The sequence below is a fragment of the Sander lucioperca genome, chromosome 21 (genome assembly GCF_008315115.2).
Source record: "Sander lucioperca isolate FBNREF2018 chromosome 21, SLUC_FBN_1.2, whole genome shotgun sequence".
NCBI lineage: Eukaryota > Metazoa > Chordata > Actinopteri > Perciformes > Percidae > Sander > Sander lucioperca.
In genome coordinates, this window is record NC_050193.1 from 4,056,362 (window position 1) to 4,200,540 (window position 144,179).

At 40.6% G+C, this 144,179-nt stretch overlaps 5 protein-coding genes across 10 annotated transcripts; 1 reads left to right on the plus strand and 4 right to left on the minus strand.

Annotated features, from left to right (window-relative positions):
• Window positions 1-2,744: 2,744 nt before the first annotated feature.
• Window positions 2,745-59,850, minus strand: stat5a (signal transducer and activator of transcription 5a). 3 transcript variants are annotated; one of them, XM_031312858.2, is made up of 20 exons: window positions 59,684-59,838; window positions 24,508-24,571; window positions 20,137-20,274; window positions 19,746-19,902; window positions 18,435-18,524; window positions 17,305-17,479; window positions 14,953-15,083; window positions 14,697-14,848; window positions 14,103-14,258; window positions 11,477-11,656; window positions 10,602-10,689; window positions 9,996-10,118; window positions 9,640-9,732; window positions 8,543-8,749; window positions 7,581-7,675; window positions 7,155-7,297; window positions 5,877-6,032; window positions 5,693-5,744; window positions 5,107-5,217; window positions 2,745-4,952 (listed from the first exon to the last, which is right to left on the minus strand). In XM_031312858.2, the coding sequence occupies exons 3-20, from the start codon at window positions 20,262-20,264 to the stop codon at window positions 4,829-4,831; spliced, it is 2,361 nt and encodes a 786-aa protein (XP_031168718.1). In that variant the 5' UTR covers window positions 20,265-20,274; window positions 24,508-24,571; window positions 59,684-59,838; the 3' UTR covers window positions 2,745-4,828. The 3 variants fall into 3 exon arrangements, with proteins under 3 accessions (XP_031168718.1, XP_031168719.1, XP_031168717.1); XM_031312859.2 differs by lacking the exon at window positions 24,508-24,571 and having other exon boundaries at window positions 2,745-4,995; window positions 59,684-59,850; XM_031312857.2 differs by lacking the exon at window positions 24,508-24,571 and having other exon boundaries at window positions 59,684-59,849.
• A 2,758-nt stretch (window positions 59,851-62,608) lies between these two features.
• On the minus strand, window positions 62,609-77,626 carry stat3 (signal transducer and activator of transcription 3 (acute-phase response factor)). 3 transcript variants are annotated; one of them, XM_035997123.1, is made up of 24 exons: window positions 77,360-77,626; window positions 73,893-74,032; window positions 73,106-73,349; window positions 72,900-72,992; window positions 72,699-72,780; window positions 72,432-72,532; window positions 71,194-71,345; window positions 70,492-70,650; window positions 69,854-69,946; window positions 69,643-69,702; window positions 69,494-69,523; window positions 69,318-69,411; window positions 69,190-69,237; window positions 68,975-69,058; window positions 67,200-67,298; window positions 66,939-67,074; window positions 66,791-66,843; window positions 66,606-66,700; window positions 66,321-66,460; window positions 66,024-66,245; window positions 65,866-65,908; window positions 65,203-65,262; window positions 64,001-64,098; window positions 62,609-63,874 (listed from the first exon to the last, which is right to left on the minus strand). In XM_035997123.1, exons 2-24 carry the CDS (start codon window positions 74,018-74,020, stop codon window positions 63,834-63,836), a joined length of 2,355 nt encoding a protein of 784 aa, XP_035853016.1. In that variant the 5' UTR covers window positions 74,021-74,032; window positions 77,360-77,626; the 3' UTR covers window positions 62,609-63,833. The 3 variants fall into 3 exon arrangements, with proteins under 3 accessions (XP_035853016.1, XP_031168720.1, XP_035853017.1); XM_031312860.1 differs by having other exon boundaries at window positions 73,893-74,042; XM_035997124.1 differs by lacking the exons at window positions 65,203-65,262; window positions 77,360-77,626 and having other exon boundaries at window positions 73,893-74,020.
• A 542-nt stretch (window positions 77,627-78,168) lies between these two features.
• Window positions 78,169-97,691, minus strand: cavin1a (caveolae associated protein 1a). The gene is made up of 2 exons (XM_031312344.2): window positions 96,815-97,691; window positions 78,169-81,330 (listed from the first exon to the last, which is right to left on the minus strand). The coding sequence occupies exons 1-2, from the start codon at window positions 97,313-97,315 to the stop codon at window positions 80,566-80,568; spliced, it is 1,266 nt and encodes a 421-aa protein (XP_031168204.1). The 5' UTR covers window positions 97,316-97,691; the 3' UTR covers window positions 78,169-80,565.
• Window positions 97,692-99,250: 1,559 nt separating this feature from the next.
• atp6v0a1a (ATPase H+ transporting V0 subunit a1a) lies at window positions 99,251-115,105 on the plus strand. 2 transcript variants are annotated; one of them, XM_031312343.2, is made up of 22 exons: window positions 99,251-99,379; window positions 100,742-100,907; window positions 101,603-101,681; window positions 101,885-101,982; window positions 102,075-102,203; window positions 103,048-103,130; window positions 103,850-103,976; window positions 104,079-104,161; window positions 104,251-104,344; window positions 106,327-106,539; window positions 107,738-107,888; window positions 108,147-108,286; window positions 108,459-108,625; window positions 108,724-108,814; window positions 108,963-109,081; window positions 109,195-109,411; window positions 109,518-109,625; window positions 109,725-109,832; window positions 110,512-110,556; window positions 111,141-111,258; window positions 111,448-111,619; window positions 114,040-115,105. In XM_031312343.2, exons 2-22 carry the CDS (start codon window positions 100,791-100,793, stop codon window positions 114,131-114,133), a joined length of 2,553 nt encoding a protein of 850 aa, XP_031168203.1. In that variant the 5' UTR covers window positions 99,251-99,379; window positions 100,742-100,790; the 3' UTR covers window positions 114,134-115,105. The 2 variants fall into 2 exon arrangements, with proteins under 2 accessions (XP_031168203.1, XP_035852666.1); XM_035996773.1 differs by lacking the exon at window positions 110,512-110,556.
• Window positions 115,106-125,280: 10,175 nt separating this feature from the next.
• stk17al (serine/threonine kinase 17a like) lies at window positions 125,281-138,306 on the minus strand. Its single transcript, XM_031312645.2, has 7 exons — window positions 137,966-138,306; window positions 134,259-134,471; window positions 129,528-129,672; window positions 128,412-128,538; window positions 128,261-128,309; window positions 127,771-127,950; window positions 125,281-127,003 (listed from the first exon to the last, which is right to left on the minus strand). The coding sequence occupies exons 1-7, from the start codon at window positions 138,079-138,081 to the stop codon at window positions 126,712-126,714; spliced, it is 1,122 nt and encodes a 373-aa protein (XP_031168505.1). The 5' UTR covers window positions 138,082-138,306; the 3' UTR covers window positions 125,281-126,711.
• Window positions 138,307-144,179: the final 5,873 nt, after the last annotated feature.

Here is a 144,179-nt window from a genome sequence, read left to right on the forward strand (position 1 = left end):
GACGCAATTTTCGGCACAATCTCTTCAAATTCCTAATACTTATCATCATACTGTGTTTATGTGCTAAAAGAGAAGAGTTCATGCATTTTGTAGAATACTATAGGGTCCGTGATAGGTAATATAGCTAGTAGTTTGGTTTATTCTCAAAAGTCCGACTTGATTCTTGAAATATCAAGTTTTTTCTCGACATGTCGACTTTATTCTCGACATTTCGACCTTATTCTCGAAAAAGTATTTCAACTTTATTCTCGTTATGTTGACTTTATTCTCGACATTTCGACTTTATTCTCGACATTTCGACTTTATTCTCGAAAAAGTATTTCAACTTTATTCTCGTCATGTTGACTTTATTCTCAAAATGCAAAATAAATAACACATCTTCCTCCTTCATTTTTTTCCCTTGATGTGGCCCTAATGCTCCGTCGTACTCTCACAATTACATATACTTGTGATATATATATAATTTCTTATGAAGTATTTATGATTGTCATGCATTATGGTATTCTATTTATGTGCAAACCATTTGTCATCCTTTTTAAATTTGAAATGCTTTACTTACATGGCTCGTACAGTTTATTATGGTAATGCCAATAAGGCAAATTTGAATTTGAATTTCTATTGTCATAATTAAACAGACACTGATAAATCCACTCTATAAAGCAAATAATTTTAAGACCCACTGCTGCAGGAAACATTTCCTATGAATCTAATATCACTTTAGGTGCAAACCACACTGCTCATGCTAAACCTCTGTTTAAAAGCCCTAGTAATGGATGCAGGTTTGGTATCCAAGCAACAACCCCTCTCGCAGCCCTTTGCACTGGATTACAATCACTGATTTGTGCACAATTTAAGCCTGTGACATGTATAGTAACCTATGGATATTGTATATATAATTAAGAAACGACAGGCATGCAGGACATAATCAACCGTGATAATTAGTTTTTTTCTCTACAGAAAGCAGCCAATGAATTTATAAAGGCATAACCTAATAATGAAAATCACTTAAGCAATAACTGGTCAAACTTTATTGAATTCCATGCAAATTAGATTTTCTTATCCCCTTTCCCAGATATGACACCAGGTAGGGAATTAACATTTTAGCTTCATCTCAAATACACACACACATACAAAAATCTGTTATTTTTCTTATATCCACCAGATGGCAGAAGTGATCTTATTCAGAACATTTGTGATCAAGACTGTGTGCTGCTATTGTGGCTCGTGGGGATAGTGTATTTAAATAATGTGGTATGCACAAAATCTAACAGTATTATCTCTACAGCTGGCTTCCTGTACTTACCCTCTCTTATGTCCGGAGTTTTGAGTGGCCACATTTGAATGAACATTACATTTTAAAAGGCTAACACATACCAAGTTTAACATTGCCTCCATTTAGGCCTACTTATATCAAATATACCAAACTATATATAGGCCTATATATTTATTTTTTTACAAAGTTTTAGCACCATCCTGGCTAAACCATTAGTTTACAATCGGTTTAGTGCAGTATGAAAATCAACTTGAATCCTCAATGCTCCAGTTTGAGAACGTTTCATAGGCTTGGTGTGTTCATGCATCGGCTTCACAGAGAAACAAACCTCCCTACTCGTCAAACAAGTGTGAAAATTAAATGTAAGAGGTTTCAACCTGCACATTAACATATAATACCTTTTTACAACTGTAATACCCTAAATCAGAATTACTTGGATACAGGGAACTTACTTTGCCCGGGGGCCACTTTTGCAAAAGGACAGGAGGCCAGCAGCCAGTCAATAAACAAACATGAATAATATTTATCAGATAACATGAATAAACAAATAATAACCAACAAAAAGCCAGTCGCGGCAGCCCCACACAGGTCAGGTGTATGTAGAGGGCATTTCTAGGATTAAGACATTCAGGGCTTAGCAAGGACCTCTGGATCCTCCCATACTTTAAAACAAGCTCTATTTTCATGATTTTTTTAAACCCTTATATACATTCAAAGTATAAATAAATAATTCTAAGTGTGAATCAATGTATTTTCATTGTGAATGAGAAAATGGTCAGTGGGACAACCGCCACCCTTTTTCACCAAATCTGGTCGTGGGCCGTAAATATCACTGCCCTAAATGAACAACTTTGCATGATGTTCATTTTTGAACATTGTTTACCTATTTCTCATCATAAACTTTCTGAAGTTGATATTCATATTGTACAAAAATTGTAGGAAACAAGTAACTGACAGCACTTGGGAAAAATCTAAACAATGGCTTTAGAAAATAGTCTGCAGTGAGGAAAAGTCTGGTGGTATGTTCCTTTAAGGTAAACATATTATTTCATGTTAACTATAATTGTGGTGTCTTCAAGGGATAGGATGAAGGGTTTCTCTGAAAAATGAAGGACTTTCTCATGTGAAACACCTGTAAAATACATTCCTTTGACCCAAAGCCACGTTTTCTCAGACAAAAAGGCTCATACTGTAGGGTGTATTGGTTAGTGAAATAGTTTGTTATACATTTAAACATAAAATCCCCTTGTCCCTGACTGAAGAGAAACTCATTTCACATGTTGCACTGTATTAATAATGCAGCACTGCACAGTAACTCTTTTGACAGTTGCACCAAAAAAGGGTTTCCTCATATAGTGTATATGATGCAGTTACACACAATACTTTGTCCCTGCACATTCCTGTTGAATCCAGGTGAGCTTCTGGAGTGGCACTCTGCTGCTTGGGGATTAAATGGTGTTGACTGCACACATTAAAAAAATAGCATTTATTTTGTAGTGACATTAAAATCTTCTGTACTTCTACAGGTTGAGATAAAATTATTTATAAAACTTTATTTTCCTATTTTGTAACTCAACAGCTGTTTCTCTTGTGATAAACCCAAACCACAAACATGGTACATATATATCGAACAGCACACAGCGTCATCTACATCATCAAATAATACACACGCTACAGTGGAACAAAGCTTTAAAAATGATGAGAAAATAGTAATGAAGGATATATCACAAGACTGCCCATGTAGCTTGATATTATAAAAACAGGAAAGAAAAGCAACATACAAAAAAATGTTTGAGGAAGAAATGAAAGAAAGACAAGGGAATATCTTTAATACTGTAATGTCTGTCAGACAAACACAAAAGTACATCATTAATTCTTCCCTGATTTCCAGTTGATCTGTGTCCTTTTTTAACTAAAACGTCTGGTGATACGAGACTTGAAACTTGCTCAGACTGAGGAAGCATTGGTACTTCTATCCTCAACATGGTCATGCAAAGGGGGTTACATTCAATAGGGGGAGTGCCAGAGAAACAATAATAAAATAGAGTTATGATAGAGAAAATAAATTCATATATTCTGTATACATTGATCATTTTCTACTTGGCTTATACATCAGCTAAGCAAAGTGATTCATTCCTGAGGTGAAAGGCTGTTGACATATTTTCTAATCAGCATTGTGTGTGTATGTGTGTCAGAGGAGGGAGTGGCTAATAGTCTCAACCTTTTCTATTGGTTATCTTTTATGTGTAGCAAAAAGGGGACACACACTGAAACTTAATCTTGAAACAAAATCCATACAAAGAAACTGACATGACACTACATCCTTGAGTTCTATATGTGACCCAGCGGCTGGTGAGTCTGTGCAAGCATTCAAAGCCTACATCTATCTATTTACTGTATGCCTTGCAACTTTAGTTGCTGGTGCGGTCATGTTGTCACACAGAGATTTGCGCACGCCCGTTTTGCCACAGTGTCGTGATACAGGTATGGGGACAAGTGGACGGATGGGCAGAAAAGTCCGAAGGGAGCCAAATATTCAGGAATACCCGATCAGACGAGTGGCACTTCATGCCTCTAGACTTCATCAGGTGAGTGGCTTCAAGCATAAAACAATCGGACAACAAGGAGATCTCCTTCACACATATAAACACAAATCACAAGAAGAAAACCTAATGAACGTACCTACTGGTGTAAATGTGGTGCAGAAACAACAACGACTGTCAGTAGAATAAGGCGAGGTAGCATTGATGAGGGGAACAGAGGGACCTGAGAGGACAAGCAGGCAGCGCTGGGTAAATGCTTAGATTTGCATTTCAAGATACAAACATAAGACAAATAGCCTTGTGAGAGCAAGGGAGGTGCATGGAACTCCCCCTGCTGGGTTTCAGCTGATGAACAAATCAGAACAAATACATTGTACACTTGCGTGCGTGTACTGTGTGCTGATGTGTGTGCTGTCAGTTGCAGCGAGCAAAGAGAGTCACTCTGCCTTAGGTTAGTGTATATGGATTCAAAAAGATTGACTGTAACTCTGCAGAGCAATGACTCCGATTATGTTGTTAAGAGCAAAAGCAAAACTCTTCATTAAAGTTTCTTTTTTTGTCAAAGGGCAAGTTCAATTTCACTATCAAAATACGTATAACCCATTTACAAAAGAAGAAAATAAAATAAAACATTTAACTGTTAAAATGACTTCATACAGTAGCATTTTTTTTTTAATCTGTTCAAAATCAATTGGAAATGCATGCACAATGTGAATGAATATTACCTTTTCTTTTTCACAATATTGTAACATTGTAGGTTTTGCTTTATACCTAGTCTGTTTTACAAACACTTATGGACACAAATAAAACTAAGAGAAGTTACTGACATGCATGCTCTCATGCTGAACAGAAAAATAAAATCACAACCATTATTAACATTTCACATTATAGCTATCTGAAAAAAGAAATGAGATGAATTGAATGGAATTAAACCATGAGAAATGTCAATGCAAGTGGGGCAAGTTGGGAGGCAGGGTTTGTTTGGTGTTGTCACGGGTTAAAAGGTCAAGGGTCAGGACTGTTGGCCACCCCACTGGCTCTCTACGGGCCGCCGAAGGAGCTCCTCTACATGCCTCGCCACGTCCATGGTGTCGTCTAGGTCGAACTCTCCGTCTGCGTCCAACATAGAGTCACTCCTGCCACAGGACACAGAGTGGAGCCAAACCACACTCAGACAAGCTGGCAGCACATCACCAAAAAAACCAGCAGGAGCAACAAGACACTCTTTACTCTCAGAAAATCCACACTCACACAGAGCAATCATAATGTTCAAAGGACTTGTTGACTCACATAGGTGGGTATATGCCATAGGTGTGAGGGTGATTGACGGGTGCTGGGGAAGCGCCGTGATCCATATAGGTAGGATTTCCACTGGCTGGGTCTGGATTGGCTGTAGTAAACCTACACGCACACGCACACACACACACACACACACACACACACACACACACACACACACACACACACACACACACACACAGATAAAAGCCTATAAGTCTATGTTCAGCAGTTGCCTAAGCAACTACCATCAGCGTGTTTTCCAGGCCTCGCTGCATCATTATGGCCATTCTCTGTACCGTGGGAGAACCAACCGTGGAGACAGGCAGAGAGCGGGGCTTGCTAACTAACAAGCCTAACTCTAATGATGAGTGGAAGACAAGCTCGCTCAGGAACTCTGGCCATCCCTAATTGGCCTCCTCCAACTGTAACAGCCAACTAATAGCTGATCTGAATTCAGGGTCCAATATTTAGTGATTAACTCTAAATGTTGCCACAGAGGAAAAACTGGTGGTTGGACGGCAGGGAAGAAGGAAAGGAGAGATGGGGCAGGAATGGAAGAACAGGAGGAAAGGCAAACAGGAAGCGTGATACTTACTCGGGCACCACTTGTTTGATTTGCGGTTTCACGTAGCCATCCACTGCTTTGGCTTTAAAACAAACAAGCACAGGGAGAGAGCTCAGTACAGTTGCTATACAGCAATCAATACATCCGTTCACTATGAAGGCATTGAAGCTGTGATATATAATTTTGAAGCCTGTGCAAACATAAGGTTGCTTACAGAGTGGTGGGGTATAATATTTGGAGAAAACTTCATCCTTGGGTCTGTCGGGGTAGAGGAACAGGAGGTGATTGAGATCGCTGATGCGATCAGCCAGAGAGCGAATGGAGAAGTCTTTGGTTGTGTAGGGCATGAGGTTCCAAACCATTCTCTCACCTGGAGAAACACAGCACCCACACCACAGTATCAGCAACAACAGCAATATAATCAGCCTTTCTTCAGAACATTTTCATTTCAGTATTTTTACAGACATCTAAAAACTACATCACTGGCAGAAGTTTCAACTACTGTTATCAAAGTGCCATCTAACTCAAAGCTCCAATTGGCCACTTTAAACTTGCAATAACAGATTTTTTGAGTTGTGAACACAACATTGAATTGTGACAGATGCCAGGAGCCTTAAAATGTATCTGGCTTTTCCTGAACCTGGTTCATGCGGATTTTTGAAAGTTGGAAAATGATGCCATCTCAAACTTGGGGTTGTTAACTGTCACGGTCACACAGGTTATCATTTGTCATTTTTGATTGGTTGCCAAGCTTCAAGAAGGCAGGTCTTAACCGAAAATGAGCCTGCCTGAGGGTTTGTTTAGTTTTAGTCTATTTATCAACCTCAATGAACTGAAACGGTGAGATCAATGCACGATAACTGACACGACGACGCCAGGCCTGGCGTCAACCTCCCAGATGGTTAAGCGATGTTGCAGGTGAACGAATAGATTGACCATGAAAAGTGAAGGTGCATCCTTCCTTAAAGCTATAGTGTGTAGTTTCAGCCGCCCTCATGTAATAAGTAATGACAACAAAACTGTAGGCGCACCCCCCCCCCCCCCCCCCCCCCGGCCCCATCCCTGTCCCTCCTCCACGCAGTTGCTAGTAGCCAAGGAGTACACGGAGGATTAAAAAAACATGATGGACTCTTCAGAAGAGGTAATTATCTTCACTCAAGTTACTGCACGGGAAAGTCACCGGACGCCACAATCTTCTGAACATAGACATACTGAGAAATACAGAGATTGTTGTGTGGAGCTGATAGTCTTAATTTGCTTTGTAGCAAGTCATTTGGCAATGGCTTGAATGTAACAGACGTTCATTAATATCAAAAAGTTACGCACTAAAGCTTTAATATTGGCAATCAAGTCATTCAGCGCATGTTGCAGCTGTTCAGTAGCTGGTACATCAACAAGGCTTAGCAGCAGTGATTAAATCTCCTAGACCTAATATCAAAACATGTTAACAGTACTACCTGTATCGTGACAGTAACATATTTACATGTCTTACCTGCTTTGTTGGGATTTTCTGCCACCCAGGCAATTGTAATTCCTCCGATCTCAGAGTCACTAAAACGCAGAAGGAAAGTACCGTTGGGTTTGGACATGAGCATGTCCTGAGCCTGCTGCTTGTTCACAAAGCCCAATATGGCTCTAAAAAAGAGAGAGATATAGAGAAAAACAAAGACATTAAAACGGTTAATCCTAGTTTATTGGGGTGAGCAAGTCCAGCTCCCCAGGTTGCCATGGAAAATCATGAAAGTACTGTAAACCATTGCCTGAGTTGTAAAGACAAAATAGTGACAGGAAAACATTTACTTTCACAGAATGTGCAGTCCAAATTGAAAATAAATAGAGGTAGTGCTTTTATTTTTCTGTTCTGCCACATTTTACAGCCAAAGTTTGAACCTGACTAAAAACTCTGCAGTTCCCTTACCCGTCATTCCAGTGTGGTTTGAGATGCTTTTTTGTGAGTTCCATTACTCCATCAAACCACTGCCAAAATGTAAAGTTCCTCCCTGGCAAGCTTTCCTGCAAGCAAAAGGTTTGGGAAAAAAATTATTTTATAATTTATTTTAATATTTAAAAAAAAAAAAAAAAAAAGAAGATTATTTTTGGGCTTTTCCGCCTTTAATTGATAGGACAGCTAGGTGAGAAAAGGGAGAGAGAGGGGGAAGACATGCAGGAAATCATCACAGGTCAGACTTGAACCCTGGACCTCTGCGTCGAGGCATAAGCCTCAAAGTATATGTGCGCCTGCTCTACCCACTGAGCCAACCCGCACACACATAGTACATCTTTTAAAAGGTTTTCACATTCACCCATGTACAACCAGTCTATAAATCTAGAAAACAACATGTCCTCATGTGTGCAGCTGTATGTGTATATATTGTGTGTGAGGAAAAGAGCGAGAGAAACTGTGTGTATGTGTGTAGCTTATACACCAGTCTGTGAAGCGGCAGAAACTTGATGTTCCTGTAATCTAATGAGACTGATGGTGTGTGGTTAATGTGAGTGCGTTTTCTGCCATCGCCAGCTGCTTTGAGCCAGAAAATGAAGCCTCCAGCTATTCACTGTGTGGACAAACAGGCCCATTAAGATGAAGACCTGGCCACCAATAAGGCGCTCTCACCCAAGGCGACTACAGAAAAGGGCTATAGGAGCGCTGCAAATGGACCACGAAATATTTCTATGTATGAATAACCAATAGTAAATGATTCCATGGAGAACAAGCATGCGGATGAAAACGCTTACTGAAACTGGCTTGGGGGCATTTTAAAACTGCAAAGAGGAGAAAACCCTATGTGACTATGTTAGAAGTCCATACATTAAAACTGATAACAAATAATTTGTATGCTCTTTATACAAGCTGCTAGAGAGGCAGAGACTGGCGCTGACCCGGTTAAACTGTGACCAAGTCATAGTCATGTTGCGGTAATCGTCAGGGTTGTTGCTGGAGCTGCTGAAGGCCTTTTGAGCCAGGAAGACCAGGTTCTCCTCAGACAGGCCTCGGTTACTCTGTACCTCAGCCTTGTACTTCATGTTTATGGCATCGCACAGCTGAGGCCAAAGCACTTTATCTGGCACGAGGAAAGGCACCCGTCCCTGTAGATGCAGAGGATTCACATGAGCTTTATCGACGCAAGCAAGGCGGCAGCAGAATGCAAAAACATACAGTAGGTGTAGATAAAATGTGCAAACGTGAGCACTAAATAAAAGCACATGCAGCTATTTCTATTTGCATCGTTTCTGCAAGGATTAAGCACATTCTTCATGAATTGATCCAGATAGAAAAAATAAATACATTACCAAGTAGACAGACCAAACATACAGCATACAGAAATGAATCTACTTGTTTCTTTTTAACTATGATTATTTTACATTATTTGCATGTTTATGTTTATTTATTTATCTTTCTTGCACAGTTTAAGTTGTATACCCTCTGAATGTTATTGTGGGTGGGGGATATTTACCAGTCCAAACATGTTTATGCAGTGAATTATCAAAGCTGTATTAACAGAAATTCAGAAATAAACTTTGTTCAAAAAGAAATGAATCTACTCGGTAACTTGATCAACGTGATCCTAAATGAAAAAAGGTAATTCATATGCATTCATATTCATGTGAAGGGCAGCAGTTATTGAGTATTTTGTATTATTGTTTAATCTACTTAGTTTTTAAATGTCAGAAAACAAGGACATATGTCAGTCGCAGGGTCCCTGCACCTGCAGCATCTCCTTTCAATTGCTTAAATGGTCAAAACTGATTCATTAGAAAAAGCCACAAATCTAAACACTGGAAAAATTTGAATCTAAAAGTTTTTGGCATTTTTGTTTGATAAATTAACTTAAGTGCTAAATGTGAAAGGTATTTAAAACATAAAACGGATATGTTTAAGTGTTTCTGAAACATAAAAATAAAAGATAGGCTAATTTGAAAGTTTAATCATCTCTAAATAAACTTTTAAACACACTCACACACAAACATTCACTCACCGGCTCTGCAAAAGCATTGTCCCACAACACAGTTGCTGTAGCGTTATTGTCTTGGCTACCGTGAACTATCACTACTACAGGAAGTGATAATGTCTGTTGAGAGAAAGAAGGGAGTCCATCAGCATAAGAATGCTGAAGCAAATATATGCAGCACATACTGCAAAACAACAAGGCCTTCATAGAATCTTTATGGTTTTAATGGTAAATAAGAGTGTTTCTACTGATGAACTGTACATCAATGTGTAGGAGTGGAATAGACAGAGTGCCACTCCTGCAGGAGTAAGAATGGATAGTGCCTTTGTGCATCCACCAGGCTAATATAGTCTTTTCTTCCTTGTCTATCGGCACCCTCTTACCTTCACTTGAAAGACAAGTTCATTGCCTCCGACACTAAACTGGGACTCGAACAGAATGGTGAACTTCTCTTCTGTGACAGATTCTGCTCCTCGCCTGTCCGATCGCTTGATCCTCTTCAAAGACTACATGATAGATGACATGTGTAAGAATAAACAATACTGGATACACGGTACAATTTGGCTGGCAACGCACACGCATTTTCCATACAGTACATACAGTACATGCATGCATAATTCACTTTGAGTCAGACTACAGGACTGACATGTAAATAATGCATGGAGGTCTCTGATGATTTTTGTGTGATGTAGAGAGAGGCTCTACTAGAGCTGCCGACGGATTCTGCAAAGCCATTGCTGAGTTGCCATGAGTTTGTGCAATGTACTGCAATACCCACACTGCACAGTCGCCAGACAATCACACTGGATGTTGCAGTGCAGCTCAACATGGTTGCTTCTAAATTTGTTTAAATATTATTTCAGTATACTGCCAATTTATTCTAGAAATCTCAAAGCTTATTGGAACTACATTAATAAGAAGTGAAGCTATTTCACCCAAAGTAAATATATTTACAGCTATTATAGGAAAATATGATTTCAAGCGCTTACCATGTTCCTGAAGTGGGCACTGAGAGTGCCTGTAGTCTGGTGGTACTCCATCACACAGTTATTGTTGAGAATTTCTCCACTGCTGTCACTGAAGGAGAAAGACAATCAAGGATTGAGTCAATTAGCTGTAAAGTCGGCTGTGACGCACTTGAGTGCTGAGAATTATATTCTTCCAAGAACAAATTAAAACAAAATGATGCTCGCTTGGACGGCAGGAGCCGAGTTAAACACATGCAAGGAGTAGGAATGATCTTCGCACTCATATAATTGGAAGCTTTAACTACCTCTATTTTTTCTACATAAGAGAACGCCAAGCAGATCTTCAGATTTCTGGGCTGCGGCTCAGGTGCCATACTAAGTGGTTTAGATGAGCTGTTGAATTGCTCACCATATAACCACTGGCTTCCTGGCTGACCTACAGTCTTAGAAGGTTTCTATTTGTCAGGAGGAATGTGGAACGAGGCTGTGAAACAGGCTAAATGCGGATTCTGCATCCACGCCATAGATTCCTCTGAGGCATTGTTCAAGTTCCAGCCATGTCTCTGTGGTAAGGTCTGGAAACACACTAGGCCAGAGTTCATCCTGGGATCCAGTAATCCCAATAGAAAACTAAGAATCCTTATCTTTTTGGTGCCACAAGAGCTCGTTGTGGTGTCCTCACTAAATGGGGGTACTAAGTGGGGATACCAAAAATGTGTAAAGAGGAAACAGCAGGATGTGAGTTATCGCTGCAGCGTGAAAGCATTCGTGTGTGTAACGTTATTGTAAACATTTGATTTAAAAAAATGACTAACCATGTCTGAACATCCAGAAAAAAACTCAAATGTCCTTTAGTTTTTAAATCTACAGTGACATGAATGGGGGACTGGACTTACTTCCTTGTGTTCTCGTTCTTCAGCAAGGCCTTGGCTTGCTGTTCACTAATGATGGTGGCTTTGACCTGCGGAGGGTTCATGTGCACGTTCAATTTCCCGCCCACTAGGAGGCGCACTGTAGCGGCAAACTTGGTTTGGGTTTTTAGCACCTGTGGAGGCTGTTTCTCAATGATGAAGGTGCTGTGGAGAGAAAAAGGGAGTGAATAGACTGAATTACAAGACAAAGCCCTGTTGATTATGTGGCTTAGTTAGTTAAAGTAACAGTAACAGGTTGTTTCATTGGAACTACAGCTCGTGCTACCCGCCGCTTCGGCCCCCCTACAGGTTGTTTCATTGGAACTACAGCTCGGAGACGTTGGGGGCTTAAAACACCATTGAGCGGTTTACGTGCTTTCAGCGTGTTCATTAGACTTTAAGTACACATACAATGTGTTTGATGTGAAATGCTGAATGCAATCTGTTTGTTTACTATGAAAACTCCACATGGCTCCTTTCAGCTCGACTGACCTGCAGATTTGAGAACATTATCCTTTGAAAATAAGTGTTGCACACTAATGGAAGGTATTGAAGGTAATCAAAGTAATCACGGTCTATAAAACCAACAGGGTCAACAATTAATTTCTTCTGACATAGTTGGTGTGAATTTCTGTCTTCTGATTTCCACATTAACACAAACAGAAAGTGAGAAGTGAGACAACAGCAGACACAGCCTAATGATTAAGCCTGCAGGCTCAGGGGCAGTTTGGAAGAAAATACATACTGTTGTTATGTGCCTTCAAGCCCTCTGGTCTTTGGCTTAACTAAGTGGTGATGAGAAGACAACATTCTGCTATTCTCAGCCTAAAACCTCCTGGGGCTTCAGGGGAGTATAGAGAGGATGTTCTTGAGGAAACATAACCTGTGTTTGTACTATGCGTGATAGCAGTGCATTACTGTGTGGGTGCAGGCTTTTCTATGGCCAATCAGAAATTGCTGTGACAGTGACATGGCTTCTTAATGTGTTACGGGTCCCTGCAGGGACAACCTTCTAGAAAAGTGGGAGAGGATAAATGTCCTGTTCAGAGATGCTAAAGGGCTGAAAGATCCTGGCAGATATGTCTTTGGGGCCAAAACGTATGTGCTGCAAAAAGTTGAAACTAAAGTTGCTTTCCTTTAATCTTTTGCACACAACATTCTCTTTGTCTCTGCATATCTCTTTAGGTGCATTTGACTTCTATCCTTTGCCTCTGGACGCATTTGCATTCAGCATAACCGCTAGAGTCTTAATTCTCACCTGGACCGAGATAAATTCCAACCCTAAATGTAATCTAACCTAAAGGTATAATCTTTAAGATTTTAATACAATCAGTTGAATAATTGATACTATTTATGGTCAGCTTTTTTTCTGCAATTGCCACTTAATGTCTTTACAGTTAGTAATTTACCCGATAATAGTAGTTTTCATTGATAGTGGCAGAGTCCGCCATTCCCGTGCTGGATGAAAAATTGCCTTCACGTGGACAAGTGCAATTTTATCTCAATAATAACAGCCTCACTGTTCACTTTCTTTACACTGTATCAGAGCTGCATTACCTTACTGCTAATGCAAACTGAACATGTCCTACTACTGCTTAAAAGCATTTAACTAGCGAAAAACGAGACTACTTTAATTATGAAACAGGAAATGCATCTACAAAACAAGAGATTTTCAGAATTTTTTTGACAATGGATCAATTATAAATATTCCGGGGAGTAATGGAACAAGAAGGAGCAACCACAGTGTGCTGTTAGATGAAGAGCTGCAGGCGACAGGCTCCATACCAGCAAAGTAACCAACTTTAATGTGCACCGGTGTTGAAAACTACTTGCGGTTGAAATTATCATTGACTGACTTCTTTATTAAAACAACATGAGTTTGTTTGGCTGCAATGTAAACAGATACACCAGTTTCCCTTCTGTTCTATTTCTGACAAAGTTGACTATTTCTGACTTACAGTACATTTTACAAAACTTAATCAAAAGTAAAATGTCTTCACTTACTGAAAGAAGAGAATACAAACAAATATGCCCACAAACACACACATTCTCTACAGCACTGGTTCTTGAACTTTGGTACCTGACATGATGCAGAGGCTACGTGGGGGGAAAAAATTATATAAGAGTGCGGGTGTGGGGGGTACATAGCTGAAGGTTTGAGTCTGAGGTTGAAGTCTGAAGGGGTACTAGACTGTAAAAAGTTTGGGAAACACAACCCTACAGTATACAGCAGCATCACTCGGATTGAATCATTAGGTGGATACACTGAATGCCTGCATAATTTAATTTTAGTAAAACATGTCTCTCACTCACTCTGTTGTCTACACAAAGCAACTAAGGTTGTGTAAATTAAGACTTGCTTGCATAAGGGGCCCCCACTGAGTGCAGGAAATAGTGATGCATCCATGTACATAACAACCCTCCCCCACCTGCTGGGGCTGATATACTTGTATTGACACTATGCTGACCTACATTCATTCACTTACATATATCAGCGTTTTTAGTCAAGATTCACCTCTAAAAGTACACACACACACACACACACACACACACACACACACACACACACACACACACACACACACACACACACACACACACACACACACACCTGGTGACCAATGCTGAGATGATATCTGTGATAGTACTGTTGAGTTCGTTGAGGAGCTCTTCAATGGGGCCGGGGATTGGCAGCTGCTGTCTGAGGTGTTCTGCCCTCCGAATCTGCTGCCTGTTTTGCCAGATAGTTTCTGCCAGCTTCTCACACCTGACAAACACACACGCACGCACGCACGCACGCACACACACACACACACACACACACACACAAAAGTAAGAATTTAGGCCTAAGCATAGACATGGCCAGAGGAAATATGTTTACATATTTTACAGAAATGTGTACTGCAGAAGGTTTTACTTCAGCATACCATTAGCAATTTAAATTGAAACAGGATAGTTACAACAAAACTATAACTGGATAGCTTTTTTTATCCAAAAAATACAAAGAGAACACAGCCATTCTGAAAATAAGAGTTTCTGAAAAAAAGAGACATGTCAGACAGTCTGTGTGTATGTTTATTAGGAGCCAATAAACTTTGGAAATAAACCCAGCAGTAGTCAATTGAAAGCTTGTAAACCTGTAACCCTTTGCCTTGTGAGGGAGTCTAGTGGCTGGGATCTTGGTGGGAGGTGGAGGAAAACTCACCAGGACTGCAGGATGTCCAGGCCTCCCTCCGGCGGGCCCCCGTTGCCTGCCAGCTGTTGCCGTCTCTTCCACTGGATCAGCTCGTCATCAAGAATGATGGTCTGCTGCTTCCTCAACAGCTGCAGTGTTTTCTGGTGCTTCTCTGCCAGGTCCTGCACATTAACAGAAAAGAGGAGCTTTGACTTGCAATCACACAGTAGCACTCTTGCACGTACATACAGTATGTTTTTCTCAAATGTGCATGTTCATGTCTTACCAGTCTGTATTTCTGTAGTGTGTTGGCCTCTCTGGTCAGCCATGCCTCCACAGTGGCTCTCTTGCTGAGAAGGGCAGGCTCCCGTAGCTGTCGGTCAGCAGGGGGCAGCGTGGCCAGGCTGGTCAGCTGTGCTGTGGAGGGTTGGGGTTGTTGCCATCCAAATGGGGGAGGGGTGGGGAGGAGTTAGGAAGGAAGGGAGGAAAACAGAGATGACATAAAAATATTTAACATGTGCACATAAAGTGTACATACATGTACACCTGAGAAGAAGAATCATTTACTTGAGATAACCTTCTCTAGCATAACGCAGACCTCAAAACAACTTGGTGTTGTTTTCTGAATTATGCAACATAAATGCAAAGGTTGCTGGTTATGGAGGCTCCAGGTGTTTGTTTTTCATTGCTGATCTACAGCATCCAGCATATTTCAGACAGCTGTGAAATATATGTGGAGTATGGAATGATCTTTTTTTTTTTTTTTTTTTTTAAATACAATTTCCACCTTGACTATTTTAAAGCTATGACATTTACTACATTGAAACCATTCTTTAAAACCTTTATTTAGCACTGTAACTCCACAGTTTAATTGAGCCGCACATCAAACCACTCAGGGCGTCAACAAGTGATTCATTTCTTTATTGTTTAAAAAAAAACAAATGTCAGAAAAATACTGAAACAGTAAGTAGGTTTTATCCAAGGGGGTAAGCTTCTCCTCGGACCGCGAACCTCCTATGGCGCCATTTTAATGCTACAAAGCGATCACCCCCCGTTAGCATTCCATTGACTGCCATTCATTTTGGCGCCACTTTGACAGCGAATAACTTTACATCTGAAACGTTTAAAGACTCTATTTGTCCATTGTTTATTTCTAAAGAAACACGACAATGTATAAAAGGCTCCATTACCTTGTACCTCACGTTGTGGCTCCGTAGCAGACGTTTTTGTAAAAATAGGCTAACGATTGTGTCATAACCACGCGACTTAGTGTCGCATAGTAGAGGAATTACCGTATAGTACAGGAGAAGCGTGCAGGCAGTTTCGTCTCACATTAGCTGTTTAAGTGTAATTACTAATGTTAACTAGCATTTTAGTTAGCAATAATTAGCCTGTGCCTATGTTATCTCCTCACATATACCTACGCTCTCCGTCTCTGCAAGATTGGGAATGATTGAGATTTCTCTTGGCACAGCTACCAGAAGACTTACAACTTTCAGACACGTTGCTCACGGCACATTTACCCAAGTATATCCATAGACTGTGTCGGTACACGATCCGTTCTGCACATGCGCAAGATAATACTGTTTTACCGAGGATACGACCTGCACGATCTGTTCCACGCTAGCCTATGGCTAGCCTCCACCGGGAAGCTAACGTTAGTTTAGCTAACAGCTAATTCGGCTAACCGCTAGCTGACAGCTAGATTCAGTCTAAAATAACGTTAACTCAAACGTAATGGGAAAAGCAGGCTACAGCTAAATTAAGACTTCACAGTAATAACAATAAAGACAAGTATTGAGTGATTGTATTTTAAATGAGCACAAGTAAAGTTGAACTGACGTAACAGCTGTTATATATGTTAGGTGTTTGTTATATATGTCAACGTTTATTTTCAAGTTTTATTTTGAGGGTCTTTTAAAGTTATTACATGCTGTCTCAGCTAGCAGTTAGCCGAATTAGCTGTTAGCTAAACTAACATTACCTTGCCTGTGGAGGCTAACGGCAGACCGCTACAATCAGCTAGCGGTTAGCCGAATGAGCCGTTAGCTAAACTAACGTTAGCTTGCCTGTGGAGGCTAACGGCAGACTGCTACAATCACGGATCGTGTACCGACAATATCCATAGACTGTGTCGGTACACGATCCGTTCTGCCTGCACGATCCGTTCTGCACATGCGCAAAATGTTCGCGCATGCGCGGTTGTACGAGGATTTACGACACTGCACGATCTGTTCCACGCTTCCGGTCGACAGCCGACGCCTTCCCGCAGACTGCAGCGAGATGCTCCTCCATTTACGTCGTCTCTCTCAGTTGGAGGCTGCGCAGTAACGCTCAGCGCTCACCGGAAAAGTGCTTCTAACGGCCTTCACTGGTCTCCGTCCAGAGCAACGGGATCTGTTGGTCCATTCTTATATACAGTCTATGGTTTTATCCAACTTACAGTCCACATTTTAAATGTATAATATTTAGAAAGAAAACACAATTTGAAAAACTTGAACCAGCAAGTAGTTGGCTAGATTGACATTGTCGAATTACTGATTATCAAACAGTTGACAATAATTATCTGTCTCCTCACAGTCTAATTAAAAATATTTGCATTACTTTAGAGCAGCAATAAAAAGTCCTCTGGTCTTACCCTGGATGCGGAGGCTCTCCTGGTACTGGATGATGAAGTACTCCTGGTTGTGCTGGAGCTTGCGCAGATCATTCTCAGTGTCCTGGGTCAGCAGTCGAAGCTCCTCAAAAGCTTGGTTGATCTGTTGGTATTTCTGAGACATGCTGTCCATCATCCCGCCCACCGGAGAGCTCGACTGTCAGTTACAAAGTGTGATTGAGAGATAGGCATAGAGAGAGAGAGAGCCGGAGGAAATGGCCGGTTTGGGAACAATAATTGGTATGGTTGCATGGCCTGTATATTGTCTATCATTGGGTTGTTTATGATAGTTGTTAGGGGAAATGGCTGGCCACTGGTGAGCTGAGAGCTGAGCGACTGGGCATATCTGTGGGGGATGGAGCAGCGAAACGAAACAAAGCTGAACTTGATGCATTGACCCCTGCGTGTGGCAGCTGGGCTATTTGACTATAAAATCCCTAGCAACCACAAGCCTGATGTGAACACTGTAAATACAGAGGGAAGAAATGCATTTGCTTATCATACTCACGCAGACTGCATGGTCAGTTAAAGGTCTGAACGAGAACACTATGGTGCCTAAAGGTTCAGACTAAACACAGTGAAATTCAATCAGTCCAAATATGCATTCCACTAACAGAAAAGGCATGTTGTGACTGGAAATCAATTCACCACAGGAGTTGCTGAGAGTCACATGTTTTACGCACTGCTGGCTTTATGGTCTTATCGCTCGGTGCTTTTCATTAACTGTGAAATATTTGACTTCCCTCCATATCGCAGTGTTGCAATGGAGGTACACAAAAGGTTTACTTTTACAAATCCATATTACAGCATGATTGAGCAGGTATGAGTGTCCGCATTTATAATAATGCAAAATAATCTGCAGACCTTGGGGGGATAAATGGAGGAAACGGAGAGTAGTTACACAATTACCCAGCCTCTGAATCAGTAACCGATATGTAGTTGAGTTTCTGTTTGTGCTCTCAAGCTTTGTACAGGATAAGCAATGTATAATGCAGGTGTTTGTCTAAGCAAGTTTACATTTCAGTGGGGATGTCTGTGTGTAGACAAATGACCAGAAGAATGCATGAAGGTGTCAGCTTGCATATGTATTTTACAGCATGCATCCTACTCACATTGGTGGCCTCCCTGACGAGCCTCTGCTCTGTGTAGAGGATGTGTTTGATGCATCGGACCAACTCCAGAGGACAGCGGTCATACGTGCTCTGAAAGACAAGGAGCACATATGCCGTGTTAAGGCCTGTTAGCCCCTGACGAGCAGAGCGGCCACCGCACGCAGGACTCACCAATTTAGTCGTATCAAGGAAGCTCGCTAAGTTCTGGAGCCGAAGCCAATGCGGCAGAAAACACTAAACCCATTAGACGATCTAATGAGACCAATCTCTGAAGTCCGCTGCACTTCATATATGATTCATTAGCATACACACACATTGTCACACACACTCCAGAGTTGAGTGGTTTATGTGTTACTGTAATATGTTTTCCTCTGATGAGTAGTATAACAAATTGCGGTTTCACTTTGAATTTAAAAGATACTGTTGTGAGTCAGTTGGTGATATTCTTGTTGTTTCTGGCTTTAAGTCAGAGAGTGACACTGCGTTAAAAGCTATGATGAGGAAAGAGCACAGGGCATCAACAGTATTGGTTATTTCCTAACAGGACACATTTCACATATTACACTCAACCACATCAGTATGCTCACAATAAATGAAGGGAGTGGAAGGGATTGGGATTGCAGTGTGATATTGCACAGCCAGCCCCCTTCACCCTGTTTCTCTGCCTGGTTTCAGGGAGGGGAGAAGACAAACAGAGGGACGGATCTGTGAGCAGGGAGCTCGATCATAAATTGCAGCACTGGCTGGCTACCAAGGCTCTCACTTGGGTTGTCCTTGTTTTCCTCATGGTGGATACAACCTGTTCTTAAAACATATTGTCCAATGTGTGCTCTTCCTAGGAACTACAGCAAACAGATGTATCTTCCAACCACTTGCTTATCATTTTCTCACATTGTTCAAACGAGTGTTTTGCTGAAAAGATTATCTCATTGCAATATTATTCCGGAATTGGTTTTGGCTTATTTGATTGCGTGAACAGTAGACACATCATGCTCCATGATTTTTTTGTACTTCAGACTTTTTAGCTATAGATAAAGTATCAAAGTAAATTCTAAGACCAAAAAAACCTCCTGATAAATCTGACAAATAACTGAAAACCACAGTTGATATACTGGCTTTGGTCTTTGTGTGTTCTCAAACATTGGCCCTAGTGACCCTCATGCAATTGCTCTTTCTCTGCAAACCAAAGCCAAAATATCTCTCAATCAAACTGGCTGTATGAACCGGAAAGTAAACTAGTAAGGTACTGTATATTCCTGGGTATTCAGTGCTGTTCTCGTGATTGATGAGGTATATTTCCAAAAGACTTACCTTGAGCTGGCTGGCGTAGTGTCCCAGTTTGATTTTGAGTAAGAAGCCGTCCTCTCCCACCTGGTGCTCGGCCTTGTTCTGCAGCTCCTGGATCAGACTGTCCAGCAGGCGTTTGGCCTTGAACTCCTCCTGTGGGTTCTCTAGGTCTATGGCATCCCTAACAACATACACAAACACACACATGCATGCACGCAAGACACACACATACAAAAAAGTAGACATGCAGAAATAAACGCACATGGTTAATAAATGAACATCAAAATGTTAAAAATAGCAAACAAAAAGCAACTGTCCAAAAAATGCTCTCATGGACAAACATTTGTGCATGCATAAATGTATGCCTAATTGTACACACACACACACATTCTGTTTGCACTACAGAGCAACTCACCAGAGCTGGCCCTCTATCCACTGGGACAGGTAATGTCGCACCTCAATGGGGAAGTGCTGACCATACAGAGACTGCATCTGGTGCAGAGCATCTCCCTGGAGCTGCTGGGCCTGGATCCACACTGCCATCTTCGACACCCTGAAGTTGAAAAAGTGGTTGTTATGAGAGAGCGGAGAACACAGCTTAAAGAAAAGAGTACGGTGATAAGAAAAAGAGATCATTTAAGGTCACATTACGATGTAATGTCACACAATAACATAATTTGTTAAGGAAATTGACTAAATCCACAATGAACCAAACTAACATTACATTACATGTCATTTAGCTGACGCTTTTATCCAAAGCGACTTAAAATTGCTATATATGTCAGAGGTCGCACACCTCTGGAGCAACTAGGGGTTAAGTGTCTTGCTCAGGGACACACCCAGGTCTCCCACACCAAAGGCATGTGTCATAACCACTGCGCCATCACCACCCCATCTAACATATAACTACGAGTTCACAGAGTATAGATTTGGTTAAATGAAATGAGTATTCAGATGTTTCTGGATTCCCTCTTAGCCTCAGGTGTTGTGTCTTTTCTCTGAACAGGTTGAGGGCTTAAACAGGCTGCTCTGTGGAGACAACAGCTCCACTTTGAGTGTTACTTTGTCTTAGTTTGAGGACTTTGTGTTGGGTCACTGATACTTGTTTCCAGTCAACACACCCACTCACCCTTCTCAAAAGAGGCACAGTCACTGTCAGTAAAAGACTGAGTGATATGAGTACGCGGGAAGTTTGTGGTGCACATATGTGTGTGTGTGTGTGTGTGTGTGTGTGTGTGTGTGTTTGTGTGTGCATTTTTAGGTACTTGTGGTGTCAGTGGTTCTGCTTGACAGTGTGTGCATCTTTAGTCTATCAGTGTATGTAATTCAAACAAACAGACCTCCACATGGCATCTAAATATCTATTTCCTTTCATACCCCTAGTTTACAATATCCACAGTACCCACAAGGCATTCTCCATGCTGTTGCTGTTAAACTTGGAGAGAGGTTTGCCTTTACTCTTCCCATTCTAAACCTGTATCTCCTGTTGAAAAACAGAAGCTAGTCAGTAATTTGATGTCAGAAGGATTCCCTCTACTATATACAGAGGGCCCCCTTTCACCCTTATTGTTAATTCTTTCTTTAGAACCACTAGCCTGTCGGATTTGTTCGAATTAAGGTTTAAAAGAAGAATGGGAAATATAAGTAATTTCCTCGCTGATGCACCTCTGTACAGAAGGTGAACACAGATCCTGATACATCAATCTGCCAGAAATTACAAAGAATATCAAACTCGGCACAAAAACCCCCCCAATAAATTCTAAGTTTTTTCACATGATATGGAAATGCCCAAAACTGCAAACAAAAGTATTTTGAAAGAAAGTTGTATTCTATCTACAATTATTAAAGAGAACATTGGGGAGAGGGAGGTGTCAGATGTAGGTGTCTTGTATATTTATGTGCTTTATGTATTATAACTTATTATAACTGGAGAGCTTCTTGGAACTAGTGTTTGTGAAAATATGACGGTGCTCTTGGGTAGGGGGTATGAAAAAATCCAAGGCACTTGTCTTTAATACATCTGGCACATTCTCAATAGAATCAGATTAAAAACATTAATATCAATCAGCTTTACAGTAATTTTGCACAAAAAACTTCCCTGTACAAAAAATAAACTGCAAAATTTAGGATCCCATGACTTGCACAAATGATGATCCATGACTGGATAATAAATAAATGTAATGAAACATTTAAAAACCTTCTGTCATCTGATCATCAGACAAAGCGTGTGTGTGCATGTCATGGCACAAATGACCCATCATAGCTGCGCCCATATGCGTAAATGTTCACCTACTACTGTGTAGTCTATATCCTCGACGTTCCACTTCCGGGATTGCTTTGGTGCCGCAGAAAATTCCGCTGGATGCATGTATTTTCGCCGATGTCCGTTACAGCTAGCTAAACTATCTGCCCAATCGGAGTTTTCTCTCGCACGACCAAAAACAACAACTTTTGAACGTACACACTTCACCAAAACAAGTTCCTACCCGAGTTAATTTTGCAGCGGCTCCGTGCGGAGCTTAGTGCCCATGACAATTGTGATTGGTTTAAAGAAATGCCAATAAACCAGAGCACGTTTTCCTCCCATCCCGGAATGCTGTGTGGACTAGCCAGACCCTCCTCCGCAGCGCTGTGGAGGAGGGTCCGGCAAAGCGAGACTACTACATGTGTGTCTGAGGTGAGATGAGCTCAGAAAGATAATTCCACGGGTGGGAGAGGGTTTTTGTTCTTGTTCAATTGTATTTGTTTGTTCTGTATGTTCAAAAATATAAAAATAATTAAAAAATGTATCTTAAAAAAAGGAAAGATAATTCCACTCCTTATGGTATTTGTGCCTGTAGACACTAATGCTGTCAGCCTACGATAATGCTCCTGCACTCATATTGCACTGAATGTGTCATGAACTTTAACCTTTGACCTTCCAGCTTGTTTATATCCACTGGAGACTTCAGACTTTAGAGAGAAGGCACATTCATGCTGCTATGATAGTAGTGTTGTACTGTAGTTCTACGAACGGCTCACCTCTCTGTGGAGCAAAAGCTTTCCTTCAGTAAACTTTTAGCCAAAATCACAACAACCAAACTTGATTTTAAGGGACTTGATAGTGTCACAATTAAAGTAATTTTTCTGTACTGATCAAATAAAACGCACAAAGAACTCAAAATATTAGACAAAAGTCTTGTATAACTTCAAACAATCATAGCTTTAAAATGCCCATATTATGAAAAAAAAACACACTTTTTCTGGGATTTGGTGTGTTATTTTGTGTCTCTGGTGCTTCCACACGCATACAAACTTTGAAAAAAAAACATCCATGCTGTTTTGAGTGAGATACGGTTTCTGAATGTGTCCTGCCTTCAGTCTCCAGGTGAGCTGTTCAAAATCTGCAGGGTTTTCTACGTCACTAGCCGAAACGCCGGGCTAACCGATAGCATGCTAGCGCTAGCTAGCTCCCTCGTTCTCAATGGCAAAACACTGCTACAACACACATGAGTTCACCATAATCTACAAAAGAACTACTTACATGTCCCTGTTCTGCAGGTATTCCACGCAAGGTTGGAAGTGTGCCCTCGTTTAGAAGAAGTCTCCTAGCTAATCCTGCCTTGTACTGACTGAAGCTGGAGAAACAGCTAGCTAGCTGATGTGATCCTTACCTAGCTACTGTGCATGTGCGACTCCTAACAAAGATGGTACAGAAGTAGAGATGTCTCACTTTGTAGCTAAAACAGAGAGCTCAACACACAGGGTGAAAAGAGGAGCTGCAGCAATGTGCAGTACAACAAAAAGATGGTGTGTTTTTGATAATTAAACCATGTAAACCTATTCTGGTACAACCTCAAAATACAATTATGAACCTGAAAATGAGCATAATATGGGCGCTTTAAAAGGCCCTGAAATGTGTGATGTTTTTATTTTTATTTAAATAATATATGATTATCATATTCATCTGTATGACAGTGGTTGGAGTTGCACTTTATTCTCTGCTACTTACTAAATGCTGACTGTATTGTGTTGCACTGGTCCAGATTGACCATGCCAGTAATGTGTAATTGAATCAGTTAATATGTTACCTAGCTGCCTGAAACAATGAGCTGAAAATTCACAAACACAACACCATACACTCTGATCTTTGCTGTAGTTTGAACATGCAGATTGTTTTTCAGATTGTGTATATGATGAAAAATCAAAGACATTTTCACACGTCTTTCAAAAGATAAAGTGCTTCTCAAATGAGTGCTCGTTTTTATCTGTGAGGGCATCATTAGCGAGCATCAGCACTCAGCTGATTGGAGGAGGAACCGAACAGGAAGAGCATGAAACCTTTTCTACCACCTCTTTGTGTGACACCTATCGTGGGTGCAGGACTGTTTTTCTGTACCATCCTGTATTACACAAACAATTAAGCACAACAAAGCATGCTGGGAGCTAAAGCTTTAAACAGTGTTTGTTGTGCTGCCAAAAGACAGTGACAAACGAGTGGTGTTTACTAGTGTGTTTGTCTCTTTAACAGCTCTCTAAGGCGGAACCTCCAGGAGCTGCTGCCCCACATTAGCGCCTCCGTTCTCACCTCCAGCAAGAAAAGTAGATGCTTCCCAGCAGCTGTTTCACTCTGACTAACCGCATCATCCAAATGCCCTGACATGAACCCAAGATATGCTGTGAAAACTGAAAAGTCTCTTTCTCTGCCACTGTCCTCTCTTTACATGAAATGCTGTAACATGTTAGCCATTTTTACCACTAACTCCACTGCAGATAAAAAAGAAAAGAAAAAGAAAAAACACCTTACCTCTTGCTTTCAGCTCTGTGTTACCATGTAACAGCAGGAAACTCTAAAGAGGAGCACCACAAACCTGAGACAAACAGAGATAGAGAGACAGAGAGTCAGAAAGAGAGAGAGAAAGCAAAAGGAGGAAGTGAGTCAACCTCGGGTGCTTCTGAGGAAGCTGTCTTTTTTTCAAAGACTGGAGCATTAACAAAAAGCATGAGAGGTTGAAAGAGAGCTGAAAGCATGAAAGGGAAAGTCCACTGAACAGATTTATCTTTGTCCATCGGGGCAAAGAACCATCAGACGATCAGACAGGTTGACCTGTTGACCATCACAGCCAATAGTATGGCCAGATTAGCTACTGCTTTATTCGGAGGTAAAACCAAGATATCACCAATGAACTTGGTGAGTAGTGTTGTCACAAACATATACAAAAATAAAACCCAGGTTGTAATATGTATTTTTCCTTTAAAGGTCCCATTGTATGCTCATTTTCAGGTTCATACTTCTGTTTCTACTAGAACATGTTTACTTGCTTTAATGAAAAACAAAACAAAAAAACATTTTTTTTCTCATACTGTCTGAATATACCTGTATTCAACCTCTGTTTGAAAAGCTCAGTTTTTCTCAAATAAGCCCAGTCTGCTCTGATTGGTCATTGGGCGTTCGGAGTCCCTGCACCATCATCTGCAGCCGGGGAATGACTGTAACCGCACTGTATCGGCACTTTCTACCTATATATAGTATAGTTGTGACCAGAGCATGTGAGTGGGGTGGGGCGGGGATTTTTGCTCTTAGCTCACAGAGCTGTTCATTCCTTTTGCTTCCCTGCTCAAAGCCGCTCCACTCAATATTGCTCCACGCTCAACTCAGATTTCACCCTGCTCTACTCAAATCGCTCACCTCTCGCTCCAAATTTAAAAAAAAATAAAGCTGTGTTGTATTTATCAGATGAACCGCACCTACCCTCCCTTCATACCCAGAGCTCCACCAGCAAAAAGTTCGCCAGATGATGCGGCATGAAAAGAGAGGGCTGGCGCCGTTAATCTGCACGTACTGTGCTGCAGTAACACAGAGACGGCTCGGCCATGCTTCAAACTCATGGCGTGAGCGATATTGGAGTAGGGGAGATAAGGCGACGGCTCATTTTAGGTTTCTGAATATGGGCTGTGTGCATTTCTCTGTGGATGAAGCATTTTGATTCTTTCAGAGTATTCATATAGCACCTCAACCTGCTTTACAATCAAAAAAGACATGGAAATCTCACTTTCTACAATTAGGGACCTTTAATTCTTGCCTGCTGAAGACAAGTTAAAGCTTTGTTTTTGTCTCTTTCTCATTCATTCATCTAAGAATAGTGCATCTGTGTAGTAATAGGAAAGTCCAGAGGGTGTTTGGCTCGATCAAGAGGCTAGAAAGTGGCATGGCAGCTGCATAAAGCTTTGAGCTACAGCCTGACAGACGGTAAGACTGTCATTATAAAGCACACAGCGCCAGAGAATCTGAAGTCTAGCTTATCGTGATCAAGACAGCTCTCATTCCTGGCTGGACCCTGAAGAAGAAGAACAGCAGGAATCCAGATGCTGGCTCAAATCTCCAGACAAATATGTGAGTATTCTTATTATACTGTCTGGACCTGTCTTCCTTGGCTCAATCCTTCTTAGCTTCTCTGCTGTCCCGCATATTTGTTCGATTTAACCCTCTCATTACCTAATAAATTTGCTTCCAGACTGATGAGTGCAGCTCCATACCCACTGTAGAGGTTTACCGAAGCAGTTATCACAGATGTTTATTCTACTTAAATAGGGGCCTTATATTAATGCTTACTAATGTGTTCTCTTCCCATAACAGAAACTATGAAGTGCTGCTGGCTCAGTTTTCTGGAAAAAGAGTGATGCTACTTGAAAGGAGAAGCCTTCTGACTCTACACAGGAGGTTATTATGTCAGCTGGACAACTTACACATCTTCACATTGTCTCAGGAGAAAAGGATGGGCAGATAAACAGTACAGTGCAATCAAATATAATAGCCCTGCAGCCCTGCCATCAACACTGCATTTGTGTGGTTTATAGAAAGCTGGCAATTAAACCAGTAGTTATTTTTAGACCTTAATTTGTGGTGTTATATTTGGACTGCAACACATTGTAAGGTGTTTCTTGTATTTTGGCCACTCCCTATATTTATGAAGACGAGTACAGTGCCTGTTCAAAACAATGCCTTTTCGGAATGGTCCGACTGGCCTCTGTTATTGCTGCTTGCAGCTTTCTCGAGAATCACTCATCCAAACAGCATAACACTCAACAATGCACTTCCTTGGTTCCAGAGCAAAACACCTGCCGTGACATAATTGCTAAGCTAGGAATGCTAGAGTATACAGCTAGCTTTTTGGGACCAGGCTATTTCCGGGAACAAAAGTGTTCATTCCAAAAGTTACATCGCAGATGCTTGAAATGTATGAAGTTGCTACAATGTAACAACTCCAGTCTCTCTGTCTTCATCTGTTCTTGAATGTACTGTAGTGAGCGACGGAGAGTGAGCTGTACCAGTAACAGTTAATAGGGGTACCCTACACAGTGCACATAATGCACTACTCATAAATATGTCCCATAGATCTCAAAAGCACTCGACACTGCACTTCCTTGGGTCCTCAGCAATACACGCACCAAGTGTGAAGTCAGTCGGATGAACGGTTGTCGAGAAAGAAGAAGAAGCCCCTTTCACACATGCACTACAAACATGAAATTACCTAGACATTACGCGGCAGGGCTGTATGTGAGAAAGCTAATGTCTAAATCGGTCGGATCGGACATCAAACAGGGTTTACCCTACCAGCTCCCAAGCACAAAGACTGTGTAATCTCCGACTGAGCTCATGTGAGAAGAGTGCAGAGTATTCACAGCGAACAAGTGGCCGTGTTGATAATGTTTCTATCGCAAAACCGTAAAAAAACAAACATCCGAGGGTGAAAAAGAAGCATGATTTACACGAAGACGGCAACGAAAATGTCTAACTGGAGAGACAACGAGATTCGGGAACTTCTGTCGGTAAGGGCCACAATGCCGAAATTGTCAGACAAATTTAAGGAACCACAAGAGATACAATTGTTTATGACCAAATTACGAACCGGCTTTCCCTGAATTTGTCTAAATTAAACAAGTACTTCCAGTAAGTGAGACCGCATTTGGCACGGACAGTCTCCTGTTGTGTGCTACATGTGTGAAAAAGGGACTATGTTGGGATCTGATTCCTCGGACATTGTCCAGGTTCATATGTGAAAACGGCTATAAAGACAGACACAGACTTACTGCCATTTGAGTTAGATACACACGCACAAATACTTCACTTTCACATTGGCTCATCCTTCAAAGTTCATCGTTGTCGTTAATTTTTATTGCCATTCTTTTCCAACAGTGGGAGAAAGGCCTTGGCTCCATCTCCAAAGCCGTTCTCACACTCGTACATACATTTTTCTTGTCAAATCTGAATTTACTGCCAACAGATTTTCCTCTCACACAGACACACACACACACACACACACACACACACACACACACACACACACAGCAGATAAACCAATTGAACACCATGGTAACACCAGACACTTATTTGGCTTAACTGATGAATTGCCAGTTAAACGACTGAATCCATGTTGGCTTCCAGTGTTTGATTCCACTCTCTCAGATACCACACGACAACAACACACACAGTTTAACATCGAGTTAAAGCAATATCAGTCTTCTCCCTCAGTCCCTTTACACAACGTTGGCAAGGATGCAAGGAACAACTACAATGGATTTCTTTTTCACCCACTGTGCAGAATTGTGGCACATTAATGAGTTAAGAATGACTGGATAAAAAATCAGGAGAATGGGTTCCAGATAGCATTACGCAACTGCTAAAAACAAACTAAAATCGGTCCTAACCTAGGTGTAGAGGGTTCTGTTGTCCATAAAGTAAGAGAGGACTGCTTCATTTTTACTCTTTCTGATTCTCTCTAATACTGAACAAAACTATGCCATGAGCTAAAATGAAGGTGCTTGCCATTTCACTCAACTCTTATTTATTGCCATTCAAAGTTCACACCAAATCCAGTTCACACCTAGCTATGAACTCAATACTTACAATAATTTAGTGCATGTGTTATCTGTCAAGAAACCAGCATACAGCCTGAAAACACATTTTATAACATTTTACATTTTCTGTGCATGTAGGGGGTGATGTGATGAGCCTCTTTCTCTCTTAGGGTGTGGAACCACAATAAGCAACTCAACTTTCACCCCAAAGTGGTTAACTTGTTAATGCTGTTGTACCTGAAACCTCAAAAATGTACATTTCACAATGATTGAGAATCATTTTTAAATGTCATGTTATCAATGCCGATCACAGCATCTGGTCAAACGCATTAGCGAATGGAGTACAAAACAGAAGATAACTTTAATGTTTTTGTATGAGTCAATCAGTGGCAAGTAAAGAAAAATCCCTCTAACTCTACATGAGGAGAAGTCAACAAAAAAGAAATGTGTCATTCCAGCCAAGCCCTCACTAGTGTGTTCTGCCAAAGAGTATTGAGTACACCATTGGCAGAGTGTTTTAAAGCCCAGCTAAGATGTGTTCTTTTTTTCAAATTGTTCAAATAAGGTAAAGTCCACACAACAGTTAAATGCTCCGGAAAAAATATTTAATAGTGTGTATCAGGCAAACGTTTCGGTCCAAAATGTGGCCTTCATTGTGGCCTGATTCTGCACTATTAAATATTTTTTCGGAGCATTTAACTGTGAACTTTACCTTATTTGAACATTTACTTTTTTGTCCTGCACCAGCAACTACATGAATGTGCACAACATTGTCTTTTTTTTTTTTTTTTTTATTGCCCAGGGTCTCAGGATACAGTATGCCTGCATGTTCGTTTTGCTGGCTCCAATGTGAACAAAGCGAAATTAAACACAAACTCGTGTCACCCACTCTTTCCTCTGAGGAAAAACTGCCATTCATCAACGTAAGCACTTCCTGTTAGGAAACTGAAATGCCACCCACCATTCAAAGCAATCTTACCGCTCTCCTTTACACCAAAGCCCTGTGAACACCAGAATCGAAAGGGTACACGCACAAACAACATGCCATATGATGCTACAGCTAGTTTTGTGGGTTTTAAAAAGGACCAGACTGGTGTTTTTGCATGTTTTATTAAAAATAATCCTGCATACTTAACATTATGTTTTAATAAAATTAATTGTATCAACAAACAATTTGATTTGCAAGGTTTTAATCCTGTGTTTTACATTCTACTAATGAAGGGACCCTTTAGTGCCTTTAAAACTCACTTGAAATAAACACTCACAGTGAGCATTGTGCTGCCTTAGTACAGACTGTCATCTGAATGGATGCATTGAAGAGCTGGTAAGAAGCTCCAATCAAGAGTCAGCTGCCTCACAGGAATCTACCAAATTCACATGATCCTTTCCACAGTGTCCATGTTTACTTGTTTTGTCTGGGTTTGATTTTACATAAACACATTTCTTAGAGTAGCTTGTGAATGTGATGCTGTGCAGAAGCTGGCTCTCAGATGTTACGTGTTGGAACTTCCCACCAGCATATGGGTGAAACATGTGGAACAATCAGTGCTTTCAACTTCATTTCATAAGACAAACATATCTCATTTCTGTGCAAGTTGATTTTCTGACATTAAGTGAACCAATGGGTGCTTGGAAGACACAGTATTTAAAACATCCACATTTCTTTACCTAGAGGGTGTGGGGGGATTATTTTGCCAAGCATAAATTATTTTGTAGTTAAATCAGTTATTAATAGTTTTTATTGAGACACTACAACTAATTGAACCTAGTTGACAGAGTCTATTCTAGTCTGGGCCAGCTGCTGTTGACAGTCAAAAGATAACATTACACAGTGCTTGGTTTCACAATTTATCCACTTATTTAGTTGCCTCCTGTCATTCTCCCTAAAATTGTATGACTATCAAAAAAATGGCGATCAGATGAAAAAATAGTACAGTGTGCTATGATTTAAAGAGTATTACGTGTTAATCCAGTTCACTCAGGTTTCATCAGCAAAAGTTCACTAACCTACAGCTCTTTGCAGAGTTTACTGCCCTTGTCCACATCTCTCCATTTCACCCAAATCTATCTATCCTCCCCTTTTCCATGAATTGCAGGATACATGAGGAAGGCAAATAGTTTTTTGAAGGATGACTTTTTCTGTTTTAATACAGGGCACACACACATAGTGTGGGAGGTTGGCTGGTGACATGATCCTAATCATAGTCTACCTGTTTTCCCTCAAAATCTTTATTTCAGTTGTAAAAATAATTCCAAACCTATTTATCCTTTTTACATATTACATATTATTTAGAACATTTAACACTCCACACAAAATAAAACCCATCCCTCTCCCCTCCCAAACCCATCCCTACAACCAATCAACCAATTCAATCTACAATCAAATCAGATAATTATTCATTTCTTACACTGAAACTAAAGTAAGCAATGTGTTACCTTACGTGTATGCTGCCTTAGAAATGAACCAGGATGGGAGTTTGTAGTCTGAACTCAGGTTATCTTATTCTATTTTAGCCTGTTTTATTTTATATCTCTTTTTAACTGCTCTTTAATGTTTTATGTAAACTACTTTGAATTGCATGACATGTTGCTTAAATGTGCTATAGAAATAAAGTTGCCTTGCCCTACAGCCTCCAGCCTGTCAGTCAGTCACCAGGGCATTAAGAATCCTGTTATGCATTGGCATTTCTTTAAACCAATCACAATCGTCTTGGGCGGTACTAAGCCCCGGAAGTAGCCCCGGTGCCGCTGCAAAATAGCCTCGGGAAGGAAATTGTTTTGGTGGAACGTGTACGTTCAAAGGTTGTTTTAGTCGTGCAACAGAAAACTCAGATTGGACAGATAGTCTAGCTAGCTGTCTCAATTTACCCTGCAGAGATCTGAGGAGCAGTTAACCATAGTCCTCAGAAATCCACCAGAGTTTAGAATTCCAACACAAAGAAAGCAGAAGGTAACGGACATCTGGCCGAAAAGAGGGACATCAGGCGGAATTTCCGGCGGCACCGGAGCAATCCCAGAAGTGGAACGTCGTGGATATAGACTAGCCTGTCTGTACCCGCACCATGGCTGCTTTCGGCTCGCCATTATATCATATTGCAGCAAACGCTGTTCGCGTGGAGTTTTGAAAAGTGTAACCACACTTGCAGCCGCTTTACCGGCATTGTCGTGACTCAAACAAACTGCCTAGGCGATGTAGCTTTGCTCCTTCCGCACCTCTGCATGCGTGTGTGTGTGTGTGTTGGAGCACCAATCTCTGTCAACATGCAGAGAGGACAGATATGCTTGCGCGTACTGCACATGTGTGGGTGCTGTACTGAGCATGTGTGGGGACACACAGAGTTCCCCATTTCTAGATAGATGTTTGACAATGTTGATATAAGCAGGTCGTAGTGTTCTGAGCTACGGAGCCTTTGATTTGTCTCGTCATGGCTGCAAACTTTTTTTTCCATAAACAAGGCGAAGAGCAGTTACAGCTGCATCATCTGGTTGGTCAAAAAATGAATATAAAGACGCCTGTTTGTTAATGTAGAAGCCTGAAGCTTGAAAGTATTCTGATCTCAACCTAAACAGATTTGTTCTTCTACTAATTTATTTTGAAAAGAAGTTTGCAAATAAACGACAAGATTTAGTAACAAAAGCAACACATACTTGACTTGTGACAGGGAAAAACAATAACACATTTTGCTAATTATTACAGAACTTTATTTGTCTAGGTAGATAAATGAGTCCTAAAATAAACACCTGGCTCTGCTGTCTGTGGTCTGCACTGCTTTCCTGCTACCCTTCCATGCTCCTCTATTCTCCTCCCTCCATCTCTCCCACAGTCCAGCTGCTTCATGACAGAGAATGGCTTCATTATCACACCCACCCTGAGCTAACATTTATAAATAACATCTCAGAGTAAAACTGCAGAGTGTAAATAAAGCCCATAACTTACTTCAGGCATTATATCCAGTGCATGTGGTTGTATCTATTTCCACAGCAATGGTGACCCATTCATATTCATATTAAAAAGAGAAACGTAACAACCTTTAAAGGCTGGTCAAACATGTCATCCACAGCCACAAAATACACAAACCTCCAGAGCAGCAAGAACGTGAAAAAGGACAATGATTGTGAATAGTTTAAACAGAAGGACAGTTGGATGGAGGAGGGGTCAAGGGGCAGGGTAGAAACAACCAAACCCTGAAATGCACTGGAGCAGTAGTCAGGACGCCCAGGCCAAACATCCTCGTAACAACACCAGCACAGATCTGGCCCACTGCTCTCCTGCATGCAAACATTACAGGTTGGCCAATTCCCATCTTGTCAACTCATCAACTTTTTCAGCAGACAGACAGCACAAGCACAATCACTCTCGCCGTCATGAATCATCTCCAGACTGAACTATGTGACAGTTTGAATTCCACATTTATGTTTACTTTGCCAAAGTTTTAAGATTTAAGGAGCATGTTCACAGCAGATTTTGCTTTGATTCAAATTTGGCAGCTGGAACACTTCAATGATATATGTCTCCACTTCAGTCCTACAGTGTCTGTCTGACCGGACATGAAGGTGGATCCCTTTATCGACCGGTACCTCCACCTAATCTGTGGACATGGAAAACAAGCTGGTGCAAACAGGGGGATGAGGCAAAAAAACATCTGTAAAACTGGCAACAATCATTGGTCGAGGGTCAAACTACTGTGACAGTCAATTCACGTTAAACACACAGAATCTAAGAATGGTAGAAGGAGACATGTGAGACTTGTGTCACACGGGAGCGCATGACAAGCAAATGAGCCAGGATCTCAAAGGGAAGGACAGACGACTACAAGAGGGTCATTGTGCTGTCCAACATGCCCTGAGGTGCTGTTGCTATGCTCTAACCCACATCCCATCACGCTGTCAACATGAAGAAGATCACTCATTATATCTGAGTAATGTGCTTGTGTTTATGCGCATGCACAATCACGCATTGGAGTGCGCAGGTGGTGACACATGGCTCGTGTATTGTTTCACATTTGCATGTGGAAAAACTTTAATTAAATATGGCACACAAGACTAAATTAACACTAAAAAAGGAACACATCTGGGGTAAATCAAAATTGTGAGTCGAACATCTCTGCCCTGCAGGCCTTTCCTATCAGCCACAGTGTCAGTTACTGTTGTTATTTCTCCATGTAACAGGCTAAACAGAGACCAGAGTGGAATATGGCTGTCACTGTGCTCAATGGTGTTTTAAGCCCCCAACGCCTCCTTCAAGGCAGTGCTACGACCGTTGACTTCAAGGCACCTAACCCTAACCTTAACCCTAATCCTAACCATAACCATTGCCTAATCCTAGTGCCTTCCAGGCAGCGCTGCCTGGAAGGAGACGTTGTGGGCTTAAAACACAGATAAACTGTCACTGTCACATCCTCACATTAGCAAGATGAGCTAATTTCTGATCTGTCACTAACATGATGGACCAAAACAAACTGCTCTGACAACCACCTATAATCAGTCAAAATGTGCACCAGTCAGAAGCAGGTAAACTGCATGTTGCTGTGGGTCTTTTTGTGATTATCTGGCCATATTAGTTACAGTTTGTAAACTAATGGAGTTCGGGTGCTCTTGATTTTCTCCGCTCTTAAAAGAAGCTACATGACAAACATGTGATGCAGTTTAAGAGTGAGAGTGAGTGACTATTTAAAGGACAAATCTACCTGAAATTTCAGAGAAGAACTCAATTCAACAGGTTAAAAGGTGCTATGGTACCTTTAGAGTCTGGGCCAAGATTAGCCTGCTCAGCACTTCTGTCACTCTGGATTTGACATTGTCATTGTATGTAGCGTTGTGAGTGACACAAAATAAACTTTGAAATCCAATTTGAATTAATTTCATGCAGTTTTCTGCTGCCCAGACTTTCTAAAACTAATCTGGATACAATCAGGATATGCCAAACAACTGATTTAGGCTGGCAGTCAACACACAACACACACAAAGGGGGTGTGACTTCATTCTCTGCTCAGGGCACCATTACTCCACTATATATTTACATAGCAAATAGTTGTTTACTGCTATATAATTGTTCTGAATGTCATATATACAGTAGCACCTTTAAGGACTCTGGGTACAGCTAAAAGTAAGTCTGAGAAATTAAAGCGCAACTCTCGCCAAAATGCAACCTAGGGTCTTTTTGTGAATGTACCTGAGTCAAACTTTCTTTTAAAAGCATATTTAGGACGGAAGCATCACTTTTAAGATTTATCGTATTTTCGTTTTTCAGTCAAATGGCCTTTTGAATGGGAGTGCTAGGGGCACTTTTATGCTAGCCTCAAAATAGCTATTTTTAAAACACTAAGAAGGCTCAACACAACATGAAACTTTGCTCTAAGTATCACCGGGGGCTCTACACCTTCACGAAAGCATTGACAACCTTGTTTGTGTACCCAGAGTTTACTAAAAAGAAAGGTTTTGAGTTTTGAGTTTTTTGTTCTTCCGGTCGCCGTCTACCGAGCCAGTCAAAAATAGTCGAGGGAGGAGAGTAAAGATGGAAAGCTCCAAAAGCTTAGTTCCATATAAATGCACGGATAATTCGTTGTTTTGTCGTTAGTGAAACACAATATTGACCTTGTAGTTGAAAAAGGAGCCTCATATAAGAATGACATTTCCTCCTATGGAGTCTGTTCATTTGCATTCGGAGATCGCCTTTTTTGGACTGGGAAAATGGCGTAAACAACAACTGCTAACGTGAGTTGCTCAAAACCTTTCTTTTTAGTTAACTCTGGGTACACAAACAAGGTTGTCAATGCTTTCGTTCATGTGTAGAGCCCCTGGTGATACTTGGAGCAAAGTTTCATGTTGAGCCTTCTTAGTGTTTTAAAAATAGCTATTTTGAGGCTAGCATAAAAGTGCCCCTAGGACTCCCATTCAGAAGGCCATTTGACCGAAAAATGAGAATACTGTAAATCTTAAAAGTGACGCTTCCGTCCTAAATATGCTTTTATACGAAGGTTTGACCCGGGTACATTCACAAAAAGACTAGGGATGTCCCGATCAGGTTTTTTTGCCCTCGAGTCCGAGTCATTTGATTTTGAGTATCTACCGATACCGAGTCCCGATCCGATACTTCTATAATATATAAAAAAAGAATAAAGAAGAGCGAAAAAACAGATCCAGGATGTTCCTTATTTTTTATTTAATTCACCTTATTTTAACATTCAACAACTATGTTAACAAACAGAGCACTTTTGTTACATATCTCACAGTTTGCTATGGCAATGTTGTTGTCATCAACTTTATAATACCTCCAGACCGCAGACATACTCGCGCTTTCCGCTTCAAGCTGCTTCCGTGTTCTACTTTGCCGGCATTTAACCAATAGCGTCTCTGCAACAAAGTGATGTCATGCCGCACGCGTTGCTGTTTCTGTGTGGAGTCAAAAGGGTCTACCTCTGTGCCACCGCATAACTATAGATGTGTTAAAAAATAATGAGAATATATATATCCGAGTCCTGATCGGGAGGTAACGTCCGATTCCGATCGAGTCTGAAACCACGTGATCGGGCCCGATTTCCGATCACGTGATTGGATCTGGACATCCCTAAAAAAGACCCTAGGTTGCAGTTTGGCCAGAGTTACGCTTTAAGGAAATTCTACAGACACCAGCTAGAAAAATTGTGTGCTTATGCACACATAACCATGGGAAATGAAGGGCACTGCCCCTGGTGTGGATAGATGAAAATTAACCACATAATAAGCAAGTTTAATTAAGCAACAGAACATCTGCGTGCAGCCACAGTTTAATTCTTTAGGGCATATTGTCTTATTGTTAATGAAGTCTGAATACTAAATAGAGAGATGTGTTAAAAACTTGTACAGGGCCAGAAGGGTGAGTGGGTAAAAGGACTAATAATGTTGTGTGCCAGTATGATGCAGCACAGAATAGTGCTCCTAGTGCAGTATTGTCCTGCTGCAGTATTTAGAGCAAAGGCCATTGTCAGCCTTAAATGTGTCACTCCCCTTACATTTAAATAATATAATTATAGTCTTTCATTTCCGCAAAAGCATATTTCTACCTACATAAAAAAAAACAAAAAAAAACATTGGTATATAGCAGTCCAAATTGTAAGCAACTGGAATAAACAAAAATTCTAAATTACCTTGATAGTGTCAAACGCATCAACACGTCAACATCCACAATTGACAGAATCTTAAAAAAAAAGAAAAAAGAACTCAACGATGGACGGGAAAATAATCACTGATCGCTTCATGGTTCAGATTGAATGGCATACGTCAGTTTGACGAAACAGATGGCAGAGTGGTCTGCTGTTATCATGTTCAAACACAAGCACTTCTGTATAAGAGAGCTGTAATTCTGCCTTTTGTATTGTGCTCTTAGACACAAAGACACATTTCCGACTGATGACTGACCAACTGTCATTGTGTAAAGAGGAAAGAGAAGCCTGTACATGCCTCCAGGTAGCCAGTTACCCACAGTGCTGCAGCGGAGGCCTGAGGATACTCTTTGTCTGCTGGCTGCGATGATGAGCTACTACGAACAAAAGGAGAAGATAGACTGACTGGCATTATACAGCCGCTTTCACACAGGTGGTCAATGGCCTGTGGGGGTTTATTGTGTATATACTGTCATCACTGTGACAGACATCACACTCAGTCTCACATCACACTCACCAACAACTGAGTATTTCATTTTCCCCAAATGACACTCGCTGAACATAAACATGCTGAGGTCAACAGGGTAGTTTGGATTGTTTTTACTGAACAGAGGTATAAGTTATTTGCTAGTAGTGATACTGATGCATGGATGCATGCTCCCACCCCAACCACCAAAATCCCCGTCTACCATCTTTAAGGGATGTAAACAGGGAGTACAATGTTGCCATGTATTCAGCAAGTTAGCTGTGGGCTACAACTTGGCTACAACATTTTTAAGCCTATATTTGTTTACATTTTGGCAAAATTAGCACCACTTAAAGTATGCCAAATTAGCTATTAGCAGTTCCTGTTTGCAATGTACATGTGGATGTACATACAACTATCACTGGATGGCTTTGATAAATAGGAAAACTTAAAAATGTGATGATTCTCAAGTTCTGGAGTTATAAGAGGCGTCTTTTGTCTATGATTGCTAAGATGATTTATTGAGGATTATTTGTGATGTACATCGCAGATAATGATATCATTGAGAAGTGGAAGTTACAACGAATATGTGCGTAAAATGAAAAATGTGCGTTTCATGTCTGTGTGGTTTTGTACGCCTCACAGTTTGAAACCCTCTGCTCTAAAGTAACCAGACACTGACAGATAGAACAGGGGGAATGGGTATATGACCACAGACAACAATAATTACACTTTAACAGTAAACACTTGTGCACACACATACAAGGAGATTCTCACTGAATAATCTTTGCAAAGCAAGGAGCCTATTCCTGAGGGAAAATAAAGTTATTACTCACAAAGCATACAATAGCCTTCCCTGGGGTTGTAGGACTTATACATTATTAGATGTGATTGCTAAAACTCTCCGTGGGGGCAAAGAGAGAAACACTGAACTGAGAGAGAAGATGAAATCCTTTATTTTCTTGTACACGACAATAAAGGAAAACAATTAAAAACGGGGAATAAAGCATCTGCATGTCACAGTAAGCTACAATGCCATATTTCTGATATTCATACTTTTCAAATGTGCATTCATGCTTAACCAAAAGTGACTGAGGAGCCAAGACCAAATCCATTACGAGGAATATGATGGTACTGTATTATGTTAGCATTATTCCTGGATTATCTTTTGAAGTGTGTAGGCCAATACTGGTTTGACACCACCTTCCACTTTAAGAGGAATGTTCTTCCTACTGACAGAAGACCACAGACCAACAGTCTGAGGAACTCTCATTTCCTGGCTCATTAACTTTCTAAACTCTGGCTGTTAGAGGATAGTCAAGAGGCCGTTGCTATTGGCGTGTATTTGACTGATGTATGATTTATGATGCTCTTGTTCAATTATTATTGTGTGTTGTGCAACAATTTATGTTCTTTGCACTTCAGTACATTTGTATTTGTCATTACCTGTATACCGCTATATATATATATATATACAAATATATACAGTATATATATATACAAATATATACAGTATATATATACACAAATATATACAGTGTATATATATACACAAATATATACAGTGTATATATATATATATATATATATATATATAAGGGCTGTCAAAATAACACGTTCATTTCGATTAATTAATCTGAGAAAAAGCGTCAAAAAAAATAACGCAGATTAATCCATTCCATATTGACGTTTGACCCGGAGCCATTCTAGCCACCATTGGACTGTAAAATGAAGGACGGAGACGAGAATGTGCTGCCTGGATCATTAACTGGAACATTTACTTATACAAATCTTCTTCCTGAACAGGGTTGGCTACCGAAATCTGGTGCCACTGATATGTCTGCTCTTCTCTCTGATGCTCTGAAACAGACGATACAGGCAACACAAACACCGCTGCACGTAACGCTAGTTAACACTATACTCAACAGCAGCTAACGTTAGCCTACCGCTAGCTAGTAGCTGGATTAAACACGGTTACAATGCTGACAGCTAACGCTAAACGGTGTAAAGTTTGTCTGTATTTCACTATAGAGGATTCAACACTGGGGTGTAACAATCTGCAGCTGCCGACGTCGGAAAAACACAGACGGTGCGTTCAATGAAACTGGTAATTTACAGCCTCGTGGTGCATTCGAAGTTATTGTTAAATGTCCTTTTCCCATCTGGTGGTTGTTTTGGTCGTTGAACAGCAATTTACTAGTGAAATAAGTTATTGCTATAGTTATTACATTATTATTAAATCATTTAATTTTGACCACATGGCCTTAGCAATAAACAAGTTCTTTAATGTCGCCAACTGTTGTTTCGTACCTTTCTTTTTTTTTTTTACTTTATTAAAAAGTATCGGTTCAGGCACCGTATGCGATTAATTTAGATTAATTAATTACAGAGTATGTAATTAATTCGATAACATTTTTTAATCGATTGACAGCCCTAATATATATATATAAACTGTTTAACTATCTATATTTTATCCATATTGTATTTGTCTTAGTGTGCATTGGTATCTCAATCTACTTTGTTATCTCTGTTTTTTGGCTGCTGTTTTTCAATCACAGTACAGCACTGAAAGGTGCTATATAAATAAAGCTTGTTAGCACTGTGACATTTATGTATGTAACAATTTAGCGCCAGACAAGCGTGGGGAGAAGATTTTGACTCTACACAAAAAGGGTGAAGATACTCGGATCAAATTGGGAAAAAAGTCACCAGCTGTCTCAGTCACAGTGGACCCGCTGCAGTGCCGTGCTTTGCTCCTACTTGCACCTCCCCTGCTCCCCTGATGAAACACCAGACCTTAGCAATCCGTTATTTCTGTGTGACTGGCTAGAGCTGTGACTGGGCAGAGCAGCCTGCAGGCTGAGTGATGGAGCAGCAGTCAGTATAAAGTGGGATCAATCTGGGAGTCATAATATACTGCAGGTGACAGCCCCCTGCCGGACTCCAGCCTGGAAAATAACCATGTGTGTCATTGCTTTACAACGACAAGCAAACTGCTACATGGCTGCCTGGGATATGACTCTACTACATGTAGCAAGTCAAGCATTTCGCATGCGGTTGTCCCTTTGTGCAACTTTATGCAGAAGTACATTTGCCTTTGTTTGGTAACAGAGAAGCCTTACTTTACTAGTGATGACATGTTGCAATGGTGGCCTTTTGCAACCTTGTGAGAGCGACAGACTATTTTAAGATGTTGGCCTGATAGGGAGAGGCTGCAATATATTTTCATTCTATTGTGATCATCAGTTTAAGATCCCCAAGTGACTTTTTCAAGTCCACAGTGAGTACAGTGAAATTCAATATGTCCCTATTTGTTTGTGAAAACTTACATAATTGCAAACGTTCAGGAAATATTTTCGAATTCATCGCTTTTTACCAGTGTCTTCTAAAGTAGTTTTAGATAAAACAGTAGCCTGGGAAAACCCTGACGAACTTCCGGCAAATTTGAGATTTGCTCTGCAAGTCAGTCTGGCCAAGAGCCCATTCAAGCCCATTTCCATTTTTCCAAATTGAGGCACCAATCACAACCGTTGACCATAGCGCAGCGACGGCAAGCAGCTTTTTGTTGATGTCGCTGTCGTCACCCAGGTCGTTGGTCTGATTGGTTGAAGGACAGAGGCATTTGAGCAGCGTCCATTGGTGACGCCCCTTTGGAAATGGGCTGTGGATGAAGCTTGCCCAGACCCACTCTCAGTTACAATTGAGAAGGGTCTGGTGTCAACCAGGCTAATAAAACAGTATATAAATAGCGAAATGTCATAGTAAGTATAGCAAGAATTCCTAAATGAGTTCTCAAATGTCAGATGTCTGGTTTTAGAATTAAACTCACAAACGCACGTTATAGCTAGATGCACACACCATGTGCTGTCACTCAGTACTTCATAGGGAGGGAATGAGTGCCTCTTGCAGATCTCTGTTTCTGTACTCTCTGTACTCGCTGAATCCCTGGCAGTGTGACCTAATTGTGCTCAGCTGGCCTACTAGCCTCTGAAAACTCCGCCCTAAACCCCTTCCAGCCAGAGCTCGACCAGCTCGACCTGCTTTATTCCCCCGCCTCACGCTCTCAAACCATCTGGACAGACGCCTAAGAGCAAGTCAGGGAATTACAGGTGAGAAAGGCTGCAGAACCTGCACAACCTTCATATTGTACAGTAGGTGCAAAGTAGAACAGTTGTACTTTACAAAGCATAAACATATTTAATATTTGAATATCAGAATGAAAGCTGGCCACATTAAATGCAGTTCAAGTCACCTCCATGTCTAGAATGTAAAGTGTAAACATTGCTACGGTGTATGATTTTGCATATTGTGTATACCACAGATATATATCTGTTAAGGTAGTGTAAAGTACTATAAAGCAACAGAGACAGATTTGCAAACAGGTGACACAAGCTAACAGCTAAGCTGCTTATGTTGTCACCTTTCTCCACTGCAGTCAAGACAATCTACTGCTATTTATCAGGACCTCCATGCATGTATCCACTAATTGTTTTTATTTCATGTTTTACCCAAGTAACTACAAATAGCATGTACTTAAAATGACTGCTGACATTTTATAAAGCTTATCATAAGTGTTTGGATGATTTCAGACACCCATTGCAGTCCACTGATATTATATGAAAATCAACACGCAGAGTCGTAAAGCTTACTTGAGATAAGTATTTGGTCACAGCCGCATCGACCCGTGTCTCGCCAGTAACCCCGACACGCAAGATGGTGCGAGGGCCCGTCCATTGCTGCTTGCAGCCATAATTTTATAATTAGAACTACAGAAATTAAAGGTGCATATACTGTATCTGTGGAAATGATCTGTGTCATTATTTTCCAATATCATTCTGCCCTAGTATTTGTCTTTATATGTATATATTTATGTATTTAATAAGGCCACTTTGTTATCTCAGTTGTCAATCACTTTTCAGACAGACAACTGTACAGAAACTGTAAGGCCAGAATAACACATACTAAAGAAAAGTGATGTATACTTTTTTACATTATTTAAAGCATTTCCTTCTCTATTTGTCTTGTCTGTCTCTGCCTTGTCTGCAACAGTGACAAACCACTCAGCTTCACTTTTGTCTTCTGGATGCTGAATGTTACATTTCTACATTTCTGCATGCATGGAAGCCTTCAAGTATAAGTTTCTGTGTGTATTTGTCTACACATATAAATGCATCCCTGCAAGTTGGTGTCCACTACAGAGAACCAGTGGGTGACGTTATATAATCTGAGCTCCAGAGGGAGTGGTAAATGTAGACATGGCCTGAAGCTCAAGTCCGTGGCAGCAGGAATGCCAGTTTGCTGGAGTGGAGCCACTTGTGGAGCACCATGCAACCAGAAAACCACTGAGCAGAGACGGACAGCAGGGACAGCTAGCTAGCCAGTTGTCACTGTCCAGCAGTCTGCTATAATGAGACATCAGTGCAGAATAGTGTGAGTCCACTTGTAAAAACAGTCATTAGTCTAAGCCCGACCTGCAAATCTTTAAGCTGCCACAACTATTTTAGTCACTTTTCATGTGAACAAACGGGTGCACCACCACAAATGTGGGTTAAGGTTATGGCCATATTTATTATCATGCAGTGGTGGAAGAAGCATTCAGATCCTTGACTTAAGTAAAGGTACTAATACACCACTGTAAACACACTCTGTTACAAGTAAAAGCCCTGCATTGAAAATGTTACTTAAGTAAAAGTATGTAAATATCATCAGGATCACAACAGTTCTGTCAATCAACTAAGTGTTAAATCATCTAATCATTTCAGCTGGACTTGTAGGCCTGTTCATCGTTGGGTAGTTTAATTTCTAATAAAACTTTATATTTTAGAAACTACATGTGTTTTGTTTGCAAAAATCTTAATTTGTAAAGTAGGGTAAACGTACCCATTAAGCCCAGGCACCATTTAAGCCCACTTGCAACTTTGAAGTCAATTTTAAGAAAAAAGAGGGGGCTGTCTTCTGCTACTCATTATTTTATCCAATCTAATAAGTTCTTAGTTACACGTCAGTTTTTGTTGAGAACCAATCACATTTGTCAATGTTGAGTTATGTGAGCCTACATCAGTGCAGTCTCAAAGAGGATCACATAAAGTCGCCTCAAAACTTTGGTGTTTTGGGACCCCTCAGAAGGAATCTATTTTCAACAATTTAAAACCACTAACTTGATAAGTACATTCATATTATGTAAAATGAGAGATTAATGATTTGATTGTTGTGTATTATCAAATCGTTTTTTGTCAATTTGTACTATTTGATTTCATTTGGAAAGATGAGTTTTGCTAGTTAGCGTAGCGAGCTAATCACAAGGTCAAAATATAGCCATACTGATAGATACACTGCCGAAGGATTAAAGATGTTAAATATGTACACTAAATGTTTTCTGATTCATTTTACATCAATCTACAATTTCAGACACAATAAATGGTTTGGGTGGGCTAAATATCTTTTAAAAATGCCTTTTTTTCAAGGTGGGCTTAAATGGTACAGTGAGCTAAAAAGCAGCTAGCACAAGGCAACTTTGAATGAAAATACATTGATAATTCTGAAAGTTTGGCAACAGAGGGACAACTATGATGGCAAGTTTACAGCATATTTAGGCTCCAGGCATAGCTTTATAAATATATTTAATTTTGGTGTGAACATATCATCTCTATTTCCCCGGTAGTCACTGTAGAACCATTTAAGCCCAGCATGTTCCATTTAAGCCCATCTCATGTGTTTCAATAGGAAATTCCTGAAATTATGAGTTTGATAGGAATTTTTGATTTTCACTGTAATCCTGTGACTTTGATGTTCTTTTACCTTACTGACTTCATTAACAAGAGTACATCACAGATCACACACTGGCCACATGTATTGTTATGTAACCTAATTTGCATAATAATTTGTATACAGTGAGAAAAATGACAACAAAATGGAAGAATTACAACAGTTGTCCTAAAATCATCGAGGCATGTTGCCTTTTGAGGTTGAAAATATTGAACGGAGGTTCATCCTTTGCCGGGCTAACCTGCAGAGTGCTGACCCTTTTCACCTGGCAAACCACCAAGAAATCGAAATACTGTACAAAAAGAAACTAAAAGCAATGCAAGTAGACTAGCCTCTTTGAGCTGTTTTGCAAGTCATATTTGATATCTGATGTTAAAACGTTATTAGTGCAGGTGAAGAGTTGGCAAAAGCATGCCAACAAACTATGTAATGTAACGTAAATTTTAATGTAAGACAGGTTAATGACTGTTTCAGTGTCAGTGTTTTTACTACTTTAAAAATTGTTATATTATCAATATTAAAACAAACTAAAACCTATGAATGTAGCTTATCAGAATAATAATTGTAGTCTCTTGCTCCTCTCTGCTCCTCAAGTCATGTTTGTGGTTTGTTATTATTGGTTCAGGTGACAAATTGGCTAAAGCAAGCCAAACATAAAATGAAATGTTTTTTGTAGATACTTGTTAATGTAAGACATATTATTGAATACATATTTGGTGTTTTCACTAACTTTAAAATAATATTTTTTTTTATATTTTGTCAATCATTTTTATTGTGGGCTTATTTGGAACACATGTGGGCTTAAATGGTGCCACGGTACCAATTAAGCCCATGCCAGACTTTTGACTTTATTCATAAAATATCTTTATTTTATATGATAAAATATACACAAATAAATTAATTATTATTATTATTATTTTCAAATGAGAGATTAATCTTACATTTCAACACATGATTATGTTAATAAACTATGTCAGTATTTATGAAAAATAACTGAACTCAGATTTTGGTGGGCTTAATGGGTACGTTTACCCTAACTAGTAACTAAAGCTGCCAGATGAATGTAGTGGAGTAAAAAGTATCAAGGAAAGTACAAGTACCTTAAATTTGTACTTTAGTACAGTACTTGAGTAAATGTACACTCCACTTACAGATATCATGTCACCCTGTTCTCTACGATGCGGTTTTCACTCTGCCTTCAAGTGTGGCCATTCGGGAAAAACCATAAACACTTTTTTCAACACGATGTTGGACAAAACGCTGTACAAACCACTTCTTCTTTAATACAACCCAGCCCTTTTAGCCACTGTCTAGTTTATGATACATTTTCAAATTTGTAGTGTTTATCCTCTAAATAAAAATACTGTGAAGGCATCATTGGATGTGACTCCATTACATGAGCGATCAGACTGATTTTATCCAAATGCCACATTTTTATCCATATTATTTAACTATTTATTAGTGATAAAAAGTCAAGGAAGTTTTATTATAAAGTCAAATAATAATTATAATCATTATTATTGTTCTCCATATTACAAACTAAACTGCCCATCGTAAACATTGATTGTATTGCAGAGCTACTTTCTTTACCTAAGTTGCATCCATACTCAGTTTTAAAATGCAACTAACTATTAATAACGATAAATAAAAATTATTTTCTTCTTTCAATAAATTGTTTTAAAAGTCTTTCTTTGTCAACCAATAGTCTGAATTAAAACCTAAATATATTCAGTTTACTATAAACTACCACCACAAAAATCACCATGGCATTTTTGTTTATAAAATGACTTAAGCGATTAATCGATTATCAAAACAGTTGCCAATTCTCTGTCAACTGACTAATCCAATAATCGTTGCAGCTCTACTCACTACAAATCTCTTTTGCATCTTCTTTTGATTACAAAAACAGAGACAAAAAAATTTATTATTCTTAAACTATGAATATTCACATCTTGGCTGCAGATTTTCACAAACTGCCATGATCCTCTTGGACAATACTCATCAACACACATACATCTGTGTGACTAAGCCAGCCCACAAATTCTGGTCTTGCTTACTGTGATCTGGCACAGTCTAAGAGGTATTTGGTAATGTGGGCGGCCCTACAGATGAACTGTCATGGAAACATCATCATGAAATCGTCTGACACCGGAATCAATGGTGACGCCACTCGTTTGGCTGTCATTGGTCTTTGTTACCAATTTTTAAACTGGACAAACAAGAAACAAGCTGTTCTGCCAAACGTCTTACGGTAAATTCAGTTTAAAATGTAGTTTTTGAAGAAACCGAGAGGCAACAAATCACATCATCATGTCCAAACATTTCTTACACATCATGGATTTATATGGCTTCCTATTGTTGGGGTCATGTTTGCTTCAAATTCATGTCTTGCAATCGTCAGCTCAAAGTCTTCAATTACAAAAATTGGATGTCAACAAACATCTTTTGTTAAATAATAAATAACCCACAGAGAAGCCATCTGAATAACCCACTCTGATGACAGCATGCACAGAGCAGAAGGCTTTAGAAGAAAGAAAAAAAAAACACTTTCCAAAATAATCATCCAACAAGAAGCTTAACCTACATATAGCATGGATTGGAAACAAAGAACATGCAACAGATCTAGAATAATAATATCACTGCTGGTCCATGTGTTAACTGAAGGCATTTGGGGGTCCCCTTCTCTTCTTACACACCAAACACATGCGCTGCCTGCTCTAATCTGCCAACACAGACCTTTGGCAACATTGTTGTTTTAAACCCCAAATGCTGTGTCATTTCCCCATGCATGCAGCATGACTGGATGTTTCTGCCTGCTTTCTGTTTCAAAGGCATATAAAAACAATGGTTAGGGTATCTATTCATTTGCTGATATAATGCCCAAGATTACGCTTTTATTCATCACATCAGCAAATGGATGATAACTACCGGCTGCTAGATGAAAACAGTCTGCAAATGAATTTATACTTATCTGCTTGGGAAACTTAATTTTTTTGGCTTGATATTAGTTGAATCTATACAAAAGAACAAAACTTTTGTAATTATTTTCCTGAGCTGGTGGAGCAGAGCGGAGAAATAGTACTGAAGCTATTGTTCAGATTCAGGACCTGCCACAGGGGCCCCCTGCCACCGTCGTTTTTCCAGGCCTGGGGCCCCTGAAGAGAAAACTAGGCCAAATTAGTACCTGGCACAAACACAGAGAGAGACAGTTCAGTTGTCCCCACAGGAGCAAAGTTAATAATGAAAAAGAACGCTTTTGCTCCTTTGCCATAACAGATCAGATATTCTCTGATTGATAGGGACAGATTGTACTGGCTTTGTATTAATCATTTAGAGGAAAGACTTGGAGGCCATCAATATAACAGGTTCCATGTCTCATAATTCGTACAATAATACGGCTCTGAGAAGTTATATTAAAGCTGCATGTCTACAATGCACAATGTGTATACTATACAGATCAACTCTTTAAAGGCCAGAGCACAAGATGTAAACTGTACCTAATGAACTCATTTATACAATCACATAAATTGTAAACATATCCATTACAGCAGATTTAGTACTGAATCAAAAATATTGCCTCAAACACAGATTTCAAAAACTAAAAGCTAGAAAAGTATTTAGAGAAAAGTTTTAGAACATTACAGCCATCAATTGTCTTTTAGACTTTATTTTAAAATGGAGTATTTTTCTTTTAAAGATACCTTCGCAATGATTATTAATTTAAAAATCGGATATTATAAATCTACAGTGAAATAAAAGAAAAATCTTGGTTTGAACTAACATGGAGACTTGACACGTGACATGGACAGAATTGTTTTACGCATAAATATTACATTTATAACAGTTAATCTTTATCGACACTGGCTGGACCTTGCCCTACAGAAGTGTCCATTTCTGGTAAATCACTTAATGACCAGAAAAACATGTTTGTCATGAGAAGCACCCGGCCTTCCTGTGCAGCACCTCTGCCACACTCAACATAAATAACCAACTCACGCTAACGCTCTCTCGGTCTGCTGTTCATCTATCTGCCAGTTTACACATTGTTAAGTCGTGTCCAACAATGGAAGCAAGAGGATACATTTAATCAGATAAAAAACATTTATATTCCATAACGCGGTTTAAAAAATAGTATTCTGGTATGCTTAATAAAAACACATAAAGCACTGCAGAATTATACTTGATTGGTAGTTAATGCTGTGTAAAATGTGATACTGATAAAATCATAAATTATGGTCTGAAGAGTAGATGAGACAATTTGTGTTTGCTTACCTACAACTTGTGTACATACTAACAGCCAAGTCACTTGTACTTTCTCATGGATAAAACGACACACAAGGTTTCATTTTATGTTGAAAACAGTCTTCCTCTACCATCAGACCTCCCTGCACACCCGTCAGTTGACCCCCTTCCTCTTGTTGTCTTCCCAAACAGCGTGTTAAATACCATCTGACAAGTGAATAAACATCATAGGGGCCCTCCACGTCTAACTGGGGACATGGAGCTGGGGATTTCTGGTCATTGAGTTGTGATGAGGCTCCAGATGAGGGTGTTGTTTACATATGTCTGTGGTAGGGCAACTAAGGGGGGCCTTACCGTAAACCCCCCAGGCTTTTAGAATTCTGAGACTGGATTTTCAGAAGCTACAGTCTGATTGTAAAACAACAAAAAAAAACAAAGGAGGAAATTAAACTTTGATGTAAATCTCAGAACATGGAACATTTTATTTTATCATGCCTAGACCAGGATGGGACTGGGGATTTCCATACAGCATGCATGTTCATTACATGTACATATTTGATTGTGTAAATTGGGAGTATCATGACAAACTCTGTGATTACTTGGGGAAGGTTTCAAAAAACAGGCCAAAGCAAAAACCACTGGAGTCAGAAATCGTCCTCCAAAACAAGATGCTCTTGTGGGAAGTTCTTGCTATCACAGCTGCTGAATCATGGCTGAATGAACACTGACTCAGTAACAATGACTCACAGATGGAGCAAATGTAATTCTCTCTTAGTGTATTTCTACTGACACATTACTTACCAAGAGGTCAGACTGCCTGTTTATTATCTCCAATACTTTATCTTGAAGGCCTTTCTCTCCTCCTCCCTGCTCTGTTTAACAACATTTCCATATAACTGTCAGAGAGCCCAACAGGACTAACTGTGAGATGTTTAGTAAGAGGATGTCCCTGCCTACCCTTGGCTGCTGTGGACTTAGCCGCCCTGCTGCGTGAGGAGTTGGGAGGAGATGACCATGCACTGCGTGAGCTCACGTCCATACGGTGGATTCAGGCAGTCAAATCAATGCTTTTCATCAGCTGGAATAAAGTGTGTGCTGCTAAATTAGTTTATCATAGCAAATCACTTGACATGTGCATGTGATTGGATAAGTTAGCCTTACTTTGACTTAGTTAACCAGAGAAATTATTTTCAGTTACTAGGACTGGGTATCGTTCAAAAATGTTGATATTGATGCCGTGAATTTGATACCGGTTCCTGAACGATACTATTTTCGATACCAAATTTATAAAAATCAATTTCAACAAAAGAAAATTACACATTACGGTAAAAATCCTTTATTTTCAGTTTCATTTCCACCTACAGTATGTAACGCACACTGTAGTCAAGCCTCTCAAAATACAACAACACACACATGTGAGCCCCATGTCTGTGCGTAACGTAGTGTTTTTCCTGCATGCCTCTACAACTAATGTTAGACAGCCAATCACAAGCATAACTAGATCTTGGTACAAGCATGCTGCGTGGTTATTGGCTCACTGATGCTGATTATATTTACTTCTTAGGTATTAAGATTTGGTATTGAATGACAAGGCATTTTTAGATACTTGATACTATGGAGGCAATTCAGTGCCTAAAAGTATCAAAGGTCGGTACCCAGACCTATGTGTTACAACTTAATGTTCATTGCGGTGTTAATTTGTGTTTGAATGGCCTAACTCTATTAACCCTTATCTCCAGGGCTAATGTTCTTGTCCTTTTCCTCTTTCAGTCACGCAGACTCAATCTTTGTGACCTCTATGCTAGCACTGAGATGCATGTCATGCTGGAAGAATCAAGGAATCAAGAAGACATGGTGTGTGTGTGTGTGTGTGTGTGTAAGGGGGAGGGAGGATGGTTTAGGCAAATATGGGTTATGTATTGTTTCAACATCTTCAAACTGCTCCAACGGCAACAGTGACAAGCAGAGTTGTACTGTTATAAAATGGGAAGAATTGAACTGTCAAAACGTTTTTTTTATTGAAAGGCTTATTTTAGTTTTGCTCTCCGCTGTTGCTTCTTATTTAATATTATCCTCTCTAAGTTTTAAGTCTCCCCTTTTGCTGTGGTTTTCTTCTTCTCTCCTTTCCTCTTCCCTCTTTCAGTGCTCCTGTAAACACCACTGCAGGCAGCTTTTTGAGAGCTCTGCCCTTTGATCTTCCCAGCTTGTCATGTGTCAGAGGTCAGATAGCTGCATTTTCTCACACACAGTATCTAACCCGGTCACCAGAGCTATGGACCCAACCCCCCCTGCGCTGTTGCTCCCCTTACCATGTATCCCCTCCCTTCATGGCAAGCTCATTGCTTTCAGTAAAGGTCAACTCCACCTTTACCCCACACAAGTTCAGACAGGACAGGAGTTCAGGACAGGAGTTCAAGCCCTAAACAGGGCCCAGAGCTGTGTACTGAAACCCTGAGCACAACCAATAGTTAAAAGCAAACTAGCAAAGTAAAAGCTCTCGATCCTCAGGGCTCACAAAGCCTGCATTTTTTAAATGTTTATCTTTACTTAAAGCTCGACAGTAAACTGATGTCAAGTCTCTGGAAACAGAGGCCCGAGCTAGCCAGTGATTGACCTGGGACAGAGCTCTCTTGACCAATAAAAAGGGAAGAAGAAGGGCGCACTACCATTTTCAAACCAATGCAGGCACTGCTTGCAGTTTGACATGGTTATGTATGATGATGATTGAGCTTTAAGCTGCAACACTTGTTTGACAAGAGTAGTATACACAATGTGGACTCTGAAGGTATATGTAACATTAACATACCGGAGATGTATGCTGTATCCAGACCCCTCAGCATTTCAAACTGTTACTAAATATCCTCCCTGTCACAGACCACATCCATAGGATTAAAAAAAAGCTGTGCCAACATCATGACCAGGGACGTGGCATCCACAACCCAATGTCGCAACCAGGTCTGAGTTTGGTATGGGTTTATGGGACAGCAAAATGCTCACAGCCCCCTGTGGTTGTCCCTGAAATGCCAGAGCAATCATTTCTTGATGTAGACATGTTTTAACACCCCTGATGCCTTGGTGATGGTCAGAAGCAGTTATCAGTCATCCTTGAGGGTCATGATAGTGGTCAGACGTGAACCCGCTATCGCCTCAGTCAGTCCTCCAGTTTTAAGGGACCCGTCCCTGGTGAAAGTGCACAATCCCAGATGCTAATCCAAAGGCAGTCATGCAGGAGAGAGCAGTGGTAGGTCGACTCAACAGCTATGTGGACCTATCAGTCCATCACTTATCATCACATATCTTAACATAGCCATGGCTTGTGTGTCCTTTCAATAGCCACACTCCAGATATCATATTACTTTTGTGAGACAAAGCATGCCCTATCTATAAGGCTGCAACTAACGATTATTTTCATAGTTGATTAATCTGTTGATTATTTTCTCGATCATTCGATTAGTTGTTTGGTCTATAAAATGTCAGAAAATGGTGAAAAATGTGGATCAGTATTTCCCAAAAGCCCAAGATGACGTCCTCAAATGTCTTGTTTTGTCCACAACTCAAAGATATTCAGTTTACTCTCACAGAGGAGAGAAGAAACTAGAGCATATTCACATTTAAGAAGCTGGAATCAAAATGTTTTTACTTTTGTCTTAGAAAATTACTCAAACCGACTAATCAATTATCAAAATAGTTGGCAATTAATTTAAGAGTTGACAACTAATCGATTAATCGATTAATCTTTGCAGCTCTACCTATCTATGTTTTTTTTTTCTGCACAGTGGCCAACACACAGTGTCCTCATCAACCAATAATCCAAATGTCATACTGTTGCTATGTTGCATTGCTAGTGCTGGGTGTGGCGGAGTTGCTTATGACAGGAGAACAAACAGAAAAACAAGACAGAGCTCTCATCTCTGCCACATTAAACAAGAAAAACAAAGGCATCAACCTTATGGTGCTGTATGCCTGGTGGCGTCTGGGTGATTATGGTAGAGGCACAGGGATAATCTGGATAAGATGAGCATGGACACTGAGGTAACACAGAGTGCAACAGCCACCCCCCTCTCACCCTCAATCCCCTGCTTTCCTGCACGAGATGATTTCCTAATTCACTGCATATTTGCGTAAATTGCATGCATTGCTACAGCAGTTCGAGGTGGGGTTCCTGGATGCATGTATGGTCACAAATAATCAGCCTAAAAGAGTTGTGCACACTCAATTGAAAATCGAAAAAAAGTTAAAGCAAATAATATAATATAACCTCCAAGAAGAACAGAATAGACAGGAGGGAATTCAATTATCTATAGCCAGGAGATATAATTGGGAAAACAACTTGTATTTATAGACATGACTTGAATTGACATGAATACAGACAGGACTTTTTTGTAGCCATTTCAGTTTGCATATCCACACGTAAGAATAAAAAGAGAATTTCCACAGTTCAGTGTTTTCTGTAAGTAAAACTAAAAAGAGAACAATAACAACCCAGTGCGAGGCTATCTATTTATAATTAATAACATTTAATAGACATGCTGCCTCATAGCTCCATTGTGCGCGAAACAAAGAGCAGGGATAGCAGATCATGCGACAATGGAAATGTGTGAGGTTTGATGGCAATGCCATTGAGCCATTGCGATGCTTAACATGCTTGTCTCTCTCTCTCTCATCGTATATTTAACAGCGCATGTGCTTGACTCACATGGCCAAATGCCTCAAAGGGGTAGCAGGGGACAGTTAAGACAGTAACAGATTGGATTTATTGGTCAAAGATGAGCGATTGGAATGTTTCTTTACAGTGGTGCAGGCAGATGTAATCCTGTACGCACCGTGCATACATTTATTTTCAAATTGAATTTGTACAGTTGGAAGTTCTGGATTAGCTGAGCCAGTCTATCATCTCCCATCTACTCTGCTAGTCAGTGTGCGTGCTGGTGGCTGGTGGAGCAGAGTTGGCTGGTATTTGAAACTGGTGCAATAGGCTAATCAGAGTTTTTTTGGTGGTGTTGTATCGGTAACATCTCTCTCTCTCTCTCTCTCTCTCTCTCTCTCTCTCTCTCTCTCTCTCTCTCTCTCTCTCAGAGTAAAGTAGAGTTAGGTACTTATTTCATTTAACAGACAGCAAACAAAAAGAGTTCTGTTGTTTTGTTGTAGGAGTGGCAGGGTGGCTGGAGATGTCGTGCACAGCTCATCTGAGAGCCTTGTTAGTCTGACGTTGCCGTGGGCACAGATGAGCTCACAGGATCAATACGGGATAACAGCTCCACAAATTCAAACACTGACTTTACTAGGGATATTGTTTGTTTTTTAAAAAGGGCAGAAAATGCAGCAAAATCCACACACACTTCTAAAATAAAAATACAGAGGAATAAGGCGTGCAAAGACCATTCAGCTCTAATTCTACTCTAATCCAGTACACTTTAATCCAAAGTCAATCACATATAAATGAGGCATAAGCATCAATAATTGAGAACATTTAGGGCACCCCGGTAGCACACCTGGTTGAACGCGCACCCCATATACTAAGGCTCAGTCCTTACTGCAGAGGCCCGTGTTTGTGTCCAACCCACAGCCCTTGCATGTCGCCCGCCCTCTCCCTCCCCCCTTTCCTGTCTTCAGCTATTCTATCAAATAAAGGCCAAAAAATAATCCTTAAAAAATATCTTTTTTTCCCTTGTATGTCATAATAATCATTTTTTAATCAAATGCTCCTTACATTAATCTTTCGCAGATGTTAGCCCTTTCCCCAGACACAAGGGAGCATCCATGACCTAAATCTAGTCCAACACATGCATACATGTCACACACACATTTATTCTAACAAGTGTCATGAATAATTGCAGCACAAACAACTGAGCTAAATTGTTTATGTTGTCCCTCCCATGTGCATACATGTTTGTTGCCAGTGGAAGAAGAAGAAGAAGAAGAAGAAGAAGAAGAAGAAGAAGAAGAAGAAGAAGAAATAATTTATAAATCCTGCAAGGGGAAATTAAATTTGTTCACTCTGTTGTTATATTTTCTCATGCACGCACGCACGCGCACACGCACGCACGCACACACACACACACACACACACACACACACACACACACACACACACACACACACACACACACAATAAAACTGATTTAGCTGCATTTTGCAAGAACAAAAAACAGCAGAACTGGTGTTTCTAAAACGAAATTACTATACTCAGTACATTAAAGCTTCAAAACATCTTTCTCATGTTAAAATAACAATAAATACAGTAAGGCCTATTAATCATGATTCATTTTTGACCATGCATGACTCTGGCCATTTGTGGGTTCTTTCTTTCCTGTCTGCTTTCTTCACACCTGTGGCGGCGGATGCAGTTACCTCAGCCTCAGGTTTCATCAGGATTGGTCGCCTCATTAAGGGACAAGTCTTGGGGTGTGAACATGACCCAATTGAAGCTGAGGAGGGCAGGATGAGGCTCACTTTACTGACTCAAAGTGAGGTAATTTGAACTTCAACCAAGTTCTAATGACCTGAAATAGTCTGCACGAGATCTGAAAGATGGACAATCATGGCAGAGTTTGGGAGCAACAGCAAATCATAGCAGTATATAACAAATACATAGTTTGCACTATACATATTATGAACAAGTAACTTCATAATAGACATGTCTTAGCTTAAAATAGCAGCACTCCAAACTTCTGGTAATGTAAAGGAGTTTGCAGTGGTGTATGCCAAGTAATGTTGGCATTAAAGAAGTATTTTACCACTGGAAACAGGGTCTTTTCTATGTAGTAGAATGGCGCCAACATTTCTTAAATTGCTGCTACACGACCAGAGAAAACAGAGAAAAGAAGCTGTGATATTCCCTTTCTCTCAAAACGTAAAAAACCTACAACTACCAGAATGCACTGCTTACACATACATTATTATGATACAAAGTTGGTTGAATATCTGCAAAGTATTCCTTTGACAGTATCACATTCCATTTCAAGAGCAGTTCAACAGTTCAGAGGGAGCATTTAAGGACAAGTGAGTTGTGACTTTTCCTGTCACTAAGCCTGAGACTTTGCTGTACTGAGAAACTTTCTTAATAGCTGTGAAATGTACAGTGTGATCCTTCAAACTTGGTTAATTTCATATTGTCAGTGTTACTGTAAACACAGCCCCTCTCTAACTTGACACATACTGTCAGATGGCAGCGTACTCAATACAGCTTGGTCACTTAATGGCTGATAAACTACAAACTTCAGAAGTAAGCCAGGGGGACAGGCTATATAAGGTTGCAACCCACTGCGTGAATAGTGTGGGTGTGAAAAGAGAAAATAAACTGCTACACTCTGCAAACAGAGATTCAGTAAAAACATAATAAGGATTATGTTTATGGACAGGATTATGCACATAATTTCAGATTCAAGACTTCACATGATACAAAATCCTTTAGGGCACAGATGAAGCCATTGGTTCACATAATTCATGCATGAAACCATGACTCAGGGCCCAAAGGCATTAATAAAACATAAAAGTGGTTAGGCAGTGTAACTTTCCAAAACCACTATGAAAAAAAGAGATCAATAACTCACCAAATGACAAATCCAACATTCTACAGTAAACCATCCTTTTTTATGTAACTCTCATTTAATGAAACAATTTAACTTGGGCACATGTGCAGCAAATGCCTTAGAAGATTGTGCATTTTAATGACATTAATATTTCTTCAAGCTTCAAGGCACAGCCACAGCTGTGAGCTATTGGTCACTGAGCTACTCTTGGACTACTTCTGGGGGTTAAGATTCTTACTGAGAGCACACTGATGCTAGTTTTGAAAGGAAAATAACTTCTCTTTTCTCACTCAGATTCCAAAACTGCTCTGGGGAATCCAAAGAAAAAGGGTAATGCTCGTTCCAGTTGCACACAAGCTGGCTTTCGCTAACCTTCGAGCTATCGACCCTTAGCTGGGTGTGTGTCCCTGCTGACGCGTAACAACATGGATCAAGCCAAAGGGTGAGAGATATTGTGTAAAACAAAAAATGCAGTTTTTGAATCCACAAGATAGTGACATGCAGATTATTCATGTCACTGAACTTTGTCAGCATTGTAGTCATGTATGCTTCCGATTAATGCAAAGTAGCCTAGACATGAAAGACAGTGTGGTACTGAGAGCCTTATGGGCCAGGCCAGCAAGTTGCAACAGCATTTTTCTCGTGTGTGTTTTGCAGATGGGTATTGTGTAAAGATGAGGAAATGTTTAATCCAGACCACAGATATATATTCTAAGTGGATGCTGGGCTGACCTCTGTCAGACATCTCCTTACATAATTTGTGGAAATTATACTTTTTTGTCCTGATTTGTGACTTCCTTTATATAGTGCAAATGTGCCTTTTAGAGTTGTGGCTATTCTTGTTGTGTCACTGAGATAATAACCCAAGCCCTTATCAAGCTTCTCAGTGTCTGGAAGGGTTGACCGTCATCCTCCTCCCACTTACTGCACTGTGCAGAAGAGAAGCAGAATTCAATGAAAGTTAGACAGAAGAAAGAGAAAGATGGAGAATAAAGGAGAATGGGAAAGACAGTATCAGAGAAAGAAACTGCTGATAAAACCCTGCAGAAGTAGCCAGCTGATGAAAATCAAATTTGAGTCTTGTGTGGAGCAGGCAGTGATCATGGGACATGCGTACGCGCTGTGGATGCCAACAATCAGCAACGCTATTCGACAGATGGATCAGAGGACTGCTGGCCTAGACCACTCTAAAAGCTCATGGTCACGTGAACAGTGGATTAGCGTTAGCCCAACTGAAAGGGGGAGAAGGTTAAGGTGCATGTCACCACATGCTTCGTGATCACTTCCCTTTGAATGAGTTTCCCTTTCTCTTTCACTCTAAATCTCCCCTCATCCCCCAGTTTGTCATTCATACATTATGATAATTTTCACCACAAAGTTTCACCAAAGAATTGGATCACAAGCTAAAGAAAATTCCTGTTCTCCTTCTTGTTATCTTTCATCTGTCCATCCTGTACACCTCCGTTCAGACTGAAGAGAGGCCCCATGCTAAGCACATTCATTAGTGATTCTGACACCTTGCCTCATGGCTCAGAGAGATCAAAAACCACTGCTCTAATTGGCTCACTTCCAGCTACCCATGATGTCAATGCTGAAGAACATGTCTCCTGTTTGTCCTTCCCCGACTAACTCCCCCCTACTTACAGTACTCATCAGCCTTTCCAGGCTTGCTGAACCCTGCACTTGTCTGGCAGCGGGGAGTGAAAAAGTGAGAAGTACAGACAAGCTTAAGGACATGCCATGCTGTGAGCACATGGCACAGTGGGCTTGTGCGATAAAGCATTGGGTTCCCCTGTCTCCCCTGCTGCAACTCCTCCAGCATCTGGGTCTTTCTGTCAGGGACACAGTGTGGCAACCAATTCATGCCTGACCAGCATGTTCCCACGCCGACGCAAAAAAACCCTCGTTTTCACAGAAATCTGGGAAAACCCTGCCTTGTGCGAGCACCATGCACCACAGTGACAGAGGCCAATGGGGTTAAACGCTAAAAGTCACTGACCGTTATTTCCTGTAGTGTACAGCTTGACTGAACTGTTTCATTGATTGAGAGAGCAGCAGAAATGAGCAAAAGAGAGGATAGAATGAAAACTGACAATAAACATGAGTCTTGAATCATCGAGCTCATCCAAAGTTTTCACACAGCAACCTCAAGGGGGAACATTATCACAGTGAGCAGAGGGCGTTATCACAACATGTAATTATCAATTACCGTAGGAGCCACAGGGGACAGAGTCAATGTCTGCTTGACTATAGGTTTCTAGAAGAAATGTTGCCAGTTTGTCCAAAACGAAAACACACAGTCTTATCAGTGCAACTCAGCATTTAGCAGGCAACAAAATGACAGAGGATGCATATCAGGAAGGTGCAGGTAAGCTCATCTGCACACAAATACACAAGGACACATACACACAGAGATATCAAAGCGTCAGTGACATTTCAATTCTGTTTGTAAGCAAGCGCACACACACACAGGCCTTGATTCAGGAGTTGTGTGTTACAGCTAGCTTTGAGTTGACATTTATGAACCATCATTTCATGCTCTTTTTTTCAGACCACATACCAACAAGCCAATGCAAAGCAACAGTAACGCTCAATCAGCACAGCTAAAGTGAATGGCACATACCTGATCGCAATGACCAAACTCACTCCTATTGTATTAACACTCAACTCCTTTCAAATTTAGTATTCAGCTTTCGTGAGAACATGCTTTTGGCATTTATAGTAGCCTACTAAATTTCTCCAGAGAAAGTTTCTTCTTCTTCTTCTCAAATGACTACAGTATAAAGACATATTGTGTGTCTGTGTGGCGCTCTAGTACTGAGATAATAGTGACCTTTTTGTGATTTAAAAAAGAAATTTCCCATATCATCATACTGCAACTGTATTTATAGGATTCAATAGTGAGTGACTTTATTGTACTGTATGGTTGTTTTTTGTTGTATTTGAATGTCACTCCAATGTTGTAAAAGTCATGCTTTTTCCTATGAAATTATCCACCTAAAATTAATTATATTATCAAAATACCATATCATCCAAATCTTCTACTTGAATAAAACTAAATTGGTAGTAGTAGAAGTACTAACAGTAAAATGTACTTGTTGATGTGTTGACATATAAGCAGCAGCAGATTTGATGTTTCAGCTGGTCAAATTGGCAACTGCTATATACTGTGTAGTTTATATAGCCTAACTCTATAGTAATGCATTTGTTTTGTGATCGTGTGTCTGCATGTGAAGTCTTTATCTGTAACAGCAGTCAGACATTGCATGGAGTAGAAAGTACAAGATTTCTCTCTGAAATATGAAGTAAAAGCACACACAATTGGAAATCCTAGAAGCTCAAAACTGCACTTGAATACAGCTGCAGGATATATCTGAGCAAAGTACCAGAGTGACTGAACAAAAGCTCTCAGTCCGGCTGTCAAACTTCTGAAGCATGCCCATTACACCATTATTAGACTCCTGTGCACTGTTTTCGCTTTTACAACAGAGCCTGTAAAAACGGTGTGCTGCCGCAGGTTATCCTTATTATGGTCCTATTTCTTAATGCCTGTAGGTTACATTTGAGTCTTGCCATGCTGGGAGGGAGGCTTGCCCCTATAGAAAAACTTAGACATGTTTAAAAGACACCACTATGATAGTGAGTCAGTCCTTTAGTGTTATTTGCAGCAATGACAATAAGGTGACTCATGCTGTCAGTCCGTGAAGATCATTGTAGAAATAGCCTATATTAAGGATCCTGCCTGTTGATTCAGCAGCGCTCAAAAAACCCACAAAGAAGAAAAAAAGTCAGACAAACTCTACAGAAATGTGCTATACGTGCATCCAGACTGGTTTCAGCGTGTGCAGACGGAGCAGCGTTTGTTTACAAAGCGCTGTCAGAATATTGTTTCGCAACGGGGACCGTTAGTGGGACGAGGCGAGGCCGTTCACCTCTTTAGACAAACACATTTCAAATACATTAAACCGTCACACTCACCTCTGTGGAGCGACTGAAGACTCTCTGTCCTTTTTCATAAAATGCGGGGAAGAGGCTGCAGCGACGTGAGCAACCTACAGCGGGAATCTCTGTCAGTCCGTCAGTCGCGTAGTTTCCAACAGTTCGCCTCACTCAGTTCACTGCTCTCTCTCTCTGTCTGTCTGTCTGTCTGTCTCTCTCTCTCTCTCTCTCTCTCTCTCTCTCTCTCTCTCTCTCTCTCTCTCTCTCTCTCTCTCTCTCTCTCTCTCTCTCTGACAAACCCGCCCACTTCCGGTGGTTCTTTAACGAGAGTGGGAAACTGTTGATTTCTGTCTTGCTGATGATTGATTTTAGACTAAAGCTGGATTCAGTCTGAAGGGGGAGGTAATAACAATTAGACACAATACATCTAGCCTATTATTTTCAGACATCATGCTAATTATATTTCATATTATTTGTTTTGTTTTGTTTTGTTTTATTTCTGTGCACATTGTCTGATATGACCAATCGGTATGTTCGGATTTTTAAGGACTTCATTTTGTGCAGAACAATACAAGAAAAACAACCACTAACATTCACAGATAAAGTCATAAAAAAAATCACTATAGGCTACTAATATTAATACATTAATGAATTGCTGATCAATGAATAGTTGCTCCCTCATTGCTGCAGGTCATTAATCTCGGACTCACTTGTCTCTGACTTCTCTGTTGCACACAGTCATGAGCAGACCGGTTGATTAGATTAAGTCTAATCTACTGTGCAGTTCATTTTCTATCCAACTCAGTGCATTATTCTCAAATATGTGGCCCTCAATCTGGAGAATAGCGACGCCTCCTGGTACAAAAATGATCTTAATTCTAAAAATCACACCGTCAGGGCATAGACAGAGGGGACATTATTGTTTGTTTCAGTTACACACACACACAGTGAGGTGGCGGGGACCAAAGATAAACCTGCCAAAATTAGTTAGAGGACAATGTGTGCCTGAGGCAAATGTCATAGTGAGAGCCGCATATTTCTGCATGAGATACAACAAAACACACAGAAAAGGGAAACAGCCACCATGTGAACAGTTATTGATTGTTGAAGAAAAGATGCACATCAATTCTGTTTTATTGTTACCTTATTTATTATTATTATCAATTATTAATTAATGCAAAAATGTTCCATTACAAGTTAAAGCCCTGCAATGAATATGTTTGCAATGGAGAAGTATTTGCAAAAAAAAATGTAAAATATCAAAAGTAAAAGTATACATTGCAAGGTATGATCCATTTCAGTGTGATGTATGGACTCTTAGAAGAATTGCCTTTTAACCCAAAGAGATCAAAATCTAAATAATAAATCAAAATTGAATAAAAAAAGATTAATTAGTGTTTTGTTTCCAAATACTTTTATTATGTTATTTCTTTAAACAAATACACAAATGTGTACAGTGTATGCATATCACAGGAAAGATACTATGAAAAATGAAGAAAGAAAAATACAGCCCATTATGCATATCACAGGAAAGATAGAGATTAATTAATGTTTAATGTATTGAGGGAATTTTAATCTTCACTCATTCTTAACAGCCAACATTTTTAGACTACTACGGCATGACACTGCTGGATATTGAATATGTTTCAGACTTATTATGCCTAAAACTGTCTGTTTTTCATCATTTAGTGATTTATATATCAATATGTACAGCCGGTCCTGAATGTTCCAAACGTGAAGCAGTTAAAGACAGATTGTGAGTAAAGACCAGATCACTGTTTGATTTACGGATGAGGTTTTTGAGTTCAGACAAAGTTCACAGACAAATAGACAATAGAGAGTTCTTCTGATCAAGTCAGAGGAAATCTATTTTTTTTTTATTGTAGTGAACTTCATTCTGAAGGTAAAGCAAGGGCCAACAACACAATGTTCTAGGAACCAGCAGCAGGAAATAGTTTATGATTGGAAACGTGTTGAAATGTAGCAATATGGATGGGAAACCAGCTATTAAAAAAGAGGAAGTCAAAAGATTTACGACAACCAATAAAGCCGTAATAAATATTATGCAAGCAATAAAGGTTTTTTATCTTTATGAGGTCTGTTGGTCTGGCACTGCCTGCTGGAGGGGAATAGAGCTGTGGTGTGATGCAGATTGTTTTAAAGCCACTTTAAAGTGAAACATAAGACAAGTGATTCATATGATGATCTGGGACATTTTCACATTGCAATTGTGGAAAGAGTGCATTTTGGGGGGGGGTCCTTTCATGTTCAGAGTCAACATAAATGAATCAGAGAGGTCCTATTTCTAACATTTGTGGGTACAAATAGCACAGAAAAATCAACCCCATGTTCTTTCTTTATTGGTATGGTATAAAAGTGTGTTATAAGTGATGATTAAGAGTGGGAAACCTACAGTAAATGGAGCCAAAAAAAGTCCCAAAGATGCATGTGACAGCTGAGATAAAGCAGCTAAACAAACAGAGACAGTAAAGGAAGCACTTTCTGCATCACTGGCTCTCTCTCTCTCTCTCTCTGATAGGAAGTGAGAGAGACTGGTTTGAGGAGAGGATGAGGGGGTGTGAAGATTTATTACCGTCAGCAGCTGCTGACTCAGCTGTCTGAGAAAGCAACTGTCACCCTTCAGATCTGGCCGGCAGCCAATCAATCAATCAATCTGTAGGCTCGATGAAGCTTCAACAGGGAGCAGTGTGGTGATTAGCTTGGGTGGTTGTGTGTGTGTATGTCTGTATAGATGTTGCCAGCCCACTGTATATCCTGTTTATGTGAATCCACCAATATTTTACTGTGTCCTTCTGTTAAAGTGGTGCCATGGTAATAAAATGTTGACGTCACTGCCATCTTAAGTGCTACAACAGTTCCCATTGTTCAGCTATTGTTAAACAATTTAAGTAATTGTAAATAATTCACATTCAAGTCAATAATTACACCAACAGATTACGTGACTACTTTTAGTGCTAACTTGTTTTTATTGCATTCTGTCAAATAATGAATAGTTACAGCGTATTTTACAGAAATCATCTTGACATTTCACGGCTTGACAGACAAACGTTGCTTGCATCAAACTCAGCTGACGGGGTTTACTTACATAACTGTATGAAAAGGTTAAAAGTCAAGTGCGACGCACCTTGCTGGGTACACTCTGTTAAGAGTAAAATATCTTTCTTAAGCATTCATGGTTATTTTGATAACAATTTTGTCTTAAAATAAATTGTTCATAAAATGCTTTACATTACATATCTGATCAAGGAATTCAGGCGCAACAAAAATATTCAAACTGCTCATTTCAAAAGCAAGCGTAATTCACATGATCACAAATGACAGTATTTAAGTGGGAGTGACCAAAAAGCTTTTCAGAGAACCACTTTTACAGGTTATATCACGCAATTTCTCACAACACTATAAGGGAAAAAATCTTACGGGAAAATAACCTCAGAAGTGTCTTATTAAATTCCTTGTCTTTTCTTCTCTCTGCAGTTTTTAAACGCTTTAAATGGCTCGGAGAAATATAAGAAATATTTCATTTGGAGTAAAAGCTATCATAAAAAACAGCAACCATTGTAAATGAAACCAAGGTATTGTGGAACACAACACCTGGGACAAAACATTTGGCAGGGATTAGGAAATGCGACAAAACATATTTAAAAAAGGACCAATAAATGCATTCAAGCGGTACAATTTCAAAGCGACATAGCTTATACAACAATTATTCTTACATTTTCATATTCAAAGAAAAGAACACATGAAGTCATAACCATTTTAAAAAGTCAATAACGCAAAAATACAATGTTCTGAAAAAATATAATTCCAAATACTTAAAAATGTACTCAAAACATCTATGCAGATGAGGAAGTACTGAATAGGAGCAGGATGTTGCTAAAAATACAACAGATCAGTATCAATCAACAGTTTAACACACTGAGCTGTGGACAGTCAAAACTTAAATGTGTGGAAGTGCTCTTTTAAAAGATCATCTTCCAAAATCATTAAGTTCCCTTTGGTGTGAAACTAAGTCTTTTTTTCTTTTCTTTTTTTTACACAGAAACAAGAAACAAACTGTACAGGCAAATTGTGTGCACAGAGGCAGAAAAATAAATCATCATTAAAACCCTCTATCCTGACATAATACCAAATCCCAACAAAGAAAAATGAAGAAAATTGACAAATCTGATCACATAGGTGATGCTACATCCATGTCCAAAGTAAGTGAGTCTGTGGAAGAAATCCAAATACAGGCTATTAATATTTGTTATTATGTGTATGTTCTATGTCAAAGAGTGTCCTACAAGAGTACAAATATGGGTGTTTGTATGTACACCATGTGTGTAACTGACTCACCCAAATGTCCTGAATTAGCTTCAGCTTCATTGTGCATCAGGGAGTCGAGGGTGCGGGGCGACATGGGGAACAGGTCACTCGTGTTTCCAGAGTTTGTGCTGTGAAATAAACAAACAAAAAAAGGAAAAATTGTGTATTACAAACTTAAACTGCCCCACTGATGGTCATACACACACATTTATACGCGGAGTCCTGCCATACTTTTCGTGTTAGTCAAAATACTTTCAATATAACTGAAGTGATAACATCTTTGTCATCCCACTTTACCACAAGTGATAAGCTAACAGCCACCTACTAACTTGTGTGTGTCAGTGTTTTGTCTTCATCACACAGACCGCAGGGCTATCGCGAAAAAAGGGCTGTGATTGAGCTGCGTTGTTTAATACACATATCAGTAGTTAATGAGTGAAAAGCATCACTCCAACAGTCTCATCGTAGAAAGACAATTCAGCATTCATGTTAGTGTGCAAAGTCATGCCCAAAAGAGAGTACAGCGGATGAAAAATGGGATGGATGTGTGGTAAAATAATGATAAACAATTAGCCATAAATATCAAAATACATGAATAATACCAGGAAAACCTGGGCAGATGTTGAGCATGTTACATACTTTCCAGCTTCTATTTTAGGCAGTGCTAAGCACACTAACACAACATGTCTTACACTGATGTTAATGCTACAGCTACTGTCAACGTCACGCACAGTTGTTGGTTAGTTGGCTGGTGGATCGAACAGGCTGTCGCTCACTCGCTTAACAAAGTACGGTCACATTTTATTTTGCCTACATGTCTTTTGCCTCGTCTTTTTTCTCATGGAACTATGAATCGATTTGGAATTATTTTTCCATCGATAATACTATTATCTGAAATATCTTCAATCAATTTTCCACAAACAATCATGTGAAAAATACTTTGGACTGTTAAATCCATACAATGGATTTGGTTGAGGAATTATGACACAAATGTCTGGGAAACAGAGTGTGACCTGAACCAAAAAAAAAAAGAAAAGAAAAAAAGATGAATAGCAGGGAGATGCTCTTGTGTTAGAACCAGTAAAAGTGGCGGTGAGTTGGACAAAACAAACAGGTATTATGTAGGTGGGGGTACTGCTGCACCAATATCCCTGAAACCCACCCATCAAACATAAGTGAAAAGATGCACACACAAAGCCCTCCCTACATGCCACCTCCCCCCGAGCGCCTACCCTGGGAAGCCGTTCCCAAGCAGCTCACTGTCCGGCAAGTCCATGAACACGGAGGGACACCTACGGAGACAGGTCAGGATCTCACTGAGCAAACCTCACAACCCACCAGCACACCAACAAACCCAGTACCAACGAAAGTGCACATGGCTGACTGGCCTGTGCATACACACTCCTCTGATACACTCCTCACACTATCACGCTAACCTGCAGCTGACCCTCGCCTCCCCTTTTTGTTTTGGTTTCATCTCAGATACAAATACAGTCGAAAAGTTTGCATATTGAGCATGGAAATGGATTTCCATCAGAAATGAAGACACAACCAGATGCCAGGTGTAACTGCAATCTGTCTAAACTGACTCTACACATAATCTGTGTTCACAATGCTTGGTCTGAGAACAGGCTGATGGTTCCTCCAGTGATGACTCACAGTGAGAGTAAAAAATGTTTTGTTCTCCTTTTCTTTGAACATTTGGCAATACTTGTCACATTTAGAAAAAAGTTTAAAAAAAGGAAGTTCAGATATTGGAACAGGAACATTCCGAGATATCTTCATAAACGTAAACATCAACAGCTGGTAATAAGGACTGACATACAGTAAGTGGAGGTCACCAGATCTTCCTGTAAATGAGGAACTAAAAAGATAAGAGAGTGACAGATACTTACGGGGTAACGCAGATGAACTTTGTCTTCAAGTATGGCTGAATAGCTGTCAGGGGAAAGAAAATGTTAGCAATATCACAAAAAAACAGTGACCACAATAAAAATCAGCAATATCTGTTGCTTCCTGTAAACAAAGCATAAAGAACAAGGCAGTGACTTACTGCTCGTAGAGTCGCCTCCCATCTCAGGTTCAGGAGCTGCTTCTGGCCTGCAGTATTTACCAAAAGCTTCGTCTTTGGGGATATCAGGGTAGAGGTACACGAGAGGTGAAACCAGGATGTTGGTGGCATCCATGATCTTGTAGCCCATGATGATGTCAGCGAAAGACATGCTGTTGAGCTGCTGCTTGGTGTAGGGCTCCACTGACTGCATCTGGGTCTTTCCTAGAAACATACACAGAAGCTCAGTACCAGAACAGAAAATAAAGTTTAAAAACAACAAAAAAAACGAATACTCACCACTGATGTCTTTCTCTACCCATGTAAATGTAATGCCACCCTCCTTGCTGCTTTCACTGAAGCGCAGCAGAAAAGTGCCAGGAGGTTTTGGACTAAGAATGGCCCTCTCCCTCTCCTTACTAATAAAGCCCATGATATACCTGCAGAAAAACCACAGGAAGTCATATATTTAGATACTGAATTTTAAAATAGTAAGTCTATTTAAAAACTGTTGCATGTCAAAACACTTTCAATGATATGAAACAGGCAATGCCAGGAACTTGTAAACAAAGGGCGACCTCTCACCCTTCATTCCACAGTGCCAGGATATATTTCTTCACCAGGTCAATGATATTGTCTAGCCACACCCAGAAGGAGAAGCCTTTGCCAGCCATGTTTTCCTGGGAAGAGGAAGGAGAAAAATAACTCACATTGAAGCAATACAATGGCAAGATGGCAGATTGAACCATGTGTGGTTTTTAGGTCAGTACCTTACAGAACTTGGCCCAAGTGATCTGACAGCCAGAGTAGTTGACACATGGCCCTGGATGGTGGAATTACAGAATACGATCACACATTAATAAAAGACACAGTGTTGAGTTAAATGTTTTTTGGAGACTTTTAGGCATGACACCTCACCTAGTAATTTCTCAGCCAGTGTGGTGAGCTGTTCAATGGTCAGGCCTCGCTTGGTGGTGGAGGAGAATTGCCAGCTTAGAACCTCAGCTACCTGGTCCCATGTCCCAACTGGAGGCTTGGTGAAGAAGTTCACATTCTGTACAGAGACACCCAGGCCAACATAGCTTAAAATATATAATAACTGTTTACACTACAAACAGATATACAACTGCGTAAACAGAGCAGAGTTCAGCCCCTTTCCACCAGAGGGTGCTGTCTTACCTTTGGGTGGTTAGTGAGCATGTTGTACCACAGGATGGAAGCCCAGGCATTGGGCATCTGGCAGATGTTAGAAATGACTACCACAGGCAGGGAATGAGTCTGCACAAATGGAGGAGACATTAATATATATTTTTTACATTAGTATAATATAAAGTTTGGTTATTCCTTGCTGACATTTACTCTTGCACAATGACGTGAAAATGTTTCTGCTTCTATTTCAGTACATTATCTCGTAAATAGGACTTCTTCAGGTGGTCCTCTCGGTAATACTGCTCTTAGAGGGTATGATGCTGTTCTTAGCATTATAAGATACTTTGGTGTAAAAGGCTTGTCCCACACTCTGAGATCTGGGTTGGATTTGTGAGTGATGAAATTATAATATGTCAAATTCATTATGTAAAAACTACAGAAGGTGCGTGTTTTAGTGTGCTAACAAATCATTCGTGGCTGAAGGTTGAGTTCTTGCTTAGTTTCCTACATCTTGGTCATATGAAACATGAGTAAAATCGGATTAACTAGTTAGCAACAAAAAAATCACTCCGTACGTAAACACACCACTGAGATAGAAAAAGTCAGGCAAAAAAAAAAAAATCTTTTGACTAATAATGCAAGCAAATTTGACTCATAGCTTGTCTTCACACATTCTGTCAGAAGGAGACCTTTGTTTTGCCATGAAGACAACAATTATTATGTCAGAGATGCAGATGTTGAGCGGTTGCTCTGAGCGCTGAATATTGACGTGAATGGGTGATCCAGCTTACCAATGGATGATAATGGATGACTGACTAAGCCAACTAGGAGGTAGAGTAGCGCCATCGCCTCATATCTATGGTAGTGATTACAACTGATAACGCCCATTTAATCGGCTGATAAGGTTCGAAGCGGGTGTTTCTCACCCACAGAGGATTAGGGAAAGTAAAAATCAAACGTTTCATCAGAAATACTCAGTGCCAGTAACCTTGCCATCAGTGAGGTAACTCAGGTCAGGTCAATGACTGGGTTGATGAAGGAGGTTTGTCTTTTGGCGTTTTTCCACTACATGGTACCTGCTCGGCTCGGCCGCGGTTCCCCGTCCTCCTTTTTCCATTGCAGATTTAGTACCGCTTCATGTGTGAGGCGAGCGTGGCTGGTCGTCATAGCGACGCCGCAGTAAACTGTTGCGACCTAACACGACACACACACAGAACGTTGAATGTGTGTTGTTTTTGATTCTCAGCATGTGGCTGTTGCCACATCCAGAAGACAAATTTTGTTTCAAAAGAAGCTGGAAGCAGCAAAAAAAAACAAAACACCGCTGGCTAAACTATTTAAAAATGGCGGGTTTGTTCAGGACACCCCTGTCTGTCGCTAGCAATGATGACACAGTGATTAGTGACGATTCTCTCCGACCAATCAGTAGTCTGCAGGTTTTCACGTCACCTTTTGGTATCGCCTCAGCTCGCTTGGAACCTCGACAGAGGTGAAACTAAAAAAAGTACCTGTTTGCAGGTACCAGGTACTTTTTTTCATAATGGAAAACCAAAAAAGGAGAGTAGAGTAGAGGTGAGTTGAGCTCATTTAGAAGCAGAGGAGGTGACAGTCTCCGGAGGTGGAAGATTTTGGTAATGACTCATTTGTCTGGTGACTTTGTTTGCAAGAGCTGTTAAAGAACAACGCTGTTGTATCGGTACATTATGCTTTAGAGTTTTGTTGACTTCTGGTGTTAAATGAAAGTTAAACTAAGGATGTGGAAACGTCTCTAAGTTCATGACACAGAGATGCTGCCTGATACTGACCTCCAGATCGATCTTCAGGCCTTGATGATAGACTTCTGTCTCAAAAGTGATAAGATGGAGCTCCTCTGTGACAATCAGAGAGGCCTAAAGAAAACAGATTATTCAAACTGTTTAAAAGCAGGACAACAAAAGTCAAGAAAATGTTTAAATCCAAACTAGAAACAATTTGAGCATTCAATTACACTATCACACCAAGTGTCAGAAATAGTACTTACGTCGCTATTGGTCCGGCCACCATTACCACACCTCTGTTCTCTCAGGGTCTGTAACAAACAGGAAGTTAGTGCTCCTCAGCAGGCTTTTATCAGAAAACTTCAACAGTCAGGCTGCCTTCATAACTCACCAAGTGTTTAAACTCTGCTGACAGGCTGCCATTGTTGGATTCTTCCATGTTCATAACTTTTGTGTTGGTACCAAGGATGTTAAACTTTCGTGACCTAAGAAAATCAAGGAACAGCAGATAGTGAGACTCAAGCTAAAGGCTTGGAAGAAAAGTGTTCTCAAAGTAAAAGGAAGTACCCTCGAATTGCGGCGACATCCCCAGATTCCCTGAAAGATAAACAGTCAAAATCAGTAAAGCAGTTTCTCTTAAGGTCTCAAATCAAATCTGTGTTTTAGTGACTTAATATAAATGTTAGAAGCTCCAGATTTAAATAAAAAAAACTCACTTGTCAATGCAAACTTTAATTTTCAGCTGGTAATTGAGTTCAGGAAACTTTACCAGTAACCTGGAAAAAAGAGAAAAAGAAATATTAAAAAAAATATATCTAAAATGTTGCACTCTCCGTCATATGGGGTGCATAAAACGTTTCAATTGAAATGTATACAATATGTTGTTTTTTGTTACTTTTGATACAGTGCTGCAAGCTTGCATCTTACCTCACTTTATTTGTGAACTGCACTCCTGTTTTTATGACCAGAGGTCTGTCTGGATGCATGGGCATACATGGCTGCCTTTCAACCACAAAAGCACTACAAGATAGAGTGGATCATGTTTCAGAGAAAAAAAAATCCAGCAGACATCACAACAACATATGGTGAAGAGAATCTAAGGTCAAAGCTCCCTTTGGGGCGGCCTCTAGCTCACCCAGTAAGAGCGTGCGCCCCATGTAGGCTGAGTCCTTTGCAGCGGCCCGGGTTCAAATCCTTTGCTGCGTGTCATCCCCTCTCTTTCTCTCCCCCCTTTCCTGTCTATTCACTGTCACTATCGAATAAAGGGAAAAAGCTCAAAAAAATAATCTTTAAAATAAAAAGGTCTCTTTACCAATGATTTGTAGTGTTTCAAAGTGCATCTCACAGTCTCCCTACAGAGAATGCTGATGGCTCAGATGTCATCACAGTTGCTAAATGAAGAGCGTGTGATGCGACTGAAAGCTCCGTAGCATAAGTAAGTGGGACTTTGATCTCAGAATCTCTCCACCATAGATTGTTCCTAAAGGTCGAAAATTAACATTCATGTGCTCAATATTACACTTGGTTTGGGCAGATGTACAGTAAATATTTGTTGCATGCAGTACCTCTTCATCAGGTTTCTGAACAAGTCCACAATCTTCTCCTCCAGGGCGGGCCGGTGCTGGATGATGGGGTCTCCTTTGTAGGACACCTTCTGCTGAAGCTCTTCCAGCTTCTTGATCTGCTGACGAATCTGGAGCTGGGACTCAGCCAAGGATGTGATCCTGGTTAGAAAATGTTACACAATTCAAATTATACGTCTGGATGAAACATGCCTCTAGTTGTCAAACTGACTTGACAACACTGCTGGCACATTACAGCAAAAACATTTTAGTTGATGTCTACATTGATAGAGGGAGATCACCAAAAGGGCAAGTAGAGCAGAGTAGAGATAGGAGTCCAGAGTCCGTCTGTTAGCCAAATATATTTTATAATATTTTATATATGGTATAAAAGACAACCATAAATATTTATAAGGAAACTGTGATCATAACCATACTTCTTGACGAGTTGTGGATAAAAAAAAAAAACACAGCATTTCTAGGAACATCTTGACCATTTGTGTTCTAAATATGTTTTTGAAATTGAATCATATGTTTCAATATAGCTGGGAGTCCTTAAAATGAACATTTAAACAAATGTATCTATGCAGGAAAAGACTTATGCAGATGGAAAGGAATTTTGATTAGGAAGGAAGTTGATTATTGATCATTAATGTGACCGGTGATCGATTTAGGAAATTGCTTAAAATTTGCATCCCTGATTACCATGTTTCGAGGCGGTCCAGGCAGATGTTAGGTGGTCCTCCAATACAGGCAATTTGCTGCCTTCTCTTCCAGTCTGCCAGTTCTTCATCAGTCAGGTTCTTCTGTACATAATCCATGGCGGTCAACAAGCCTCCCATCTCTGTCACAATTTGCTAAAAGATAACAAGCACAGCATACTTTAAAATTTAATTTCAAAGAAGTCACCGTGGTCGATGTGACAGCGAGCTTTACCTCTGTACAGTATGTAAACGTTAAAGCATTTTTTTCACGTTTTCCAGAAATGCATCGCAAATTGGCCTAGCATGTAAAATGCAGCGTGGACGACAGTGGGGCGTCTGGTTTCACAGCGGCTACGGCAGACAATTCCACAGCAGAGTCTTCTGCCATTTGTTAGTGATCGACCGATATGGATTTTTTAGTGCCGATGCCGATTTCTTTTCATCAGCCTTAGCCGAGGACCGATATGGGCTGCCAATTTCCTTGAGCCGATATTTGGAGCCGATACTGATTTTGCTCCCTCAATTTACATCATGAAAATGTAAACCCTGCAACACAGGATTTATTTTCGGAATCTGCTCTGCCATTTCTTTAAAAATAATAAACAAAAACACAGATCAGTGTCACTTCTGCAATCATCTTACATTCATATCACCCAAATTATGTGTGCAATGTGCATCATATGGATGGGTGCACTGCATATGGTTAACTGTGCAAGGGTAAAAGGCTTTCATCAACATCTACAACACAGCCTTGATGATGCATTGCTTGCTGACATATTATAAGACAGATATAATCAGGTCATCACAAAATGTCCTTTGTCAACACATTTAAATAATTTAAGAAAACAATAAACCTGAAAAGTAGCCATTGAAATAAAGTGCTTGATTTGTAATTTAAGACTAGCAGAGTGCTGGTGCTGGAAGCCTGGGGGAGGGGCAGTGCATGGTCTGCACGTGAACTGCAGCGTCTCCAGCAACACAGAGCTGCCTGTGGACACCTGTCTGTAAATAATGCCGGGAAAAAACTATCGGCGAACGCAGCAGCTGCGTATCGGCCAATGCCGATACACAGAAAAACGCAAATAGTGGCCCGATATATCGGCCGGCCGATAAAATCTGTCTATCACTATCATTTGTGCTAGGTGACAACCCCAAGCTGGATGTGACCCCGAATCACCATGAAACTAGAGGTCTTGTTCCATTTTTTGCAAGTTCATTGATCATGTTACAAAAACCCACCCTCCTCAGCTGGTCCAGTGCGCTCAGCATCTGCTCAAGCTGAGCCATCTTCTGTCTGGTAGCAGCTGCTTGGCTGTTCCCATTTAGGTCCTGGGACAACTCTGGACAGAGGGTGGACATGGCACAGGTCAGCAACCTAATTCAATTCATTAAATCTATACCAAAAAGATTGCCCTTTAATAAATGTTCATCTGAGACTGAGAGTTAAAACGTTTCAAACAAATCTATATCACTGCGAAGGTTCAGAATACAATAATTAGAATATACCTCCTTGACTCTTCAATGTCTTGTAATTGAAGTCAAAGTCATCCTGCAAGTTCTCAAGCATTTTCATCTTCTGTTCCATATCCTGAAGAAAAACAAACAAGGATTTATATATTTAAGACAAAATCATTTTGTCAGGTTAGATAGTGTTCAGGATTCTTTGTACTGTACTCAAATACTTAATCAGTGAGTCTCTGAACTAACCTGCACCCGCTTCCTGATGTCTTGAAGGTTGTGCTCCAGAATCTGCTGCTTCTCTGTCACTACTGTCCCAGTGGGATGTGCTGCCTGGCCTTCCTGCAAGAGAATAAAACATATACTACTCACTGCTGTACCGCCCAAAATTCATGAACTGAAGCTCTTTGATGCAATATGGATGCTACAGCAAGGTTAGTGTAGCTCTTCTCTACCTGTACAGCTGTGGTGGCCGTCTGCAGCAGTCTTTGCTCCTCCCACAGACAGCGAGCAACAATGCGGGCAATATCCATCGGCTTCTCCAAGTACTTGCTCTGCAGATGCTGTTTAATCCTGCGCAGGTTATGTTGGTAGAGTACATTGTTCTCCTGCAGGAAACGGCTATACTGCTGGTCTATTTCTCCCAAGAGGTTGTGAAACACCAGGGTGGCGTGTGACTCCTTATTGGCAGCGTAAGCCCTTGTGAAGAAGAGGATAAGATAATCAGGATATGATTTATTTCTAGTTCCTTCTAAGAGCTGGTAAAAGGTGATTACACAGTTCAGTTCAGTTGGATCTCATCCAAACATCCTGTACCCCACATGAGGAGGACTACTCGGGGGGGAAACAAAATAAATGTCTTTCTTATGATAATTGTAATACAAATTGGACAGAAAATGTTGTACTACTATTTTAATGTGGCCCTCAAAATAGAAAAAAGAGGAAAAGCTTCATTACTCGCTCAGTGATGCACACTTGTTCAGATGCACTGTGATACATAATACACATGAGAACCCTGTAATGGTGTCATGTGAGGAAAGAGGGCATGATAAGGAAGAGTGTAACAGTGTATGCTAAACACAATAGCTTTCTACATGTCAAGCTATCAGCAAATCATGGTGAATGGCCAACTGCCAGTCTGGAGGGAGTGGAGGATAATAGCAATTTAATGTAACTTGTTAGCAGACAGGAGAAACTAAATGTGCTTTCATAAGAGAGGCCAGGAATTCAATTATTTCTCACCAGTCCTGACTCTCAATCCAGGGGGCAAGGAACTGCCGCAGCTCCATGGGGAAGCTGTCACTGTACAAGTGGTAGAGCTGCTCCAGATACCTGGTCTCCAGCTGCTGTAACTGGTTCCACTGGGCCATCCTGACATAAACCTCCACAAACCTACACAAAGAAGATGGGGGTAACATAAATTAAGCAGAGTACATCTTGGAGAAGGCGATTTCTGATATATATATATATATATATATATATATATATCTCAAATGCTGCATAACTGACCACAGAGAAACAGCTATATTTCAGGTTTTCTCTGAAAAGGATGATAGGCTCTGGGGAGGCCTCCTATTCAGCACAGATACTTCCTGTTCAGAGAAACACTACGCCTCCACCAAGAAATAGAGGCAACGTGAGCAGCTGTCAGCATCAGCAACTCCCTAAGCAGATAGGAATAATGATCTTTGGCCAAGGTTTTGCCCCAACTGTATTCACTAGAAACAATGAAAACCACACTTCCTTTTCTTCGCCGCTGAAAATATACTGTAGATGGATAGGAAACCAGAGAAACATATTCTTCGACAAAATACAAAACTGGGTTTTAATCATTTCCTTCATATTGATTATCAGAGAAGCACAATGCAACTTGAGCAATGTACTCTCATTAATCCTCTCGCAGCTGCCGGCAGAGACAACAATTATCCATCGGATCCACATTGTAGGTTCTGCTAGCCTTCTCATTTTACCAACAGCAGGCTACACAGTTCCCCGGAGGGCTCTAGACTGTACACTTACAATAACCAGACAGTAAATCCAATAGAAAGTTGTCTCCTCTAGCATCCATATTAAATAACTAACTGAAGTCTTACATACCTTTTAAATACTGTTGCATTACCATCTAAAGTCTGACTACTCAGGGTTTAAGTGTACAGTGACATTGCTCAATACTATGCAGAATTTAGAAACAAGAACAAAAGTTCTAATTTAACTCTGATCCTTGATAACTGATGACTCAGATATGTTCTCAACAAGAAACTAGACTTTCCGTTTCCCGGAGCCAAGATGTTGCTCTTGCCGACAGAAAGATAGTGCTGTTAACATACTCATACAATAGGTTTAAATGAGTACCTACATTTGCATTCAATATCTGTCCATGTTTCCACTTACTCACACTGTATTTGATGAACCCCTTAATTAATGCACGCTTTATGTTTTGCCCATCCCCTTTTATAGAGCCTACATGCGGGGAAAGAGTATTAAAAACTCCTCTCAATATTATACAATCCAATATCAACCCAACACTAACCACAGCCTCAATAACTACTATAGACTAAAAGTGTTATCAGTGTTAACAAAAACATGGACTGTATAATATTGTCCAGGTATACCTAACAAACTGGAAACTCAGTATAAGTTTGAATAACCTGAAACCAAAACAAAAATATATATATATACACTGTATGTTAAGTTTCACCTTTCATATAAATCATGTCATTGTCCCAAGGGAGCCACAGGAATTCAGTTACAACAATCATTCTCGCTGACATCATATGGGTGAGGGTTTTTTTTAAGCATGTAAGGGACATAACCCAAAGTTGTCCATCAAACGTGACAGTTTTCAACTTTTCATATGACCACTGTTCCTCTTTCACTGGCATGTGAAAAAAGGTGCATCTGCATGGTGTAAACCCTGAGAGGATTACATCAAAGAGCAGCTGAGTCATCGTCAGTAATATGAGGATTAGTTTCATTTTGTCATCATCTGAATAAGTAATTTCTTCTTTCTATTGTGTGGGAATTTGGTTTGCAATTGCAAACGGTATCTGAGGTTCATTAGGTTCAATTTACAAACCTGTTGGCACAATGTGACTTTTACTGTATCATCTATTTCCTTCATCATGCCTTTCCATGCATTGTATTGAATTGCAGAGTTACCAATAAACTAACCACCTTAATAAAGTGTCTGGAAAGCTCTGGTACATTGTAGAGTCCCTCTGAGATCACTGCAGGATTATCAATGATTTACCAATGTGTACAGCCACAGAAGTGGCACAATATGGTTTTATTATTGTTTAACAAATAATGTTTGGCACTGAGTTAATGCCACATTGGCAACTAGCTAACAACCAGTTTAGCCTATACTGAAAGATAAGAGGCAAATGTTAATTTGGGCGGTAAGGTCATAATGGGTCCACAAAGTCTGAACATATTGGCTGTTCAATCATCAAATTACTTCAACATGTTGTCTGGGTCACACACATTATAAATGATAGCCTTGGGGACATTTTGAAAGCTGGAAATTCTTCACAAATATTGATCCAAATGCCAAGGTAAGGCTTTTGTCTAAACATCACATATTTAACATCTTTGTTTGAGTTTTGAAACTCAGTATCATATGCAAGCAGACTTAGCTAGAAATTTGTCAGGCCAGCCAGATAAGTGTGGTTTGTCCAGTTTTCAATGTTAGGAATGCTGCAGTAAGTGTAAAGCACAATGTAATTCCTTGAACCATGTCACTGATATTTCAGCAAGTACTTCCTTGAACAAACAAAGCAATAAGTAACCAAGCCAACAGTCCATTTCATGGCTTCTGTAAACACAAGTGACAACAAAAGTACTATTATGTAAAGTTATGTAATTTAGCAAAGTCATAATGTATTTCATGACAGTCATGCTTTGACTTTAAAAACATTGATTACAGTCAATAGTGTAGTAGCCTATCTGATGACTGACTCCACAGATGTACTGGCTACACTAAAGATCATATTTAAAAAATAAAAATAAAAAAAAAACTCTGACATACACTTTAAAATTAAGATTATGTTAAAGTCTGGACAGATCATCTGTAAAATCGAATCTTTTAAAAGAAGAATTGAATCCCAGTGCAAGGTGTCCGACATGTTGGCCTCTTAATTTAGTGTCTATGGTTGGCCTGCAGATGAGATGGAGATGGGCGTGACAATTAAAGAAAAACACACAACAAAGGCCTGCATTTACTGGGTGCAAATATGCCATCCCAGTAAAGTTGGAACTATTGTTCATATACATATGTCATTGTTTTGACGACAACTGACGTATGTATGACAATTAAACTAGGCGATCCAAATCACATGAGCAAACACAAACAAAACATATATTATGTACGTATATATATTTTTGTTGTGATGTTATCAGACCCATAATGAGAGAGCAGAACTCAGTAACGTTAGCTAATGTTACAGATAAAACGCAGTAACTTCAATGTAATGTACGTTTATTTAACGTTAACACCGTGGACACAGAATGGCTTCCCCAGTACGAAAAACTTATGACCTAGTCACAATGCTGTAATTGTACTACAGACGCGTTATAACGTTAACTAATAAAGCTAGCCATTCATTAATGTGGTCTGCAGTAACACAATAATGATAACAATCCCGCTTCGGGTCTAAGAAACTATTTTTTAATACATGTCATAAGCAGAACTCGCTTTTATAGTCGCTTACCTAGCTCGTTGTTACTCCTTTGGAAAGTTTCTCCGTAAAAAAAACTGTTACGTTAACCCTTCTACTAAAAAAACACTGACAATAACAGTAAGTGGCGAATTTTCTAGAAATTGAACACACAAAAGCGAGGGATACCACACAGAAAAAGATCGTTATTGTGTAGGTTTTCTTGCCAGCACGGGAAACACTTCTCCGACGTACGCAACGTTACAGAGCTCCTCTCTCACCGAACCCATTTCATTGCAGTCTTTCCACCCAGACAACCCCCATAAACTACTATATTTGACAGCTTTGACAGCCAATATGAGTCGGTCATTCTATCGTAACCAAGCAGATTGCAGTATGCAAGCAAGAGAGGCGGGACTTTACGGCGGGGTTGGTTGAGAACGTCGTGTTTACTGCTGTCGCAACTGCGCTGTTCCCGCAGGCAAACCCTCCCTGCGGGTGGACCACAGAGTAGGCCAGCGCGCCCTTTTGCTGCGGAGGGAGGCAAAGCAGTTCAACAGAACAGCGAGCCTGGAAGTCATCTGAGTTACTGGCAGTGTCGACGTCATCAAGAGTTTAATAACACCAGTGCTGTTCAGTATTGACCCCTTTTGATCTTAATCAAAGAGGTTACAAGCTTCCTCTCACTCACAGTAGGTGAACAAATAGAATAAAATATACAAAGTGACACACACACACACACACACACACACACACACACACACACACACACACACACACACACACACACACACACACACACACACACAGTGTAATCAACTATACAAAATGTTCATAAAATTCGAGAAAATATAGGCAGTATATATTATTCCATAAGCTTTTATTAATATTGAAGTGGCAAAAGGTGCCTTAAACACAAAATAAATGGCAAACTTCAGTATTTGAGTATAAATCAATAACACCAAGAGCAATTATGTGTCACATTGTGTTGCAGCATTTTTCTAAATGACAATATCTCTATATGACGTGAGCTGTGCATGATACCTCACGCTTATAGCATGCTGGTTCAGTTTTTTTTAATAACCACTGAGTCAAAACAAGGCAAAAATATACAGTACATGGTTGCAAAAAAACACTTGTGGGGGGCCAGTATCTTACAAATGCTTTAATGTTTAATGTGCAAAACATTGAAGATGTTTTTTGTTTAAAAAAAAATCACTAAAAAGATATAATTATATATTAGCCTATATAAGACTATGATAGTTATATGTCTATGTGATGTCACAGACCTGCAATTGTTTCCTTTGTTTTTTGAAATTTGCACTTGATGTAGACATAGACCTGGAGTTTCACCAATCTATTAGTGTGGGTAGCCTGTATGGTATGCACATACTTACTCTTCACAGTCACACACACACACACACACACACACACACACACACACACACACACACACACTTTGTCCTCACTGTTCTCTATCCTGCTCAGTGCTCTGAGGGAGCACTCTCCTTAATTGCATTCCCCAGCCCATTGATTATTTTAATGGTTCTCCATACTACACAGTGAGCTTCTGCATGCCTGCGCCACATCAAGATCGCACACAGTCTATAGGGACAAAAATGAAAGCCATACATTCACCCTCTCCTTGTCCAGTCTGTATGCTTGCCTTCATGATCAGAAGTGGCAACGATTGAATTCCCAGTTTATAGGCTTAAAAAATTACCATCCAATCACTGTAGCTTCCTTTTATCCTCCACAATCATCTTCTCTAAGTTAAAATAGTCAGACAGTTTTTTTTCATCAGTGTAAACATTTTATAATTCAGAGGAAGTACACAAGATTGCAACAAAAAAACGTTTTGATCCAATCATGATGTTCTGACATTTATTAAAGTGCCATGCCATTCATAACTACTTGGTCATGGCTGTCTCACTGTGACCGCATTTAGAATGACATTTGCATCTCTACATGTTACGTAGTCAGTCTTGTTCTTCAGATCATAATTTTTCTGCCTGCAATTACCTTGAGAAAATGTAATAGGGATGTGCAATTGTACATTGGTGAGCTGTAACCATGGTGATAAAGTCTTTGTCTTCTCCTCTGTGCAGATATGTGCTATGTGGAAGTTGTTGAGTGGGCCTTTCAACATGTCCAGATGCAACTAATGTAGCATGGTTAGTATGCATCAAAATATTACAGTAAATTATGGTCAAGCAAGTTTTCAAGCATGTATTGTAAAGATACCAACTGTGGTGGACTACTGATTCTTTTAAGGCTTCATGATCCTTTGTCTCTGTCTTTTTTTTTGTTATCAATGCTCAAAAAATGTACATACAACATATGACTTGCAGGCTTGTCCTCAAAAAGGTAAAACAATAGGTCTTAAAATAATTGTTCACAACAGTAACTTTAGCCGTTTATTGTGGTGCTATGTGAATGTTTAAATATTCAATCAATCAATTGTGTTTGTCACATGAAATCGTGCAAGGTAAAATTCCAGTGAAATGTTATCCCATTATTTTTGAATTTGTCAGTGTTTTAATGTTCCAAATAATCTATCAGACATTACGCTTCTATTTTCAGTAATTTAGATTATATTGTAACATTTAGCACAATGGCTGAGTGTCTATAGCAGTACATAATTTGCACATCAGGGGTAAAGTTTTTGTAAACTCTTTAGTTGAGGAAGAGATTTTCTTAGTCCATTCCCACTCGTCTCCTCTCCTCCTGTTCTTTATTTCTTCTGTAGACCTATACCTTGCCTACTTGTTTCTTTTTTTGTTTCACTCATGCACATAACATCACTAAAACCATTGATTAAGGTACAAATCCTGCCAACAACTTCCTGTTACATACCTGCTAATGTGCATATCATACAAGGCAAATATTAAATTATACATTACATCTCAATAACAAAGACTATTTAGACTGTTTTTATCCTTGTAGCCACTCAATCTATCAAACCAACAATAAACAGCAAATAGCATAAACATACAAGTCTAGAATAACCAGTAAGCCTGCAGCATGTTTCAAAAGCTTAATTTCTTTTTGTTTTGTTTTTCTTATTTGTATGCTAAAGAGGAGCAAATATGAAAGTCATCCCTGTTGGTTACAATAAAAAGAGAGCCGAAAACAAGAGATGTCATAGATTGTGATCACGTGAAGAAAGACCCTATACACGATTAATATTGTGTCCGTGTGATTAGACTCCATTCCCCTCTTCATCCATTTATCTCTCATTTCACAGCCCTGCAGACACTCTATTCGCTTTGGGCCTTCTTTAGGAGGTCTGGCTCCACCCTGACCAGCTGAGAGTCCTCAGTCACCTGCAACAGGGCCTCCATCTCTGGGCTGTCTACACGTACCAACTCCCCTTCCTCCACCTCTACGTGCACACCCAGCCCGTTCTCCTCGCCCGCTGACTGGCCCTCAGCGTCGGTCACCTCCACCATCTCTGTGTTCTGCACCACCTCCTCCGCACCTTCTCGGAACTTCTTAACATGGAAGGTGAAGGGGGGGACGCGGTACACAGTGGTCTTGGAGCGAGCGTAGATGGTGTGGTCGGGAGTGAGGGACTTCTTCGCCTTCTCTTTGGAGGTCTTCATCTTAGCCCTGCGCTCTATGTTGGGGGTCATGCGGGTCCCGAGCTTTCCCATCTTCTTCTCCAGGTTGTGCTTGGTTTTCTCCAGGTTGTCACGGGTTCTCTGTCTTGTCTTCTCTAGGTTTTCGCGGGTTCTCTGCCTGGTCTTCTCCAAGTTCTCCTTTGTCTTTAATTTGGTCTTCTCCATTTTCTCTTTGGAGAAGGCTTTCTTTATGTTGTCCACTTGCTGCTTGGTGGTGCGTTGGAGGCGCTTGGTACGAGACTCCTCGATAATCTCCTCAATCTCCACCTCCTCATCTGAATTGAGATTGACTGGGAGGCCCTCTTGTCCCTCAGGTATCTGCTCAAGTCCCTCCACGGCTATGCCTTCAACTTCTGTCTCTGCTGTCTTGGATTTGGATGTCTTCGGTGGCTTCACTTTGTCCTGAGGGAACAAAATAGGAAGGATCAGAAAAACAGAAGACTATTAAGCCACAGAAGCATTTTAATAAGGACTCACAAGGAATTGAATCACATTTGGCATTTACTAAAATATTATCAGACATGGTGCTACACTGAGTGTATTTGATTAATGTAAATTATGGCATTTCATTAAATGTCATTGATGTCATGTGAAAATGATGTCATGTGAAAATGATCAGCTTAATTTAATGGCCTTTGGGTGAAAAAGTATTTAGGAAATATGAGCATGATAATTCTCAGATTCATGTGTCATCTAAACATTCAGTGCACACAGCGTTTCACTGCTTGCAGCTGGTGTAGAGTGCCATCTAGTGGTGTCAATCATATGGCAACAATCAAGTGCCATCATGGCTACACCCAGTTATTTTACACTTCAAGCCTTAGAAATATGATACACAGGCTGGTGTGATCACAGGCTACTCTATATCACATCCCTAAAAATGAAACTATAGGGCTTAAAAGAAATTATCTGCAGCTCCACAGTCATATTGAAACTAAAGATGTTACATCTAACCACAGGTGTATTTCCTGCTGTTTTGCTATCATTTCTCTATAAGTACTTTATTGTTACACTTTTATTGTGACTTAAAGGCCTAATTTTCAGTAAAATCTAACAGTAAACAAAGATGGTGATTTTATATTAGATAAAAACATGTCTGGAAAAATGATGTGTTATCTATAAATCATAGATGTTCTTTAATTTATGATGCTGCTTTCACTTCACTGGAAAGACTTGGTGGTTAGTAAAGTTTCAGTTTGGTTTTTATATAATGTACAGCACAACAGTGCAGCAGTTTCACACCTGGTCAAACATGTATAAACCCAGAGGTAGGCCCAAACTATCTGTTCTGCATACAGCAGTAGCTACAGGAAAGTTGCCTAAAGTTGTAAAACCAATTGCCCAAGTTTACACTTCCTCTTTCACCACCTTCCTAGTCTTTTACTTTACCACACTGTGGCCATAATGTTACTGCTGACAGCCACCAATCAATCAGTACTGCAGCAACCACATTTCCATGTTGTGTGGCAAGACACTGACAGTGTGGTACCAGATATCCACACAGGGAGAAGCAGTATTATGCTAACAATGTTAACCCCCTAACAGCATGTCTGTGTCCCCAAGAGGGATTAGACGTCCCACCCTTCTGCACCTTAGTGCCACACCTCACTGCTTCTCTTTGGATCTAATCCACCATCGCCATCTTCATTGACCCTGTAGATACACTCAATGTTGTGACATTGTAATATATATATTTGAACAAGAGTTACTCGGTCATCCGTCCATACTCAGTATAGCAGTATGTAGTTTATAACAGGCAGAAACTGATAGTGATATTTTGTATTGACGCTGCTAATTTACAATTTTAATTGCTTTAAAATGTGGCATATAATACAGAATAGAAGAGTAGAAATGCCTCTAAAACAGAATTTAGACTTTTATGTAATGTAAAATCTTTGGTTAAAATATTTAAGGGTAAGCAGATCTTCTATGCAAATACTTGCAACTTCAGTTATGAAAAATTAAAGAATATGAAAGCATCCTTAGGTGTCTTCACCATATATGAGCATTTCCAGCATGTGAATGGGCTCACAGTGCAGATCATTTTTATATATTAGCAGGTTTGAGTAGAGGGTTCTCAATATGAATTTTAGCCCAAAGCTAAAAGCAAATTTGGTTTGACGTGTTCGTGCTGAAATTGAATTTAGTTTTGTCCAATACTGACACAGTGCAGATATGAGGTCAAGAAATTGTTGTCAGCCCGTTGCCACATGCAAACTGAATCTCCTGCAGAAACAAATATACAGCACGGCTGACTGACAGCTGAGAGCAACACACCAGGAGGTGGCATGTGGCCTAAGTGAGGGATATAAGGTAGTCTGAAGAAGTCTATCGAGACATATCTTGGTTTGTTGCTGTCAATATCAATGTTTTCAAGTAGAATAAAGGTTTAAAAACTGGAGCAAACAACTTAACCAGGGGGGTTTTGTGTTATGTCAATGTGCAATATTTATAGTAAAATTGGATTCCAATGCTGATATCGAACTTCTGAAAGACAAACACCTGTCAGATCATGTGCTCTCTCACATCTCCCATGGGCAGTTCAAATATTGCCATATGATCCTATCATAAAATGAACATTGCCTCCTTATCTGGTGCAGTGTATGGTGTGGGCTTGGCCGACCTGCTCTGGATGGATTTATTTTGGGCTGGCCTTTGCCTCTCTCTGGATTCCATCTACCGTTCTCTGGCTGCCGGCCACTGCAGCGTTCAGTCCTACTCGACAACCCCCACCACACAACGCCCTCCTCTCCCGCACAGCAACAAATAAACACAGCGCTCTGTCACCATGGCAACCACCTGCTCATGTTGTCTCTGGTGGACGGTACAGTTTAGCTGCATAAACAGCTGACATCTCTACAACAATGCAGCAACATGAGTGTATTACAATTAAATAAAAATATATACTGCACCTGTTTTGCAGACATGCACACAGAGCAAAGTGAGGCTGAGCTGCAATCATAACATTAATGAGAGATTTGAGATATTTTCGAGCACATAATAAAGCCACATGCACATGAGCACGTAACCCTACCACAAAGTCCTGAAATGTGATCAGAACTTTGTGAAGAGAGATAAACCCACACACAGTAAACATGTGTACTCACAGTGACATAAAGTTGGCTACATAAAAAATACTTAAAAGCTGTCTAAGTGGCTGTTCTAGTGATGTCATACGAGCCTGGCAAAACTTGTTTGCTGCTGTGGGGTGAGTTTGGCTGGTGGGCTAAAATTGAAAGCCAGGGTGTTGATCTTACATTTAAAATATACATAGGTGCATCTTTTGTGTTCAACAGCCCTTAGGAAAGACAGCCTCTGTCTATAAATACATACAATTCACAAGTTTGCATTAGTATAAGTAATCATGCTGTGAGTACACCCACCCTCACACACAGATTTTTTTTCCCATCAAACTGTCAGCCAACAAAAAAACAGCATCCTAGGAACAGCTGAGGTCATACATAACAGTGAAACTACAACATGATCCAGGATCCAGGTCAGCTCCATACCTCACTAAAGCTATGTACAGCTAAATCCAGACTTTCACTGTCCAATTTGCTAATGCATCTAGAAACTCCTTGAACCTTAAAATTGATGGAAAACAAAGCACACTGTGGCAAAGGATTTTCATACAGAACTTACTCAAGGATTTTTGTTTGAGACAAACAAGACTTTAAAGGTCTTGTTTGGTGGATTGAACAGGTTTTTCAATCATGAACTTGTAAAGCTGTAATCTTTTGATCCATGGAAATGTACTTATTGGCCAACATTTTCGCCAACACCAATATATCAGCCGATTTATGGGTCTAGCTCTATTAGAGTTATATTTTAGTCACAATCTTTAAATGTTTCAATCTTTTATTAAACTTCCCAGAGAAAAAAAACACAGAGACTTTGCATGTTGGCACATTTTGTTGTTTACATTCTGAAAACTTGACTCAGCCCACTGTTTCTGTGGAAATTGTGATAACATTAGCAAACCCTGTTTGGGTTTCGTGATTACAAAGCAGGAGACTGGGAGCTTGAGGAAGACGAAATAAAGTCCATTAGTGTCCCTGCGTTACGTTCCACTCGCTTCCTACTTACCAGCAACGGAAAAGTCGGTGCTCTGTGTGTATTATTACTGAAAGGTGCCAGGGGAATGGTGACTGAGTGTATGTGTGCTCTCCTCAATGAGAAGGAGGTCTGTTGCTAATGTTTCTTTCCTCCAAGAGTGGCGTGCACATAACTCATGGAAACTTGCCGCTCTGTGTGTGTGTGTGTGTGTGTGTGTGTGTGTGTGTGTGTGTGTGTGTGTGTGATTTGCTCGGATAAGCCAACAACTGTCTGAGCCGTCTTTCAGAAGAAGGCACAACTCAGGAGATGCAATTAAAAAGTCCTAGCAGACTGAGGGGAAATATTTTAGTTAGGAGCTAAGACTGCTACCTATCGAGGAAAAACAAGTGAGACAGAAATGTTGAAACAGACCGGTAAGATCTGTGATAGTTCAGCAGTGCCTCCTGCTTTGGTGAATTTTCTCAACCTGTGGTGACAATTATGTAATCCTTATTGATAATCTTAAATTGATGGTGTTCATGTAACAACAGCAAAGCTTGTCATTGTCTAAATATTATCAGCAAAATGTGACTCATACCGGGGCTCTGGGATAATTTAACCACTGACTGTTACCATGGACGACGGAGCAAACAGCACTCTACGGAGACCCCAGCAGCTCTGACTAAAGCTGCTGGCGTTTCTCCATCAACCTCTCTGTCTCTCTATCTGCTGTTACTGTACAAGACCTGCACTAATCCACCTGCTCCAATATTCCTATTTTATTTAAAATATTTTGTCACCTACAATGATGTAAACGATTAGTAATGTTAATAAAATAATACATTGTCTGTGTCTGTGTCATATGTGAAGGATTATTACAAGTCAGATTGCCTGTCAATCAAAAATGTATGCTAAGTTGGCTGTGCAGGGTTCAATTTAAATATGCAATTATTTAGCAAACATTGCACTAAGATCTATAACTGTTACCTAAAATACATGTTATAGGCCTATATGAATTAATTCATCTAAATTAAATATCTATCTACATTTTAAGTACTTTTCTCTTTTTGGGGGGACTCTATGCAGGACACACACACACACACACACACACACACACACACACACACACACACACACACACACCACAGAGTGTTATACATTCGATCTCATATAGTACAACAGACAGCAAATGTACTGTGTATAAAATGACACCTGTCCAATCCCATTATGTTACACCAACCCTTAGTCCTTAGTGCGGCCTCTTCCTAAATCTTTACATTTTGTCAGCTTTAAAGTGTGTCTTTATATAAGCAAAGAGAAACATAGCTCTGGCTTTGAGATGTTTTTGGTCACTGCTAAAACAAAGAAGATGAGAGAAAGAGATAAGCAGAGGAAGAAAAGCTTGACTTTAAAGGAATATTTAGACATTTTGATTCAACAATACACTTATTTGCCTTCTTGTCGAAAGTTAGATAAGAATATGAATATCCCACCTATCTGTGTGGAACATGTGCTACTGTTGCTTAGCTTAACACAAAGATTTGAAAAAGGGAAACAGCGAGCCTGGCTCTATCCAAAGGCAAGAAATCCAACTAGCCCTACCGGCACCTCTAAAGTTTACTAATTCACATGTTATATCACACACACACACACACACACACACACACACACACACACACACACACACACACACACACACACACACACACACACACACACACAAGAAGGTTAGAAAGAGCAGCAAGATTGACTTCTGTTTAGATGGCAAATTCATGCACATCAACATCATCATTCATGCTCCTGATTCAACTAAATGCATGCAGACACTTAGCAACTAGCTCGCTTATAGATAAACACACACATGGACACACACACCATTCCTTTTGAGGCAGTGCGATGAAAGGCCTCTCTGGTGAGTCACAGCAGCAGCTGTCTGATCCTGTCCAGTCCTTGCAGCTGTGCACTTAGCTTTCACAATGAGTGATATCACTGACCCTTGTGCCCATCCAGGATGGGAGAAGGCCAAGTGAGAGATTGACATGAAACAGAGGTGGAGGTTCACGTGTAAGAGCCCTGCAGAGGCCTGAATCGCGATTCTTTGATCCCTACAGAGTGCTCGGGGGCTAAAATAAGAACGCTAATGTACTCTGGTCATTAATATTGATGCCTCCCACGCTCTCCTAAATAAGGCTCAAACAATTCACAGAGGACTGGTCCAGCCACCTGCTACCTCAGGCATTTTGGGGTGACTCTTATGACTGAGGGCACAATGCAAATTCTGTTTCATGAAGCTCTCTTATCCCATTTTAGAACAACCCACTCTGATGGTGCCACATTTAAGCGTCCTGTGGGTAATGGAAATATTAGAAACCAATCCCACTAGGTCTATAGACAAGAGAGGGGCTCTGTGTACCACGTAGCCAACACAGCAATGTCATGTTACAGTGCACAGCACAGGAAGGGAGGTCTTTGGTTTTTCTGTCACAGTGATTTGTGATTTCACACACAGGGAGCTGAAGGGGGAAGCCCTTTTCCACAGCTCAGCCTTTCCACATCCACGCCTCTGAGACCAATGGAATCCCAGGGTTAATCCCATGCAAAGATGGAAATGTATTTTTCCATTTTACGTCTCTGTGTGATCTGGCAGCTACAGTGCTGGAATATGTTATATAACCATCCCTCGCTCTGTATAACACAGAAGGGCTAGTCAGCCAAATTGAACAATTAATGTTCTTTGAAGATTGAAACTAGTTTAGGCACAAACATAAATTTGCTGCAGTAAGCATGAAGATTATTTTTATTATTTCAATATTTTATTTAAGAGAAAGAAGGTATTCATTGTTCATATTACCACTTACAGGATAATGTGACGTGTGGATCAAGTGAGGGCATGAATAAGCTGCCAACTTAAACAGTACTGGGCCCAGCTATAGGAAACTATAACTACTGAATTACATGAGGCCAATTTAATGATTAATGACAAATAACTCCTGGAAAATGACAGCTGGAGGTACAAGAAGGAAGGCAACCAGCCAATAACCCACACTGCTTTGCTTTGTTCTGAATAGAGCTGTTGTTTGTGTGATACTGAATAAAGCCACTGGGACATTGTAAATGGAAAAACTGACTGCTGTACAGCCTTTATTCTCTCTTTGTTGAGCAGGTGTGCACCATTTTTAATCTAACATGAGCTACTGTCTGAGCTGTCTTGGTATTAACTTGCACTGAGACAATCCCTTGTTATTTTTAACATATCTTTTGTGGGATTAATAATGTGAAATGCTAACAATATTTTCCAAAACTTTGAATGAATACCTCCTTCCCTTAGAAAATGTGTAGTATACTTTATAAACAAAATTGTGTATTTGAAGAAATAAAAAAGGTGAATATGTTTCACCTTCAAAGTTTGCCTCTCACAATGATAACATATTTGGAGTACAATTTCTATTATTTAGATTTATCTTCCTAAACATCCATGTGCATGCAAAATCTAATCCCAAGGGTACCCAAAACCTGGCACACTCCTAGTGACGGACTATAACTCACATACCAGTGACAAGAACAGCAAACCGCTCCACAGCAGTGGAAAATACAGGCCACCACCAGGATCCAGGGTAACCTGACTGTTGCACTTCATACTGAAGGTTTGAACATACCAGACTTTGCTTTCACACGCAATCTCCTAGGTTACAGCAATAACAGTTTCTTATATTAATAGTGAATGTATGGATGCTGCTTTAACAGCAACTTTTTGTGTTACTAAAATAAAGAAATGCTTTAAAAAGGACGTCTAGATTTTAGTTTTTATTTTTATTTGCAGAAGTTTTGAGTATTGGTATTTAATATATTTTTTATATATTTAATATAACCAATTAATGGTTATATCTGGAAATAAGCCCACACAAACACATATATAATGCAATTAATCAATCAGTTGGTGGTGCTGATTGCTAAATTCGGACCCACTCAATGAAACAAGACACTACGCCATTCCATTGCATTGCTGCTGCTGTATTTATAATCAACATACACTGTAGCAGTTTCCCTTAATACACTAACTTAGATAATTCGCCAACTCTTTATTTTGGCTGCGGCCTTGTAGGTGAAGGGTGTGCCTACACATCTTGGAATAAATAGCATGGAGGGCATGAGCAGCTTCCACCGAGTTGTGATGTGGTATGAGGACACATTTCTGATAGCTGGCCAAGATGACAACTACAACTGTTCAAAGCGAGGGTTGACCTGATTGGTCTCCCGGCTGGTGAATCCTGTCTGCTGCTGTGGGATGGGGATGTTTGGTGAGACAGAAAGGCAGCTGGGGCCTGAGATCAGGTCAGTGTTCGCTTGTGGACCAGGAAAAACATCTCACAAACACATCTGGATTGATTACAGTAATACTGTAAAGTGCTGCACAAATATAGGTGTAAGCACAATAGTACACAATAAATGCAAGGATTGATTGTAAAAGCAAAAAAAATATGATGTGCAGCAAAAACTCATACTTTGTGTCCCTCCCTAAATAACTCAACAACATACACATGTGTTGGGACAGCATGGATCCTCTTTCTGCTGTACCAACTGTATATCCTAATGACAGGAGCACAGGAAAGGCTACAGTAACACTATCAGCTAATCCACCTCCTATATCCCAGACACACACACACACGCACACACACACACACACACACACACACACACACACACACACACACACACACACACACACCACAGTGTTGTACATTTGATCTGATATGGTACAACAGAGAGCAAATGTACTGTATATACAATTACACCTGTCCAATCCAATTATGTTACACCAACCCTTAGTCCTTAGTGCGGCCTCTTCCTAAATCTTTACATTTTGTCAGCTTTAAAGTGTGTCTTTATATAAGCAAAGAGAAACATAGCTCTGGCTTTGAGATGTTTTTGGTCACTGCTAAAACAAAGAAGATGAGAGAAAGAGATAAGCAGAGGAAGAAAAGCTTGACTTTAAAGGAATAGTTAGACATTTTGATTCAACAATACACTTATTTGCCTTCTTGTCGAGAGTTAGATAAGAATATGAATATCCCACCTATCTGTGCGGAACATGTGCTACTGTTGCTTAGCTTAACACAAAGATTTGAAAAAGGGAAACAGCGAGCCTGGCTCTATCCAAAGGCAAGAAATCCAACTAGTCCTACCGGCACCTCTAAAGTTTACTAATTCACATGTTATATCTAGTTAGTTTGATCAGTACAAAAACTGGTACATTTCTTGACTGGGCACAATAAATAGTCCAGGAACAAGTAATTTTTGCACTTTGGTTGTTGTGCGGATTAAACAAACAGGACTAAAGGTTTATTGTGGTTCATTTAGAGCTGCTGGTGGGCAAACTTTTTGCCTTTGGACAGAAACAGGCCTGCTGTTTTCACCATGTATCCTGTCTGTTAGCTAATAAGCTAACAGATTGATGGCTGTGGCCTCATATTTAGCGCACGAACCAACATGAGTGTGGTGTCAATCATCTCGTGTAACTCTTTGCAGAAAAGTGAAAGTAAATGTTGAACTTCTTCTTCGGGACAGGTGTCTTAAGAATTTAAATCACATTAAGACTATATTGTGCCTCATTAGTGTTAATAGTTTATCATGGGTATTGTTTTTTTTTCTTCATAATAGTACATACTGTATGTGACTTTTTTGTGATGTACTGTACAGGTATGTCATAGTGTTGCAACCCGCAACCCCATTAACTACTGGACACCGAGCACTGGAACTCCGAACTGGCTCGACATGGTAGCTGACATGCAATAGTGAAATGTGGAGCCTGCCAGATATCTTTAACCGAGCCCGGGAAACAGAGAGGAGAGACGGGAAGAGGACAACATTGTGTACAAGTGCTGTAGCAAATACTGAATGAGCTGTGCCCATGGTTCTGGATGAGATGTCTGCGTTTGCGTAGAAGGGGCTAAATTGACAGAGGGAGAGACACTGAGGAGAGAGAAAAACAAATGTACATGTTGGCAGGAGAGGCACAGAGATGCCAGCGGGATGAATCACAACACTAACTTAGTGCTGCTGGTTGAGTGCTTTTTGGTTGGTTACAAGGGATTGGCTAAGTGTCCTCTTTGTAATGAGATCTAACTTAATGCCTGTAAACAAAGATTCTGAAAGATCAAGTGGCCAAAAAAGCCTTGGCTTTATCAGAATGTCTAGAGTAAGTGGAATAGAGATATTACGTAGTCTGGGCAGGGTTAAAAGCTATTAAAGAAAAGTGGGCTGGGGCTGGTGGCAAGGCTTGTTGGCTGTGATCTGAGGAAGGAAGGTCTGCGAGGCTGGCCTGGAATAAGTAGACTGTAACTGAGAAGTCTTACATCTCCATGATGGAGTTGACCAAATGGCTATCACTGTGTTTGAGCTGCAGCCAAACACACCCTCATTCTGGACCCACATCAGTCCTGTCTCACACTCTCTATCACATTGCATAAACTAGATTCATCTACATAATTAAATAGATAATGTGCATTATGTCATTATCATTAGTATTAGATGTCTATCTAATTAAAGCACATATTTACAAAGCATGTAAATACACATGATTATGACATTCAAAGGGGAACTCCACCAATTTTACACATCAAAGTTAGTTTGCAGGTCTTGGGAAGTACAACTGCATATGTGAAAAAAGTTGTAAAAAGCCTTTTGTGGCTCCAGAGGGAGGTGCACAAAATCTAACAAATTTTCCTCAATTGATGTCACTTGAGTCAGCATCGGTTGAAAAATACAAATTTGAAAATGAAAAAAAAAAATCTGGGGGTGTGGAGTTAGAAAGAAATGAGTTAACCAGCCCACTGTAGCTCCTCATCTCTGCTTGAGGCTAACGGCTTGAGGCTACATTAGCTGCTACTCGCATAACACTCGGAATCTCCGACTGAACAGTCGGTGGACGAGTTGCATTTTGGGAAACGTAGGCACCAGGTTTTCCCTCTGCCCAATGGAGTGTGGCTTTTCTTTGAATGGAAAGAATCAGCATGCAGCCTGCTCCATCTGCCTATATTGGTGACCTTAGGAGGGTGTTGACAGAACCTGAGTGCTCTGTTGTCAGTTGTAATATTTGTAAAGGTGTGCTAGGAGGACTACTTTCACAAAGAAAACTCCCTCTTTCATACAAGTCTCCTATTGGGACATGTGGAGGGCTGAGCTGAGATGGAGCTAGAGCCCACTGAGGTTTTTTAGCCAACAACAGCTTCAGCTAGCTGAAGGCCAAGACAATTGCTGGACATAAATGTGCCTGGTCTGTCTGAGGATGAGCAGGAGGCTCAGCTATTAGGGCAAGGTATCACCACTATGGCAGCTGTCTGGTTTCTCCTACCGTCAGGCAGCTGAGAAACTGGAAAGTTATGACTATTACTAAAACTATTTCAATAATTGATTTGAAGAACTGTTTTAGTTATCTTTTAAATGTGTAACAGAGGCAAACACCTGTTAGGCTTGCACAACTTTCTTATTGCTGGAATATGAAGTTACAGACCAAGTACAGAGTGTGGACTGGTAGTTGGAGAGGTTCCAGTTCACCTTCAGGACACTGCCAAAATGCCCTTGAGCAAGCACCACACCCCCAACTGCTTGGGGTGCCTGTCCATGGGCAGCCCCCTTGCTCTGACACCTCTCCATTTAAAGCATGTGTATAGGTCCTGTTTGCAGGTGTGTGTATGTTGGGCCTGTTTGTGTGTGGGTGTAATGTGTAAAAACAGTTCAAAATTGAATTTCTACAGAAACAGAAAGGCCGCTAGATGGACATTTACAACATTTCTTCAAGATTATATTTTGCCATTTTAGGCCTTGATTTGTGTAGGACAGCTTAGACTTGAAAGGGGAGAATGATATGCAGCAAAGGACCGCAGGTTGGAGTCGAACATGCGGCCGCCTCGTCGAGGAGTAAACCTCTATTATGTGGGCGCCCGCTCTACCAGTTGAGCTAACCAGGCGCCCATCATTTACACATTTCTAATCATTATATTACAAACATCCTGAGGCTTCGATGAGAAATCCACAATATTATCTATAAACAGCTTAGGTTTATTCTCGACAGCTGCTGCTATTAGAAAACATTAGAGCAGGAAATTAGACTTAAGGCGTGAGGCTGAACTAATATAGTCCAATGCCTGGCAATATGAGACTAACAGGAAATAAGGAAATAAACGTGGACTCATATAGAAATGGAAAGACACTTGCTTTATATAAGACAGTAATAGACAGTACAGTCAGAGCACAGAAATGCAGGGAGGGTGTGAAAGCAGGGCTCCATTGGATGATTGATCATTTGCGAACCACAGAGCTCTGATGACAGGCTGATTGTGCCTGGTGCAGCAGAAGGACCCTCAGCTGCTGTAAGGTCAACTGCAGTAAGGGTTTGCTGTTTTAAAACTCCAGAAAGACACCACGTAATGAGCAAGGAAATGTGCAGCAGTTGTAAAGGTACATTTCAAATTCTAAAGTCCCAAAATGTAAGTGCCACCCTTTAATGACTAAAGTAAAGTATCACAATTGTGGTTCGAATAAGGAATTTATTTGACCACAGCAACACCTTTGTTCTGGCATCATTGAAATATAGACAGAGTTAAAAAAAATATTATGATACATATCTGAGATGCAGTGCTGGAATGCAACTAAGTACTACTGAGGTACTTTACTTGAGTGTTCCCATTTTTATTCTACTTTATACTTCCACTCCACTACAGTTTGGAGGCAAATATTGCTCTTTTCACTCCTCCACATGTATTTGACATCTTAAATTACTTAGATTCAGCATATTAATATAAAACATAATCAACTAATACATTATGAGGAATTATTAAAGATTAAGCTACCCAGCAATATATAAAGTAGTTAAAATTAGATCCACCTTTACCAGCTGCAACTTTAGCGATGCTAACAAATTGACGTGTCAGTTATTATTATCCAATAATATAATCAAATATATATTATTCTGAAATGAGCCATTCTGCATAATAATGTTTTTAATGCTAATACTTTTGTACTTTTACTGAAGTGAAGTTAAAAAAAAACTATAACAGTATAATGCAACACAGTATTTTTACACTTTAGTATTGCTACTTCTACATAAGTAAAATTCTGTATACTGCCACTGCTATATATGCAATGTACATTTGGTAAATATGTCTTCATCACCACACCCTGCTGTTGTCAGGGGATCCCATGTACCACCATCATTGCAGGTTTAATTATAAAGCAACACTGTCAAAGTATTTACAGGCTAAAAAATCCTCAAGTATGTGTCTATTCTCAGAGTGCAGAGACAGAGTGACAGGAGAGGAAAAATACGGAACCTACAGTTAAAGCTAGTATCAGTTTAACAATAAAGGTAATGCTGTGACGATGTCTAGCCTCACTTGACATTTACTCTGTGAGTGAAAGACAATATTAGTGCCCTACCCTAAAGTAACCTTACCATTAACCTCTAATCCTAACCCTGATCTCATCCTTAACTTCATTTTAAACATATCCTACTCTAACACATTAACACACAAACAGACGGTGGAAAGTGGTGAAACATGACTGAGAGCCAGTGTTGATTTGCAATGCTGCCAATATCTGACCAGCCTTTATGTCAGTTAATTAAACTGGACACGGTGCAGCCATCCTCTGGCAATAAATAGATTGTGGGAGCCCAAAACAGATAATGCAACATGGAAGCTACAGCTCTTACAACCGCTTTGAAACATGACGAGGACTTAGTTTAGACAGTGTTAAGAGCATTACGGTTGAGATAACACTAACAGGAAATGACTGAATGTCTGATAAAACACAATCAAAAGTCACAAGTTTTACATCCTTTTTGTACAGTGTCCTACACTGACAATTGCACACAAACATGCAGTTAAAATGGCTTCCAGTAGACCAGGCAATACTGTCACAAACAGCAGGAGGCACCTGCTTTGCAGAGTAATTTATTAAGGACTAGTGTGATTGGATTTCTGCTACATGCCAATAGTGTAACCTGCTCCCATAGTGCACATCCCAGGAGGAGGAGGTGAAAAGGTTTGCCTGCCAATATGGATCCTGAAGTAAGCTCTACTACGAGAGGCGTGCAACTCTCAGATTCACTGTTACTAATGGTTTTTAAAGAAAGTATTCTCCCTTTTCCAGCTAGCAAATTGCGAGGTTATGATGCGATGTGCATAAGGTAACTACTACTGAAATTTTCCTGAGCTGTCAGTTGATTTATGGTTTATAGACAAATTCCAGATCGAAGGACACAAGACCTAAATGCTGCATTTTTACCAGCCAGACATGACAGCAGTGTCCTGCTAAAAAAAAAAAGGAAAAAAAGAGTTGCTCATCTAGTTTCAAATGTACATCAGTCAGTCACACTCTCACACATGCATTCATATTGTGTCCTTTGTGTTATTTTCTATTACAGATGGTCTGATACCATTTTTTGCTTCCCGATACTGATTCTGATACCCTGAACTTGCGTATCGGCCAATACACAGTACCAATCCGATACCAGTGTGTCATATATTTTATTATGTTTTAACAACTGTATACTACTATCCCTGTATGGATGTGATATGATTTCTATCTTTGTTGTCGGTCTGGCTCAGGTTAAACTCTTTGTGAAACATGAACAAACACAAACAATGAACGCCACTGAACTTTCTTTTATTATCCAGTTTGACAGTCAGTTATAACGGAAAAAGAACATAAATAAACTACTTTAACATAGATTTTCTTTAGGGCTTTATTATGTGGTATCGTATCGGTGCATAAACTCCAGTACTTCCCGATACCGATACCAGTGTTTTAGACAGTATCGGAGGCAATTCGGTATTGGAACGTCCCTAATTTCTATATTCTATCTCCTTTTCTTTTCAAGATGTTCACGGTCCCAACCGTTTGAGAAGCTATCATGCTCCCTAAAATAAATTTGCCCCTGTCCTAATACTCACACTTGTGTTCTCAGGTATTAAAGTGCAGGTTCGTGCAACATGGATGTCAGTGTGTCCCACTTCTGAGAAATCTTTGTACTAAAAACTACATCTTCATCTTACATGGCAGCACTCTGCCAACTATCTACCCTCTGAGCACTCAGAGGTGGGGCGTTGGTTCTGTCTCAAGTAGCTCTTCATGCCTGTGCTTATAGGCCTTTTTATTTAGTCCAGTGGACTAGTCTTTATATAGTTTTATTGGGTAATCATGAAGTCCTGTGGAGTGGGAGAGGTCACACTCTGCCTTTGTTTTTCCATGGAAGCTGCTAGTATTCCCTTCATAGGTAAGAAGAGGAATCCACATTTCATTGAGCGTGAATACAAACCATACAACAGCTTCTAAATAGTGCACTGCAGTGTCTGATTGTTCGTAAACATTACAGCCTCATTTAAGTTTGAGGAAAAAGCGATTCAGACATTTATGTCATGGAAACCACTGAGCCAAAGCTTTGGCCAGGATCCTCTATCCTGAGAAACTACAGAACATTTCCACTAACAGGGGTCAACTCAAGCCACAGTGTGACTCTAACTGTCTCTGGTGAGATGATGTCTAAAGGTTGCTCTGATGGTTTGATAGCTTTTCAGGTGCATTTCACACTCCTCTCCCAACTTTCCTTTGCGCAGTGGGGAATGCAACACATGTACTGTGAGTGTAACTTTAACAGGCACATGTAAAGCATTACCACAACATTCTCAAACAAAGATAGTTCGCTACGTAGTCCACCCTGTGATAGAAATAGTAAAAAAACAAGCTCACTCACACACACACACACACACACACACACACACACACACACACACACACACACACACACACACACACACACACACACACACACACTGTAACCCTCACTATTCACCTGGTAGATGAGGACTTTGAAGTTGCGTCTCTTGAGCAGCTCGTTCTCATTGCTCTCCAGCCTCTTGATCTGGCCTGCCTGCTTCTCCAGGTTGCTCCGCACCGTCTTGACGTTGACGCTGACCTTGCGTACCTTTTCCAGCATTTTGTTGACAGTGTTGGCTGTGCCAGTGTGGTTCTTTGACAACTTAGCCAGCTCCCCTTGGATGGTTGACACTGACTTCTCCATGGCCTCCTGTCGGGCCTCGAGCCCATTCTGGGTCTGCTGGATTTGGTCTACTACCCCGATAATCTTGTCGAGCAGAGACAGAACCATGACCCCGTTCATCTGCGCTTCACTCTTGCCTCCAGGGCCAGTTGCCAGCACCATGTCCACCCCCTCAAGAGGTTCATCATCATCTACTGCTGGCTCTGTGGCAGCACCCACCAGAGCTACCTCATCATCATCAAAAGGCACTTCTGCTAGGGCTGCGTGCTCCTTCTTGACATCTGTATCAGCCATGGCTGTCAACTCCAAATACAAACCGCCTGCACACTCACTACAGATACAAACACACTACTGTAAAAACAACCTGCAGGAGCCACGCTGCACCAAACTCAGTCCCTAATCCTTTTCTCTTTTCTTTAAGACAACTTTCTCAACTACTTGTTTGCCTCTTCCTAGTCTACTTTACGCTTAAACTTTCTCTTTACCCTCAGTCTCACACTCTCAGCCTTCTCTGTCTCTCTGCCTCTGCTCTGGGATGCCAGCCAGCCAAGGGGAGTAGGGCCTCTCACAGCTGAGGCATGCGTGCCCTGACTCAAATGCCTCTGCTCCCTGTGAAACCACCCAGTCAAAGTTTTCCCTTCTTCAACCGGCCCCACACCCCCAGCTCCCCCTGCTGCCGGGCTCCACCCAATCTGTCCCCAAGCACAGGGCAGCATATCTCCACCAGACTCCACCTCTTATGGTGACACACTCACTCAATCAGTTCATACTAAAGACTGAAAAGTGACAATTAACTCTGAAATGTGACTCTGAATTTGGGTTTACTCTGTATGTCATATGTGTTGATTGTCAATCAACACACAAAGACAAAACTGCCATCTGGATATACAATTGGTATTAAAATCTGTATTATTCCAACTGAAGAATGTGGGGTTGTTCTCATTGTGACCACTAGAGTTATAAATATGATCTTTTTTAAAAAATGAATTCCCGATTGCTTCAGTTTGGTCAGTTTATTGAAAGTATTCACCAGAAGTATTAGTAAGTAAGTAGTAATTTATTTATTAAACCTTTATTTATTATTTATTGTAAGTCGATTGAGAACAATTTCTCATTTGCAACAATTCGCACAGTTACACATCCATAGCTGCCCAGTACAACCACAGTCTGATCTGCTAGCCGCTGAGCAGCTCCACTGGAGCGGTTAGGGTTAAGGAACATCTAAGCATGAACATCTTTCAGGCAACGTTAGTCTATCTCCACCTTAATTTTACTGTCTGTAGTCTCCACATCAGAAATCCGTTTTTTAAAACTGCTCTTTATGATACAATTATTTGTATTTATTTATTATTGTACACTGCATTTAATTCAAACATTTGTTAGATGAAAACAATTATTTTGTGTGCTTAAACGATGGAAATAAAACAAGGAAAGATGTTAGTACCAGAAAGGAATCTGTAATTGATCTTACACTGGGTCCCAATAATATTGCACTAATATGTGATTTGAAGGTGTACCAAGAAGGAACCATAATGAAATAGTCTTATGCAAAGTAAATATTTCTACATCACAGAAAACAAGGCACGGGAAATCATGGATATTAGATTTGTTATAATAAGGACATAACACAAGGTATAATATCAGCTGCATTAGAGTCAATTCTTAAAAGTAAAGGCAAAAAAAGCGAGTCAGTACCATGGTGGGATGACACTTATGAATGGGATGAAATAAAGTATTACTAATGAAAAGAACACATCATTTACAGCATTCAGCAGACAGAGAGAAAACTAAATCTGAAAACATGGAGGCACATAGCATTGGAGATGAACACATTCTCCCATTTAGCATGGGAGAATTAAAGAACGCTAATTCATGAAAAATAGACAGCTGAGCATATTTTTGTAACATACTAAAAATATACAACAGAGAGACAATGACGATGATCACACGATAATCGAAAAATGAGCTAATTGAGACCAGTCTAAAATGTACATTAGACTGCGGAGGGCAGGCTATTTATGTCATGGAAACCACCGAGCCGAAGCTTTGGCCAGGATCCTCCATCCTCCTACATCGACTAATTATTCATAATAATAATAATAATAATAATAATAATAATATTATTATTATTATTATTATTATTATTAATAAAATTCTTCCTAAATGGACATTTAGGAAGACTATATCCAGAAGGTGGCAGTAATGCAGCGTTAAGGATGTCAACTGCCGTAAAACCTCAAAGAAGAAGTGGAAGAAGAAGAAGAGCTGTCAGCTGCAAACTACCGACAAGTCATAACAGCAAAGAGGAGACGAGAAGGAAGGAAACCGAGGAGGAGCGATCGCCACTTATCCTAAACAGTAAGTACACTATTACTTAATTATACGGTGATTGAGAGTTTCAATTATTTAAATTACCCTAGAGTTGTTGATGTTATTACTGTTATTGTGGACTAAGTTAAATATTGAACAACGGGTGCGCTAAACTGGCGTTAGCTCTCTTGTTAGCCTCACATATAACGCTAATTGCAAACTGAGCTTTGAGCTAACTTACAACCTGATGTCAGAAAAAGTGAATATTAACCTCACTACAGTTAATATTCTGTTGTTTAACGTGATCTTGTTTTTGACATTGAAGTTACACTCAAACTAACACTTGCTAATCTGACTAGCACCCGTCAACTAATATTCTTTTGCTAAAGTTAAATAGCGTTAACGGTAACATAGCTAGCTAATCAACGTTAGCCAATGTTATGATTGTGTGAGTTTGCTAGCTACGTTATTGCATTGACGTTATATGATGGTAATAGTTTTGGTCGATCGCTATCCAGGTAGCTGTGACAGTGACATGTTAACTTGGTTAGCCATTAACGCTAGCTAGCTAGCTAGCTATTTGACATCAGCTTTGACAGGTGAGGCTGCAGTAGTCGGGGAACGATATCTGGTCGATTTCTTAATCGACGAGCTAGATATGGGTTGTCGTAAGTGAACTGTGTAACGTTAGTTTGGTCAATTGTTTTATGTGGTTAAGCAAACCTGTTTTGCTGTGTTAAATCACTTCATGCGCCCTTTGCGTTGAGGCAGTGGGAGTATTGAGGCTTACTAGAACTACTGGTCACATGATACCATGTAATCCACAGATAAGCCCTGTGTGGTCATTTTACAGTATGAAGCTGATTAGCTGAATTATTCTAAGAAAATCCTCACCTTTATTGTTAAATTACAAATATTACATAAACTGCATTCAACAACATTGGCTATTATATTATTTTATATTTAGTTTTGCATCCCCAATAGAAATTATAGCTTCTTTAAAGTCCCCTAAGAAGAAAAGATACATCAGCTTGCTCTCATGCAGATCTTATGATTACTGCAGGAATGTGGGTGAAAAATAGTTACAACCATTACAATAATGGTTCAGAGCAGGAATGTGGGTGAAAACTAGTTTGCTCAAACTATTTTTCACCCACATTCCTGCAGTGATCACGAGATCAACATGAGGGCAAGCTGATGTATATTTTCTTCTTTTCTCCATGCCTGCTTCTCACACTTGTGCTAAACTAACACACTCCTGATATGGGCCTCTCTCATTAGTGATTTTGACACTAGTGTGCCATGCAGAGAAAAGTGATTCATGTAAAACTTCTCAGATCCTTCATGTTTTGTTAGAGGTTTTCTCTCATTGAGTATGACTAATGGATGTTATCAATGTTCAATTTCTAGAGGTTCTGGTTGATTTTCAGGGTGCTGAGCACTCACATCCTTCAGCAACATGGGGGAACTCTTCAGAAGTGAAGAGATGACACTGGCTCAGCTCTTCCTCCAGTCAGAAGCGGCCTACTGTTGTGTCAGTGAACTGGGAGAGATCGGGATGGTGCAGTTTCGTGATGTAAGTCCTCAGTCATACTGCTGTCCTCCAAATCATGATTGCTTTATTATCTACTGATTCTGTTCTTTTTCTAGCAACTGAAACGTTGCTTTCCAAAACTATTACCTGTTGTGTAAAGGGTCTTGAGGGGAAAAACATGCTTAAATCATCAGTGTCATTTGTTGTGGTGATAAAAATGACCACATCAGTGATATTGCTGAGAAAGTGCATGCCTTCAGCATCATGTTCATCATGTGCTCACAGCTGACCCCTCATTCCACACGTGAGAAAGCCCATTCCTGACGAGCCCTGAGGGAATCTTTGTGCTAGAATATAGGATGGTCTGTGTGCATCCACAGTGGTATTTTTATAATTTATATCAAATTTTCCACCAGTTTAGAACATTTTCAAATGATAATATAGAAAGAGAGTTTTTTTTTTTTTTTTTTTTTTACACTTCTTTAAAAGACTTCATTGATAATTAAAAATACCTTATTAATGGTAGGGTAGTCAATAGATAAGTATGCAGAATTTGAGCACAACATTAAATTATTGATATCGGAGCAGCTTAGGTTGCTGATATATGTGCCTGTTCTTAGTTATCACCCATTTTAATTTTACAAATGATACTGTTGCACAATTTTTTTGTCCTGCTAAACATGTATGTTCTATTGCTTGACCCTCATTACGTTCCTTTTTTATTTTTTTTCTTGCAGCTAAATCCTGATGTGAATGTGTTCCAACGAAAGTTTGTCAATGAAGTACGACGATGTGAGGAGATGGATCGCAAACTGAGTAAGTGAGCTTAGATATATGGTGCCAGAGCTGCCTCTGCCTTTACAGGAGGACTGAACAGTGCTGCCACTCCGTCTCCTCAACCACAACACCTTTTTATTTAATTTCCACCCTTTTTAAAGAGCCATAGCAGGGCCCTACAAAGAGTAGTGGGGTGGTCCTTAATCCAGCGTAAACAACTACATGCTACTTCTCTCTCACAGGATTTGTGGAGAAAGAAATAAAGAAGGCCAACATCCCAATAGTTGACACAGGAGAGAACCCTGAAGTCCCCTTCCCAAGGGACATGATCGACCTGGAGGTGACTGCTCTCTCTCGCTCTTTTTAAAATAAACAGTGAGCGCTATCATCTACTGCTTCCCTCTGCTGACCCCACTGTATGTCGCTCCACAGGCCACATTTGAGAAGCTTGAGAATGAGCTGAAGGAAATAAACACCAACCAAGAAGCCCTAAAGAAGAACTTCCTGGAACTGACTGAGCTCAAGCACATCCTGCGTCGCACACAGCAGTTTTTTGATGAGGTCAGCTTGACTTGTGCACGCAGGCCTTGCAAAACAATGTGCTCAGGTCTTTTTGTTTTACCAACATTGTGGCGGCCTGAAAGACAAGTAGAACTTTTTTTTTATATAATTATTTATCACTATGGTTAGAACATCTAACACCACTAAATACAGCTTGAGAAACAAATGAACTATTTTGTATGTATTGATAGGTTGTTGTAATACCAAAACTTGAATTTTTCAATTTATTCACTGTGGCAATGGGCAAGAAAAGCAATGTTTTTGTCTAAAGGCAGCCATTTCTGGTTTGCATTGGTGTATTACAGATACTGCTCATAAGCTGTCTACGCTAAACACACACACACACACACACACACACACACACACACACACACACACACACACACACACACACACACACACACACACACAATGGAGCATTTATTGCCAGGTGTTTCACTCGTGATCGTTTATAGTTATAATACTTTGCACAGATTTCATTCTGTGTTTACTATTCATTATCTGGGGCAAAACCTTGCCTGCCCACCTTTGTTCACCATCAATTCCACTTCATTGCCTTCACAAGCAAAACTGTGTTGACTTACAATGTTAAGACATCTTTTACAAGCTGTTATGGGCTTTAATTAAGGTGAATCATTGAGCCAAACACATAGCTGTTTAGCCATTAACTGGAGAAAGTCACTGTCTATGCTAAAATCAAACACTGGCCCTGGCTCTTCGTCTTTCCCCTGTCCAAATCTCAACACGCATGTACATAAAATGTCTGAAGTGTTCACAAGGATGCATATATGGAAATGCAGTTACAGTAATGATAATGGCTAATAATTAACTGACTCTCATGCAGATGGAGGATCCCAGTTTAATGGAGGAGTCATCCACCCTCATGGACCCCAATGAGCCTACTCGAGTGGCTCCTCTCAGACTGGGGTGAGTCTGTTTTTGTGGTCTTCCCTCATTCAAAAGGATTACGCTTTTCTTGGAGATTTCCATTCTCAGCACTGTGCCATCTGTGTCCAAAACCAGTGTTAAAGCTAGCCAATCACCTCCCACACACTAGCTCAGGCTGTCCGGCTTAGTCAGGCAACAAAGGTCACTTAAAGTGGAAATCTACTCACACTCCACATTCACAAATGTAATTCCTGTTAGTGTAGACATTTCAGTCAATGTTTTCACTGTGATCAGCTCTCCCTTAAGACAGAGCTAAAAAAAAATAGACAGACAATACACGGCCAACCTGTTTTTATATTTTAGGGAAGACTGACTGACTGCGTGAAGATGTCTCGTTTCACTTAAAGGAATTATAGCAGAGGTTGTTAATATTTCATTTGATCTTTTGTTGAGCAAGCATTAAGGTTGCTTAGTATTCACATAAGGCCTCTTCCAGCTGTTCAAGCAGAGGTCACGACCCAGGCTTTAAAACATAAAAATGATCTATGTACAGTTTATGAATGATAGAAACACGATCATGATTAACTTGTTGAGGCTATGAAATGGGAGACATTGCAGTTAGCATTTGAGAATCATAACTTTCCTGAACTTTAAGCTTATTTATACAAAGGGCCTAGCTCCTAAAGCTCATGAAGTTTTATTCCTACCAGACCAGGTAACCAACAACAATGGTGACTGCATTTTCCCATCCGTTATAGATTTGTGGCTGGAGTCATTGGCAGGGAACGTATTCCCACATTTGAGAGGATGTTGTGGAGAGTTTGCCGGGGAAATGTGTTCCTGAGGCAGGCAGACATTGAAGATCCTCTGGAGGACCCGTCTTCCGTCAGTACTGTTCAAGCGCTGATGTCCTGTGAAGTTGGTCAGATGTTAATGCCTGTTTGATTGTTGTATTACCAAAGTCCTAACTGTATGATGTTTCCACAGGGAGACCAGGTCCACAAGACTGTCTTCATCATCTTCTTCCAGGGAGACCAGCTTAAGAATAGAGTCAAGAAGATCTGTGAAGGGTAAGTGACTGGCCAACGTTTGTACAATTTTTAGGAAGTGTTCTTGGCCAACAGATCCTTATGTGCGCTTCTTCTTCATCCATCTTCAGGTTCAGAGCAACCTTGTACCCGTGTCCAGAAACACCCCAGGAGAGGAAGGAGATGCTGGCAGGGGTGAATGCACGTATTGATGACCTGCAAATGGTAAATACTCTGGCTGGAAAAACAGCTACATTACCACCCATTAACACTGACCTGCACAAAATACACTTGAACTGTATAGTTCTGTTTTTTGTTTCTGCTTGGTCAGCAAGTTATTTTTCCGAAATTCACTGGAAAGTGTTTGTAGAGGAAATTTCATAAGGTATCTAACACATGCTCTTTACAGGTCATTCTCAGCTTCCTGTCTAGGCTCTAAGCCAGATATGTATATAGTATGTTGTTTAAGAAAAACAAATTATTTAGTTTGCACAAATGTTACCTTTTTATAAAAAAAATTTGCAGTGATATGATACGATTTGTGTGCAATTAGCTATTTTCTGCTTTCTTTTCTTCACTAGCCACTGAATCATGTTCAAGGAGGTTGAAGGCAATCCAAACGGCTCTTTACTAACTAACTAAAATATCAGGAAGACCCGTCTCACTCACTCTTTTGACAGATACAATGTACTGTAAATTTGCCAATAGTGAGGGGTTGAATCTGCTTCCTTCCTACTTTTGTAAGACTTGTATGCCATGGCTTCAGATATCATCACATCTGCATGACATAACATGTTTTTATTACAATGCTTATACTAGGAAAATGTTCAGTTCAATGTGAGGAAAAAAGTCCTCATTTATTTTTGCCACTGCTGATCAACACGTCAACTGTCTCTAGCTTCTGCCCAGAGAAATGTCCTCCAGCAATCAGAATCTTTCCATTACAATGTTGTTATTATGCCTGCAATGTTGAATTAGTCCTCAGTGACTTGTTATCTAGCGCAAGATAGAGCCGCAGGGAATCCTCCCTTCCTTTAGCTTTGCAAATGATAACCGTCTTGTATCTTTGTCATATGATGATACATCCGCCCATATGGGTGTTTTGCATCATGGCACACAGACTCGCATATCAACATGATCACATTTGTTGTACTCGCTGCAGTCTGTTAGACGTGAATCTCTCATATGTTACTTCAGTCAGCCAGCTGTGTCAATTTTGTTGAAGTTGTCATGTACTTGGATATTATAGGAACATTGGCATTTGCCACAGAAGCTGCCTGCACGAGACAGATACTTGAGATTTGACATGCATCCTGTTTGACAAATCAATTGATATCCTCTCACGGCTTTGCATACCAGGGAATGTGGATCTTGGCGTTTGTGGTTGGAGTGTTATGCTGTTCGCTACGTGGGCATGAGAGCTAAATGACAGACTGGCGTGGATGGTGAAGAATGTTAAGCTATTTGGACAGCAATCAGCTATGTGTGGGCCATTAAGCCTCCTGACCGCAGGCGAGACTGTGCCCGTAGGCAGACAGCACAGAGCTTAAATATCCTGCTATTTGCTGATCATGGGACTTGGCTTTAAATGTGAGTCATACAGCAGCATACCTGGGAATATCCTATATCTCTTTCGGGAAAACCTAATGGATTAGACAGCCCGCTGATCTTTAACATATGATTTACAGCTCATTAATCACACCAGTAAATGTGAACCCTGTTTATGAATATCAAGAAATGCATGATTCATTGCTGCTATTTTAAGCATCATTTTTTGATTGTTGTGGACATTAAAATTCCCCTAGTTGTGACTTTATGTAGATAGAATTATAGATCCTACCCTCCCTCATATCCGCTTGTAGTTCATAGAAAAGCACAGGGTGAACCGAAAAGGCAGGACTAGGTGTTGGCTCCCACAACTGACATTTGTCTTGTCACTTTTTGGCTACCGGACTGTAAAGATTAGGTTTATCTTCCCGAAGTTGTCAACATCTAGCAGATATTTCTTTTATTAACTAGAAAAGCCTCAGTGACATTTTTTTTTTTTTTTTTTTTTTTAAAGAGTCAAAATATGCAGCAATAGCAATGATTTACGGACCAACACCATGAGACCGATTACACAAAATGTGCCACAAAATCATAAATCATGAATAACACTTCTACTGTACCCACTGTGTATTTAATTTGTGTATTGTCTCCGTCTAAAGGTGCTGAACCAGACTGAGGATCACAGGCAGAGGGTCCTGCAGGCTGCAGCCAAGACAGTCCGAGTGTGGTTCATTAAAGTGAGGAAGATGAAGGCCATCTACCACACCCTCAACCTCTGCAACATTGATGTCACTCAGAAGTGTCTGATTGCTGAGGTGTGGTGTTCTGTCTCCGACATGGACTCCATCCAGTTTGCCCTGCGCAGGGGGACGGTGAGTAACTGAGCACCAGGTTAATGCTTTAGGAAAATATCCACCATTTGGTAGGTTTAGCTTAGATCTTATAGACACAGTCCCACATGGCCCCTCTCCTTTATTCTTAGAAAGTAGACTCTGGTACCAAGTTAACCTGGTCATGTATTCAATGTAGCAGAACCAGTTTGAAACAAACCGGTCTAAACTTTGTCAGTGCAAACAAGGTATTTGCCGTATACTCCAGCTTTTGTGCATACTCAAATATCCGTACATTGACTTTGACACTGGTGTAATTTTAACTGTGTAATCCCAACAACAGACTGTTACACAACATGCAAGTTCCTCAAAACAAGAAGTGAATAGAGTTAGAGTAGAGAGAAAAAATTTACAAATGTTTTTAAATAAACCAAATATTATGCTGGCTGCAACAAATTCCCATCATGGTGACCAGTTGCAGATAGCTGTGAGGGGGGGTGGGGGGGCGGGGCAGTGAGTCAAAGTGAGTCAGTGCTAAACAGTTTACCAGTAAAGCCAGCCAGCTGCTCACACCGCAGTGATCAAAGCCAAATGCTGCATTCCTTTTGGTCGCAAACCTTAGCAACTACTAGCACAAATCTCTGACTGAATTGTCAGCGGTTGAGTGGGTAATGTAGGCTCCAGGTTTTGAGAAGGAAGGAGAATGCGTGGAATAAAAGATTCAATAGTTTTGTTTGTTTTTTCGTTGTACACTTGGTTTAGCAACAGAGACTTGGCCCTGTAATGCATAGTTAGGACCGTCCCTAGACTCAAGTTATCTCTCAGCTGTCTTTATTCTGCTAGACTTGAAACATGAACCATGGTGTACTGTATCGAGATCTCATCTGTACCACTACTTCCACCTTTCTACAAAGTTGTCCTGGCAGCCTTTGTAAACTCAGCTAAGATTTCCTAATTGTTTATCAGTTTATTAAAACCAGATTTTAAGGAAGTACAGTGTTGTCAATTCAGAGCAGTGAGGGTCTGTGAAACCCTCAATCATATGACGATACCTTGTGTACAGTTAGCTTTCAGCATTCATGTAATCTCATTCTTGGGAAGATGAGGATTTTTAGAATATGTCTGCGATGTGTCAGGGTGGTTGCATGGTTAAAATGTTCAAGTAGATCAGATCTGTGAAAGAAAACAAAATTGTGTATCATAATCTTGTGTTGCATGACATTGTGTTTCTGCGCTTTAGGAGAAGAGTGGCTCCACTGTGCCTTCCATCCTCAATAGAATGCAGTCCAAGCAGACCCCACCCACCTATAACAAGACAAACAAGTTCACCTCAGGATTTCAAAACATTGTGGATGCCTATGGAATTGGCAGCTACCGTGAGATTAACCCAGGTACGAATTAGTCACACCCTTCTCTGTACATCCCTAAACCTTGGACCTCTGTCATTACAGGCTTGTAAGGCAATTAGACATTTTGTATTACAGTCTGTTTACCCAGCTGCCTGTGGTATTAAATTACAGTCACTGAAAGGTGTGGTGCCTACTTGCCTCATCACCCATTATCACCTTGTTTGAACATGCTGTCTATCATTGTTTCACCTGCCACTCCACCCTCATGTGATGCCTGCCTCCCTACCTCCTTGTCTCCAGCGCCATACACCATCATCACCTTCCCCTTCCTTTTTGCGGTTATGTTTGGTGACCTGGGACACGGGGTGCTCATGACCTGTGCTGCCCTGTACCTTGTGTTGAGAGAGAACAGGCTGATGGCCCAGAAGAACGATAATGAGGTATGGATCCCATCATGGCCATCTCATCAACCCGACACCATCAATTGGTGATTCACCAGACCCATAGCTGTACAGAGCATTGTGCTTCTGTGGATTCATGTATAATATTGTAGAGATGCAGCTTCTCTTGTTTTAGAAACCTACTTATCTCTCATTGCTTGTTCTGTGGCAGATGTTCAGCATGGTGTTTGCAGGGCGCTACATCATCCTGCTGATGGGAATCTTCTCAGTCTACACTGGGATCATTTACAATGACTGCTTCTCCAAGTCCCTCAATGTGTTTGGGTCTGGCTGGAGCGTCAGGCCCATGTTCGATGCTCGGCTAGGGGCCAACTGGACGTAAGTGTCGAGCACTGACAGGAGCTTTAACTCAGTGACTGCTGTAGATGTGCAGTAATTCAAGTCTCAAAACTGATCAGTGTTCTCATCCTGTTCAGGTTTGACACTTTGGAAGGCAATAAAATTTTGCAGTTGGACCCGACGATAGAAGGAGTGTTCAAAGGGCCGTACCCCATTGGCATTGATCCGGTGAATATTTTTCTCTGTATTCTCTTTATTCTGTACAAAGTAGTACAGAAGTACAAATCAGCTTAGTTGTTACTTTTTACATGCTTTGAAGCAATGATTTTTATCGCCCGGTTCAGCACTCACCATCTTTGATATGCATATATTTTAGATATGGAACATTGCCACCAACAAGCTGACATTCCTGAACTCCTTCAAGATGAAGATGTCTGTTATCCTGGGAGTCATCCACATGCTGTTTGGAGTCTCGCTCAGTCTCTTCAACCACCTGTAAGATTTTCATTTAACAGTTATGCTTCAATTTCTTGTTGTATTTCTGTCGCTTTGTCACCATTGGCAGTTGTGCACACATTTTCACAGTGATTGTTTGTGGTTCTCTGCAGGTATTTCAAGAAGCCGCTGAATATCTACTTGGGATTCATCCCTGAGATTGTCTTCATGGCCAGTCTGTTTGGTTACCTAGTCATTCTGATCTTTTATAAGTGGCTCACATACGATGCACGCATATCCAAGGATGCTCCCAGTCTCCTCATCGCCTTTATCAACATGTTCCTCTTCAACTACAACGACCCCAGTAACCAACCTCTCTACAGAGGACAGGTCAGATGCACTTGGGCGCTGCATACATGTATCACTTTGTCCTGAAATGAACCACAGCAAGCTAATTGTCCCCATGTGCTGTTTTCTGTGTCTCTTCTCCATGTAGATGGCCATACAATCACTCTTGGTGGTAATCGCCTTGGCTTGTGTTCCCTGTATGTTAATAGTGAAAACTCTAGTTCTTCGGAGACAGCATTTGTGGCGGAAAAACCTGGTAAGGTGAAGGAATTGGTATCACTTGAAATAACAACATTGCATCTCAATTATAATCCTTTTATTAATGCTGTTATTTCTTACCCCTCTTCTATGCCAGGGTACAGCTAACTTTGGAGGGATCAGAGTGGGCAACGGGCCCACTGAGGATGAGGCTGAAATCATCCAGCATGACCAGCTCTCACAGCACTCTGAGGAGGAGCCTGAGGTAAGAGACACGTCCCTGTCTAACACTGTCTTCCACCTGACTAAAGCTGGAAAAAATGGCAGTTTGGTGAGGTACGGTGGTGGTGGGGGGGTATACGGCCTACTCACATCACACAGGGTATACGACCTACTCACATCTTTGAATAATTCAGTCACTCAGCCACAGTTGGGAACAGAAAGCGATACCTCATGTTTCCATTTCCACTGTGGCAATGCAAAAAAAACGTAAATTATGGATGAAGGTCCAGTTTAGCAAAAGTGGGTTTAACATGCTCCACACTGCCACTTTCAGATTATAGTAAATGCTATGGAGAGATTCAATTAAGAAATGTTGTTTACTTTATTAAATAGTTCTGTGTTTCTTCTTTCGTTGATGTTTGTGTGCAGTTGCTTGTAGAATATCCAGGCTATTTTAACTTCTTGTGAAATAATAAGACCAGTACGGTTGTTTGCTGCACATCCTGAAGAGCTGAAGAGTTGTAGAGTTGTGATGTGAAACTGTTGTATTCCCTAATTTAATTCTAAAATGCCCTGGCTGCACATGTGAGCAGAGTGTTGTCATCATGTAATGCTAACCCTCTTTCTTTTTTTTTTAAGTTAGCAACTAACTTCTCTTGTTACTTTCCTGTTTTACTGATGTCTCTGTCTGTCGATCTGTGTGTGCGCTGTCAATAACCAAGCGTTGCCTTTTGTCACCTGCTGTCAAGGCCCACGAGGAGGAAGAGGTAGGACAGGAGCTCACGCTGCACCTCCACCCTGCAACCTATCCCCTCCTGTCACAGTGCATGTCTAGCAATTCTGTTTTCCTGCCCCTCGCTTTGTCTACTTATGCTGTCAACCATTGATGGCTGCTCTCTTAGGTGTGTGTGTGTGTGTGTGTGTGTGTGTGTGTGTGTGTGTGTGTGTGTGTGTGTGTGTGTGTGTGTGTGTGTGTGTGTGTGTGTGTGTGTGTGTGTGTGTGTTAGTCGGTGTGTTCCAGGGGTCACTTGTTGAAACATGGGTCGCAGGGATTCCTCAAGCAGTAGGCCAGTGTTTCCTTACAGTCCCGGTGATATGCATGAGGGATCAGCAGGGCTGCTGATACTTTGGGTTCACAGGGTCCTAAGACGATGGCGTCTCTTCTAATTTAAGGGGCTTTGCTGATCTACAGTGGCAAATGGCTGTCCTATCAATAACCTGTATAATAATGCACACACAATGAACCAGACTCCTCCCGTGTGGACCCCAGGACCTGTCGTAGAGATGCTGTTTTCTAGAGATTCATGCTGACATGCAGCTATGTTTTTGATGTTCTATCTCTGTGCCACAGTTTAACTTCGGGGATGTGGCAGTGCATCAGGCGATCCACACCATAGAGTACTGCCTGGGCTGTATCTCCAACACCGCCTCCTATCTGAGGCTTTGGGCCCTCAGTCTGGCCCATGCACGTAAGTCACACTTTTCCTACTTTTTTTAATATCAGATTATTAACATTAATCAAATAATTTGTATTAATTAAATATTAGATTAACACCGCAGTATACACACATTTGTTAAGAGAAGTGGACATCTAATGCATGCACTCTCAAGTTCAGCTCAGCACTGAAATCTGTGTGCTTTCTTTGTCCAATGCACAGAGTTGTCGGAGGTGCTGTGGACCATGGTGATGCACATTGGCCTTTCTAGCAGAAGCTTTGGAGGTTTCTTCATTCTGACCATAGTCTTTTTCTTCTTTTCTGTTCTCACTGTTGCCATTCTTCTCATAATGGAGGGCTTGTCAGCCTTCTTGCATGCACTGCGACTGCACTGGTAAGTTGAGTATTGTATTTGTGGCATTTGTTTTGTATGTTTCTTTCATTTGCTTTCTTTTTTTTTCTCTCCTTAATATTAACTTTGGTCTCAGTTTCACATGCGTCACATGTGGAACCAATTATGAAATAAAGGGGGTATTAATTCAATAATTTTTGAGGCTATAGTTCATGTTGGCATACGAATTGCATTAAAAAGAGAGCCTATGTTTTAATAATCTAGTGTACAACTTTGAGCATCTTATCCAGCGTTTTACAGTATTAACAATGAACATTAATCCAAAACTAAGTTCCTGTGCACTGGATTTGCTGTTTTAAAAGAGGACTTTACTAATGCCAAATAACTGTAAGCACGGTAAACTACAGACCTATAGTGCCATCTGCAGGTGGACAGAAACAGATGAGATGCTACTGCTTCTGTGTGTAGGCGATTATACACAAAATGTGACCACTTCAGCCTATTTCTTCCAATTTAAGGAACCAGGACCAGCTTCTTGTTCTCTGCATTGCAAAGGAAATAATGAATAGTTCAATGGTCACAGTTTGTACTTAAAGTGCTCATATTACGCTTTTGGGGATTTTTCCGTTTCCTTTATTGTGTTATATATCTTTTTGTGCATGTTTTATAGGTTTACAAAGGGAAAAAGCCCAAAGTCCACCCCAAAGGGACTTACCATCTCCAACAGAAAACACTGTTCACAAACTGCTCCAAACAACTCTATTGTAGTCCAGCCTTTACTTCCGTGACGAACGCTTTGTAACACACATTATAATGCTCGCCTAGCTGCTAGCATGGCATGCCCTCATACTCTACTGCTTAATGGCTAGTAGTCCTTACCTAGTTACTGCGCATGTGTGACTCCCAACAAAGATGGAACAGAAGTGTGATGTCTCACTCTGTAGCTAAAACAGAGAGCTCAACACACAGGGTGAAAAGAGGAGCTGCAGCAATGTGCAGTACAACAGAAATATGGTGTTTTTTTGAAAATTAAACCATGTAAACCTATTTTGGTACAACCTCTCAATACAATTATGAACCTGAAATGAGCATAATATGAGCACTTTAAGGTGTAAATCCAGCATAGATGACAACCATTTATTTAGGAAAAAATAGTCCTAAATAGAAGTTAACAAATTGTAGTTTCCCATTGCTCACCCTCTTTCCTGTCCTGTGGCCTGGAACACATCTGGCTCCAGAGACTAATTTTTGCTGCGTGTAGAACGGTCTACGACTCCTTGCTATGGCACCGATGAGCCTTTGTTGTCTCCTCATTAATGTCTTTGTCCAGCTTTGCTGAATGTTGTCCTGGCTTTATAATCCGCTGGCACATTTACAGAGCATGCCTGCGTTGCAGCAACTCTTCTCTATAATTATCCTTTACACAGGAATGCTGGGTGACTCTCTTTCACTGAATGACCTTCAGAGACAATAAGGTGCAGTTTTGAATGCAGAGAAGCTAATATAAAGACACTAATATTTCTAATGATTGCCTCGGAATGTGATTATGTAATGCCACATGTAAGGTCTGCCAAAGAAGAGGTGGAGAAAAATGTAGTTGGCCTCTCTACCTTTAAAGGGGCTGTACTCGATATTCAGAACATTAATATAGCAGTAAACAACTATTTGCTATGATATAGTTGCGTCCTGAGCAGAGAATTAAGTATTTGACTAGTTGGGAAACGGTCTGTGAGAGCCGTGTGGAGGCAATCCCAGACCACTTTTATATTGAACATCAAGGACAGCCCCTTCAAAGTGCTCAACTGTTCAGAGATGTTCTTGTAGTTGCTGAGATACTTGAAAAACATTAACACTAATATACTAGCTTACAGTAAATGCAAAGAAATGACAGCATCAGTAGTAAGACAGTGTTTATTATTTTAAAAGAATACAAGTTCATCTATGGGATTAAAAAGAAATATGGCCTCTGAATTTTGGGAATGAAGAGGGATTGAATTATCCCTGATCATTTTTGCAAGAAAAAGTGCAGGAGTTATGTACAGTAATATTTTTAAAATATCTAGCTCCTCTAATATATCCACTAATATATCCTCCTCCACCACCAGACAGACTATGGAACGGCAGGTATTTGTGGCTCCTCAGTTAAAAGGTCATCCAGCCGTCACTTAGCATTGGCCTGTTTAAAAATAGAGCCTGATCGTTTTCCAGAAGGGTAGGGCTTACGTGTCTGAGCCCAGGACGGGGTCCAGGAGCAGGGACGTATACATGAGTGTGTTCAGGTGGGGTGCACACTGTGGAATGAAAAGCAGGGGTTATATCAGCTACGACTGCTCTGCACAGCATTACCTAACCTGGAGCGCCATCACCACCATGTGCCTGTGTTATTGTCTAAGAGGCTTCCTGGTTTTTTTTTTTTGTTTTTTTTGGGGTTTTTTTGATTGGACCTTTTATTTTCTTTACAGGGTGGAGTTCCAAAACAAGTTTTACTCAGGCCAGGGCTTCAAGTTCCTGCCCTTTACCTTCGACAGCATCCTGGGTGGGGGGTTGGAGGACTGAGATCTGACAACTCCTTTTCTTCTGTAAATGTCACTCATCTCTTGAGAATCTGTGTGCGGTTGAATAGTTATTTTTTATTTTTTTTTTTTTTTTTTTTTTTTGTGTGTGATGAGGTTTCCATGAGTGACACTGCACAAGCTCCTATCTGTCAGACTGCTATTTGTTGTAAACTTCTCATAATGTTTTTTCATTCCTCAGAAAAATAGCATTATCCGTTATCTGTTATGTGTCTTGTCTTGGTGAAGTCATTTTGTTTTTTCCTGTGTTTTATTTAGTTTAATATTATTTATGCAAAGATTTTCTTTGTGAAACCTGCCTTTTTCCTATGTGGCAGTGTTGCACTACCAATCACAAATGAAGTTTTATGTGCAAATGTCTTGATTATGTTGACTGATGCTGATTCAGAGTAAAGTGACATAAGTGTTTACAACTTTCTTGTCTGTCCTCTCCACATTGTTGTATCCAGGTTGACTCTTTCTCTCTGCATTGGCATCGTTCTGCACAGAGCATCTCATTGGTTTGATTTCTCACACACACACACACACACACACACACACACACACACACACACACACACTTTGCACAGCTCTATCCCACTGCATACTGACCTCACACAGCTATAAAGGTCCAAAGGGAATACAATTTAACTTGCATCAGGATGTCAGTCCAAGTTATGGAGATGAAGCGAATGTTTAATCCTGCGTTGTGCACTAACATTGCCATAAATGCCCTTTGTGTTTAGTGATCTGCTCTCAATTGATCTACACGGAGAGAATGAAGGGGAATCTATAGGTGGATGTTCTGTTAACAGTGTCATCTTGCGGAGTTTAAGTTTAAAATGTCATTGTCACACTAAGACGGGAGTAAGAATGGCATACAGCAGACATGTTCAAATAGAATTCATGCCTCAGAAAACATTTACCACCCACATTATTTGTGCATCTCTGTGTCAATAAGGTGGAAAAAGCTGGATTCAGTTGTGGTTTTGGTTTTATTTTATGTACAACCTTTGCTTAATCTGCAGCAGTGGTGGAAGAAGTATTCAAAGTCTTTACTTATGTAAAAGTAGTAATATCACACTGAAAATACTGAGTAAAAGCCCTGCATTCAAAATCCTACATAAGTAAAAGTACACATGCAAAAATGTGGCTACTTTTAATGCTGTTTTTTTTATATATATATATATATATATATATATATATATATATATATATATATATATATATATATAAATAAATTTATTATTTTCTCAATAAGTAAGGGGGTTAAACATGTTTTGATTTAAATGTGAATCAACTCTTGAAACAAGCTCATTTTTACATAAAAATTGTGAAAAATAAAACCTGATTTTTGGAAATACTCGAAACAAGTTGAAAAAATGTTGGACTATCCTTTCAGCACTAGCAGATCTTTTTAAGAAAATAAAACATTTACTCAAGGACTAAAATTATTCAATAAGCAGATTTTTTACACAAAACGATGTAGGGCTATTATATTTTATACAGTGATCATGTGTTTTTTGTACTATAAAATCTTATCTTTTAAAATAAGGGACCTTCATGTCTCCAATAAATGTAGTGGAGTAAAGAGGGCAATATTTACCTCTGAAATGTAGTAGTGAGTAGAATCTCAATATTGTACTTGTCCAGCAAAATACTGCATGTCATCACTCCTCTTGGTGGTGCTATTGAACAGGTTGTACAGTTGCAGATGTCGGTGAGAAACTACTGTTCTGTTTTTTCCCCTGCATGTTAGAATAAAAGCACCTACAGTTGTCTGTGACAGGTGAATATATCTTACTTACCTGCTCCGCTGCTGAACTTTGTACCTGAAAAAGGATCCCGGCCAGTTATTTGGCAAACGAAAAGGAAATTAGCCATAAGGGCACTTGTAAGTAGATGTACAGTTATGTATTTTGTGCATAATGGGCCTTTTCTTTAACATGTCACGTATTATTGTGTAATGGACCGGGTTCACTCAGTCTAGCCGTCTACAGGCAATTATGTTATAATGAGTCCAAACCCATTTTGAAAGGGTTTGTTTGACTTTCTCAGTCCTGTCAAAAACAGCAGGAAACATTCAGCTTTACACAATATTACATTTCCATAGTTCAGTAGTGGTGGAAGATGTACTCAGACCTTGTGCTGTAAGTAAAAGTAGCACATTTCAGAAATATTCTAATACAAGTAAAAGCCATGCATACAAAGTAAAAGTACAAAAAATCTAGCATCAAAAATATACTTAAATTACCAAAAGTAAACATACTCATGCAGAATGTCTCTCCCCCCTTTATTTGTTGATTATATTTTGTATTTTGAATCTGAATGTACAAAGTAACTTAAGTTACAAAATATATGTAGTTTAAAAGTACAAGATTTGCCTTTGAAATATAACTTCAAAGGAGCAGAACATGGAATTACTCATAAGTACAAAATTGTACTTAAAGGAGAATTCCGGCCAATTTTTACGTTAATCTTGATCGCTATAAATATGCGAGTACTGTCGATAGAAAAAAAAATTACCCAAATCGGTGCTGGCAAACTTGAGTTGCTGCAGCTACGTCTACGAGCTTCCACTTAGCTAAAATGGCAGCTAGCAGGGCGAGCTAGCTACCGGCAGGATCGAGACAGGGTAGGTGAATTTAAACAATGACTGAGTTGAAAACGCATCTTGTCGTCACGTAAGGGCCCTGTTTATGTTGCACAGACATTTTAATTGCATTTTGTGTCTGTTAAGAAGCACAAAGGCACGCTAAAATATGCCCCGACAACTGCCGTTTTAGCTAAGTGGAAGGTCGTAGACGTAGCTGCAGCAACTCAAGTTTGCCAGCACCGATTCGGGTCGTTTTTTTTTTATATCGACAGTACAAATTGTACAAATGTAAAAATTGGCCAGAATTCTCCTTTAAGTACAGTACCTTAGTAAATGTATGTAGATACTTTCCACCACTGTAATTCTGTCCATGAAAAGAAAAAAATATAACATATTTGAGATGTTTTTTTATAGGTCTAAAGCTATGGCTACTGGCACTTTGGGAGGCCTCACCATAAAAGCCTTCAGCCACTCTGGGATGAGGAACACCATGTTCTCTATCCTGCGTATTCTTTAGAGTGGGCGCAGCTATTAGCCACAACAGCCCAAAGTAATAATAGAGCTCTTTATTTATCTAAAATTTTTTTTAGACAAGCTCATTTAATTTGATATTTCCCAGCGTGTCATGTATAACCAGGGGTGAGAGCAAGCTTGCATAAGAGCCCCAGAAATCCTGCCATGTTTACACTTCCAGGGACTTTTACTCTGCTGTTTCAAAGCATACACCCCAATGAGACTGAGCTTATTTTGCTCCTTTATCTAAGGCAAACATTAAGTGCACTTTAGTTTGGCCGAACACTTTAGGAATGTTGTGTTTCTCGTAAGGTTAGAGTAGATTTTTCTTTGGGATAACAGAGATGCTTTTGCAGCTGTTCTAGTGCTGCAGGCCTTGGTGTATTCTTGATCCATTGAAACAGCTACACCAGTGGCAACTAATGATCCAGAAATATCACTGTAGTGCTTTTTAAGTACAAAAATACTACAAAGAACAACCCATACCTTATTGTATGTGAAATAACAATGCTGTTTGTTATAGAGTATCTGCAGCCTGAAGAACACAAACTATAGTATGTTTCATCAATCTGCATGAAATCTGGATTCACTGTATTCTTGCTGGCATAACACAAACATCTCTGCGGGATGATGGACTCATAAGACACATTTTTTCCTTTCTAAGGTACTGTGTATTCTGCAGCTGTGGAATAATATGTTCTCTTCTCTTCTTCTGTTTTCCACCCACACACATTTTAAGGCCAAGTGTTAGACTTCCAGACAAACAAATGATAACATTTTAAGAGCGGCTCACATCTCGTGCCACTGTTGATTATAGAATAAATTGTTAATATTGTGTCTTTTATGCAATATTACAATATCTTTGACACAGACTACATAAAATCCATTTTCAAGCACAAGCTTAGAACAGAAGTCATTTCTCTCTAGTGAGTTAATAATTATAAAAATAATCATACACCTCAACTTAAAGTATTTACCAAAATATGGAAAAGTTGATCAAAGAAAGGCCTGTGTTTAAAAGCTAAGATGTTCTCCATATCTAGCATGTTAGCATGCTAACATTTGCTAATTTAGAACTAAACACAAAGTACTGTACAACCCAGCAAGATGGGAATGGCATCATATATGTAATTCTTTTGCAACTATTGATAAACCAAAGTACTGGACAAATTTTGACCTGATGATGACACTCGAGGAAAAGTCTGGTGGTCATCAGTGTCATCAAGATTCATCCTGGGGGCCATGAATGTCAAATGTCATGGCAATCCATCCAAATAATTTTAAAATATTTTAGGACCAAAGTGGTGGACCAACCAACTATCCAACCAACAGACTAATTGCCATGTTAGCTGGCGGCTTTATGAATGACATTGCAGTTTGTTTGATTTTCAGTGTTCAAAGGGCTGAGACAATCTGTCCTCACTTATATTTCTAGGTCTTGTTCCCTGTTGACATTCACCTTCAAAAGTAGAAATAAAGGCTGTCATGGTGACAAACTGCCCACAGGCTTTCACATCAGGAATGATCATAGCTGACAGACAGAGAAGGTAAACGTGTTCATTCAGACGTGACAGAAAAGCAGGTCCATTCGGCTAATAGACGGCCCAGGTGAGTCTGGGAGAGCGGAAGCCGCTCTTTACTCAAAGGGCTTGTACCTTTTTACACCACTGGGATGTTATTACTAGGTCTCCAGATAACATTGTTCTTCAAACAGTTTTCCACGACCTGTCTGACCTCCAGTTATTGTTTCCAGGCTCTTTTTTCACCCTCGGATTTGGCTGATTAGATTAGATGATCAGGAAGCTTCAGACAATATAAAAATTTGACAGCAATGAAAGAAATTGAACATGCACGCACACACGCACACACACACACACACACACACACACACACACACACACACACACAAACATGGACACATCTCCATACCTCTGTGAAAGAAAGTTGCATAGCACAAAATACCAGGAGAAAAGGAAAACAAGTAGAAAAAAAAAAGTGACAATCACATTAAAAGATGTGCCAGCTGACATTTTGACTAATTTATTGTTCCAGGCTCCAGGAAACCTTGAAAATATTCCTGGAGGCAACACGTTCCACTGAAATGTCACCAAGTTCCTGAAAAGGACATGTTTACTCCTTTCTTCGTCTCATAATACTGACAAGTCAACAAGTGGCAGCTCACACTGCCAACACAAACCAAACAAAATAAACCTTAAAAAGTCAAACATGACCTATTGCAATATCAACGTCTATTGGATGGATTACTGTAACACTGCATTCTGTACAGATATTCATGATGCCCAGAGTGAATCCTATACTTTAGCACCAACATGAGTTTTGTGAAATATTAAATGGATTGCAATGAAACCTGACATCCCAGCTGTAATTTGTGTTTAGTGCTGCTTTTTAGCAAATACGTGCATGCTAACGTGCTGAACTAAGATGGTAAACATGGTTACCCCTGATTAACATGCTTACATACCATGCCTCACAGAGCCGCTACCATAGATGTAGACTCTTAGTCTTCTTTTGAAACCTAAACTTTTCAAAAGAGTCAAAGTCGATATTTTCTCCCATCTTTCCTAAACAAATTGATGTTTTTATGGAATTTTCATGCTGAAGTTTATGTAATAAGGCCTCATGTGTCATCAGGTTGCTAAAAGAGGAGGTCCTGTGTTTAGGTAACACTTTATGCAATATACAATTTGTGATCATTATAGTATTTTATGTACAGATATGAAAGTAGAAAGCAGTAAAAGAAAGGTAATGAATGAAAGGAGAAAAAGTAGACCATCATCTTAACTTAGTAAACCACGTGCCTGAATCCTGAATGTAGGTACTTGCGTGTGTGTGTGTTTGTGTGTGTGCCCCAAAATGAATCCCTAATCCAGTACCGTAGTAAACAAGCATGGTGGGTTGCAAGCACTCAAAAAGATCCAGACCACCAGAATTTGTTCTGTCAGTCTGAAAACCTGGACTCCCTCCCAAATTTGTAGCGATTCAGTGGACAGAGTTCACTGTGTGTGTGTGTGTGTGTGTGTGTGTGTGTGTGTGTGTGTGTGTGTGTGTGTGTGTGTATTAACTGCAATTTAAGTACATGTGAGTGAGCATTCGTGTGCACCGCGTCCTGCAAATCCAGTTTTTGTTTCTTTCCATGAGCTTACCCACATTGAAACTGAACCTTTTTTAGGAATAATTTAGCAGTGTCCCTTGTTTTGGTTGGGTTCCTTACACAGCTTTTGAGTTGAAAAGTTCTCTCTGAGCTGAGTCTATTGTGTGGCTTTTTGAGTACGATGTGTGTGCCAGTAGTGCCCCCATGTTAAGGGGGGATATAGTCACCACAGACAGAGGAAAACAGGCAGCAGCATCAGGTCATGCTACTCTTTGTTGAGAATGCTTTTGTTGTTCTTCAACCGTTTCCAGGGACAGAATAAATAGCTCTGCTTAACCAAAGGCATTTGCCTCCCTCGCTGCTATGAATGCACCGCCATGAGAAACATATTACCAGTGGTTACGAGTTTTTCTGGAAATTCTCTCCTCTCTCTTTCTGTTTTTCTTTTGCTAGTATTGCTGCGACATCTATTCAGCGACATGGGGAATGTCAGCCAGGCTTTGATTTTTCGTGCTTGGTCTTATCTCTATGAAATACTGTATGATGTTGGGAGTTAAAGAGACAGAATCCCAGGTAACTGTGCAGATTCTTTCCTTGTTTTCATCCACTTAACCACTAGACCTCTTGCACTTATTGTGGGCTTTATGTGAATCATAAGGATCCTAAATGTCAACGCTGGAATGCAGCAGGAGTGATGCAGAGGGAGTGACTGAGAGGTCAGAGTGTTGAGGATTCCTTAATGGATGAAATAAAAATGGTTTGATTATCAATACAATGTGTGATCGAGGTCATTTACCCTTATGGCCTCACACACACACACGCGCACACACACACACACACACACACACAGAGTTTCTTGAGTTCTCTGACATCAGTGTACTCTCGCCGCGGGATAATCAGGAACATAAGCGTAAAGGAATTTCCCCTTTACGTAAGGTGCGAGGGGAACTACTTCTGAGAAAACCGGTGCACTGAAAGAGATCCAGAGATAGTGAGATTGAGATACACATGGAGAGCGAAAAACATAACAGTTAGAGGAGACAAAGAGAGACAACCGGAGCAGGAGGTCAGGCTGATGAAGAGACTGGAACACTACGAGGAGCTGGGAACACATTTACATCTAACTAGGAATGGAAACATTAGGATGGGATAGAAACAAGGGCACTGCGCTGCAGGTGTCTCTGCAGTAGGACATAATCCTATATGACCTAAAGGGTCAAACTATTTGCCACACACACAAACATTCATAAAGTAGGACCAGGCAACAACAACGGACGGACGGACGGACGGACAAACAACATGTCCATTGAAGCCCTTACATGTTGTCATTGTCCACTAAGATAATAGAAAATATAAGACTAACAATTATTTGATTACAGTCGCAGTACCATTTTTGTGGCATGTACCTAAGCTGTCAGTGGCACATAGATGGCAAAAGCCACAGGGTGAAAAAGATCACCCAGCTGTCAAACAATCTTTGGTTACATAAGTGACCATTTTGACCTATACAGTGTAGAATGTAGCCCTTTCAGCTTCCCAAGAGGTTTACTTTTTGAATCCCAGCTCTGGATTTTCACAAACCTCAAGGGATCAATGTGTCATGGCTGGAGGCGCTGACAGACTTGTCTGTGGCTGGTTAGCATAAGATGAAATGCCTACAGCAAAAACATCTTACAGCCCAGCACGTCAGACCCCAGGTTTCCTATAGTGCAAGAAAAATCAATTTGTTATATTAATGTCATCTGTTTTAAATGTTGTTACGCAGCCTCAAGAGAGACAAATGGGATATTTAAAAAAGAAATATGCCTCACTGTGGTGTATAAAAGCAAGATGTGTTGCCTGATAACCCTCAAAAACCATTAAGCAGGACCTTAGTTTCAATCCACAGAGATTGTTGAGAGCCGGTTATCTGGATGTCACAGTTAACTTTCTGACTACTCTTCGTATTTGTTTGGATCTGTAGGAGCCAAGTACTCTTTTACAGCGCAAACTGCCCACATCTGTCTTAAATCATCCTCTAATAGTCACCTTAAATATCATAGTTGCATCAACTGATCCTGAATGTCCTTCTGAGAAACAGGCACTTGATTTACCACTTCAATAACTGTGTATGTTTATGTGAGTGCTGAATGAAAACCATCCCATCTCCCACTGAGAAAAACAAACCCCATAAGGAGGCACAAGAGGCATAGGACAAGGTTTGAAAAAAAAGGAAGGAGGCCAGTACACTGAACATTTCTGGCATTCCTCAGCTCCAATGCAGCAGCAGGATTTTCTTTAGGGGAAGTAGTCGGTCCAGCCAAGAGCCACCGGAGCAGGACCCTGCTGGGAGCCTTGCTTTCTCCTCATTGGCCACAGGGGAGCTGAACTGGCTCAGTGCCGGCCACAAGAGGAAGAGCCATTAAAGCAAGAATTCAGAATATTGGCGGGCAGGGATATTGTTTAACCTGACACAAGTAAACAAGCATAAGAGTGTGTGCATGAGAGAGAAAGAGACTTAGCTACAGTGGAAAGCATTACTCTGTGTTCCTCTTCATAGGCTGCTGGCATTTCCTGTCCAGTAAGTCTGCTGGATATTTATGGAAGACTGGCCCAAGAGAGTACTTTTATGTTTTTATGATACTCCGTTTCTCTAAATAGACGAATAGAAGAAAAGCAGATGCTTCACATGTGATCTGGTTCAAAACATGGGTAATGTTTGTTGGTACTTTTTCTCCCGACTCCACACGCAGGTGAACCATCAACGCCAGACCAACAGAATCACTAAAAGGTATTGGTCTTTATCATCAGCATCATGGGATATCGAGAACATATAGCAAAGGGATAGCAATATGTGGTGTACATAAAATAATACAATAAAGTTGTATCAATCTGAAGGGTCATGCAATAATTAAGAAGTCTCACTTTTCTCTTTTGTTGGTTTTTATTATGAAATACTAGAGTTTAACCAAGTAAAGCTTTTAACAACTATTTAAATAAATCAATCTGAGCATGGTTGGTTAAATTACTCATCAGTCATAGACATACTGTATGCATCCAGTGATGAGTGATTGCTAATAGACACTGCGTCACTTACCAAAAAAGTTGGGAACCACTATCCCAGAGGATATCCGGTTTTGTTTACTTTGTTAAATGCCAATAAGCACAAATTCAAGTCTATACAGTCTATACATGAATAATGCAAGCCATTAGAGGTCCACTGATAATGTTGAAATGCTAATGTCCTTGCTTGATGCCAGAAACATAAAAGTGTTCAGATATTGGCTCCATGAAGATATTATTATCCAACATTTCTTTCTCATTAAATCAAAAAATCTGATTTACTTTTTATTTAATTTATTCCATTAGGAGTTTGCACAAAATCTGCAAGAAAACATTTTGGCGGGCGGCGGGCCATTCTTTTGCTCAGTTACTCACTAGCAGGAGTGAACAAGTTGAAAATTCTAACGCTGCAGCCATGCTAGTGTTAGAAGCTAGGTTAATGCTAATGGCAGTATGCTTAAATCTGGCTGCAACGCATTCTCATGAATGGTTCGTATGATATCGTACGAAAAGTTATGCACACTAAAACGTATGAATTTATACGAAAACTAGGTGACCTCCGGCTGGTCACGTGACATCGGCTACAGAGCTCCATGCTACAGACTGGCAGTTGCTAGCTGTTTAAGCCGCTACAGAGCTTCGATCATGCCGTCGACTACGGTGCTCCGCATTGTGCTCCGTCAGGTCAGCGGTAGTTGGTGGTCCAGTTACACCAGAATAGGTGACTGTGCGCTGGGTATAGAGCACAGCGAGCTGCCGGTCGTGGTGCTCCGTCAGGTCAGTGGTAGTTGGTGGTTCATTTCCCACAGAATCGGTGACTGTGCGCTGGGGACAGAGCACCGCGAGCTGTTGGTCATTTCGGCAGAGATTACGGTTAAGTTTAGGCAAGAAAAATTGAGCGTTATGCGGCAACGAAAGTTAAGTTTAAGCACCTACTACTTAAGTTTAAGAAAAGATCGTGGTTTGTATTAAAACACTCCCAAGGAACACGCATTTCCCGGGTCAAAGTATTTTGTTTTTCCCGGAAAGCAATCGGCTCCCTGGCTTGCCCACCCATCCTCCCCGACCACCTCCGTACAGCAGCAGTCAATGTGGTGCAGACAGCAAAAAAAACATGTAAATCATACGAATTACAGTCCTTAACTTTTCGTAGCTTTTCAAACGTATGGTTCATGATAACATGCTGAAATAAGACAATGCTAACATGCTAATGTTAATACAACACTAGGTAACTTTTCCCGCTTCGGTCCCCCTACAGGTTGGAAGCAGAATTGTCCATTACATTACATTGTCCAGTTCATTCGAACTACAGTTCCGCTACCCGATCTGGCAAACTTGCATAATGTAATGTCATGGACAATTCCGCTTCCAACCTGCAGGGGTGTTGTAGTTGGGTTTAGCCACCACTAAATGTTGGCAATGTTAACATTAGCTAGTTAGCACCTTCTTTTTACAGTCACTGGTTAGCACTAAACACAAAGTGCAGCAGAGGCTGATGGGAATGTCACCTGTTAAGCAAATATTAGGTCATAAACGAAACATTTGACATGCTAGTGGATCTTGGAATGAGTGAGGAAAAACCAGGATGATGACCAAAGTCCCCAGATGACCACACCATGTGGGGACCATGACTGTAAAAAGTCAGGGCAATCCATCTATCAGTTGTTGAGATAGTTGAATGTGGAGTGGTTGACCACCATGCCTAGAGCCATGTTGGTATGACTAAAAATTAACAGCTCTTTAATTTGTTCACTGGATGTAAGTGAACCCTTAAATTCAATTAGAAAGTAACAAGCTAAGTCGACTGCTTGGAAAATAAAGTAATGCTGCTAAATATTACATTTGCTGCTGTTGTTGCTATAAAAACAATCACACACAAGCAGGAGAGTTTGATACAAAATGCACCTGTATTTTTCTTTGTTACATTTTGCAATGCATACCATCAACATTTATTAATTTTGACTTAACGTCCACAAGGACAAGTGCAAACCTGCCTGAAATTCATGAGCAGAAAACAAATAAGTAAAAGTTAACATACAAAATAAGACATGATATAATGATGTTAACATTCATACACTGGTAAAAAAAACCATAAAAATTAATTTACAGATTAATCTTAATACTAACTCACAATATACATGTCAGTACTTTGAGAAATACTTTCCAATTTCTCTGCTCCCGAGCATTTGAAGGCAAACATCACATATTTATACGAATCTTCAGTTGACCATGTTCATTGTTCATCAATTACAATTCTCATAACAAAACTGATGTGTTGCTTTTAACCCCTGCCATTCCCTCTTTCCAAGACTGATATTTTCACAATATTTTAAGAGCCTTAAATCTTGTGGCAACCTCGCAGTTAAGTAAAAAAAACAAAAAAAAAACAAACTTGTGCAATAGGCAACAAAACAAAACTAAAACTGCAATATTAACACAGAAGTGAGGTCAAAAAAGTGTCACTTTGTAAATAAAGGTAATGTGAAAAAAAACGGTGTGTGGTGGAAAATGTTTAATATGTACAGTACATTGTTTGACAGCTGACTGTGCTTGAATAGCCTTTGGTTTTTTACTATAACATGGAAGTCCAATAACTAAATAAAAAGTGCTTAAGATTGTCCTTGAAAAAAATGCTACTATTTCCATCTTAAACTCAGGCGTTGATGTGGTTTTGTGTATTTAAGGGGGTGAAGTGGTATAACAAACACGCATAAATAAACACATAAAACAGTGGAACAGTCTGGCTTCAGCGTTGGGTCTGTCCTTTACTTTAATTCTTTTTGTTAAGTACAACCATCTGTCAAAACCCTTCAACAAAACTCAGAAGATATGTCTGGGTCAGCTGAAGCATAACTTGTTTTCATGAGAGCACGCAGTGAGTGAAGTCATTTCCCAAGGCTGCCTCTCCTCTGAAACCCAGTTCAAAAGGCTGATTGGGTAAAAAGAGAAATCAGTGTGCGTGCAGGGGTGAACTAGCCACAGTGTTAAGCTAGGCCCTGACACTTTTAAGGCAGCAGTGCAGTCCTGTGACAGAAATTCTTTATATGTCTTCACCCCTTTCTCCTGCACCTTTATTCCTTCCGTGCAACCATAAATCAGCACGGGGAAGCGTGTATTATTCAAACACATGCAGAGGTATTAAACTACACACAGCTCAGCTCACAGACATCACAGCAGTAGAAGCAGCCAGCAGCCGGCATACAGCATCCATATAGCATGGCCCTGAGTCAGACCAAGAAGCTGCAGGCTCACTGGCTTTCAGTATCTGCTCTGTGGAGTTTGAATTTGCTCAGTCTCTCTCCACCTGGCGAAACGTCGTTCAGCAGATCAGTTCCTGCTTTATCTCAGGCCGCGTGGGAAAGGGGGGCTCGCTGAAGGAGAAGGTGTCACGGCCTGTCTTCAGCCCACCCTGGCCCGGGCACGTGAGGTATGAACCGATCAAGTCCAGCTCGGGGGAGGTAACCGGGCTCTCGGGCTCTGACTCCGATTGGCTCATCTCCGGCTCGTCCAGGGAGGAGGCCGACCTGGTGTGGAGGTGCGGGTGGGAGTTGGGATGGGGGAGTGAGTTCAGCCAGGGGTGGTTGAGGCATTCTTCTGCAGTGGCTCTCTTCCTGTACACACAAACACAATAACACTATGGATGAGTGAAAATTCCCAAAGAGTTTACATAACCGACAGATTGCCTGGATCTTCCGATTCCATCAATCCGTTCTCTTGCAGACGTCTGCCATATTCCTTTTCAAACATTTGGTTTGGAAAACCACAAAGAAAAGCACTTTTTTGCTCTCAAGACTTTTCCCCCTCCATCTCGTGCCGATTACTCAAACACTGAGGAATCTTCTACTTTTTCCAACGCTACCAGTAATCTGCTGCAATTAAACAATACTGACTGGAGATTATGGCTCTGGATGTGAGACAGAGGCTGCTGCTACTTTTCATCAACAAATTGTGGTGACAATGTATGGGCTCAGTGTTGGAGCTGTCAATCAGAATTAGTTCATCAGAAATATGGTTACATAGCTTCCCATGAAATTCTTTCTTCATCATGGTGACACACAAAGCTGATACATCAGTGTTTGGTGTAATGTCAAAACACAGATACTAACCTAAAAAGTATCTTCTTTTTTTCTTTTTTAAATGAGGTGAGTTTACAGCCACCATTTGTAAAAAAGGAAATTATGTCTCGCCTAAGTGACGCAAATCTTCTTACCACATACACTCATTTAGACGCTTGTGGATGCACTTGCGTGCCGCTGTGAACCTGACTCACATCCTTGGTGTGTAAATCAGCTCAAAGTGATGCTGATGGAAACCTTTTTGTTTTAGCCATAATCAGAACATTTGATTATATCTTAATTTTTACGGTAAACAGCCTCACCTGGGGTTTTTAACCAACAAGGACTTGATGAAGTCAACAGCCAGGGAGGAGATCCCCTCGAATGTGTCCTGCGAGTAGTCTACGTTGACTTGGGAGATGTTGAGGAATGTCTGCTGCTTTTCGTCACCCAGAAAGGGAGACTCGCCCGTCAGCATGACATAGGTCAGGACCCCGATACTCCTGGCAGGGAGGGAGGAAGAAAGGGAAGGAGGTTATGAGTCAATTTGTCATGTTTGATGGTTGCAGAATCTGCTTTGCGACACACAACATTTTTGTCTGTCTTCCAATGTTCTGTCTAGTCATTAACTGCAAGTATGAAGCAAAGATGATCCTGTGGTCAAAGGTCTAGACTGCCTTTGCATGTTAGGGAGGTGATGTCACCGTCCTGAATACGTCTTTATTCTGAGAAGTAAATCAGACTAAACGAGTTCTGCATGGCATCCACTTAAATGAGTGGAAATAGTCACATGAACTACTGTAGCACACTTACCACATGTCCGTTGCAGTGCTAATGGGTTCATAGTTCAGGATCTCTGGTGCTGCAACAGAAACACATTGCCCCAATTAGTCATAATAAATGGCACTCACATTGAAAAGACACAGGTGATTCTGGGTATTTAAGGGCTGAAAGCAGGACTCACCAACATACTCTGGGGTACCCAGGATCTCCCTGACTTCTATGATTTTGTCCATGCGTCTGGATAAGCCAAAGTCCACAATGCGAATGTCCCCCAGAGGTCTAGCAGAGGTCAGCAAGATGTTCTGGGGCTGGAGAGGACACAAAAACAGTTGATGGAACTGGTTCCAAGAGGTTTTGGGTCTGGTTTGTCAGTCAGCATCTAGCTGCTCCTATGAGATCCTCCTCTAAGCCAGGGGTCTTCAACGTTTTTTAAACCAAAGACCCCTTAACTGAAAGAGACCCCCTTCTACATATTGTATATAATGAAGTTGCATATTAAACTAGGCGTACGATAATGTATAGGGCGGCCTAAAGCCTTTATACATACAAACATACATACCTTTTTTTGCATAGAATACTAAGCTATTAAAATTATAATTGTTGGCATGATTTTATAAATCATCTTTTAATGTTAAACACACAGTGAATCCTTAGGATATAATGTATCTGTGGATGGTTATCTTAGTGACTACCTTAAGGCCAGTAAGCCTAGCATCAGTGGGAATTTATATTTGCTAATAATATGTTGGATTCATGTTAAGATTTTAATTTTTGAAAAAACTTTCAAAAATTAACAATAATTTGGAGGCCCCCCTGCAGTTACTCTGAGGACCCCCTAAGGGTCCCGGACCCCCTATTGAAGATTTCCGCTCTAAGCTAATCAAATGAGACCGAAAACAGGTAGGATATCACTGCCAACCACTGACATGGCTCCATGGGTTGTGTGTGCAAATACTGGAGTTTACATTCAACTGTGATTAATTCTAGGTCAGACTGGCCCAATGTTCATTCACTTTTAAAGGAGTTGTATAACGTGTGTAATGAGAAACCAGATACTTGGTTAATTTACAAGATGCGTAGGTAGAAGGATCAATGATGACTGCCTTGTTACCCCAGGGGCCATGAAAGAAAACATGATAGCTCAGTCAGGTTCCTTTACCAACTGATTCCTCGTGGGAACAGGGTCGTGACATACTGAATGAGTCGAGGTTGCATAACAGAAACCATATCTCCCTCAGTCTGCCACTCGAGGGAATAGACTGTCCTATATTGTCATATCATCTTTCAGTGGACTTACTTTCAGATCCAGATGCACCACATTGTTCCGATGTAGGAAGGCCACTCCATTCAGGATCTGCTTGGCCAGCCGGATTACATCTTTCTCAGTAAAGGCCTCATCGCTATCAGCAACACATTGGTTGAAGATTTCACCACCGGCAGCGCTGGAAGGAAAGCACAGGAAGGAAAACTGAGAAAACAAAACAAGAATAAGATGAGGAAAAAAAAGAAAGAACTGTGCAGCCACCCAGTGGAGTTTAGCTTGGCTGACTTTCATTTTTTGATTATTCACTTAACTTATCATATATAACTTGTCATAATAAATTGTGCCTTAAACTGACAAACCCAGTCATTTCAACAACAAAAAAATTAAATTACACAACACCGTGTCGTCATTAGTGTACTTTGGCTTTGAGGAACAAAGTCCATCCACATCTACACATGCATGCGAGTCCAACATGAATCAATATAATCTTTGGTTCCCTGCCTCTGCTTGCACCTTCTCATTCTCATGAATATTACTGGAGATAAGAATGGTCATATCAGCTTACAGCAGGTTTAGATAAGGCCTTATAAAGCCTGATATGCTGCAGGTTAACTTACTAAATGAAAACAGGGTAAACAGACGCAAACACTGGCCAACTAATAAAAGCCTAAACATTTTCCAAAGGTAGGGTCAAGGTTCTAAGTAGATACTGTATGAGCCTCAGCCTGAATAGTTTCTTGCTTGTTTGACCCAAAACAACTTACGTGTAAGGATTAGCCTTTTTTGGAATTTAGTAATTAGACAACTCAACTTGTCTTGTGACTTCTCATATTTTTGTGGAAGGAATAGTCTGATTCCTGCCTGGTCTTGCTGCGCTTGTGTAACAACGTTAAGTAAAGTGGAGACATGCTGGATTTACGTTGGATGCTCCATCAGTCAGATCAATGCCTGAAGCTGACAGTTAACCCAAAAAGAACAAGAACCATGTGTGGGGGATTTAGATGGCACACATGCTCTTTATCTTCCTAGGAAAACTGTGACCAGGCCCTGGGCACGACTGTTACATAACCAGCATCGGCCAATCCCGTTAGCTTCCTAACTGCGCACTCTTTACTATCCTCAGCTGTGAAAATAGCACCCGTGTTTTGGGGGATTTTGAGGATATCCGTCATTGGTCTGTATAATCTTTTTTTTTTGCACCGAATACTTGACCTGCCACCTACCCCACTGGTTGCAAACAGCAGTGGAGACACACAATGAAACTGCATTTAACTGTTTACATTGACCAGCACATGTATATTAAACACAGCAAGCTTGGTGTTAGTTTTTTCATTTTGGGGAAGGAAATGAAAGACATACGAGTGCAGTTTGACGGACGCTTTTGATTTTATTGATAAAAACTGCAATAGAAAAAAACTAAACGCAAAATAAATGAACTTAAATCTTTAGTGCGTAACTTTTTGTTATTAATGAATGTCCTTTACATTCAAGCCATTGCCAAACGAGTTGCTTCAAAGCTAATTAAGACAATCAGTTCCACAAAACTCTCTGTATTTCTCAGTATGGTATGTTCAGAAACTAGTGTCGTCCGGCAACTTTCGCGCGCAGAATCTCGAGTGAAGAGAATTACCTCTTCTGAAGAGTTCATCATGTTTTTTTAAATCCTCTGTGTCCTCCTTGGTTACTAGCACCCGTGTGGAGGAGGGGTGAAGGTGCACCATCACGGAAGGATGTGGATGCGCCGACAGTTTTGTTGTCATTACTTAGATTTAAGGGTTACAGAAACTATGCACTATAGCTTTAAATCTGCCAACTTAACATGGACTTCAACTATTACCGTACCTGTCTGAACCATTACATGCTTGACATGACAAAGTGTTTCAATAGCTTCATTAAGCTGTCAGCAGAGTACCTGAGAGGATTTAAAATCTTGATAAAGACCATCTTGTTTAAATTCAACAGACTGCACACATTCTGGCCAAGCACTTAGGAATGATCTGATACTTCCCCTAAAGTCTAAATATTGTCTCTTCGCTCTCCCTCCTTCCAAGAGAGTTAATGTACACACTACTTTAGTGTGTAGGAGACATCCTCCCCTGCACTGAGCTGCAAGTAAAAACCCTGTGCAGCCAACACGAGTAATGGCACAGAGGAGCTAAACAACAAGACAAGCAGAGAACATATTAAGCATTTCTCTTCTTCTTCTTTTTTTTAAATGTTGAACCAAATCAACCTTCTTTAAGTACTGAAGGAGAAGCTATCTGGTCAAACCCCTTATTGGCTGGCCACCAAGCCTGGTGCTTATCGTCGTCACCTTAACAGAATCCGGTCAACCACTTATCTCAGGTCCGTTGTCTGAAGTTTCTGCCTAGCGCAGTTTAGTCCAATTAAAGCCCAGTGAGGTCATTAGTGATCTGGGTTACTGTATGGTAAAGGGCAAGGAAATAAACAGGGCAATGCTTTTCATGCCACAGTAAGAGGAATCATATCGTTAAAAATATTTATTCTTTCTAAAATATGCCATTAGGAGTGTAAATAAACACCAGTATGAGGGAAAATGCATGAATGATCAGACTTGATGCTGAAAGTTAAGTTGTAAAAGTATCTAGGCTACCTCAATAGCTGCACTGTGAAGCAAACGCAATGAAAACATGGCTTTTAAACAAATTATATACACTTCTGAACTTGATGCCTTTTAACAGAACATCTGACATTTAAAGTGTATTTCCTGGGGTTGTCATGCGTTTGTCACTTTTTTTACAGGATACTGTCATATATGTAGAGAAGCAAGAAATGAACCACGAATCACGGTGATGAATTCTCCAAGAAGCATAACTACTGTGCACAATTAAAGTGATGCACCTTCACTTTTCATCAAAGTGGTCCTTCCTCAAACAAGTCATTACGCTAGGGCTTTCTGTGGAAATGACGCACGCTGGGGCTCTCAACGATGATTAGAATTCAACTTCTCGCTTCCATTTCTCTGACATTACCAAGGATGTGGTTTTGGCTATGAGAAGTGTGTGCACATATGTGTGCACAACACTTTATACCAGCGTAGTGGCGTGTGCTACTTTAAGGAGCCTTGCTTGCTGCTTACATTTAAACCCACAGGAAATGGAGAATGGTTTGCAATTCTCAAAACTCATGCTGAGGTCAGACAGTTTGAAGATGCAGCTTTTCGGTGGCCAACAGCTTGATTTAAAGGAAAAACAAACAGCGCAATAGATTTTAACTGACAAAAGCAGCAGCTGAAATTAAAAAACTCAGCTCTTTAAGTGCTAAAATATTGTGCGTGTGCAGACTGCTTGATCTTATGCTCAAAGACTCCCAGTTCAGCTCCATTTGGAAACCAAAGAGGAATTGTGGACCAGTGCCGACTGACCTCCTGCTATGTTTTCTCTGCAGGCATGCAGAGGTGAACTGTGGTGCTACTTCCCCTTTCACACTTCAGTCAGAGGTCAGAGCCCCCCCCCACAGAGAGATCTTTGTTCTGAGGAGGCATTCCATGTCTAGGGTGGGGATGACTACAGAGAACTGGGGAGGGGAGGGCTTCCTGCCTGAGCAGTGAGCAGTTCAGGAACAGGGTCAGGGGAACGTGGTTCAAGTGTAATTGCCCCGTGTTATCTCCCTGTAATGAGGCGAGCAAGGTAATTAAGATGCTAAGTGTCCTTTCCAAATCCTAATTAGAGGCCATCATTAGAGCAGTCAGAGAACACTTACTGGATATGCATCATGTCATTTAACACCCAACAACAACAGACTGGAGCCAGACAGCCGGGATGACCGTGCTGGGTCACTGAACGAGCAGCTCGTCCCAGCTGCCGGGCACCTCACCTGCATGTTGAGTCTAGAATACAGAGCAATACGTTCTCACAGTGGGGTGTAACTGACTCATTTGTAGCTTGATATCGTTATTTTCACACAGTGAACTCGGTGCAGTTCTGCCACGTTTGTATTTAAAGTGACAGTTCCTGACAGCCATTTCGCATAACAACAAACTGAGGTGTCGAGGCTACGAGACGAGCAACTAACCACAGAGAGAGAGAGAATTTCCATTTAAGGCTGAGTTCATGTCACAATAGTGCAAGGGCTATGCATTTCACACGTGTGTGTGTGTGTGTGTGTGTGTGTGTGTGTGTGTGTGTGTGTGTGTTTTGTTTTGTTTTTGAGGTGAGAAAGACTTGAGTGACATGCAGCTGTACCCTCAGCAACCAGCACATAACTCGAAGCCAGGAATGGTTCACAGATCAGACGGATAGATAAAGCTGACAATTTACATGAAAACACCAACACATTAAAATTTAGGTTGTGCACAATGCAGGATGTTGCATGACGTGTATGCAAGATGTGATGTGAGGTTTTCCCCAACTCAAAGATTGTTGCTTATTAAGTAGAAATGAATAAAAGGTTAGGGAGATTTCTCGAAGCCAGTTTGGTGTCCTCAAATCCCTCAGACATGCTAGATGAAAAAAAACTCCAGTCATGGAAAATTTGCAGTGAGTGATGATTAAAGGATTTTCATCTCCCCTATGATTGATAGCCTAATCATTTTAGGCCCCAGTTTTCCTGGCATGGTTCAAACACTGACAAGTGAGAAAAGTTTATAAGGCCATTTAGATTACCGCCATCATTTTTCTTCTAAGATCAGCGGCGGTGAAAGGGTGTGTGCACGAGAGTTTAAACACACTTTGGAGTGACAGACAAAGCTGTGTTTTTTTCAGTAAACATTTGACTTCTGTAAAGTCTACAGTATTGTCTTACCACTCCAGAACGAGGATGATTTCGTTGTTGGTTTCGTAGACCTCATGCAGAGCAACCACATAGGGGTTTGCCTTGGCTGACTCCAGCACGGCGATCTCGTTTAAGATGTCCATGCGGCAGTCCTCACCCTTCCGTCGCTTTCGCAGAAACTTGGCAGCCCACTGCTTCCCTGTTGCCTTCTCAATGCACTTTTTTACCACCGCAAACTTTCCCCTGGGAAACAAAGAGGGGAGAGAGCGAGAGAGAGATTAGTGAGGAGACAGAATAATCACAACCACATTACTGGCTTTTCAAATATATTGTGTATGTGTAGAGATAGTTCAGTTCTGCATCCAAGTAGCCAACGGGACCACTGGATTAAATTTAGGTCATTGAAAACTGCAGCAAATGAAAGGCTAAAATTACTGGACATACTCATGACAGTTAAACTGCTATGAGGTGAAACCTAGATTACAGTGCAAGGCATGTGGAAAAAACCGCCAACCGGCCACGAGTGCAACAATGTAGGCGAGGTTAAAGAACAGTTTAGAGATAAGAAGACGGAGTGGCATCATTTGAAAATATAGCCAAAGCTATTCAACACTGATATGCTCAGCCGAGGAGGCGTCATTAGACATTCATTAGAGATTTTCTTTCCTTTCTTCTCCTCTTCCTCTAGCCTTCAGGAGAGTCTGACAGGAGGCAGATAAGGCTGACAGTTTTGGCAAGAGCTGCTGAATAGTGGGCAGGGACTCGATAAGGCTAAGGTCAAGCAAAAACAAAGAGATGCAACAGCTCGGTTGCTGGATGTCACTGGTAAAACAACAAGATTAAAAAAATAACATCCACTTGTACAACCTCATCACCAGCATTCATTTTTCTGCATATACATTGATGGATTCAAAGGAGGTGTTAAGGGTCAGCCGTGGGTGTGGGCAGGATGTCCGATGTGTGCAGAATTGCCTCTCTGTGTCAAGTCGAGCACAATCACTAACCGTCCCTCCCAGTTCTGATAATGAGGCCTTGTCCACTTCCCTTTCTTCACAGCTGATAGCAGCAGGGACAAATGGAATTGTGTTGACACCTCCGCCCAGACCCTCGGCCAGAGCCTGCTTCTCCTTTGACAATCGCACAAAAGCTGACCAGTCGGCTGACACAGCAGCCCCGAGACCAGGACCACCCACCAGACCGCGGCTGGCTAGGCCAGGCAGGGGGGTCACTGCTGTTACAGTCAGGTTGGAGCCTAAGCAGCATGCCAAAATGGACACTGTAACCTCAGCATCTACGTCCAATTAACATCTCAATGCTTTAATGAGCTGCACAATACTGGCTGCAGAGGGCTTAGGGATAGATGAAGATGACTGAACTGGGCAGAATCTAAATGAAGTGGCCAAATCAGAAAGGTCCAGTCAGCATGGTGCCGGTCACTTTCCCACACAACGTTACTCCAAGCCCACTGTGCCGCGGACCAAAAACAGCAACTGTTCTGGCCAGAGCTGGGTTCTGTTTTGGCTACCGCCCCGTCTGCTGTGAGGCCTGTTCCTTCTCTTTTCCCCCCCCAGTCTCTCAGAATGGTGACGACTCATTGTTCAGAGTGAAAAGGCAAAACCCGTTAGAGCCTTTTCATCGTTAATTAGCCAAGTTCAGAGCAGCTCGCTGTGGGCTGGGAACTACATATGGAGTGAAAAGGAATGACCGCTGGCCGTGGAAAGGAGCAACAGGAGGCCTTTTCAAAGGCTGACAACAGGTCAGAGGTTAGTAAACACGGCAATCTTCCAGCCGGCTACGTTCACACTCTGCCATGTCACTAGGCAGATGCACTGAATCTCCTGGTTATGCATAACATCACAGTGCTTTAATGTATACTACACATTAAGTTCCTCTTGTGCATGCTGTGTTACAGGAGAAAAACTCTTGACTGACACTAAACACAATTTATGCAGATCAAACAGCTCATTTGCAGGGTTATCATCAGTAGAATCTGTCTGAAACCAGTCTGTCATCAACCATCAACTTTACTGTGTCACCTAAAACTAACCCCCGCTCCAGCACTGGTGATAATTTGATTGAGAAGTTGGTTTCCTGTGGAGTCTGCGTTTTGTCTCCCTCAGCGGGGAACTGACTCATGTCTGAAGTGCGATGAGAAATGACAGCCCTCACAGCTCTCATTTGCCTGCTTCACAGACAGGCCAACACACAATACGAGTTCCTCTTTCTGCTTTTTATTTGGCTGTGACATATTTTTGTGCACAGTTCTGCAGTAAACAACAATTCATAATTCAAAACTTGATGATTAAAAGGTTTTGAAAACAAGGCATATTGCTAAAGATGCATTTAGTGGAAGAATTCAACTTGGGCACCTACAAGTTCTAATACGGTCAACATCCCTCCTAATGTACAGACTATATGGCTGATCTGCCAGCATACATTCCTGCACTTAATGCGATTATGAGGCCTGATCTCAGGATGTTGTTGGGTCGGACTCATGGGAGGAGGGAAAGAGGATGAAGGGTTGAGGTATGAGGGAGAGGGGGCTTTTAGAGGCTGCTTCACTTCATAGGCAGCCTCAAGCCAACCCCCCCCCATAGGTCCTGGCTGCTGTCCCAGAGTGTCTGACAAGGAAAACTGGCTGCTACCAACTGACTCATTATTTAGGCTGTCCAACCACTCTCTTCAGAAAAGCAAACTTACAGTAAAAATTGGGAGTTTAAGAGACAGATGCAGAATTGGCACAAACGGCAATCAAACAGCTGTCAGGTTAAGTGAAACCCAAAGAGTCAACTGCAGCTCCCTGTGCTAATCCAGAATGCTTTTTGAGGAAAGTCATTATTGTCTGGCACATTGGGGAATCCCCACTTAAATACTGCTGGGATGTGCACTATGGTTTCTGTGATCCACACATCAGCGAGTTTGACCCACAAAATGCATTTGTCTGAAGAGAGAATGAGAAAAGTAGCAGATGAGATAACTTCATGCTGCATCTCCTGGGAAAACAGGTGAACAGGTCTATATACCACATGAGTTCTGATTTACATTCAACATAGTATATACACAATGTCTCCAAGAGAAGTAGGTGGTCACCTTGTGTTTTTATATAAAGTTCTCTCATTGGCCTTGATGTATGTTTTGTCATGTCATACTGTGACACATTAAATATATGACTCCAAACTAATACTGAAGGTGAGCTCATGAGGAAGTTTACATTTTCACCACCACATGCAGTAGGATCTCATAGATCACATAAGTGTGCATGGACAGAAACAGTAACACAGGAGTTTCCAACCCTGAGTAAAATATGCGTTCACCCTAGATGGCAGACATAAGAACAATGTGTAGACATGTGCAAACTTCGCTTTAAGTCCCTCCTCATCTTACAGAACTTTATGGTCTCCAGCGTCTACACATAAGTCATTACTGTCTAACTCATTTTTAAACCAAAAGACTAAAAACTTTTAAGAAACCTGAAACCCCAAGGCGAACAAAAACGCATTACCATTGCGTGTGCCTAAGCGCGTCTCCGTTTGCTCCATTTCCCCGGGATGGAATGCGGGATTGGACATGTTCAATTTAAACGCTTCACGTGCAGAGAGCAAATCTACTATAATCACCAGATTGACATACACTCATCGAGTTATAGTTGCAAATTCCATTCCGCCAGCCCACGAGCAAAGTCAGCACACGGAAACGTTTTTACATCAATGAATGCTGGAAACAACAAACAAACTCACCTGCCCAGAAGTTCTCTTCCGACCAGATCGTAATTGGCCGTGAACGGGTCAGATCTTATTCTCGTGTGGATCTTTGTCACCATTCCGTTCTTGCTCATCTTTGCTGAATCTAGCATTGGAGTCGCGCTTGAATTGAAGCAATGTTCTTCCAATTAAACACACAAGAAATACGAATTTCTCAAGTAAAAACTCGCATGATAAAATGATCAGTAAGATCTAACAGCAGCTGTGTCAAACCACCGGGAGATAATCCAGTATACGTGCGTCCCAAAACAAGAGGATGCTGCCCTGTGGGAGTGTAGCACTATAGTCGGTGCGGCAAATTAGTTTGAGTGCTACTACACATTCCTGACAATAAACTCCTTGGGCCGGCCCCCTGCGCTGACGCTCCGCACTGGAAGCCAATGAATGTGCTTAGAGGAGGTGCAAGTCAGCTGGCAAGTGGTGCGTTCAAGTGACAGAAGCTTATCGTTGCAGGCACACAAACAATTACTTTCAGTTGGATAGTTCTTATGATGACTTCAACTAATAAAAGTATAGTAATGATTAAACATGACACACATAAAACATAACTATATCAACTGGGCACTTTGATCCTCTTATAATTTACATCAGTAATAGTTACAATGCACACTGTCACTTTAGTGTGTGAGCCTTAAAGTACCATGTAAACTTGAACAAAATAAGAGTTTAAATGTGTTTGCTAGGTCTAATTTATAAGACACTTCAATGGTAATTTAACCTCAACATTAATTGTACTGGATTAACATTTTCCTTTCTTACTTCTAACCCCATGTGTACCCACCATCCCCAAAATGTGCACCTAAAAGAAACATAAAGGCAAAACAAAACAGAAATCACGTTCATACTCAAACAAAAACACATGTTTATTTATGGTGGCTATGTGTTTTCATGCTACTTATAACTAGGCTTGGCTGTGGTACAGGTGAGACTTTTTCTCATGCTCATGAAGGAATGCAGATGAATGTGAAGCTGCCCTTGGGTTATGAGAGCATTCTGCACAGCTTGTTGTCTGCTTATCTGTGGGAAAGTTGCTTTTCTGCCCAGTGATACATTTGTCTTTAAAGAAGAATTCAAAATATCCAATTATACAACTCATAAACATGCGTGGCACAGTCGAGGACACTTAGCTTGGAAAGTACAAGTGATTCAGTTATTTTCTCTCTGTTACCTATGCCTGTAACATCTAAATCAAACATAGAAAAACTCACTATAACATGTCACCCTGTAGCCAGGACAGAGAACATAAAGACAATCCAATAAGGAAAAGTGGTTGGTATTTATGGCCTGCAGAGTGGGCAAATGTGACGATGACCTGGACTCCATGGGAAATGTGTCACCTAAGCTCCAGAGGCTTGCTGATGCTAAAACTGTGAAACTGTGAAGCTGTAAGAAAGACCGAGGCCTGGGTTGACCCCAAGCAGAACAGCACACACACACACACACACACACACACACACACACACACACACACACACACACACACACACACACACACACACACACACACACACACACAGCAAATCGTCCCCAGCTGAGAGTCAAAAGAACTGCTGGTGGAAGCTGTGGTTTTCTGCCTCAGTTTACGCCTTGTGTAAAGGAGATCATATGAGACAGTGTGAGATGTTTGCCTTCTTTTAAAAGCATTGTTGCACCCTGTAGCAGTTGGCAAAGAAGCAAGACCCATGCTGGATATCAGTCATTACCATCTAGGGCTACAACTAACAATTATTTTCATTGTTGATTCATTTTTTTAGATTAAACAGTTAGTCAATAAGAAGTCTTCAAATTGCTTTTTTTTCAAATTTGTATTTAACTTATAAATACATTACAGTAAACAGAGAAGAGCAGTTTTACCTATGACTTATCAGATATTTAAATAGCTTCATAGACAGTTAACTTATTGTTTCAGCAGTCTTGCCATCATGAAAGTGGCCACATCATTTTCCGGAAGAAGGGAGAGACTCATAACAGCCTGTATTCCTCATGTTTCTAAATGGGGACATGAGTGTGTGTGTGTGCTGCCTCAAGGGAAGGAGTGAAGAAAAAGAAGGGATGACAGGATGACAGGTCCCTCTGTACTGGTTTTATGGCCCATGGCTGAACACATTGCTAGTGCTTTGTCACATGCCCTACATAGCTGTTATCTAGCAAACAGAGCAGGATTTGTCCAATCTTACCATACCAAAGCTAATTTTGTTGCCACAAACAGCAACTGATGTAAAAGAGACCTATTGAGAGTGGACATTCCTCAGGCTCTATCAAGTCATTAGTGTCCAGCGACAAGGTTACATAACCTGTTAGGCCTCCTCAAATTGTTACCTTAAATCTTAAGTGAGCCCACTCTGAAGCTTTGACCCTCTTTCTCTGCCAGCCTTCCCATTAAAGCTGGGGTGAGAGTTCAGAGGAGCCACATAAGTGAGGGAGCTCTACCCAGCCCCAGAGACCTAATGAAAACACATACCAGCGAATTAGCCTGCCAGCCTGCAGTTTAGTTAACATAAATATGAGAAGTTCAGCCGTGACCTGGAGAACTCACTTTCCGAGCCACTGGGACAAATAGGCCTTGTCATGACAGAGTCAGAAAACACAGCTCTTGTTTTTTTTTGTTTTTTTTACAAGACCCCAGCTGTAGAGTAACGTCTGGGCCCGGTCCAAAAAAGTGTCCAAGATATGGATCTGATTGATGTAAAATATAGATTTTGACAGCTTTAACTAGGGCACAAGGGTATGTGATAATGTTTTAACCTTTGCCTGAGTTTGTGTTTATGATAGTGAAGTGCAGAGACGTTCATAAGCTGCTAAAGAGCCAAAGGAGGTAAAAGATTGCGGGTGGAGGTCGGACAAAAGCAAATCGGTGTTAAAGAAGTGACCATTGCAGGATCAGGATAAGTGTACACTATTAAGTTCTCTTATGGCTCCCTTAGGCAAATGTTTTGGAGACAGTTTTTTGTCTACATTTTCAAAGATGTCCTTTCTCTTCTCTGGTTTTGGTCGCTCATAATGTTTGTAAAAACAAAGGGAGAAAGAGGGTCTCATTAGGTTGGTGTTTTTTTTCCCCTGACTTTGTGACACTGTGCTGTTAAATTTGCTGCCCCTACTCCTTTATGAGTCTGCTTGGAGGCCCGTGCAGTTATGTTAAGATGCCCTACCCTGATAACATCCCAGACTTTTCCTTTCTGCTTGAAGGACCACAATGAGCTGTTTCCACCCCTTGCTCATAACATGTATGCTATGACTGAGGAAGTATGCCATCACAAGCAAACATCTGACTGATGAGGTGACCTCGTTACATGATGTTTTGAAGTGAAACAGCTCTCAGAATGTTTTTGAATATTGTTTGTTGCTTCCGTTTCCCTTATTTAGCTCCATCTCTGAATGAGAACACCTGATGGCTGCTGACAGTAGCTTACATACAAGCAGCATTTCGTGAGAATGAAAAAGCCATCAACCTTTCTTAGGAAGTTTGCCTTGTTAACAAACTACATCTGCGAAATTGCAAAATGCTGAATCTTTACAGAGCAAGATTGCAAGCTGTCTAAATTTTCTGTTTATGGTTCTTAGTTGTAAACCATTGTTTATGCAGAAAGAGGATCCCATGTAATGAATGGGTTCAGACTCAGGAGGGCTACTTGGTAATCTTACCTCAGTCGATAAGTGTTCCCTGCCTTCTTTGGTTGCTTATACTGGGCTTCATTACATATCTCATGTGTCATGTGTTGTGCAATTTGTAATTAACAAACAACTGATGCTTTGGCAAAAAAAAGCTCCATTTCTCTGCAATGGCAGACCCTAATTTGCTTGGGGAGATGGTGTGCATGTTACAACTTACAGGGTTAAGGAAGGCTAACAGTAGGCCGATGTAATACATGATGTCATGCTTTCATTATTTCTATAAATCATTCGTGCAGTTGTGTAATGGTGGTGAGCCCAGGTCACACACTGGTGTGATCTCTGATCTGTTTGTGGTGACCTCAGTGTAAAGCAGTCTGAATGGAGCAGCAAAGGTCTGGCACCTCATAAAACTAAACAGCCCAATAGCTCCGGTTGATTTAAATGCCTAACACACCACCCATGTCTTAACCCTTTCTCGCTCCTACTACTGCTGGTATTTCTGCCACATCAACTGCTGTGTTTAAAAAAAAAGGACAAACATCTCCTCTGTGGCCTCTGTAGGATCAGTGGGTTCTCAAACACTGGTGCTGAAAGTCATTCACCTCAAGACTGCAGGATGACGCACAGGGCTGACGCTCGAGTGGTATTAAAAGATGAGGTCCTAATCCTATTGGCAACAGAGAAAAACACTGAAGGAGGGATGAAAATAAGACATCAGAATAGGCTCGGGATATCATTGCCTTGTTTGTAATCTAAAGACAACACTTGACAAACAGTCCTGGAGAGGAAGCGGTGTGTGGCCTCATTCAGAATCTCAAATTGGATTTCAGTCAGTTGCCGCATTATTTTATGATGTGAAGTTAGCTATAGAGCTTATAATAGAACAGCCCCCCCATGATGTTTAGTCCATGGTTATGTTTGGGATAAAGATAAGATCTACCAGGTAATGTTCCTGTATATGCAGATGATTGGTGTTACAGTCTAATCGTCTGCATATAGAGTCATCTTATTTGATTTATTTGTTTATTTCATTGGATTGAAGGCACACCCGTATTTTCAGCTTGATTTACTAAACTGTGGGTAAAATCTATAAATAAATAAATAAATTAAATTCATGTATTTAAAAATAACCCTAACCCTAAACCCATTGCAGGTTTAAAGCCTCTGTTCCTGCATCCTGAAACCTCAAGTTAACATGTTTTTCAAATCCTCTCAATCTCAGTGGACCCTCATTTGTCAAATGCCTCCCTCCAGGCTTACATATGCCGTACACCTCTGATTGTATAATCTGTTACAAATCAGCCAAAAACAACAGCCATGTTTGACACCACGGGTGCTACAATCTGCAACGGGAGCAAGGTCAGCCCACCTTCAGTGTGCAGATATTTTCAAAGGGGCAACACTTCTGGGTGTTAATCAAATTTGAACAGCTGGTTTTGGTTCATGTCCCCTGACCAGGAAACTGAATGGGGAAAAAGCAACATGATTTTTAGGATAAATGCACCAGGCGGGGAACACAGGAAAGACACAGTAGAGCGCTGGGAGCGCTTGTGTTCAAATTGCAGACTGACTGATTGCAGTGGAAAGCTTGAGTGTGAACTGCACAACTTCTTTTTGCCCACAAATATGAAAGTGCCTGTTTTTACAGATTTTTTCCTCCCGATTGCAGCAACTGATTTTTTTTTTATTTCAAGCTCACACTGTGTGGGTTGGTGCAAAGCAGCAGCACAGGAAGAGAAGGATGAGACAGAGAGGAGATAAAAGCTACACTCAGGTAGAGGCAACAGAAGAGACGTTTTGCCACATCCTGCCTTGCTTTTTGTCAATGTGACCTCCCAGATGGGAGGAATTCATAACTATAGCTGTGCACACGTCTGCTAGACACTGTTTGCACATAAAGGCAGCAATTGTGGTAAAGTGCGTATTTGCTTCAGGCAAAAAAGTAAAAAAAAAAAAAAAAACGGCATCAACATGTTCAACACAGGCAGATGAATTAGTAAGACTTGTGCAAGTGATACTACAGCCATGCAGCACTGTGCTCATATAGGATAAAAAGGTATTAGATCATCTTTTAATCTGTCTCAACAAAGTAAAGAATAGAGGCAGCATGTTGTTGAGCTCTGTCTCGATGACTCCACACGCAAGAACTCACCAAACAGCTCAACAAAGCATGTCTAGATTTGCCAAAATAGCTACATGCAGATTTAGATATTACGCCACCCTAAAGGCCGTTGGGGTGTGGGCAATAATAGATGCAGCCAGGCTTAACCATAGATAGACAGACCAACTTAGAAACTGAAAGGGCTTTCTCAGCTGTTGCTTCTGTCTCCGGTCTCCTTCCCCCCTCACAGCCACATCATTGTCTCATTAATCCAACAACAGGCAACATGAAGCCTTTCACAGCTCAATTCACTGTACACACATGCTTTATGCCTACACAATACCCACAATATTCATGATATCATCTTGGACCAGATGAAAAATCCTGGCCAACACAGTCCTGCACCCGTGGCCATCCATCAAAAGCTTATCTGTGTGGGTTGGTTACCAAAACAAATTACTGTTGTCTCAGTTGGGA

Coding starts and splice junctions, on each gene's coding strand:
- stat5a (XM_031312857.2), bottom strand. CDS start 59,721: ATGAAAAAGGACAGAGAGTCTTCAGTCGCTCCACAGAG. Junction 10,119..10,601: donor GTGCCCACTTCAGGAACATG/GTAAGCGCTTGA, acceptor TCTATCATGTAG/TCTTTGAAGAGGATCAAGCG. Junction 5,745..5,876: donor ATATTATACCCCACCACTCT/GTAAGCAACCTT, acceptor TTTGTTTTAAAG/CCAAAGCAGTGGATGGCTAC.
- stat3 (XM_035997123.1), bottom strand. CDS start 74,020: ATGGCCCAGTGGAACCAGTTACAGCAGCTGGAGACCAGGTATCTGGAG. Junction 69,524..69,642: donor ATTAAAGTTTGCATTGACAA/GTGAGTTTTTTT, acceptor TTTATCTTTCAG/GGAATCTGGGGATGTCGCCG. Junction 65,909..66,023: donor GGGAGGCGACTCTACGAGCA/GTAAGTCACTGC, acceptor TTCCCCTGACAG/CTATTCAGCCATACTTGAAG.
- cavin1a (XM_031312344.2), bottom strand. CDS start 97,315: ATGGCTGATACAGATGTCAAGAAGGAGCACGCAGCCCTAGCAGAAGTG. Junction 81,331..96,814: donor TCAAAGTCCTCATCTACCAG/GTGAATAGTGAG, acceptor TTGTTCCCTCAG/GACAAAGTGAAGCCACCGAA.
- atp6v0a1a (XM_031312343.2), top strand. CDS start 100,791: ATGGGGGAACTCTTCAGAAGTGAAGAGATGACACTGGCTCAGCTCTTC. Junction 103,131..103,849: donor GTGGCTCCTCTCAGACTGGG/GTGAGTCTGTTT, acceptor CATCCGTTATAG/ATTTGTGGCTGGAGTCATTG. Junction 109,833..110,511: donor ACTCTGAGGAGGAGCCTGAG/GTAAGAGACACG, acceptor TCAATAACCAAG/CGTTGCCTTTTGTCACCTGC.
- stk17al (XM_031312645.2), bottom strand. CDS start 138,081: ATGCTAGATTCAGCAAAGATGAGCAAGAACGGAATGGTGACAAAGATC. Junction 134,472..137,965: donor GGAAGAGAACTTCTGGGCAG/GTGAGTTTGTTT, acceptor TTTGTTTCCCAG/GGGAAAGTTTGCGGTGGTAA. Junction 127,951..128,260: donor AGCACTGCAACGGACATGTG/GTAAGTGTGCTA, acceptor CCTCCCTGCCAG/GAGTATCGGGGTCCTGACCT.